The sequence below is a fragment of the Ranitomeya variabilis genome, chromosome 1 (assembly GCF_051348905.1).
Source record: "Ranitomeya variabilis isolate aRanVar5 chromosome 1, aRanVar5.hap1, whole genome shotgun sequence".
Classification (NCBI taxonomy): domain Eukaryota; kingdom Metazoa; phylum Chordata; class Amphibia; order Anura; family Dendrobatidae; genus Ranitomeya; species Ranitomeya variabilis.
Window position 1 is genome coordinate 600,399,288 of NC_135232.1, and position 144,179 is coordinate 600,543,466.

Sequence of the window (144,179 nt, forward strand, 5' to 3'; positions counted from 1 at the left end):
CCCTGCTGTGCTTACGGGATAGTCCTCACAACTATTGTGTCTGTTTCTGAAGTTCCCTCACAACTCGATTATGATGTTCTTCTTCGTCCCCCAGATGATATGGCTAGGACGCACCCGTATGACGGGTAGGCTCGGAGGTCTTCCGGGACCCTAGAGTCGCCCCTCTCCAAATGTTGCCCCCTGTGTCTGCTTAGGTGATTTTGGGTGAGGCAGCCCGCCTAGAACTGACTGTCCTGCCGTAGGTTTGAAGTAAGGCCTGGAGCTCAATACTTCCTCGGCGTTTCCGGCCACCGGCTGCGCGCCTCAGTAGGATGTTGCCTCGTCTTACAGCACGACTCCTACTGGTGTTTCTCCTTGTTGCGTTGATCTCGTTTCTCACTCAGCACAATAAACCTCGCTTCTTGTCCTTTCTTGGGGTACCGCCACAATGAAGTGCAGGCGCGGTCCCGTAACGTTCTTTCTGTTCGCTAGGCCTCTGTCAGGATCCCTCCCCTGACAGGGACCCCCCTGAATCTTCCCCTGCAACACCCTCTGCCACAGGATGTTGCCTGGTTCCAACCCAGTCAGCTTCTGTCTAACTTCCTGTCTAACCCCCAGTTTTACCAGATTGTGAGGAGTGGCCTAATACATAGTACCCTTAGCTCCCCCTGGAGGCCAGACTGTGAAGTGTATTGGTGTCTGTGATACCTGGTCAGGTGAACTCCTTCAGTGCCATCAGACGTACCATAGCCCCCCTTAGCGGCGGAGCATCAGTACTGCAACGACCAGGACTCTGGGGAGCTGCACTAGCAATGCATTTTTTTGTTATTTTGACCATTTCTCATTTTCAGAAAATAATTACAAAATTTATTGCTTGGAACTTTGGATACATGTTGTCAGTAGTTTATAGAATAAAAGAACAATTTACATTTTACTCAAAAATATACCTATAAAGAGAAAAATCAGACAAACCGTAAATTTTGCAGTGGTCTCTTAATTTTTGCCAGAGCTGTAGATATTAGACCTGGTCAATACTTGTGTCACAGTTGTCAGAGTTGTCCTTTATGACGATTGATATTTACATTCATTCCTTCCTCTGATCAGTATTACAAAACTTCCATTGTTCTTCTCCTTTGAGAAATAAAAATTAATTTGCCCTTCAAAATTCCCGTCACCAAAAGTGTCTCCTGGTGAAGGGACAGCTGTAGTAGCTCAGGCTGTAAAACACTGCTGGACAACTGGCTGTCCTCAGCTTTCCTTGTGCCTGCCAGCTGAAGAGAGCAAAGCAATAGTGAGGGGGAGGTCCGCCATTAGCGTAAGCCCCAGAAAGTGGTGCTTCACTGAACAAGCAGCCCTGTGTGCCGGCCCTGAAAGGCCCCCATTCACAGCCAGTGACATCCTGAATTATGCTGTGTGCTATGTATGGAGGTCGTGGCGGTCTGGCCTCGTAAGGAAGTTATTAAGGAAACGTCAATTTTTTTTTGAATGAGGCTTTTTTTCTTCCCTTTGCAGAATCACATTCTTTTTCTTTGCCTTTGGCCAGGGAATTACAACCCTAGAGAGTGAGTTTTTATATTGGAAGTATAGTTTGGTAAAAAGATTTGCAGGACTCTGGTCGGTAGTCTGTGCCCTGGGATTAGCCTCCTAGCTGACAGGCTTTCCAGTGTCACTTCTGAGCACTTTGCCCGCCACGACGACATGCATTCATCATGCCACCACCAACACTTAGCTGTACAAGGTGACAGGAATGCTGGCACTTAGAAGAGGTTCGCAGGGCTCTGGTACGGTGGGCCACATTGCAAGTGATTTGGCCCAAACATCTTATCACTTTTGTAGTGTACTCATATAAAAGGGTCCAATGGGTTTCCGTAATGGACTTTGCGATTGAGGCTCCGAATGCTACAATGTGCATGTGTCAGATCAGCCTGTTGAGCTCACAGAGGATTTTCTGTACTTTTTGTATGTAGAAGTGTTATAAGAAAACCACTTTTTAGCGCACATGTACTATCAGTATTTGTGAAGGGTTAAATAGAAGTACGGAAAGTGCATCTTTTCAACAACTTGTTCCACTATGCAAAATTAATTGTACGCTTGGAAAGAGCTGTCACCATCTTCCGGCATCCATGTGATAATTAGATGCAGATATATAATCTTCTCCCATCACTGAGAACTTGGAAATGGTAACTCGAGAAACAATACTTATCAGTCTGAGGTGCACCCTACTGTAAACTGGGGAGAGGTAAGTGTTGTGTTTAGGGGGTCCCTGCCAGGAAGGTCCTTCACTGACAGGTAAGTGGCGTCTGAGAAGCTCATCCCGCAGTGGAGCTGGCACTTTACTAACCTCTTCCCATACATTAGAGATAAGCTGTGTGAAAACGCAATCACAACAAGACCTGTTGCTTGTCTGATTTGTACGACTTCCTACAGACTCTCACCATAACAGGCGAGGCCCTGGAAAAGAAGGGTCAGACATGTTGAATTTTAATGCCTCACCCTATTGTTCTCAGGGGAAATAAGCTGCAATTTAAAACCAGATTTGTGCATGAATTCTTGGGCTTGTCACGACACGATTTGCGTATTAATTATTTGGGGTGAATTTTGAGGTTGGCAACATCCAGATTTTTGTGTAACTTCTAGAGTCAATAATGTCCAGATTTGCAAGTGGATTCCCGAGTCGTTCACATTTTGATTTATGTGTGGATTCTTGGTCCGGTCCCATCTGGATTTGCGGTTATAACCCCAGTTTGTTCGCGGTTTCATGCGCTCCAATAGTAGTCACCATTTTGGACAGTAATAGCCTGCTACTATACTCGCAGCCTTGACCTGACGACCCATGTAGAAAGTCTACACACCTCACAACACATACTGGCATTATAGACTTGGCAGCGATCACCTGTCACATCCCTTTCACATTCCCAACTTATTTTTTATTTAGGACAATAAATATCGGTGTTTCCATGGTAACCAGAAAAATGTGCTCAAATCATTAATTACACAAAACATTTAACATCTAACTTCCCTGGGTCAATGCTACCACCCACACAAGACACATTCACAGAGAATCACTCGGCTGACACATCTCTTCATATTACCTCCTGTGTATACATACATTTCATAAACCATTTGTGAACTGGTTTTGTAGTGTGGCGGGGCATTATCCTGCTAAAAGAGAGCACTTTCATTGGGAAGTACCACAGCCAATGAAGTAGGGCACTTGTACAAAGTTTAGATATATGGTACGTGATGCCAGGATCCAAGGTATCTAACGAACATCACCCCATCACTCTGCTCCGCCATCTTGTCTTTTTCCCATAGTGCATCCTGGTGCTCAGATAAGTGATGCACGCAACAGTCTATGTAAGGGTGTGACAGAGACTCTTGTGTAACTGAAGACAACAATTGTAGTGTGGATACCCGTTGTTGTATTGTTTTTATATGGTATGATGTAAAATGCATAAAGTGTTATAGGTACTGCTGTGAGGGTACTGTATTCGTAATGCCTAAGGTAACCTGGTACACTCATCTCAGGGGTAGGGACAGTATATAACCTAGTTTAGTACTTAGGTAATGATAGGAATATTAAGGCAAATCGTGGTGGGTCTATAAGTGATAGGTATAGTATAAGTATTTTTAGTATAGTGTTATTGTAGAAAAGTAATGCAAGCTGTGTACTGTAATGTAGGTGAAAGGTTAGATCTGCAGGAACACATAGGGTTAAATGTTTGGGACCAGCCCAGAATGGGAGGGGCGGGTCAAGCAAAAAGAGGAAGGATTTCCTGGTTTAGTCAGTTAGAGAGAGTCTGAGTTAGTGAACGGTTCGTGTGAAGTTCAGGTTAAGTGAGGAGAGGGCTGGAGTCACGTGGAGTACATATTGTTCTAACAGCATGAGGATGAGGTTGTACTAAACTTTCTGTAACATTTGGACCTACGACCCGAACTAGGCACTGAAGAATGTGCCTTAATCCCTTCCGTACAGAGGAAGCCTGACTGGAATCCACTTGATGAGAACATAGTGGCTCTTTAGAGTGTTGTGGGGCAAGATAGGAAATCCCTGGGGCTGACAGGAGGATCATGTGTAGGGATAATCTGAGCTGAAAGTAAGCAGAGACTTGAAATGTACTGTATTGATGAAACTGGAACTGGACGGTGCTGTGCCCGAAACTATGTGTTAAACACCAGGAACAACCCACAAGACCTGGTGTATTCCAGGAGTGTGCCAAAAGATCTGCTATATACCATAAATAACCCACAAGACCTACTGTATACCGAAAAGACCCCACTAGAGCTGCGGTATACCTGGAACACCCCAAAAGACCTGCTGTATACCTGAAAAACACACAAGACCTGCTGTATACCTAGAACACCCCACAAGACCTGCCATATACCGGGAACATCCCACAAGACCTGCTGTTTAAAGGGAACCTGTCACCCCCAAAATCGACGATGAGCTAAGCCCACCAGCATCAGGTGCTTATCTACAGCATTCTGTAATGATGTAGATAAGCCTCTGATGTATCCTGAAAGATGATAAAAAGAGGTTATATTATACTCACCCAGGGCGTTCCCGCTGTGGTCCGGTCAGATGGGCATCGCGGTCCGGGGCCCCCATCTTCTTAAGATGACATCCTCTAGTTGTTTTCAGGCTGCGGCTCCGGTGCATGCGTACTTTGTCTGCCCTGTTGAGGGCAGAGCAAAGTACTGTAGTGTGCAGATGCCGGATCTCTCTGACCTTTCCCGGCACCTGCGCACTGCAGTACTTTGTCCGGCCCTCAACAGCGCAGACAAAGTACGCCTGTGCCGGAGCCGCAGCATGAAGACAAGAAGAGGACATCATAGTAAGAAGATGGGAGGCCCTGGACCGCGACGCCCACTGCAGCGGGACCGCTCCTGGGTGAGTATAATCTTACCTCTTTTTCTTATCTTTCAGGATACATCAGGGGCTTATCTGCAGCATTACAGAATGCTGTAGATAAGCCCCTGATGCTGGTAGGCTTAGCTCATCGTCGATTTTGGGGGTGACAGGTTCCCTTTAACTGGAACACCCCACAAGACCTGCCGTATACCGGGAACACGCCACAAGACCCGCTGTATAAGAGATAACCCCACAAGGCCTACCGTATACCAGGAACACCCCAGAAGAACCGTCGTATACCGTGAACATCCCACAAGACCTGTCGTATACTGGGAACATTCCACAAAACCTGCTGTGTACCGGAAACATCGCACAAGACCCACCGTATACCGGGAACACCTCACAAGACCCGCTATATATACCAGGAACACCCCACAAGACCTGCCGTATACCGGGAACACCCCATATGACCTGCCGTCTAACGGAACACTGCAAAAGACGGGCTGTATACCGGGAAACACCCCACAAGACCTGTCGCATACAGGAACACCCCACAAGACCTGCGGTATATCAGGAACACCCCACAAGACCTGATGAATTTTTTGGGCAGAGGCACAGGGCCACAGTTTAGCTTTGTTAATATCCGAGGAGAATCATACTGTAACCTTCTAATCAGCCTTTCAGATGGATGAAAACTTCTCACTGTGGGTTAGATGCCCAAGTGCATTAAATCTCATTCAGACCAAAGGGTGGAGTGAAAAAAAGGGAGAAGTCACACTTATCTGTCTGATGGGAATAAAGCTCTTTTATTTACATGGGATGTGAAACTCCGGCAGATGGGTTCATACCATTGTAACGGCATTTAGTAACATAGTAACATAGCAAGGCCGAAAAAAGACATTTGTCCATCCTGTTCAGCCTGTGTTCCGTCAGAATAAGTCTCCAGATCTACGACCTTCTAAAGAACCTAATAACTGTAAGATACAATATTGTTACGCTCCAGGAAGACATCCAGGCCTCGTATGACTCTCTTTGCAGTCATAGGTTGTAGTGCTCCAATCATAGAAGGTTATTATCCTCCTGAAAAGAGATGTAATATCCAGGGAGGACACCACCTGTTATCAAGTGGACATGTTAGGCTGCTTTCACACTAGCGTCGGTACGGGGCCGTCGCGCTGCGTCGGCCCGACGTACCGACGCATACTGTGAAAAAAATGCCCGATGTAGGCAGCGGAAGCAGTCTTACGACGCTTCCGCTGCTCCATTTTAAGGTCCGGGGAGGAGGGGGCGGAGTTTCGGCCGCGCATGTGCAGTCGAAAATGGCGGACACGACGTGCAAAAAAAGTTACATGTAACTTTTTTTGTGCCGACGGTTCACCATAGCACGACGCAACCGTCGCACGACGTGTGGCACAGCGTCGCAATGCGTCGCTAATAAAAGTCTATGGAGAAAAAACGCATCCTGTGGGCAACTTTGCAGGATGCGTTTTTTCTCCACAACGACGCATTGCGACGTGCAGTGCCCGACGCTAGTGTGAAAGAAGCCTTAGGCTTCGTTTACATGGACCGACCGTGTTGTGAAATTGGATTCTGGGCTCCCCCGGTGGCCACTGGTGGAATTGAACTTGTGTGCATCATCCTCTCTGTTCACCTGTTCCCATCAGAATGTGGGAGTCTCTATATAACCTTGCTCCTCTGTCAGTTTCATGCCGGTCAACAATGTAATCAGAAGCCTTTCTTTGCATGTTCCTGCTACTAGACTACTCCCAGCTAAGTTGGACTTTCGTCCTTGTTTGTTTTTGCATTTTGTTCCAGTTCACAGCTGCTGTTTCGTTACTGTGTCTGGAAAGCTCTTGTGATCTGAAATTGCCACTCTGGTGTTATGAGTTAATACTAGAGTCTTAAAGTAATTTCTGGATGGTGTTTTGATAGGGTTTTCAGCTGACCATGAAAGTGCCCTTTCTGTCTTCCTGCTATCTAGTAAGCGGACCTCGATTTTGCTAAACCTATTTTCATACTACGTTTGTCATTTCATCTAAAATCACCGCCAATATATGTGGGGGCCTCTGTCTGCCTTTTGGGGAAATTTCTCTAGAGGTGAGCCAGGACTGTATTTTCCTCTGCTAGGATTAGTTAGTCCTCCGGCTGGCGCTGGGCGTCTAGGGATAAAACGTAGGCACGCTACCCGGCCACTGTTAATTGTGCGGCAGGTTTAGTTCATGGTCAGTTTAGATTCCATCTTCCAAGAGCTAGTTCTTATATATGCTGGGCTATGTTCTCTCGCCATTGAGAATCATGACAGTTTGACCGGCCACAAAGGGTTAAATTATTGGCTGAGAAAGGAGAGAAAAAAGAAGTCTGCTGAAAATTTTTATTTTTTTATTTTTTTTTCTCTAGTTCTGAGTGTGCTCATAATTGAATCACTTGCTAGTCTGCCTATACTGCAGCCTTCCTCTCTTTCTCTCCTTCTAATCCTTGAATGGCTCTGTGTTCACCTGTTTGAAATGGATCTTCAGAGTGTAGCTACAGGTTTGAATAATCTCGCCACGAAGGTACAAAATTTGCAAGATTTTGTTGTTCATGCACCTATGTCTGAACCTAGAATTCCTTTGCCTGAATTTTTTTCAGGGAATAGATCTTGCTTTCAAAATTTTAAAAATAATTGCAAATTGTTTTTGTCCCTGAAGTCTCGCTCTGCCGGAGATCCTGCACAGCAGGTCAGGATTGTAATTTCCTTGCTCCGGGGCGACCCTCAAGATTGGGCTTTTGCATTGACACCAGGGGATCCTGTGTTGCTCAATGTGGATGCGTTTTTTCTGGCCTTGGGGTTGCTTTATGAGGAACCTCATTTAGAGCTTCAGGCGGAAAAAGCTTTGATGTCCCTATCTCAGGGGCAAGATGAAGCTGAAATATACTGCCAAAAATTCCGTAAATGGTCTGTGCTTACTCAGTGGAATGAGTGCGCCCTGGCGGCGATTTTCAGAGAAGGTCTCTCTGATGCCATTAAGGATGTTATGGTGGGGTTCCCTGTGCCTGCGGGTCTGAATGAGTCCATGACAATGGCTATTCAGATCGATAGGCGTCTGCGGGAGCGCAAACCTGTGCACCATTTGGCGGTGTCTACTGAGAAGACGCCAGAGAATATGCAATGTGATAGAATTCTGTCCAGAAGCGAGCGGCAGAATTTTAGACGAAAAAATGGGTTGTGCTTCTATTGTGGTGATTCAACTCATGTTATATCAGCATGCTCTAAGCGTACTAAGAAGCTTGACAAGTCTGTTTCAATTAGCACTTTACAGTCTAAGTTTATTCTATCTGTGACCCTGATTTGTTCTTTATCATCTATTACCGCGGACGCCTATGTCGACTCTGGCGCCGCTTTGAGTCTTATGGATTGGTCCTTTGCCAAACGCTGTGGGTATGATTTGGAGCCTTTGGAAGCTCCTATACCTCTGAAGGGGATTGACTCCACCCCATTGGCTAGTAATAAACCACAATACTGGACACAAGTAACTATGCGTATTAATCCGGATCACCAGGAGATTATTCGCTTTCTGGTGCTGTATAATCTACATGATGTTTTGGTGCTAGGATTGCCATGGCTGCAATCTCATAACCCAGTCCTCGACTGGAAAGCTATGTCTGTGTTAAGCTGGGGATGTAAAGGGACTCATGGGGACGTACCTTTGGTTTCCATTTCATCATCTATTCCCTCTGAGATTCCTGAATTCTTGTCTGACTATCGTGACGTTTTTGAAGAACCCAAGCTTGGTTCACTACCTCCGCACCGGGAGTGCGATTGTGCCATAGATTTGATCCCGGGTAGTAAATACCCTAAGGGTCGTTTATTTAATCTGTCTGTGCCTGAACACGCTGCTATGCGAGAATATATAAAGGAGTCCTTGGAAAAGGGACATATTCGTCCTTCGTCATCTCCCTTAGGAGCCGTTTTTTTCTTTGTGTCTAAGAAAGATGGCTCTTTGAGGCCGTGTATTGATTATCGGCTTTTGAATAAAATCACGGTTAAATATCAATATCCGTTACCACTGCTGACTGATTTGTTTGCTCGTATAAAGGGGGCCAAGTGGTTCTCTAAGATTGATCTCCGTGGGGCGTATAATTTGGTGCGAATCAAGCAGGGGGATGAGTGGAAAACCGCATTTAATACGCCCAAGGGCCACTTTGAGTATTTGGTGATGCCTTTTGGTCTTTCAAATGCCCCTTCAGTCTTCCAGTCCTTTATGCATGACATTTTCCGCGATTATTTGGATAAATTTATGATTGTGTATCTGGATGATATTCTGATTTTTTCGGATGACTGGGACTCTCATGTCCAGCAGGTCAGGAGGGTTTTTCAGGTTTTGCGGTCTAATTCCTTGTGTGTGAAGGGTTCTAAGTGCGTTTTTGGGGTTCAAAAGATTTCCTTCTTGGGATACATTTTTTCCCCCTCTTCCATCGAGATGGATCCTGTCAAGGTTCAGGCTATTTGTGATTGGACGCAACCCTCTTCTCTTAAGAGTCTTCAGAAATTTTTGGGCTTTGCTAACTTTTATCGTCGATTTATTGCTGGTTTTTCTGATGTTGTTAAACCATTGAGTGATTTGACTAAGAAGGGTGCTGATGTTGCTGATTGGTCCCCTGATGCTGTGGAGGCCTTTCGGGAGCTTAAGCGCCGCTTTTCTTCCGCCCCTGTGTTGCGTCAGCCTGATGTTGCTCTTCCTTTTCAGGTTGAGGTCGACGCTTCTGAAATCGGAGCTGGGGCGGTGTTGTCGCAGAGAAGTTCCGACTGCCCCGTGATGAGACCTTGTGCTTTTTTTTCCTGTAAATTTTCGCCCGCCGAGCGGAATTATGATATTGGGAATCGGGAGCTTTTGGCCATGAAGTGGGCTTTTGAGGAGTGGCGTCACTGGCTTGAGGGGGCCAGACATCAGGTGGTGGTATTGACTGACCACAAAAATTTAATTTACCTTGAGTCTGCCAGGCGCCTGAATCCTAGACAGGCGCGCTGGTCGTTGTTTTTCTCTCGGTTTAATTTTGTGGTGTCATACCTACCGGGTTCTAAGAATGTTAAGGCGGATGCCCTTTCTAGGAGTTTTGAGCCTGACTCCCCTGGTAATTCTGAGCCCACAGGTATCCTTAAGGATGGAGTGATATTGTCTGCCGTTTCTCCAGACCTGCGGCGGGCCTTGCAGGAGTTTCAGGCGGATAGACCGGATCGTTGCCCACCTGGTAGACTGTTTGTTCCTGATGATTGGACCAGTAGAGTCATCTCTGAGGTTCATTCTTCTGCGTTGGCAGGTCATCCTGGAATCTTTGGTACCAGGGATTTGGTGGCAAGGTCCTTCTGGTGGCCTTCCCTGTCACGAGATGTGCGAGGCTTTGTGCAGTCTTGTGACGTTTGTACTCGGGCCAAGCCTTGTTGTTCTCGGGCTAGTGGATTGTTGTTGCCCTTGCCTACTCCGAAGAGGCCTTGGACGCACATCTTGATGGATTTTATTTCGGATCTGCCTGTTTCTCAGAAGATGTCTGTCATCTGGGTGGTGTGTGACCGTTTCTCTAAGATGGTCCATTTGGTTCCCTTGCCTAAGTTGCCTTCTTCTTCCGAGTTGGTTCCTCTGTTTTTTCAAAATGTTGTTCGTTTGCATGGTATTCCGGAGAATATCGTTTCTGACAGAGGGACCCAATTCGTGTCTAGATTTTCATACTACGTTTGTCATTTCATCTAAAATCACCGCCAATATATGTGGGGGCCTCTGTCTGCCTTTTGGGGAAATTTCTCTAGAGGTGAGCCAGGACTGTATTTTCCTCTGCTAGGATTAGTTAGTCCTCCGGCTGGCGCTGGGCGTCTAGGGATAAAACGTAGGCACGCTACCCGGCCACTGTTAATTGTGCGGCAGGTTTAGTTCATGGTCAGTTTAGATTCCATCTTCCAAGAGCTAGTTCTTATATATGCTGGGCTATGTTCTCTCGCCATTGAGAATCATGACACGACCGGTGGCGGAAGTCCGATTTCTGCCAGCCATGCTGATCACCGAAATGAAGGGTTAGCTGCACATTAAGAGGATAGCAGTGTGGCATGGGATGATATAGAGTTGCTCATCATCCAGACAGATGAAGCAAAGATGACTGTAATGGAAAAGTCTTGGGCATTGCAGCCTCTTGATGGATTCTGTGTGTGGTTATGAAGATGTCAGCTGTGATCCATACTGTAGAACATGTGGCATCCCGTGATAGCAAATATTATCCGGTGTCACTCTGTGGCCTGCGGCCGACTGAGTGCAGCAGAGCATGTGTAAGGAGGTAATAAATTGCTAGGTCAATAATTCATATGGAGATTGGGGTCTCCAGGAGTCTGGAGGTTACTAATTGTGCATGTACGTTAGAGTTATTACACCAGATGGGGACTCTGCTAGGGGTCAGTCAGGATGACAGTGGTGTAGACCGCACACACAGCGCCTGCTCATTCTCATGTGTCTCCCGCATGCTTAGAAAATGGCATTTACCTTTAATGTTTAACCCCTTTTGTTTCCACCTATTTAAGAAAAATAATAATAAAATGCCACTTTCAGAGATAGACATCATTTTAACTTTTCCAATGAAGTAACATTATGGGCACTCATTTTTGAAAGCATGTGTAGCACTTTTATTCCTGAAGCATTGGGCCCTATTGAGAGTGTTGCGGTTGGTTGACAGAATGCATCCTCTCCCTCTGTTAAACTCTTTAGATTCTAGGTTACTATTGATTATGACATCTGTCTCGCAGTCTGGGTTCGTGGACTTATTGTGACACAGGACAGGGCTTACTTTATTATTTTTTCAAAGCAGTTTTTGGCAGGTAGTTGCTAACAACCTCCTGTTCTGCTGTGCGATAATCTCTTGTGACTCATGTAGACAGAGCAGCTCCTTCTCTTCCAATCTGCTCTCTCGATGGTTCGTCACTGCTGATTTCATATTGATTGACAGCTAGCTCAGCCTAACGCATCTGACATTTCAACCGTTTACCCTAGACACCAGGAATAGGGTGATAGCTTACATTTTATTTTGCATCTGATGCATCCAAAGCTATGACCAATGTGGTGCCCAGTGGTTGCAAATCTGGTTCCTATGAGCCTAGCCTCACTTGTTCTGATGGAAGCTATTTTTCCTGACTGTTCCCTGAGATCTGTCTTTGGTTTGGGGTGCGATGAGGCTTCTACCCTACTCATAAGATCATCAATGAAGCTTTCTACGATGTGTCTGACCGGCTTGATTTATTCACATATGAGACTTACTGCAGATTTTCTGACAATCCTCAGCAGGTCTATGGAGCTTCTAAAACGGCATTTGCGCAAATCGGAACAAATCTGCACATATTTTAGGCCTTTTTGTGGATTTTCAAAGTCTATTCTGCTGCAGAATGTTGTAATCCTTTACCATTACAAAGAGAGATAGCCAAAGCCAAACCTACATCAAGATCAAAGATTTTAGAGTCAGTCAAAGATTATTGTTGAGTCCCTGCAAATTTTCAATGGATATTTCTGTAACCCATCCACCTCATGCGAACATAGCTTTGAGCTCCATGGATGAATCACAAGGGAAATAGGTTACAATGTATTTTCTCTAAAAACTCTAAATGACCGCTAATTCACCTTTCTAGTTCAGTTATTAACATACCTTATTCTCAAGTGTCATGTTCTGAAGGTGAGGAAGAATAATCCCTGTCTCATGCCGCCCAAGAGTTATCAGGATTTAAGGAACCATAGATTTTGACCCTTTAACCTTTTGATCTCCAAAATCGCTCCGAGTTTGAACGTATTTTTCAGTCATGTAATCAGAGACAGGGAAACTCCTGAACTGTATATACATTGCACCTGCTGTTAGGGAATACCCATACTACAAAATTACTGCAGAAAATTTAGGCAAGAATCTGTGTGTGAATGTCAACGTTCCCTAACGCTAGGTTCACAAGAAGGTTTTCAAGGAGGACATTGAAACGGATCTACTTCGAAATCCACTTCACATAATCTTTGAACTCTCGTCCTATTCATAACAATAGACAAATCACTTTTCAAGTTTTTTAAGTGTTTAAAGGCAGTAGAAAAAATTGTTTTTTTTTCTATGAAAAAAAGCTTCAGCTCCAGTTTGTAGAAGAATTTTTGAAGACTTGGTTTGGAGGGGATTCAATCAGCATTCACTTCAATGAAGTGAAATGCACTTACCTTTTTTCTTACCAGGCATTTTTCGAGACCTGAACTGGGAAAAACCCTTTAGAATAATTATGAACAGGAAAAAATCTTTCAAACCTTTTGTAAGCGATTTTAGATGTTTTCTAGAGTGGACTCGCTAGCAAAAAAAAATCTTCAAAATATTCTGAGTTCACATACCCTGCTGTCCTGAAAGCCAAGGATATTTTGTGAACATACATAAAGTAATTTATTTTTTTATTTTTTCGTTAACTCATACCCTGACCTGGTGTATAAATACATTGGAAGTAGTGATGAGCGAATATACTCGTTACTCGAGATTTCTCGAGCACGCTCAGGTGCCCTTCGAGTATTTTTTAGTGCTCGGAGATTTAGTTTTCATCACCGCAGCTGAATGATTTACATCTGTTAGCCAGCATAAGTACATGTGTGGGTTGCCTGGTTGCTAGGGAATCTCCACATGTAATCAAGCTGGCTAATAGCTGTAAATCATTCAGCTGAGGTGAGGAAAACTAAATCTCCGAGCACTAAAAAATACTCGGACACCCAAGTGTGCTCGGGAAATCTCGAGTAACAAGTATATTCGCTCATCATTACTTCCAATGTATTTATACACCAGGTCAGGGTATGAGTTAACGAAAAAAAAATTACTTTATGTATGCTCACAAAATATCCTTGGCTTTCAGGACAGCTCATCACTAATTGAAAGTAGAGAAAGGGTTAAAACTCAACATGACCCGCACTTTTGGGAACAGACATAATAACACCTGGCCTAATAAAAGTGTCTTCAGGCCTTGCCCTTTTGGGAGCTTCTCTTTAAAGCAAGGTAAGCCTAGTAATTCCCCTTGAAAACACACATGGGGCTTTTGTAGTGTCAGGAACAATGGGCCTATAACATCCAGGCTGGATCTCTACGCCCAGATCCTCTTTTGAGGTTCAGTCCTGGATCCCATAGCATGGCGGGGTGTAGGCGTGACACAGGATGAAGGATGAAGTGCTATAATTAAGGGCTTCCTGACTTTTTTTTTGCAGCGGCAGAGGAGTGAAAAACCTAAATAAAGCTTTGTGTAAGTCAGCAGCGAGTGCTCGGCTACGAATGTTACACTTAGCGGGGCACGACCCGCCTCAACGACACGGGCGGCTGGCAGGCCATTCACACTGGCACAAACAAGGGGAAATTCCTATTTCCTGAGGATTACAACTTGTCATGCAGGTCTCGACCATTAAAGCATTAAACTGAAATCGACGTTAAATATCCGTCCTGCTCGTGTTATGTGGTCACCGGATTTATACAATACAAATTGTATAAAAGATTAAACCTAATGAGGCTGGTGTACTTTATGATAAAATAACTAAAATGTATTTATAATCTAATATATGGTGAGCTAGTACATTAGGCTACGTGTCCTGGTTGTGAGAGGGTTAAGGGTTCCCTGTGATCCTGCAAGGTGTAGGTGACACTGAGCGGTGGCACAGGGAAGCCTGGTAATGAGGCCAGGTAATGCAATCCCTGACATCAGCTCACAATCTGGAGGCCAGGACTGCCTCGCTGCTTCCTGGCCTTATATGGAAAGAAGCAAGCGGCAGCCTGGGATTGGCGGAGCTGGGGTAGGAAGGCTACATGGGGAGGCAGAGCAGGGTGGCGGGATGAATGAGCACAGCCTGGGAAATCTGTCTACATGTATTAATGCTCCTACTTATGGCAGGAGACTTCTCTGGTTCATGTCATAACCATGGACTATCTGCAAAAAAAAAAAAGAGCAAAACAATTACTCCCCAGTCCATCACTGCGGGAGGGGGATTCAGAGACCTCAGACTGCCCCGAATATGCAACTACAGCTCCAGGCCGCAGTCTGATGAATACAATGGTCTGTAGAGTGCGGAAAAAAATATAAGGGCACTACGATATTGCAAAACTCACCCTAACCCCTAAAGGGAACCGTTCTGGTCTTAGCCATATACAGGTCCTTCTCAAAAAATTAGCATATAGTGTTAAATTTCATTATTTACCATAATGTAATGATTACAATTAAACTTTCATATATTATAGATTCATTATCCACCAACTGAAATTTGTCAGGTCTTTTATTGTTTTAATACTGATGATTTTGGCATACAACTCCTGATAACCCAAAAAACCTGTCTCAATAAATTAGCATATTTCACCCGACCAATCAAATAAAAGTGTTTTTTAATACCAAACAAAAAAACCATCAAATAATAATGTTCAGTTATGCACTCAATACTTGGTCGGGAATCCTTTGGCAGAAATGACTGCTTCAATGCGGCGTGGCATGGAGGCAATCAGCCTGTGACACTGCTGAGATGTTATGGAGGCCCAGGATGCTTCAATAGCGGCCTTAAGCTCATCCAGAGTGTTGGGTCTTGCGTATCTCAACTTTCTCTTCACAATATCCCACAGATTCTCTATGGGGTTCAGGTCAGGAGAGTTGGCAGGCCAATTGAGCACAGTAATACCATGGTCAGTAAACCATTTACCAGTGGTTTTGGCACTGTGAGCAGGTGCCAGGTCGTGCTGAAAAATGAAATCTTCATCTCCATAAAGCATTTCAGCCGAGGGAAGCATGAAGTGCTCCAAAATCTCCTGATAGCTAGCTGCATTGACCCTGCCCTTGATGAAACACAGTGGACCAACACCAGCAGCTGACATGGCACCCCACACAAACACTGACTGTGGGTACTTGACACTGGACTTCAGGCATTTCCTTCTCCCCAGTCTTCCTCCAGACTCTGGCACCTTGATTTCCGAATGACATGCAAAATTTGCTTTCATCAGAAAAAAGTACTTGGGACCACTTAGCAACAGTCCAGTGCTGCTTCTCTGTAGCCCAGGTCAGGCGCTTCTGCCGCTGTTTATGGTTCAAAAGTGGCTTTACCTGGGGAATGCGGCACCTGTAGCCCATTTCCTGCACACGCCTGTGCACGGTGGCTCTGGATGTTTCCACACCAGACTCAGTCCACTGCTTCCTCAGGTTCCCCAAGGTCTGGAATCGGTCCTTCTCCACAATCTTCCTCAGGGTCCGGTCACCTCTTCTCGTTGTACAGCGTTTTCTGCCACATTGTTTCCTTCCAACAGACTTACAATTGAGGTGCCTTGATACAGCACTCTGGGAACAGCCTATTTGTTGAGAAATTTCTTTCTGGGTCTTACCCTCTTGCTTGAGGGTGTCAATGATGGCCTTCTTGACATCTGTCAGGTCGCTAGTCTTACCCATGATGGGGGTTTTGAGTAATGAACCAGGCAGGGAGTTTTTAAAAGCCTCAGGTATCTTTTGCATGTGTTTAGAGTTAATTAGTTGATTCAGAAGATTAGGGTAATAGGTCATTTAGAGAACCTTTTCTTGATATGCTAATTTATTGAGACAGGTTTTTTGGGTTATCAGGAGTTGTATGCCAAAATCATCAGTATTTAAACAATAAAAGACCTGACAAATTTCAGTTGGTGGATAATGAATCTATAATATATGAAAGTTTAATTGTAATCATTACATTATGGTAAATAATGAAATTTAACACTATATGCTAATTTTTTGAGAAGGACCTGTATATTTGAGAATTGTCACTTATGCAGTGATCTCCAATCCCAAAGTGGAGTGTCACATTTTTCACAGTGGACGTGGTTTAGTTAGACAAGTGCATGATATTTCGGACGCTGTCTTGCACCACATTTGAGGCACACTGGCAACATTGTGGGAAAAGAGTGACAGAAGTGCATAGGTGGGTGTTAAAACTTTGCAACACCAACAAAAAATAGTTTTTAAGTGAGCAAGCCAATAAGTGATGTACAGTCAGACAAAAGTGTGTTGAGACTTGCTTTAGAAAAAATAAGCTAAACAAGCCTTCAAACCATGTCCTATGAGGAACGGTTACATGATTTGGGAATGTTTAGCTTGCAAAAAAGAAGACTGAGAGAAGACTTAATAGCTGTCTACAAATATCTCAAGGGCTGTCACATTGTAGAAGGATCATCTTTATTCTCATTTGCACAAGAAAAGACTAGAAGCAATGGGATGAAACTGAATGGGAGGAGACACAGATTAGATATTAGAAAAAACTTTTTGACAGGGTGATCAATGAGTGGAACAGGCTGCCACGAGAGGTGGTGAGTTCTCCTTCCATGGAAGTCTTCAAACAGAGGCTGGACAGCCATATGTCTGGGATGATTTAGTAAATCCTGCATTGGGCAGGGGGTTGGACCAGGTGACCCAGGAGGTCCCTTCCAACTCTACCATTCTATGATTCAACAGCCCTTTGTTTAACTGAAATGTAAGTACAGTAAATGCACTCAATACTTGGTCGGGGCTCCTTTTGCATCAGTTACTGCATGAATGCGGTGTGGCATGGAGGCGATCAGCCTGTGGCACTGATGAGGTGTTATGGAAGCCCAGGTTGCTTTGATAGCAGCATTCAGCTCGTCTGCATTGTTGGGTCTGGTGTCTCTCATCTTCCTCTTGACAATACCTCATAGATTCTCTAAGGTCAGGTGAGTTTGCTGGCCAATCAAGCACAGTGATACAGTTATTGGTACTTTTGGCAGTGTGGACAGATGCCAAGTCCTGCTGGAGAATGAAATTTCCATGTTCAAAAAGCTTGTCGGCAGAGGGAAGCATAATGTGCTCTAAAATTTCCTGGTAGACAGCTGCACTAATTTTGGTCTTGAGAAAACACAGTGGACCTACACCAGCAGACGACATGGCTCCCCAAACCATCACTGATTGTGGAAACTTCACATTAGACATTAAGAAGCTTGGACATTCTGTCTCTTCACTCTTCCTCCAGACTCTGGGACCTTGTTTTCCAAGGTCCAGTGTGAAGTATCCAAAATAATAATAGATAATAGATACAGTACCACATATCCAAGCCCTTTCCACTTCCTGACGACTTCAACTCAAAAATATTTCACAAATCCGTACATTCCTCAACCAAGAATCTGCAAAAACCCTAGTCCATGCCCTCATCATCTCTCGCCTTGACTACTGCAACCTCCTGCTCTGTGGCCTCCCCTCTAACACTCTCGCACCCCTCCAATCTATTCTAAACTCTGCTGCCCGACTAATCCACCTGTCCCCCCGCTATTCCCCGACCTCTCCCCTCTGTCAGTCCCTTCACTGGCTCCCCATTGCCCAGAGACTCCAGTACAAAACCCTAACCATGACATACAAAGCCATCCACAACCTGTCTCCTCCATACATCTGTGACCTCGTCTCCCGGTACTTACCTACACGCAACCTCCGATCCTCACAAGATCTCCTTCTCTACTCCCCTTATCTCCTTTTCCCACAATCGCATACAAGATTTCTCTCGCGCATCACCCTTACTCTGGAACCCTCTACCACAACACATCAGACTCTCGCCTACCATCGAAACCTTCAAAAAGAGCCTGAAGACCCACCTCTTCTGACAAGCCTACAACCTGCAGTAACCACCGATCAACCAAACCGCTGCATGACCAGCTCTATCCTCACCTACTGTATTCTCACCCATCCCTTGTAGATTGTGAGCCTTCGCAGGCAGGGTCCTCTCTCCTCCTGTACCAGTTATGACTTGTATTGTTTAAGAATATTGTACTTGTTTTTATTATGCATACCCCTCCTCACATGTAAAGTGCCATGGAATAAATGGCGCTATAACAATAAATAATAATAATAATACAGTAGATGATTTTTTGGATTCCTGCAATTGAGGTTTGGTCTATGCCTGGGGAGGGCTTTGCACCCAACTTTCCTTATTTCTGCTCTTTTTGTATTTTTTGTGCTGCTCTAATATTCTTTCTCTACAGTAGATGATAGATAGATAATATCTGTGTATGGGTGGCCATTGACCACCACAGGAGTAACATCACTTTATTGGGAAGGAATTCCTCTTTCTTTCTCTCAAATTGTTTCTCTCACCAGTAATTCCCCGCAGCTTATCTTCATACTTACATAGGGCTGAATGGGGACAATGTTTCTATTCTGGCTCCATCAGAAGAGCCATAGCCGTGATTTAATAGAGCAGATAACCTTGAGAGCGCTCCATCAGTGGACCGAAAACCTGCCTCTTCATTCCTTTTTACTGTGCCTATTAATAGTTCTTCACTCGTCTTCATTAGCTAAACGAGGAAGATTTCACAGGGCGGTGGATACTGTGCCTGAGGCCAGAGTAGATTTATCCCAGTCGGAAAACTAAAAAAAATTCCCTAATGGTTGTATCAAGTGACCTACCATAACATTATTTATCAACTATCCACAGAAAATGTGAGAAATGTATTTGTAAGGTAAGGCCCTGTAAAGGGGAGAAACTAACCAGGTTTGCCTCATCCGTAACGGGTCCGGAACAGTCGGGTCTGTCATCTAGGTTACAGAGGGGAGAGCTTGGGGTGTCAAGAGTGTTCCCTGAGCGCGACAGAAGGGGGCGTGGCTAAGCAGTTAATTCGCGTGCAGAAATTCAAATCGTTCAGGCGGGAACAGCATGCGAGAGTCCTGTCAGAGAAGATCAGCTGTGAGGCGACGGGGCAGAGAGGACGCGCGGACAAGAACCGACCAACGGGTTCCCGCTGAGACACCACAGATAACGCTGTCCTCGCTAACACTGCTGTCCCCGCTTACATCGCGGACCTTTAAGAGACTGCTGACTCAGCCGATGGTGCTGACAAGACCGCCCCGGCCGGGAGTACTGACTGTGAGAGGCAAGGTCGGTGTATGGGATACAGGTGCTCATCGGTACAGCACAGCGGACTGAGCTGGCCATTATAGAGTGTGTCGGGACAGTGTCACAGGGTCCGGCAGTGTAGGGACTCTCACCACTGAGGGAAGAGACTATTCCTCCTTCCTCTCTTCATCCGTTGGTGTCAGTGCCTGTGATAATACCACAGACTATCACCGCCATCGCCAGATTCACCAGAGGACATCACCACCACCAGGACCACCAGAGGACACTGCCATCATCAGGACCACAAGAGGACACCGTTAGCGCCAAGGAAGTTTCCCCCATTTTTCACAAAACTGTGACAGATCCCTTTTTGTCATGTAATCTAAATGTCCTCAGTCACAGGCAGGAGCACACCCGTGGCTGATGCCCAAAGTGTTAAGAGTATTATTTGTATTATTCTCCCCTGTTCGTTAAAAAAATCCTTCCCCCTATTAGTTCTCTCTGTATTAGGTATAACCTTGCTCCTTGTGTACTCCCTGCGAGGAGTAACTAACGTTTATTAAACCCCTTGTTAACCCTTGATCTGCCTCCTGTCCGTCACTGCATCCCGCAACCTGCTTATAGCTCAACTGCTGAATTCCAAGGAAATCTGATTGCAGGGTTAGACTACAAAGTGATTGCTTGTAGTCTGTTACCACGGAGACACATACTGTAGCTTTTGAAGAGGAAACAAAACAGTACAACTTTTTTAAGGGACACCCATTGTAAAGTTGCTTCATTTTCCATTTTAGGGTCAGTGAGATGTTGAAAAGAAAGGAAGGCCCCTGTTAAGTTCCAAAGGGGAAAGAAAAAAATAGAGTAATCACAGACAAGAAAGTTTTCTGTAAAATCTTCATATCGTTTATTTAGAATCACAGCTTAATGTGTAACATTTCTGCTATCGGCGGCTGGCCAGGGAAAGACCAAGAGCCCAAAAATATCAGTGCAGATATCTTCCCCAGCGGAAGAAGAGAAAGTTTGACACATAGTACAAACTTTTAAACAGAAGGAAAAAAAAACAACTTATATCATTTTGTCCAGTTGCAATAATACCATAAAAATCAACCCATCGCCTAGATCCAGTGAAAGCCACACAACCTAGCATCGCAATGGGAGGCGCGAGGCACTGATATAGGAAAGGTTGCTTTCTTCCGCTAGATAAAGGAGACGAGTCCATTGTAAGCACCATAAAACAGTCACAAGGGTCAAGTCTCAGAGCATCAGGACAGCGTCAGAGGCGGCAAAAGATGCAAAAAAGCACAAATCCGCTTATATCTTATTGAAAATAATCATATCCTTTACACACCATGTGGGGAATTGTACAAAAAATCACCATCTGATATAAAACAAGGCATAGTATATCACACACCTGTATGTCTGTGCAACGACACAAGGGCCTCATGTATCGCGTGTCGACATTGCTTGACATACTGACCAATCAGAAAGCTGATCCCATGCGGAATGGACCGACTGGTTGCCTATTCATTGGGGCCTATTCAAATTAGCTCTTTTCCAAAAGGAAGAAATTTGAGACACCCTCCACCACATGGAGTTACAGGGCAGCTACCTGTAGGTGGCACTAGAGTCAGTTTTCCTCTAGAGTAGAGCTAATTTGCATGTTTTTTTTCCCACAGAACATCTCTACACCAGCTGGATCTCCATAAGGAAAACCAGTACCTCCCGAGAGATTGAGGCCAATATCGATCCTTTTTGCCCAATTTCTCTAGTGTCCAGTTTTTAACTCTCATAGGCGTTTTGCAAAATTAAAACGGCAACCATGGAAGGTTTTTTTTTTACCTATTTTTGATGCTTTTTTGGCTAACCAGCCACACAAAAAAATAAACAAACAAGAAAAGGGGCAATACATTAGTCTGTCTTTTTGTCACTCCCGTAATTGGACCTACAAGGCTGCCAATAAAAGGTTTTGCATAGGGGAGTAGCAACATAGGAAAATCAATAGAAAAGATACCAATATATGTATGTACACAGCCAGTCATGACTGGAAACAGCCGAAAAGTCCAGTGCAGCGAGTTGTAAGATCAACCAAATGAGAGCTAAAATAAGCCCGGAGCTTACACATGTCTGTGGTTTTGCCTAACAAATTCAGTAAAAACAAGAACGATAAATGAGACAGTACTGTGGTTACAAGCCCGGCCAAGTCTCCGGAAATGCCAGTGATCGCCCACGGGGCTACTGCGAAGCCCTCAACTAAACAAAATATATCCTTTATCATGGCCAAGATTAAATGAAAACTTTTTGATAAACTTTAGTTGCCCTTTAGATGTTTGGAGTTGCAAAAGTGAGATCAAAATGTAAGAACCCTTTAAATGAAACTCATTAGGCCCAATTTTATGATTTTTTTTGTACTGTTTCCATGACAACAGAACTTTTTCTTTTTTTTTTTTTACGCTGAGGGCTTAAAAATAGTAATGATGTGACAGATCGGTAAATGGAGGCTTGTTATTTGTTGACGATGAATCAACATCTATAGTAAGGAGTTCGTGTCACTAACGCTAAAATATGAGATGGGAGCTTTCTCCTTCTTGCCGCCGTAATTCAGGTCATTTTTGAGATATAGAATAAAACAGTGCCGGACTTCTCGGACAATAGGGTTAGTCAATATCTGTCAGGTGTTAACTTGGGTACGGCGTCACCATATTGTACTATTGAAGGCCTGTGCTTTGGAGAGGTCATTGGTGAAGGTCCTAGTTATGGTCAAAAAGTGGAATTAAAGGGCAGCAGAACTTCAAATTTGGTATCCCCTACCCTAATACGGTTCTTCCAGGATAAAATATAATCCATATATAAAAAGATCTAAGAAAATGATGGCAGAAAGTGAAAAAAGTTTCAGTTCTTCACCACAGGAAGCCAGGAACACCTTTCTCCCTGTGAATCACATATGAGGTTGTGCAGCTGTCGGGACTCACAAAGCCAAAATGAGGAAACCTCTCGACATTACGCCCGCTGCAGCTGTTTTCCAGAGCTGTTTTTCCCCGTCCTGCAAATAGAGGGCTTACGGAAAGGCGAGACAATGTGCCAAGTGTATGATTTACCCAGAGCGTGTGAAGAAAGAGCTGAGGCCATAACATGACCCATTACCCTCTTGCAGGTCATGGATCGGTGGCCGAAACAATCTGTCTCCTACTGTACATGCCAATTAAGGAGCGATTTCAGCCACAGTCGATACAAAGACCAAAGATATCTTAATCGTTCTACACAAATAACTTTTTGTACATTAATCTTCCCTACCATTATGGATGAGAAGGCGCCATCAATTCATAATTATCTGGGGAGGAAAAACGAAAACCTGACAACTACTTTCAGCTTATTTCTGTATTAGAAACATGGTTGTCAATTTCAAAGCTGACCATCTAAATAAACAATTCTGCCAGCTACAGTTCGATACCCCATGGCTCGAAGTATCTCCCCTGCCATTTTTCCTTGAAAATCTGGGTTCCTTGGAAACTTACAGCATAAATCTCCACACAGTTAGAGACTGCTATCATGCCAGTGACAGGACCACCATTTCACTGTTAAAGTTATATGTTTTCCTTTGTGATCTTTTCAGGTTTAAAGCGGCGGACCACCCAGTACTTACAGGGGATGCTTACTTGATATTTGTTTCCCCCAGCTTGTTTATTAGCTTAGCTCAGTTAGCACAGAGCTGTGATTACAGTTCACCTCCGATGCCTAATAGAAGTCTGTACTAGTCTAAACTCCACCCCCTGTCGTTTTATTGGCTCAGACTGCTGATCCCTCCCCTGCAGAACTGCCTCCTCATGAGGAAGTCAGCGCATGGACAGATTTCTATTACAGCTCAGAAGAATAACGGATATCAGCCTGGAGGATTACTTTAAAGCAGGCTCGCTTTTGAAAATTACTTCATCCTTTATAAGCTACTTAAAAAGTTGAGTAACTATAAAAATGCCTTACATCATTTATCATACTGATCCTGAATTACATCCTGTTTAATACTGCAGAGCTCTATTCACGATTCTGCTGGTTGTTAGTGGAAACAGGACAAAACCTTGTTGACATATATTTGCTTGACTAAATGAGCTTATATTATGCTGAGGGATGGGGGGAGCAAGTAGAGTTTCCAACATCAGATTACTGTACTGTGCATCAAGAAAAACTACAATTATCAGAGAAATCAGAATAGTGAGTGCAGCTCTGGAGTATAATGCAGGATGTAACTCAGGATCAATACAGGATCAGTAATGTAATGTATGTACACAGTGACTGCACAAGCAGAATAGTGAGTGCAGCTCTGGGGTATAATACGGGATGTAACTCAGGATCAGTACAGGATCAGTAATGTAATGTATGTACACAGTGACTGCACAAGCAGAGTAGTGAGTGCAGCTCTGGAATATAATACAGTATGTAATTCAGGATCAGTAATGTAATGTATGTACACAGTGACTGCACCAGCAGAATAGTGAGTGCAGCTCTGGGGTATAATACAGGATGTAACTCAGGATCAGTACAGGATCAGTAATGTATGTACACAGTGAATGCACAAGCAGAATGGTGAGTGCAGCTCTGGAGTATAATACAGGATGTAACTCAGGATCAATACAGGATCAGTAATGTAATGTATGTATACTGTGACTGTACCAGCAGAATAGTGAGTGCAGCTCTGGAGTATAATATAGGAGGTAAGTCAGGATCAGTAATGTAATGTATGTACACAGTGACTGCACTAGCAGAATCATGAGTGCAGCTCTGGGGTATAACACAGTGTGTAACTCAGGATCAGTGCAGGATAAGTAATGTAATGTATGTACACAGTGACTGCACCAGCAGAATAGTGAGTGCAGCTATGGAGTATGATACAGGATGTAACTCAGGATCAGTAATGTAATGTATGTACACAGTGACTGCACCAGCAGAATAGTGAGTGCAACTCTTTAGTATAATGCAGGATGTAACTCAGGATCAGTAATGTAATGTATGTACACAGTGACTGCACCAGCAGAATTGTGAGTGCAGCTCTGGGGTAGAATACAGGATGTAACTCAGGATCAGTACAGGATCAGTAATGTAATATATGTACACAGTGTCTGCACCAGCAGAATAGTGAGTGCAGCTCTGGGGTATAATACAGGATGAAACTCAGGATCAGTACAGGATCAGTAATGTAATGTATGTACACAGTGACTGCACCAGCAGAATAGTGAGTGCAGCTCTGGGGTATAATACAGGATGTAACTCAGGATCAGTACAGGATCAGTAATGTATGTACACAGTGAATGCACAAGCAGAATGGTGAGTGCAGCTCTGGAGTATAATACAGGATGTAACTCAGGATCAATACAGGATCAGTAATGTAATGTATGTATACTGTGACTGTACCAGCAGAATAGTGAGTGCAGCTCTGGAGTATAATATAGGAGGTAAGTCAGGATCAGTAATGTAATGTATGTACACAGTGACTGCACTAGCAGAATCATGAGTGCAGCTCTGGGGTATAACACAGTGTGTAACTCAGGATCAGTGCAGGATAAGTAATGTAATGTATGTACACAGTGACTGCACCAGCAGAATAGTGAGTGCAGCTATGGAGTATGATACAGGATGTAACTCAGGATCAGTAATGTAATGTATGTACACAGTGACTGCACCAGCAGAATAGTGAGTGCAACTCTTTAGTATAATGCAGGATGTAACTCAGGATCAGTAATGTAATGTATGTACACAGTGACTGCACCAGCAGAATTGTGAGTGCAGCTCTGGGGTAGAATACAGGATGTAACTCAGGATCAGTACAGGATCAGTAATGTAATATATGTACACAGTGTCTGCACCAGCAGAATAGTGAGTGCAGCTCTGGGGTATAATACAGGATGAAACTCAGGATCAGTACAGGATCAGTAATGTAATGTATGTACACAGTGACTGCACCAGCAGAATAGTGAGTGCAGCTCTGGGGTATAATACAGGATGTAACTCAGGATCAGTACAGGATCAGTAATGTATGTACACAGTGAATGCACAAGCAGAATGGTGAGTGCAGCTCTGGAGTATAATACAGGATGTAACTCAGGATCAATACAGGATCAGTAATGTAATGTATGTATACTGTGACTGTACCAGCAGAATAGTGAGTGCAGCTCTGGAGTATAATATAGGAGGTAAGTCAGGATCAGTAATGTAATGTATGTACACAGTGACTGCACTAGCAGAATCATGAGTGCAGCTCTGGGGTATAACACAGTGTGTAACTCAGGATCAGTGCAGGATAAGTAATGTAATGTATGTACACAGTGACTGCACCAGCAGAATAGTGAGTGCAGCTATGGAGTATGATACAGGATGTAACTCAGGATCAGTAATGTAATGTATGTACACAGTGACTGCACCAGCAGAATAGTGAGTGCAACTCTTTAGTATAATGCAGGATGTAACTCAGGATCAGTAATGTAATGTATGTACACAGTGACTGCACCAGCAGAATTGTGAGTGCAGCTCTGGGGTAGAATACAGGATGTAACTCAGGATCAGTACAGGATCAGTAATGTAATATATGTACACAGTGTCTGCACCAGCAGAATAGTGAGTGCAGCTCTGGGGTATAATACAGGATGAAACTCAGGATCAGTACAGGATCAGTAATGTAATGTATGTACACAGTGACTGCACCAGCAGAATAGTGAGTGCAGCTCTGGGGTATAATACAGGATGTAACTCAGGATCAGTACAGGATGAGTAATGTATGTACACAGTGACTGCACCAGCAGAATAGTGAGTGCAGCTCTTTAGTATAATACAGGATGTAACTCAGGATCAGTAATGTAATGTATGTACACAGTGACTGCACCAGCAGAATAGTGAGTGCAGCTCTGGGGTATAATACAGGATGTAACTCAGGATCAGTACAGGATCAGTAAAGTAATGTATGTACACAGTGACTGCACCAGCAGAATAGTGAGTGCAGCTCTGGGGTATAATACAGGATGTAACTCAGGATCAGTACAGGATGAGTAATGTATGTACACAGTGACTGCACCAGCAGAACAGTGAGTGCAGCTCTGGGGTATAATACAGGATGCAACTCAGGACCAGTACAGGATCAGTAATGTAATGTATGTACACAGTGACTGCATCAGCAGAATAGTGAGTGCAGCTCTGGGATATAATACAGGATGTAACTCATGATCAGTACAGGATCAGTAATGTAATGTATGTACACAGTGACTGCATCAGCAGAATAGTGAGTGCAGCTCTGGGATATAATACAGGATGTAACTCAGGATCAGTACAGGATCAGTAATGTAATGTATGTACACAGTGACTGCACCAGCAGAATAGTGAGTGCAGCTCTGGAGTATAATACAGGATGTAACTCAGGATCAGTACAGGATCAGTAATGTAATGTATGTATACAGTGACTGCACCAGGAGAATAGTGAGTGCAGCTCTGGGGTATAATACAGGATGTAACTCAGGATCAGTACAGGATAATTAATTAAAAAGGACTAAACAATTACCCAATTTTTATATAATCTGAGTTTTCATATTTTACAACAATTCAAGCTCTATATAGCCACATGATCAATAAGCCTAGTTATAGTAAAGAGGGCCATGTGTAGACCTTCCCTAAGGGTATGTGTCCATGTTCAGGATTGCATCAGGATTTGGTCAGGATTTTCCATCAGTATTTGTAAGCCAAAACCAGGAGTGGGTGATAAATGCAGAAGTGGTGCATATGTTTCTATTATACTTTTCCTCTAATTCTTCCACTCCTGGTTTTGGATTACAAATACTGATGAAAAATCCTGACCAAATCCTGATGCAATCCTGAACGTGGACACATACCCTTATATTGTGGGTTCCTGATAACCGGACCCTGATTATTGGTCAATGGCAGCACTCTTGCCCTAATTGGCTGCGGATTTTACACGTAATCTCCCTATGCAAATCCATATATTACCGGGGGATGAAATCGTTTGAGGGCTCATCAGCAAAAGCTAAACCATATATCCCACATTCTTAGTAACACGCTGTCTGCCTCAGATTTATGGGGGTTGTAGTTTTAGTCTTTTTAGCCCAGATCCTGCAATGCAGATGCTGATTAATATTATTCTTGCAAGACTTGCTCACAGCACTGTGGGTAGATGTCCTTGAGCGAAACGTTATGCTACAATACATCAAGTACATCTCCACACAGCCCATGATACCGAATCACCTGTCACAGGAAATTTCCAGCAGAAATCTTAAAGCAGCAATGTTATCATTTCTGCCTACTAGGAGCCAGCTACCGTTTACATGCAAGACTGGCATTCTTCCCAAGCAAGGGACGGGAGGTCAAAAATAATGAAAATAATTGCCAGATGTCGCAAGTTTAACTTAACATGTTTCACTTTAGCCAATTTTAAGGTAGGAGACTGATGAACTCCATATTTTAATTCCTGACTTTGAGATGAAAACTGTTCGCAGTAGAAGCAAAGCGGTAAACAATCCTACCTTCACCTGACAGCCCCAATATGAAAATTTGGTGAATATGGTAAAAAAAATTCTCAAAAGAAAAGTAAATATGAAACGATTTTGTAAGTCAGATACTGTGATGACCTGTAGTGTGATAATTGAGAGTACCATCATCTATATTTGATTCTGATCCCTGTTACAATAATATAATTGAGAGTATTAATGTGGGGATCAACTCTAATAAACCTCATGGTCAACTTAACATCTATTGACATCACCAAACTGTTTCCTGCCTACATGATGTCAAAGCAACCCCCGCTGTCCAATTTTTGGGTAGTCGTGGTTTGTGATCAACTATATATGATGGTAAGTCAAACTGGAATGAAGATGTTAATGGGTTAATGGGGTAGGAGACAACTGCATCCTTATAGTCAGCTTAACATCTAGTGACATCATCAAAGTTATGTCTGCCTGCATGATGTCAAAGCAAACCTAACTGTCTGATATTTGGTTGGTGGAGGTCTATGATTAACTATTTGGGTCAGATCAACTTGAATGAGGTTGTTAATGTGCTAGAGGACAAGAGCTAATGGATCATCCTTATAGTCAACTTAACATCTAGAGACATCACCAAAGTGCTTCCTGCCCATGTGATGCTAAAGCAAACCAAGCTGACTGATCTTTGGGTGGGAGGAGGTCTATGATCAACCAAATTTGATTGTAAGGACTACTAGCATGATATTAATGGGATAAGAGACAAGGAGCAATGGATCATGCTAATAGTCATCTTAATATTTGGTGACATCACAACGGTTCTTCTTGCCTATGTGATGTTAAATCACCCCATATTATACCATTCTTGAGAGGGAAGGTAGAGGTATGATCACCCATGTTTAATTTTCAAGCTTTTTAGACCAACTGGAATGTAAGTTAAAAGGGGGGGTTGGGATAAAAAGTCATCTCTATAATCAACTTAACATCTAGATACATCAAGGTGCCTCCTGCTAATGAGATGTCAAAGTAGGCCTAGATGTCAACTGTTTGTGTGGTGAAGGTCTTTGATCAATGGAATGAATGGAATGAAAATGTTAATGGGGTAAGGACTTTAGGGCTAATAGATCATCGTTGTAGTCAATCCAACATTTAGTGACATCATCAAGATGCCTCCTGCCAAAGTAATGTCATATCACCCCCAAGTTATCCCATCCTTGTGTGGGAACAAAGGTATGATCATCCATATTTGATTTTTAAGTCTTTTAGTCCAACTGGAAAGAGGTTTAAAGGGAAATTAGGGATACAAATTTTTCTTTGTAGTCAATTTTACATTTAGTTTCATCAACAAAGTACTTCCTTGCAACATGATGTCAAAGCAATCCAGTCTGTCTGATCTTTGGGTCTGTCTGGCTAAATGGAATATAAGTATTACTGAGGGATAACAGATTCATCCCCATACTCAACATCTAGTGACATCATCAAGGTGCTTCCTGCCTATGTGATGTCCAAGCAACCCCAGAAGTCCGATCTTTGGGTAGAGGTGTCTATGATCGTCTATATTTAATTACTGGACAGACTGGAATGAGGCCGTTAAAAAAGGAGGATCAGGGCTAATGATTCATTAACTTCTAGTGACATCATCAAGGCGCCTCCTGCCAATATGATGTCAAGAGTATCACACCAACTGATGGATGACATAACAATCACTACTGGTTCAGCCAAAAGGAAAGCGCATATCAAATTGTCAAAGAGGGTAAACACACCTGGATACAAAAGTGCATAGTCATACTCAGTACCTATTTATGCTACAGATTAATGCAGCTGGTGGTTTGAAGTGGTTAGAGAGTGATTGCCCTTGACTGTTATGGTGCCGCCTACAGAAAAAAGAAGGTAAAATGCACTATAACTAAGCAGATGTAAACACATGGAACAATGGAGATGGGATCATTTGTATTGGATAGCACATTCTACAAGACTATACAGTTTGAAACGTGCCTGGTCCAGTTGCCCCACGACTCATTGCAACCTCCTAGACAGCGCTCACTGTTAACAATGCAGAGCCTAATGATTCAGGATGTACAGGTTGCAAGCAAATGTTATTGGATCCCAAGCCCCTCCATGGGGCTCCCTGCATATATATCAACAGCTTGCTGCGTTCTACAGCATGGACAGCCACCCCAAGTTGAGTGGGTTGGTGAAGAAATTGCAAAGCCAAGGGACCCTCGCCGGGAAACAGACCAACTTCTCCATTCTTCTGGACACATCGGCTCTCCATGGTCTATCGCTTTGCATCGTGAGGCCAGAAAGCAGGAAATATTCCTTTTTGGAGATGAGGACATTAGAAAGACGCTTAAACCCTTCACATGAGGCTTTTTCTGTAAAGACTGCTCAGTTTTTGTTTCGGGTCTGAGGACTGAAGGTCTGCTTGTTTATATAGGTCCCTCAGCTCCTTAATTTCCTGCAGAACCTTCCTAGCCTGCTTCCAATTAGAAGAGGCTTCTTCTAATAGCCTCTCCGCCTCTTGGAGAGCATTTTCAGAGTCCACCTTCCCAGAAGATTCCTTTCCCTTTTTTTTCCCTTCCCCACATTCTGTCACCTCGTTAAGAAGTTCCTGAGTTTTATCAATCTTCTGAGCAATCATTTCTTGTATTCGTGTCAGCTTATCTGACTCTGGTACCTTTTTTGGTATCGGTCGCTGTCCAGAAGAGTCCGAACGGGACAAGATCTCCTCCATAGAGGCACATTTGTTCTTCTCGGAATAGGACAATTTTTTGGGAACCTGAGGTGTGTAGGTTGTGCCCTTTCCAAATGAATCACGGTGTGAAGCCCATTTATCCCAGGGTATTTGGTCTCTCCCCTGCTGAAGGTTTTCCGACCTTCCTTTTTCTGGGCACTTGAGGTTTTCAGAGTCTGATCTGCGGCGGACTGAAGCCAGCTGTGCCACAGACTTATCTAGATCCACTCTGAAGCTCTGATCACAGCTTTGATCTTCTGGAGAGGCATCTTCTTCCTGGATGAGGTCTAAGGTCAGCATTCCATCTGATGTTGAGGTAGATGCCTGCAAAAAAAACGTACAGACATCATCAGCGCAATGGTGGTCCTTACTATTTATACCTAGACTTGCTGATTTCCTTAGAATAGGGTGGTTTGGCTTGTCCATGCATTACACAGATCAGACACCTGTCATGTAGAATGGAAATAATTACATGAAAAGCGGAGACTTCTGTGTTTACAGCTGAGTGGGCATCTGCATCAAAGGCCAATTGACAGGTTAGAGGTCACTGTAAGCCTTAATGACCCCAATCTGTACACATGTTGACCAAGCAGGCCACTTGTTTTAGATAAAGCATTAATACCACTTGACCCTTCAGACCTGGGATGTTTTATTATGCCATGTGGACAGCTCAAAGAGAAATGCAGAATGTGCAAAACTCACATACAGTCAGAATATCAAGCATAGAGAAAAACATGCAGGAAATAAGTCCTAGTAGTCGCCTCATTATTAATAATTAGTTCTGATTTCCTGGTGACAAGCTGGAAAGTTATTTGCAGTCAAAATGCCAGTAATAAGGTTTTTCTTCTTTCCTAGTAGACCGAGACTAATAACCATAATCTTTTATGGTTACACACCAAGATATACGAGGGGACCGTTCACAGAGACCATGTTGCCTATTATTAATAAGGTTATCTCTGTCCCCCAACCTGATATCATATAGCTTACATAATCTGGGACGTTCACCCATCACAAACATAGGGGTCTCATGTTCACCATTTGAATCCAACAACTGATGGAGATAACCAAGTACGTTGCTTGGCTTTCTTCATCAGTCTCATGCTTGACTACTCCTCCATTCAAAAGGGTGACTTAGGTCCCCCCATTCTAGCAATCGGTGGAGGTCTCTGTATCATAGAATTTCCGTTACCCTTAAATAGACACATCCTTAATCTTAATACATACCACAGCCATGAGGTGACCCCTGGTCGGCGGACGTCTGGTGTGTTGTATCTTCGCTCGGTCTCTGGTTGGATGGGCCAGATAACTATCTTCTTCTACTGTGACCTATTTTAACAATATGAAAAATTCCTTTAGGATACAATCCCCGATAATACCAAACCCCAAAATGGCAAAAGCTGGATATGAAGTGTACCTAAGGGTTAAAGAAAAAATGGAAAATCTTGCCTTTTTTAATCCTATTTTCCATGTGTGGGGTCCAGAGCAGATGCAGGGATTGTTAACACTGAGTACAAAGAGCAGCCATCTGCATGGACGCAGCCCAGGTGGATACTGCTTACCTCATCTAAGATGCGGTTCTTGGCTCGTGTGATCGCAGAGTTCAAGGCATTGATCCAAGATTCTTTTTCCTCGGGGCTGACAGCAAGGAAGATCAGGTTTGGTGCCTGACAAAAATAAGGGCTCCCGTTATTTTACTTGAAATATCGGTGGTTTAATGCAAGAGGGCAGACACGATACAACATCAGATGATGAATTAGGGAGAAGATATAGACATTGTCTTAAAAGGATTTCCACTATCCGCTTGCCCTTCCAGGCCACATGAACATCATAAAGCAAAGTGCCCGCTTGAGGTTCCCCTTATGAACAGACAATCCCCAATGTATTTAGTAGAAGCCATTCTATATAACGGTCCTGACTAAGGTCTTCTTTTTTTCTAGGGAACTTGAGATACAACCTCTTTAAAGTGACCTACCGACAGCATGAAATGCTGACCAGCTCCCTTATTACAAAAAAAGCCTAATTTTCTCTAAAATGCAGCAGAAAAACAAGGTAGGAACAGAGAAAGGCATTTAGTGGGCAGCTCCTTCCAAGATCCTCCTATCCAGCTTGGCTTAATTGACAGGTCGCTCCTTGTTTGTGAAAAGGGAGAGACCTGTTGATGGAGCTAGCTTGGCGAGACAAAGTCCCACTGGACTCTACTCCTCATTCCTGGTTCAGTTTTTAGGGGTTTTTTTAGCATAGCATTTCAGAGTAAACATGGCTTTCTGTAATGATGGAGCCAATTTGTACTTCATGGCGCCTGTAAATCGGGTAGGATTCAACAGCTTTTTAATGCCACCTAAGATATGTATCAAGGTTGACTACTGGGATAGGGAATGGTGTTTCCCAGTACCAGTCTCAAAAAGGGAACTCGCATGGGTTCACTCTCCATCATAATCTACAAGGTGGATATCCTATTTCGCAAACAACACACTTGGCGTCCCTGAAACCATCACATGTAAAATATCTACAGTACATTATCCTGCAACGAACCATGGAGAACCAGATGGACACCGTCAGTCAGCAGTAAAGGGGTTAAATAATGCCAACAAGATGAGAGCCAAAAGGGATAAGAGCTCCCGACTGAAGAAATGATCCAGCAATAACAACAGCTGCCCGTTCTGTCTCGTGTGCTGACTACGGCAGATATTATCCAGCAAATTAATTAGAAAAAAGGACAATACAGAGATGGGAGTGTTCCTCCCACAGCACAGAATAACCACCAGCAAAACAGAGAGAATGGTGCCGATTGTGGAATGCACGTCCTACAGTGCTGATAGCTGTCTGCAGTGATCGCCTTCACAAGAGCTGCAATCAAACTGCAGCCCTATTATGGGCTCATTCATGTGTTCGTTTTTTTGTGTACGAGAGATATCTGTGTTTTTCATTGTGCCGATGGTAATCTATAGTAATGTAGATAACTTGCCACTCAGATAGTAAATGCAGTAAACAATTTTTTATTTAGTGCAGACAATCCAAACCAATAAACATTTCGGTTGTTTTGGCCTTCATCAGTAACACAGATTGTAAAAGGTTAAATGTGTATGACAATGCTGTAGCAAAGCAGTGTACACTGCGGGGGAGCCGTACACTGAACTGTTATTGATTTTTACTGGATAGGATCCTACTTGAGCATCATCAATAGGAGAGCATGTGACACTATTTTTATGGTTGTCTATTGGGTTGTTCACACGTCCGTAATTTATTTAGGACACAGAGATCCATGCCAAGTCGCAGACACATTTCTGATACTGATCTGAGTGTCGGATCAAATTTGGAAATGAAAGTCTATGGGTGCATGAAAAAATTAGACTGCACTCGGATGCAGTTTTTCCCAGACTCATGTCGGTGAGCAATTGAATAACATATTGAAAACTTGCAATGAGTTATATAGCGACTTTACGTACCGTGTTTCCCGGTTGTTTCGATCGAACAAGAGAAAACCGACTGTGATTCTTCTTAGATCGGCTCCTTGATTTCCGTAGTTCCTCACACTTCTCGTAATCACTCAGATCAAAAATTTCTTGCCCGTTTTTTTCATCCTTTACCTAAGGAGACATCACAGTAGACATTACAAAAGGAAGCTTGATAAACAACAACAGTGTTCGAAACGTGTCGCTTGCTCCTGTTCCTGTCCACTAATATTTTAATTGTTTTTTTGATGGAATAAAGATAACTCTGGAAATTTTACCAGAAGCTGGAACATTTCTTCTTCTTCCTGTAATTGCTATACATGAGTGGTCAGCTCATGGTTCCGTGCACGCTGGTCTCCTATAAACTTCAACGTGAGCTGGCACTATCTTTTGCTGTTTACTACATGGAGATGCCTATGCATGTGCGGCTCTATTTCTACTGAAGTTGCAAACTTTCTAAAAAATATATATATATATACAGAGCTTAGCATATGCGCCTCATGAATGCGGATCTCTCTCCTGCATCTTACGAGAGGACTCACGTAGTGGAGAAAGCTGCCCAGCGCTCAGCCATTAGACATTTTTCTCCTGTCCTATGGATTTCTACGTTCCTCATCCTTTTGGCCTTACAGTAGGAAGTATTTGACAGAAAGTTCTGATAGCAACTTTCTCCCCCTCTTCTTATTGTGAACACATGCATGATTGACTGGGCTGAGTGTCCATGTGTATGGGGGGCCAGCAAGAAAAGATCACAATTATAGAATTGCTACAGAAATCTGCTCAATTCTTGATCTATACTTGTTTTCATTCAGGGTTCCCATCGTGTATTTACGTAGATCCCACTGACCACAATGAAGATTTCCCTGTAATTTGTGACTATATCGGCGTATTCCGGGTTCTATCTCCCTGAAGGTCTTGGTAGTCAGCCACAGGAATTCTCATTACAGGGTGGTGTGTGGCCCATCTGTACGACGCCCATGCTTCTATTCCTTGTGTGGCCTGGCAAGAATCACCAAACAGGAGTTTGGGTTAAATCTGTATTTTTTTTTGTAGAAGACTAAATTCTATACAATTCACTGGGGAGAAATTAAAAAGTACATTTTTACAATAGACCACCTGTTTTACTTACACTCTTTTTCTCCAACTGCAACTTAAATTATTATTTCCATCTTATAAAGTTGTGTCATGTAGGATATGATCGCTAGGGATCCAACAACTGAGACCCCGAGCAATCCTGCAAATGAAAGGACTGAAACCTAGTGTATCACTGAGCTCTTTTCATTGTTTTTACATGTCACAGATTGCCCTGACTACCCACTGTGCAGGAAGGCTGCAGTCAGACCCATTCAAGTTAACAAGACCAGATGCAAATCCCTTCACGAAGAGAGACTTTTTATTTCTTTGGAGCAGAAACTCCACATTTTTGAGGAGTTCTGAGAAGGTTACTGAGAGTTCCTGCTCAGTTTCTACTCCAAAAACTCTTCAAAAAACTTTGTGTGTACACAGCCACTGGCAGCTTTTTCCTCCCCCTACCCATTGATTTGGAAGGCCCCTACACACATTCGTTGGTCAGTGGACCGTCCTACTGAAATTGCATTTTTTGGCCAATATTTCCCAATACAAATGGACTCCTGGTCCAGCTGAGCATTCAAGTGTTTTCAATAGACAGAAAGGAGAAAGTGACTGCCAGACTTCTCTATTAGCGGCTTATCTCCTGTGAAACCAAAAGGATCAAAGTTGAAATATAAACTCCCAATCCTTTTGCTTTCAAGATTCTTCCCTTTCTCCTCTTTGCCAATTGAGTTGAGAGGCCCTCTAACACAGTAGATGGTCAGTGCTCCATCTTCCCGAAATCGGAAATTTCAACCGACTTTCATTTAATGTGTACAAGGTCCTTTAGCCTTTTCACTTCCAGCATATCTTGCAAAAGACGTGGACATAGTCTAATGACTAATGAGTCCATGGTCGGCCTGAGGAAACCTGAATTTAGCCCTCATTTTGCCCGCCCCAGATATTGGTGGTCTATTGAGATAACATGTCAACCTGAGCATGCCTTTGTATAGAGTCATAAGTCCAGGCATTTTAAAAGAATCTTTGAGATCTAGATTTGAGGAGGGCCAACCCCTGTTACCCCACAGATCAGCTAATACAATTCCTCTGTATTCCATGTGACGTTGACTGGTATGACAGTGACGTGTTCCCCTATAGGTCACACGTAGATAACTTATCCTAGACATCAATAATATATCTCAGAAAACCATTGTCAGTTGTAGTCATGAACGCTTGCACGCTATCTACCCACTAACGGGTGCCATGCATGCCCTTCAAGATAATTCTTATTCCTGCTACTAACGTAGAAAACAAAATGAAAAATGACAGGACCTGACAAGGTAATCATCAGTTTCCCTCCTTGATTGCGGGGACGCAGTCTCTTCTATAAACAAGCTTTGCTAGATAATTAGTGTTCTGGGATAGGAGGAAGCAGAGCATCCTGGGAAACTTCACCCTCCCCTTGTTGATCCCATGATAGATAGCACAGCTGTATGTCTGGGGTACCAGTCAATAGTCCATCAATAAAGCATTTGTTTCCAAATGGAGCTTCCAAGAAAGCACATGTCGTGTTAACCTCTTCTTTTCCCACTACAAATATTAGTCGGAGACGGTTTTACTTGGAGATGCTATGGCTTTAAATGGATCAAACTATTGTAGGGGAAGGTTAAAGCCTTAATACAATCCACATGATATTCATTAGAAGAACCTAATTACCAAAAAATATGTTTTTCAAGTTTTTTGTATAGCGCAGGTATATCCCGCAGCGATACACAGATTTTCTTCATGATTCCTATCACTCCCTATCTCTCATGGGGCTTACAATCTAATTTCCCAATTTCCCTATCACCCACATGCACTATGTATCTATCAGGGAAAAAGAAAACCATAGAATGCTGCATAAACACAGAGACATCATATACCCTCCATGTAGATGTTACCTTTGGTCAAAATCGGCCAATTTTGGGGTTAATTGGCTACCAAGTTAGTGGTATTAGTTCATCCCTACAGCCCACAGGTCAACCATGCCAAATAGATATCAAAACAACTGCAGGGGTTTACCCCTTCACTGCAGCCTGTCAACATAGATTACTTTCTGTATATTTATTCTATCAGGTGGCCAATCACTTTAGAGAGCTGTTGGCCTGGCCATATAATTAGTGGGGTTCAACTACTGGGATCCACACTGGGGTCCTGTATACCAGGATATCCACATTTCAACAAAGCAACTATTCCTAAAGACAGTGAATTGAGTGGTAGTCATGCATTCACACTTTTGCTCCATTGCAAGTGACCCCCGTCAATCATTCAATTACCACCTAGTCCATTGAAAGGTTATAAATGCTGCTCATTGAACAGCCTGTTTAAGAACAAAAATCCATGTTGAAATCCATGCCTTCTCATACTTTCCCCTGATATCTGATATTTGGAGAAAATGGGGACTCACATAAGCATGTCTTGACACATTTCGCCCCAACATTCACCTAATGTACTGTATATGGGCAAGTTTTCTGTTGTAGATAAGATCTCCAAAGAAGGCTAAACAGTTGTCCAAACATCACCTGAAAGTACTGATTTTGAAGAAAAGTAGCTTAAAGACAGCCATTGAACTTTATTGGTTGGCCCCAGACTAAATTTCTATGATAACTATAAGTGAAAACTGAAATGTGACAGGTTTCAACTTCATCTATGATATCATTTTGGTTCCTCCAAAATAAGTGGAGCCACCAAAGAAACAACATTCGTTCAGAATACCCAACCAGAGTATGGAAGAAAGGTGTGGGCAAACAATAATTAATTATCTCATGGCAAGATACAGGAAGAGGAGCTACCATTAAGAAGAACTGGTAGTAGATGAGAGTTGAGGATGAATTGGAGGGGTGAACAAGATTTAGAAGGAAGACCACAAAGAAGGATTTTGCCGTAGTTTTCGAGGGAGATGATCAGGGCATGTGCATTTAAAATGTTCAGTCACTCAAAGTTGAGGAAATAGGAAAATTAGAGAAATATTTTTGGATCAGAAGCAAAAGGGCTTGGATGTATGGATTCAAAGACAAAGGTTACTCCGAGACAGTGGATTACAGTAGACTACATGATCACAGAGTGCATACTCAGAGATGGTCTTCAATCAACACCAATTGGAAAGGCTCAGGATGTGTTGACCACTACACAGTCTTATCGTGAAGTGATAGATGATTTACTTTTTCCAGTCGAAAACCTACTGCTTCACTCCTGAGTAGTAAATGTGGTGATAAGCCCTTGTCAGCTGCTATACGGAGCGTTACATTCCTTCTCTAAAGACTGCAGGATTACCAGATGCTATTTATGAACACTGCAAGGAGATGAAGTAGATTAAGATGTGTGAAAAATAAGTAAAAACTGTTCCTGAGATGAAGATTGAGGGATGACAAATCATTCACTACACTACTTCCACCAGTATAGACCTCCTTCCTTCCATCAAAACAGCTCTGTCCCATCGAAGCTTTGACTCTACAAAACCTCTAAAGGCGATATCTGGCACCAAAACATTACCTGCCCATTCAGCTTTTCCAAACACTAATATAACCGAGTTGCATTTTCAAAAATTTGACAAACAACAAAGACAGAGGGACTTAATTTTATTGAATATTTTTTTTCTTATCATAGACGTCCTACACATCTAGACACCATACAGGTGCCAATGGTGACATCTTGTTTCACTGACTGACACACACATAGAAACGGGAAGTCTCTTTTGTCAGATTTCAGAAAGGCAATGGGTAAACAGTTTATTTTTGGACGATAGTATGATTTGTGGGCAACTTTGTGCAACAGTTCACTTCCTTCTTTGAACTGTGTGTAAAGTAAGAATTGAGGAAATATCTTATAAACCCTACAACAAGACATAAGAAGACTTACCGTAAGTCAATTAATGAGGTCAGCAAAAAAAATTGCTTTAAAAGGGGGTTTCCAGTGGATAAAAGGGTTTTTCCACTTTCAGAAAATACTGTTCCCCCGACTCTAGTTTCTCCAGGTCCAGCGCTGAGCTCCAATTATCTGTTATTGTGTATAGTGCTGATATCACAGGACATCAGCCAATCAATCAGTGCACTCATCCACTGAACCCAATTTTTGAGAGCAGCGGTGTAGACTCGGCACTGGAACCAGGGAGTGGGGAAAGAATGGTTTTCTGAAACTGGAAAACCTTTTGAAAGGGGCTCACATCGAAAAAAATAATAAAAAAACAATACCCTCCCTGATCCGAAGCACCGCTAATTTTTAGGCTTACTCGGTCCACGCTAATCTCCACACATTGAATCAGTGGCTGAAGTGGGTTGCGATCGGCTGAGTTTGCATTTCTGGGACAAAGAACTAGAGGGGACTTGGTAGATATCAAAACCGAAGATGTGGGGGACAGGTGAAGGTTTCTATCACTTTTATTTTTAGTGGGGGTCTTAGCTCTTTATAAAATAATTTTTGGACAGACACTGTAAGGAACAAATTGTGTTGATTTGTTCCTATTGACTTACTGGTTGACAAGCGCATGGGAAAGGCTAGTTGTTCAGCAGAATATTAAAAAGCAACCAAACTGTCAGACATAAAGAATGAAAAAAATTGTCCAATTCATACGGCTATTTGTATGGGTGTTCCACATTCCCTTCTTTATTTTTACCAAAAGTTGATCCTTTTCTTTCGAAAACTGTTATGCAAGCATCAACAGCGCTTCACTGGCGTCTGCCAATGAAATCCCTCATTCAGCCACCTATGGAAGTCCCTAAACCCACTACAAAAAAATGAGGAAAAGCAGCAATCTTTAGCAGAATACTAATACCAAAAAAATTCTTTGTAGCCATTCACGTGTGATACAGCCCATGGAGCTGGTATATCCATGTGTAATACGCCTCAGAGGACCACAGAGCTTTCTTAATCAGGCAAGTCTGGACCCTGGGATTGTCCTGAAGATTAGAGTCCTTGGCTTGGCTGGTAGCTTTGGTGCTTCGCATTTCAACACGCATCATGATTTCCATGACAATATGGGTAGGTAAATCTTCAGTGCCGCTTAGTAGAATGATGGTTTCTACACACCAGGGACCTATAGAAGCTGCACCATCCGCGTTTTTCTTTTTACTTCGTTTAATGTGGTTTGCTTATAGCAAGTGAAGTGAACTGTTCTTTGGAAAAGTAGGGCAGCGAAACGATAACCATCCCAATCCATCTGATTAAAATGCAGAACATTGTGATCTCTCTCCATGGTGTGAACCTCTGAACAAAGCTCTCCCGCCAGACATAATCAAAGTGGCCTGTGAAGCCCCGCGTCACTGGGGAGACTCTCGCAGCCGTACATCTCACGAGACGTATGCCTCAGCTAGAATTTTTAGCAAGATCGTAAAGCGTACTCTGGTTTTCAAGAAACACTTGGTTTTCAAGAAAAATTGCAAATCATTAAAGGAAAAAAATGTTTAGCATATGTTGTTCATTTATACTTAAGATCTTTAAAAAAAACTCCCTCTGCCCTAAGTGTTTATTGGGCAGTCTAGCTCTGTTTTTAAGGGCATTCTCTATCTAGGTGTGTTTCTGGGACACTTGACACTATTTAGAAGGGTACTCACTATCTGGTACGTTTTATGGGGTACTTGCACACTGTTTATAAGTGCACCCTCTATGTTATAGTGTTTATGGGGTACTCGGACACTGTTAATAAAGGCACTCAATGTCTGGTAGGCTAGTATGTATGTGGCACTCTGCCTCGTAGTGTTTATGGGGTACTCTGGAACTATTAATAAAGGCACTCAATGTCTGGTAGGCTAGTATGTATGTGGCACTCTCTGCCTTGTAGTGTTTATGGCGCACTCTCTCAGTTTACAAGGACAATTTCTGGTATTGTTTATGTAGCATTGACACTGTTTATAAGGGTACTCTATGTCTGGTGTTGTGAATTCTGCTCTTGGGCTTCCTCCGGTGGTTGTTGGTGGTAGTGCAGTTGTCTTGGGGTTGTAATCCGGGCAGGTGTTTCTGCTGATTGCAGCTCTATTAGGTATTTAGGTGTGCAGGATCCATGAGTCTGTGCCAGTTGTCCATTGTACTTGGAGGGATTGCATCTCTCTCTGGCTCCTCATGCCCTGCTGCCAATTCGGCTAAGATAAGTGTCTGTTTTTTTGTCTCTGTGCACACATGCAGTATGCTTTGCAATTCAGTGCAATTTATTGTGTTTTTGTCCAGCTTAGACTTTGGATTTTTCAGTCATGCTGGATTCTCAGGAGATGCAGATATACTTTCTATGTCTTTAGTTAGATGTGGAATATTTGTATTATCTGCTGTGGATATTTTTAGTATTTTAATACTGACCGCTTAGAATTCTGTCCTATCCTTTTCTATTTAGCTAGAAGTGCCTCTTTTGCTAAATCCTGTTTTTCTGCCTGCGTGTGTCTTTCCTCTTATACTCACAGTCAATATTTGTGGGGGGCTGCCTATCTTTTGGGGTTCTGCTCTGAGGCAAGATAGAATTCCCATTTCCATCTATAGGGGTATTTAGTCCTCCGGCTGTGTCGAGATGTCTAGGACGTGTTAGGTACATCCCACGGCTACTTCTAGTTCCGGTGTTAGTTTAGGGTTTGCGGTCAGTACAGGTACCACCTACTCCTGAGAAAGTCTCTCATGCGGCTCCAAGGTCACCAGATCATAACAGTCTGGTAGTGTTTATAGGGCTCTCTGACACTATTCAAAAGGGCACTCACTGTCTTGCAGCATTTATGGGAAATGCTGACACTTTTTATAAGGTCACTCTCCATCTAGTAACGTTTATGGGGAGCTCTGGCACTGTTTATAAGGGCATTCTCTATCTGTCACTGTTTATAGGTAGCCACTGATAATGGAGAACTCTGTCTGATATCCCTCCACTGGCTCCCAATTCCCCAATGAATCCAGTTAAAACTAATAACACTTATCTACAAAGCCATCCACAACCTGTCCCCTCCCTATATCTCTGAACTAATCTCCCAATATCTTCCCTCACGCAATCTTCGATCCTACCAAGACCTCCTACTCTCCTCCACACTTATTCATACCTCACACAACCGCCTCCAAGATTTCTCCGAATATCCCCCATCCTCTGAATTCCACGCCTCAACACGTCCGATTATCCACCACCCTCGGATCCTTCAGACGGAACTTGAAAACCCATCCCTTCAGGAAAGCCTACAGCCTGCAATAACCATTCTGCTGCCTCAACACCACCTGAGCTGCCACCTCACCACCACTCAGGCTGCCGCCTCACCACCACCAGAGCTGCCGCCTCACCACCACCAGAGCTGCCGACTCACCACCAGAGCTGCTGCTTCACCACCACCAGAGCTATTGCACCCCTGATCTTCTGTCTCTTCCCCATTATCCCGTAGAATGTAAGTTCCCAGTCTGTCATTGTAAATTTGTTTACTGTAAATGAAATCTATAACTTTGTATGTACGGTAACCCCTTCTCATGTACAGCACCATGGAATTAATGGTGCTATATAAATAAATAATAATAATTTATTGATACACTTGCCAGATACCAATGTTTACACTGCGTTCCAAATTATTATTCAAATTGGATTTAAGTGTCATAAAGATTTAATTGTTTTGTTTTTCAAATAAACTCGTGGATGGTATTGTGTCTCAGGGCTCAATGGATCACTGAAATCAATCTTAAACACATGTGATAATTAGTTTTCCAGGTGATTCTAATTAAAGGAAAACTACTTAAAAATGATGTTCCACATTATTAAGCAGGCCACAGGTTTCAAGCAATATGGGAAATAAAAAGGATCTCTCTGCTGCTGAAAAGCATTAAATAGTGCAATGCCTTGGACAAGGTATGAAAACATTAGATATTTCACGAAAACTTAAGAGTAATCATCATACTGTGAAGAGATTTGTGACTGAAACAGAGCACAGACAGAGTTCATGCAGATAAAGGCATAATGAGGAAGGTTTCTGTCAGACAAATTCATTGGATTAAGAGAGCAGCTGCTAAAAAGCCATTACAAAGCAGCAAATGGTTATTTGAAGCTGCTGGTGCCTCTGGAGTCCCTCGAACCTCAAGGTGTAGGATCCTTCAAAGGCTTGCTGTGGTGCATAAACCTACTATGCGGCCACCCCTAAACAGTGTTCACAAGCAGAAACGGTTGCAGTGGGCCAAGACATACATGAAGACTAATTTTCAAACAGTCTTGTTTACTGATGAGTGTGGAGCAACCCTGGATGGTCAAGATGGATGGTTGGTGGATGGCCATCATGTCCTAACAAGGCTGCGTCGTCAGCAAAGGAGGAGTCATGTTTTGGGCCGGAATCATGGGGATACAGCTGGTAGGGCCCTTTACGGTTCCTGAACGTGTGAAAATGACCTCTGCAAAGTATATAGAGTTTCTGACTGACAACTTTCTTCCATGGTATAAAAAGCAGAAAAGAGCCTTCAGGAGCAAAATCATCTTCATGCATGACAATGCACCATCTCATGCTGCAAAGAATACCTCTGAGTCATTGGCTGCTATCAGCATAAAAGGAGATAAACTCATGGTGTGGCCACCATCTTCCCCTGACCTCAACCCTATAGAGAACCTTTGGAGTATCATCAAGCATAAGATCTATGAGGGTGGGAGGCAGTTCACATCAAAACAGCAGCTCTGGGAGGCTATTCTGATTTCATGCCAAGAAATACAAGCAGAAACTCTCCAAAAACTCACAAGTTCAATGGATGCAAGAATTGTGAAGGTGATATCAAAGAAGGGGTCCTATGTTAACATGTAACTTGGCCTGTTTGGCTTAGTTCACACTGCGTTAGCAGCAGCCCGTTCAGCACATATGCTAACGGGCTGCTGCTAGCGCAGGTGCCGGCGTTTGCATTCCGCTAGCGCAGATAGAGCTCTCCTAGCTATATCTGCGCTAGCAGTGACGGACCCGGAAACGCTGCAGCCCGCGTCTCAGGGTCCGTCACTCAATGACCGCACATCGCTAGCGCACGCCCATTGTGGGTGTGCGCTAGCGATGCATCTGCCATTGCATTCAATGGCGGCGTTAACGGACTACGTTACATCGCGTTATGCCGCGGTGTAACGTAGTCCGTTAAACGGGTCACACTAACGCAGTGTGAACCCAGCCTTAGGATGTTTTGGAGTTAAATAGCTTTGTTGTTCAGTGAATGTGACCTCCTAATGCTGCAAATTCCACAAATGAGCATTTTCAGTTCTTTAAAACTTATCAAATGTTTAGAAATTTTACTGTGCCTAATAATTTGGAACAGTGCATTTTGAGTTTTTATTCATTTTGGAGATTATACTGTTATCATTGGGAGGATTCTTCAATAAAATTCGATGTATACTCTAACGGGTGATGACTTTTATTAGACTGACTGTCATTTGCACCGACCATTTAGGAAAATCCGAGAAAAATGTCATTTGCATAATAATTTGGAACATGATGTATAGTGGTATTGTGTGTCTCACACTGGTTTTAGGATTACTATCTAGCTAGAACTGTTTATAGGTGTACTCTGTGGCTGACACTATTAATAAGGGCAGTGTTTGGTGCGCTCTGTGATTGGCACTGTTTATAGGGTCACTAACTGACTGTTTATAGGGATAATAACCACTTTCTAGCGCCGTTTAAAGGGGCCCTCTTTTTTTTAACTGTTTATATGGGAATGTTTCTGTCTGACACTGTTTATAGGAGACAAAGTTTGTAAGGAACATACTGTACTTAGGCTCTTTTTAAAGGGGCGCTGACAGTGTTATTATGGGGTATGGTCCGCATGTCATTAAATGCTACTACCATGTCTACACAGGCTCCCTGCCCCCTAAATAACATAATACAGCCTGGAAGTATAGCCGTGTCGCCTATAGACTGCAAAATTTATTAATAGGACCCCTCTGAAACAAAACATATTCACTGGTATCCGGGTAGCATCCTTCCCCCTTCATTTCACATGAGCTGAAGGTAACCCCTCCCCCACATCTCCGTTCTGTTCATCTATTAAAGAAGGAAAAATCCAGTTACCCTGACCTTGCAAGCCCCCCGAATGAGGAACAAAAGATAAAAACTGTATGCTACAAATGGAGAATGCAAGAAGGACGCGGCGTATTATATAAAAGTGCTGCATTACAGGCAGGGATGGTAGAAAATGCTCCGAGTCATTTTAGGATTCAACAAATCCGCAAAGCATCTCAGAAAATCTGCAGTGAACGGCTGAAAAACATGGTTCAGTTCCAGCTCCATCTATGCTGCAGCCTCCAAATGTAACTTCTACCTCCAGGGTCCGAAGACCTAATGCTTCCACACAGCTGAGGGTTAGGGTACCTGTACACAGAGTTGTTTTTCTTTTTTTAAATGGGCCATCATAAAAAGGGGTCTGGACATTTTTTTTTTTCAAAAACCTTATTAATTTAAAACATACTATTGTAAAACCACTTTGATTTGCATATGTTCAGGCTGCATAGTCAAGGAGAAGGTGAAGAATAATCCTGTAAATTATTTGGATTATTTTCCACATGTAAATTCACGTTTTTGCTGTGATTTTCTATTGATGCAATTTTTAAGGAAGATTTTGCAGCACAATTACGGTAATCCAAAAGCCAGACATCTGCAAATATAATTAATATCCTTGTTGGGTATCTAGCTCTGGGTGAGAGCTAATTTTCCAACTATTTTCCGAGGGAGCATTGCCTAAAACACAAGGCTCCGTACACCAACTGGTGAAAAAGTCTAACATAGAATAATAGCACAATGACTAATCTTTGGGTATTTATTTTTTATTAAAAGGATCCATGTTGGTATACGCCTGACATCATCAGAGTGATAGCAATTATATGACATCATGAAGATGGGTACCGCGAGATAGCAATGTGGTGTCTCTGTCACCATACAATGCAGCCATTGTGACCACAGCTGTTGTAGGAAATGCTTTCAGACTTGACAAGCCTCTCTGACTGCTCGACCTTTGGGAAGGCAGTAGGAACCCTTTATTGGCCTCTGGGAGCTCAGACTTTTCAAAGTGTCTGCAACCCTGCCAGCCAGACGTAGACAGTCCTGGGGGAGCCATTTTGAACTGTATAGCCTTTAAACCACAAAATGCTGGACCTGTTTTCATCCTCTTTTTAACGTCTACTTTTCTACTAAGCCTCAAAACAGTGGTTGTTACCTTCTAAAATACCAACATTAAAGATAACCTTTCCAAAAACTGCACCAAATGTACTTGTCTTGAACTGGATATGTGGTTGGATAACCCCCCATTGTTTTTATCTTTGCACAGCAGCAAATCACAATGTGTTCAACTGATGATAAAAATAATGATACGTTTCATAGGAAGTCAAAAATAGCAAACAGATAATGCATAATGTATTATACAAGTAAAAAACACTCAAAAAAGTTATACCAGTGGATATATTTGGCTCCACCAAAAGGCCTTCTAAGGCTCGTGACCTTTGGTGAGCCCCTGTAGACTCCCAGAAGGGAAAAAGTTCTTTGAAATGGTCAATAATGTCCTATAAGCCCAAAGGACACTGATCTGTCCTAGTGCTGTCTAATGAAAATCTGGGTTCCTTTATTCACCAAGAGACTGTTTAGAGCCTAATTCAGGGATCCCAGTCAGGACCCTGCAGTGCTACGGGGATACCATTTGCCAGTATTTAAAAAAAAACAAAAAACACTCAACGTGTTGGAAAAAAAAAATGTCTTCTCCTAAAATAATCTGTCAGATTGGAGCTAAAGAATTGTAAATGACTGAAAAATAAGTGTAACCATCTGATATGGCACAGAGCAGCTTCTTTCGCCTTGGGGAGTAATTTTGAAAAAAAAAATAGTAACAGCGCTGGAGTTGGACACTTCCATCCGCTTGTTTTAACTCTTCAGAAAGTATCAGAAAATATTATCCAACAAGGGTACATTCTGGAGGAATGCACATCTGGTACTCAGTGCTAATGGGAACGAAAGTAAAAACTTCCTATGTATCTTTTACATACTCAGGAACTGAAGAATATAAAATCTCATTTACAAATATTATGTCTAACAAGGATGGCCAAAATCAAGTGCACCTTAAGCCTAAAGATTCTTTGAACTTTTTTTTTGTAGTTCATCAATTTTATAGACACCAACTGTAAACAACTTGGAGAGATAGCCAACAAACTTACCAAAAACTAACACATCATAGAGCAGATGAACCCACAGTGGACTTCTGCTAGAACCCATAGATCACAACAGAGGAGTCCTTGAGTTTTGACCGTATTAGATCATGGTGATGAAGTTTTTGCAAATGGCCAGTACAAGAAATTCATGACATTGGTGTCCTTGTGCTTAGATGTTATCAGAAGATCATGGAGATGGAGTCCTTATGCTTGACCTGTCAATGATTTCTAAAACAAAAGAACATCCAATGCTCTTGCTATCCACCATTTCTATTTCGGGAAAGTTGTCAGAAGTGACCTGTTAGGACTTCTTCACAAGTATTAATGGTTTGACCTACCATGTGGTTGAAGTACTTTTCAAATGGCCAATATCTCATACCCCAAGACATAATTGTTTGACTCCTGTAGCTTCTTTACATTTTTTTGTTGTTCTCAATTAAGAACTTTTATAGAAACTAATAGAAAACAACCCACAAGGCTAGACAATTACTAGGTGTTTTGGATATTTGTTTCTTTGGACATGTCCAACGTTAGTTTACAAACGCACCAAAAAGTAGCATATGTATATGAACAGTCCTACCCACAGCAGATCACTGCCATAATCAGAAGAACATGGAGGTACAGTCCCTGAGCTTGGGACTTAACAGAATAACAAGTGAGTCATTGTGCTTGTACCTTATCAGATGAAAAAGACAGTGAAATACTTGAGCTTGGAACTTATCAAAAGATTATACAAATGGAGTCAATATGATTGACTTGGATCTTATCACAAACTCATGGTGGTGCAGTGTTTGCACTTAAGGCCATGTGCACACGTTCAGGATTTTTCGCGTTTTTTTCGCGTTTTTTTCGCTATAAAAACGTGATAAAAACGCGAAAAAAACGCTAACATATGCCTCCCATTATTTACAGTGTATTCCGCATTTTTTGTGCAAATGTTGCGATTTTTTCCACGAAAAAATCGCATCGCGGAAAAAAAAGCAACATGTTCATTAAAAATGCGGAATTGCGGGGATTCCGCACACCTAGGAGTCCATTGATCTGCTTACTTCCCGCACGGGGCTGTGCCCACCATGCGGGAAGTAAGCAGATTATGTGCGGTTGGTACCCAGGGTGGAGGAGAGGAGACTCTCCTCCACGCACTGGGCACCATATAATTGGTCAAAAAAAAAAGAATTAAAATAAAAAATAGTCCTATACTCACCCTCGATGTCTTCCCGCCTCACCGCTGCATGCTGCCGCTTCGGTTCCTGTAGCTGGTGTGCGGCGAAGGACCTTGCCGATGACGTCACTGTCCTGTGATTGGTCGTGAGCGGTCATGTGACCGCTCACATGACCGCGACGTCATGGAAGGTCCTGCGTGCACAGCAGCTATACGAAGAGGAACGGACGCCGCTGAGGAGATGTCTGGGTGAGTATAAGCATTTTTTTTATTTTTTTTATTATTTTTAAACATTCTATCTTTTACTATAGATGCTGCATAAGCTGCATCTATAGTAAAAAGTTGGTTACACTTGTCAAACAGTATGTTTGACAAGTGTGACCAACCTGTCAGTCAGTTTTCCAAGCGATGCTACAGATCGCTTGGAAAACTTTAGCATTCTGCAAGCTAATTACGTTTGCAGAATGCTAAAAAAAACGCGGAAAAAACGGAAAAAAAACGCAAAAAAAAAATGCGGATTTCTTGCAGAAAATTTCCGGTTTTCTTCAGGAAATTTCTGCAAGAAATCCGGACGTGTGCACATACCCTTAACCTTCTGAAAAGATTATGAGGGTGGTGGAGATATTTACTTTATAAAGAAGACACCATGAGTTTGGACTTCATCGAAAGATTATAGCGGTGAAGTTTTTGTGCTTGTAGATTATGGTGGTGACATCCATAGGTCGGACCTTATCAGAAGATGATATCGGTGGAGTCCTTTAGATTGGAACTCATGAGAAGATCATGGCAGTGAAGTTCTTGTGCTTGGATCTTATCAACTGATCTGAGTGGTTAAATTCTTGAGGTTGGACCTCATTAAAAGATTGTGGCAGTGAAGTTCTTGTGTTTGAATCTTACCAAAGGATGTGGGTGGTGAAATCTTTTAAGGCCCCGTCTCACATAGCGATTTACCAACGATCACGACCAGCGATATGACCTGGCCGTGATCGTTGGTAAGTCGTTGTGTGGTCGCTGGGGAGCTGTCACACAGACAGCTCTCTCCAGCGACCAACGATCAGGGGAACGACTTCGGCATCGTTGAAACTGTCTTCAACGATGCCGAAGTCCCCCTGCAGCACCCGGGTAACCAGGGTAAACATCGGGTTACTAAGCGCAGGGCCGCGCTTAGTAACCCGATGTTTACCCTGGTTACCAAAAAAAACAAACAGTACATACTCGCCTTTCGGTGTCCAGGTCCCTTGCCGTCTGCTTCCTGCTCTGACTGAGCCGCCGTACACTGAGAGCAGAGCGCAGCGGTGACGTCACTGCTGTGCTCTCACTTCTCACTGTACGGCCGGGAGTCAGTGAGAGCAGGAAGCAGACGGCAAGGGACCTGGACACCGAAAGGCGAGTATGTACTGTTTGTTTTTTTTGGTAACCAGGGTAAACATCGGGTTACTAAGCGCGGCCCTGCGCTTAGTAACCCGATGTTTACCCTGGTTACCAGTGAAGACATCGCTGGATCGGTGTCACACACACCGATTCAGCAATGTCAGCGGGGCCTCAACGACCAAAAAAAGGTCCAGGCCATTCCGACACGACCAGCGATCTCGCAGCAGGGGCCTGATCGCTGGTACGTGTCACACATAGCGAGATCGCTATGGAGGTCGCTGTTGCGTCACAAAACTTGTGACTCAGCAGCGATCTCGCTAGCGATCTCGCTATGAGAGACGGGGCCTTTAGGCTGGAACTTAAGGTACCGTCACACTAAACGATATCGCTAGCGATCCGTGACGTTGCAGCATCCTCGCTAGCGATATCGTTTAGTTTGACACGCAGCAGCGATCAGGATCCTGCTGTGATGTCGCTGGTCGCTGAATAAAGTCCAGAACTTTATTTGGTCGTCCGATCGCTGTGTATCGTTGTGTTTGACACCAAATGCAACGATACCAGCGATGTTTTACACTGGTAACCAGGGTAAACATCGGGTTACTAAGCGCAGGGCCGCGCTTAGTAACCCGATGTTTACCCTGGTTACCCGCGTAAAAGTAAAAAAAACAAACAGTACATACTCACATGCGTCCCCCAGCGTCTGCTTCCTGACACTGAGCGCCGGCACCTAAAGTGAAAGTGAAAGCACCAGCGGTGACGTCACCGCTGTGCTTGTTAGGGCCGGAGCTCAGTCAGTGTCAGGAAGCAGACGCTGGGGGACGCATGTAAGTATGTACTGTTTGTTTTTTTTACTTTTACGCTGGTAACCAGGGTAAACATCGGGTTACTAAGCGCGGCCCTGCGCTTAGCAACCCGATGTTTACCCTGGTTACCCGGGGACCTCGGCATCGTTGGTCGCTGGAGAGCGGTCTGTATGACAGCTCTCCAGCGATCAAACAGCGACGCTGCAGCGATCGGCATCGTTGTCGCTATCGCTGCAGCGTCGCTTAATGTGACGGTACCTTTATTGAAACATCATGGTGGTTGAGTCTTTGAACTCAGATCTCTGCCAATTTCCAAGACCATAGAACTTTTTCTTTCTAAACACCATTTCACAAAAAATGCTATAAGTGACCTGTTGGAAATTCTTCACACCACTCCTTGAGCCACTATGCGGTGGAAATATTTTTAAACGAGTCAAGAAAACTTAGCCTAGGAAGTGTATGATCATGTCTTTAACCATTCACAGCAGCGAGTCTTGTTTCTAAGGAGATAAAAAGGAGTAGGCTTGAATACACTAATCTTGATCTTAAATTCTGGACCACATAATGGATTCTCGTGGTATCCAGGGTTGATGACTATATTATTTGGGGAGAAATAGTCATCATGTTTTGCAGCCTCTTAATTTCTTATTTTCTGATGAAGAATGAATGTAAACCATGCCCAGTTGAGAGCACAGAATCCCTCGTATTAGTCACCATCAGGGGGCTGGGAAGTTTATACAACAGTCAGTGTGAAGGGAGAATATATTTTCATTACGGAGCCCACTCAACTGATCTAGTCATCCTGCACAACAGGGAGCAAAGCTGCTGAACGGGAAGGAACAGGAAGGAAAAGGGACTTAAAAGCAAGGTTTCATTTCACATTACTCCTCTATAGAGAGTAAATCTCATACGGTATTGTACTCTGAGATTATAAGATTAACTATCAGCAGGAATCATAGGTGCAATGATACGTGGAAGGGTTTAGACAGGAACATACACCGAAAGGAAGACCTCTACAGTGATTTGAAAATTGTCCCTCTCTTCTTGACTGGACAGGACAACTCCTTTCGCCATGTCCCCTCATGATTAGCTCCAGGGTATATGTTACATAATCTCAATCCTCAATGATCTGCAATAACAGGGAGGACGGGATGACATTGAAATGCCCCTCGGTTAAGCTCCAATTGCAGAAATCTACTGTTCCAAATTTAAGCATCATTACACGGATGTCACAAACTATAGCAAAGCTCCTCAAAAGTGCGACAGACCGAAAGGCTTCATGCATACATCTTTATTACATCTATGGCCCCATACTATATCTCCAATTTTATACGAAAGCGTGCAGATGTTTTATTTCTTATCAATTCATATATTGCTCGGCTCCCTCTGGTAGTCCCATAAACAATGAATGGAGCAGAAGTTGAACATGTTCCATTTAAGAAAGGGATGCAGAGCTCTGATCTCAGGACCGCTGCAGTTCCAAGCGGACAACCCCCAGCTATCAGCAAGTTATCCACTCTCCAATTGATAGCAGATAACTTGTTTTTTGGGGGGAATAACCCTTTACGATGCCCATACTTATGAGATGGCTATCAGAAGAACATTCTCCTGATCCCCCCATACACCTGAACGGTCAGCCGAGCGTTCATATGTTTTCAAAGGGGAGAAAAAAGAATGTCGCTGCCAGATACCTCTGGTTGACAGGTTAATTTCCCTGAAAAGGATCAGATGTTTAATTTTAAGCTGCCCAAATCTTCTCTCCTCTTATCTGTTGTGGGAGATTCTGGAGACCTCTCATGCCAATCAGGTTGGATGGTCCAACCAAAAATGGAAAGTACATCTAAAATTGGGCAGCACGGTGGCTCAGTGGTTAGCACTGCAGCGCTGGGGTCCTGGGTTCAAATCCCACCAAGGACAACATCCGCAAGAAGTTTGTATGTTCTGCCCGTGTTTGCATGGGTTTCCTCCGATTCTACGGTTTCCTCCCACATTCCAAAAACATACTGATAGGGAATTTAGATTGTGAGCCCCATGGGGGACAATGATAATGTGTGCAAACTGTAAAGCGCTGCGGAACATGTTAGGCTATATAAATAGATTATTATTATATTATTATTAAATGTAATCTAATGTGTTCCTCAGGCTTACTAGGGAAAATTACTCAACTCAATAAAAAATACTTTGCTGTGGATTGTGTTATGGATTTACAATGCATTTCACCCCATAGACTAAAACTGTAAATGTATGTATCTTTTTAAAACTTTTGGAAATCATTTATTTATAAGATAAGAAAAGAGAAAACAATAAATACTATCATATACTGAAAAAAATCTAGATCATACAATAGAATTAAAGGCTCCAATATCATTGCTTTCAAGTAGATGATTTTTTTTCATTTTTTTATTTTAGTGCCATGTTTTGTATCTTTATCATATTGGGTTTTTTACTTTTGTATATTTTTAATTGTCCTGTAGATTTTTCTAGTACTCATATGTTATTAAACCTAGTACGTTGCATTTGTTGTCAGTCACGCATTAAGACAAAAAGCAGACATCCATTAGTAACTAGGTCACATGAGAAAGTCACAGCGTGCAGTAACTATCTATAGCTGAGTGACAGGTGATGTCATCGCAGTGCAAAGAAGCTTTCACATATGGATTAACTGAGGTACACGTGGGAACATTCAAGCCTGAAGCTCTGAACTCAGAAAACAGCGGCGGCTCGTAGATTTGTAAACGAGCAGGACGTCTCATTGCAAAGCAGGATATTACTAGCCTTGCCCTTCCATGATGGGAATAACATGACTATACAAATATAGAACTAGGGTGCTTAACAACAATTTTAAGGGGCTCTTCAGGATTAGATGGATACTGCTACAAAAGCTTTTGGTTAAGATTTACTTACGAAATGCTGTTTTTAGGGCTGTAGGGGAGAAGCTTTATGCCATATGTTCATTTGGCGCTCTTCATGTAATAGCTGGTGATGGCCTTTTGGGAACCATAATGGGGACCATATAGGATGTCACCTGGCTATAAACAGGTACAACAAGTGAACGCTATTGATCAAAGTGAGCGACTCTACCCAAGGACTGGTTGGCTAAATGTATTGATAGACATCTTGAATTTTCATATAGGACCCCTGACATGCCTTTTTTTTAATTATATATGGTGATATATCAAAATAATAGATTGCAATAATACTAATGTGAAGAAATAGGATTATGTAAGCAACTGATTTGCACAAATCCCTAGATTAAAAGGAAACTCACATAGACACTTGGGAATGTTCTTGCTTCAAGTGAGGTTTCAGATTTCCCATAATCCTCTTTCAATTACACAGTGAGTAATTCCCCACCTACATATTCCCTGATTTGCATTCTGGAGTGTTTTGAGAATTTATAGAAACGCAGTAGACAAGCACACCAGCCTTTGAAGGTTAAAATCAAAGACTTGGATTATATTATGGTGCACAAAGGAGGACTACACGGCAGCAGATCAATCTCACTAACACATCAACCGACCAGTCTAGATTGAGCATTTTATATTAAGAAAGGAAAAAAAACACAAAAACATAGTGACCAATTTTTCTTTTGCAGCAGTACAGACTAGTTAATTGGGAAGGAATTATCTACTCTCGGTATCAACATAAGAAAACAAACAAACTTATAAGAATAGTAAATAATACCACAAAGGTTTAACTAAAAACATTTATAACAAAAACGAAGACATCTGGAAAAAATGAAGATGTCCAAGACTACTGGAAAAGTTGACAAATCTTCTGGGCGCTGCTGAAATCATCAAGATCCAGGACTTTGAGAGGGTTTCTTATAACATCATACTCCGTCCTAAGATGGACCTCATTGTCCAATCACGCATATGTCAGGCAAGGAGGACATGGAGAATGAGTATGAATGAGCCAAAGCTTCTATGAAGTTATTGTGCCACAAGCCAATATCTCATGGGCACCACTCGCAAAATAAAAATCAGATCTCCAGAGACAAATTGGATATAAAGATGGAAACCTCAATGAAAGAGATGTAGTTGATAGGGAGTGTATCCTTAGCGGCTATACTGTGAAGAGAGGAGAAAAAGCCTCAGTCTCATCAAGACATTAACTATCTTTGGTTGCAGTATCTACAGTGGCATGTAAAAGTTTTGGCACCACTGCCCAAAATTACTGTTATTGTGAACAGTTAGGCAAGTTGAAGACGAAATTATCTCTAAAAAGCCTAAAGTTAAAGATGACACATTTCCTTTGTATTTTAGGCAACAAAAAATATATATTTTCATTTTATTTATTTAAAAAAAATACAAATAGGAAAATGGGCCGATGCAAAAGTTTGAGCACACTTTGTGTACTCAGACAACTTTGACCAAGCTTTCAGACCTTAATTAGCCTGTTAGAGTTATGGCTTGTTCACTATCATCATTAGGAAAGGCCAGGTGATGTAAGTTTCCCGACTTGATAAAAACTCAGCCTCCTCTAACCTTGTGTCAAAAAAACAGCAGCCAAGGGTTCTTCTAAGCAGCTGCCTAGCACTCTGAAAATGAAAATGGTGGAGGCCTACAGAGTAGAAGAAGGCTATAAAAAGATAGCAAAGTGTTTTCAAGTTGCCCTTTCGTCAGTTCGAAATGTAATTAAGAAATGGCAGTTAACAGGAACAGTGGAGGTCAAAATAAGGTCTGGAAGACCAAGCAAAACTTCAGTGAGAGCTGCTCGTATGATTGCTACAGAGGCAAATCACAACCCTTGCTTGTCTTCAAAAGACCTTCAGAAAGATTTATCAGAATCTGGAGTGGTGATTCACTGTTCTACTATTCAACATCTAGCCAACCATTAAGCATAGGGGTGGATCAATCATGCATTGGGGTTGTGTTGCAGCCAATGGCAAAGGGAACATTTCACGAGTGAACAAATTCTTGATGCAAACATAACACCATCTGTAAAAAAGCTGAAGTTGAAAAGAGGATGGCTTCTACAAATGGATAATGATCCTAAACACAGAAAAATCCACAACTGACTACCTCAAAAGGGGCAAGCTGAAGGTTTCCTAATAGCCCTCACAGTCCCCTGATCTGAACATCATTGAAAATCTGTGGCTAGACCTCAAAATCTCACAGAACTGGAGGAATTCTTCAAGCAGGAATGGATGAAAATCCCTCAAACAAAACTTAAAAGACTCTTCTTTGGCTACAAAAAGCGTTTACAAGCTGTGATACTTGCAAAAGTGGGTGTTACTAGGTACTATCCATGCAGGGTACCCAGACTTTTGAACTGGCAGTTTCCTTTTTGTAATTTTTAAAATGTAAAAGATGAAAAAATATATATATTTTTTTGCTTAAATTACAAAGTAAATGTGTCATCTTTAGCTTTCGGCATTTTAGAGATCATTTCACCTTCAACTTGCTTAACTATTCACAATAACAGTAATTTTCACCAGGGGTGCCTAAACTTTTACATGCCACTGTATGAATAGATTTATGTGCAATATCCCAGTACCACCAGAAATAAAGCCCCTCAAAATGTGCCGACTCGTACCACTTTCTCACATTCACATTGTACAAGGCCGGTACCCTGCACAGATTATTACACACACCTGCACATACTCTGGGCGGTTTCCAAGTACCTGAAATAAAAGACGGCTTACCGTGCCAAGGCACCATGCATTCACAAGCACAATACAGAGTGAAAACATTATATTCAACCTAAGCGAAAGGGAGCAGTACAGGAGCCAGCATTGTGGGCGTTCCTACACATACAAAAAGACGCTAACTATAGAAGAGAGGTTTCATCAAGAGGGCAATCCCCTGACCAAATAAAAAGTACGGGCACACTGTCGCCTGAAGTTATTAGTTGGAAGGGTAATGATACAGTATGCTGTAATTCAATTTTGGCAACCCCAAACAACACTGTGTCACCCCATCACTCCATGTTCCCTTTCCACCACTAAGATAACACCGCCAGTATTATGTTTTGGAAGTTTACTACTTTCACAGACTTAAGGGGATGTCCAGTCAACTACAGTATTACTGGCAGTGACTATTTTTGACAACTAGTTGGCATCCATCATTCTCAGTGATCTGCCCATGTAAAAGGGTCTTCAACCCAAAAGTCGATCAGCTTGTTATATAATCAGTCAGTGCAAGCTGCCTTTACGCCACACTGGATCACAAGTGAAATCTTCACAACTAGCAACATGTTGGACTATCATTGACTAGTGAGGGCTCTACCTAACAGTGCTGACCAATATGGACATCGATATCCACTCAAATTCTTCTCACATTGATGTCAGGACTCTGAACATTTTTATTTCCTTTTGTGCATTACTGCCCTTTTCCAAGATGGCGTCTTTGGTCTCATGTGCACTGTGTCTTCCTGCTATAAAACTCCACCCCAGCCTTCAGTCTGTGCTAGAGTATTCTGCCTTGCATCCAGCTCCTGACCTCTGATTACTCCCTGGCTATACACCTGCTCCTGTGAACCTGTGTGGTGATCCTGCTACTCTGCTCTGAGTTCCTGCTGCATACACAAGTTTCCAGTAATCCTCCTTCATCTGCTGCTCGTTTTTACTTCAAGTACATCATAATAAATGGTTCAAATTGAAACAGATAATCCAGAAGCATTGGTCAGTGCTATATACAGATCCCACCCTTAAACTGCTGTTACCATCTAATCCATCCATAGTGGCCAAAAGGTCTAGGAACCTTGGAGATATCTTGGTACACAGCCACTATGAGGTCAAAAAGAATTCAACTAGGGGTTGGGATACTAAAAATGCAGGCTTTTTTCCATGCGGTCGTTGTAAAGCCTGTGCCAACTGTGTCAGGGCCAAGACGTTTTCCAATTTTGATGGCTCTAAGAGCTATGACATCAGAAAATTCATCACTTGCTCAACGACAGGGGTAATTTACCAATCTGTATGCCCATGTGGTAAGGCCTATATAGGCCTTACTACTAGGGAATTGAGAATTCGTGTCCGAGAACATCACAGGGATATTGCCAAGGCGAAAACAATAGAAGACATCACAACTTTGAAAACTATCCCCCGACATTACAAAAAATTCCATGATTGTGATCCATACCTTATGAAAGTCAAGGGTATCGATACAGTAACTCTAGGTCCAAGAGGGGGTGACCTGGGCAAGGTTCTTGCTCAGGTTGAAAGCAGATGGATTTACAGATTAGGTACTTTGGCCCCGCAAGGTCTGAATGAAAATTTTGGCTTTAGTGCCTTCCTATAAATTAATTGTACATACCTGCCCGGGGATGTACACTATTTTGGTCAGAAGTATATATTTCTCAGGTGCTTGTTTCATCAGGTTTTAGTCTTTGACGGTGGGTTTTCCCATAGTTTGGTTTTAGTTACTTAGGTTTGATTTTAATTATGTTTTTGTTTATCTAGATTCCATCTTGGTCGAATATGTGGTCGGCATATACCTTGGACTATGTATGTCTAGTTATCATCCAGTGGGTACATGAAAAATCCATATCGGTGTGGCGGTGTGTGTTGATAACATCCACCACTGGGCATGTACCTAAAGCTACCATCCAGCTGAAATATGAGAAATGCCGAATCCATCTTGGACTTATGTGTGGACGGCATCTACTCTGGGCGGCGTATGTCCAGCTATCATCCAGCTGAAGCATGAAAAACCCTTATTAGTGTGATTATATATATGGACAGCATTTATCACGGATTATGGTTTTCAAATTACCATCTACTCGATATATGGGAAATGCCGGACAATTACAACTTTTTTATTAGACGGACTTCTCTGGGAGTGGAGATGGTATGTTATACCTTGACTCTGTACCTCATGAATTTGATATGTGGACCCATGTAGGAGCAGAGAAGATGTTCTTTTGGACATTTGAACTATAATAACGAAGATATTGCAAGCGAAAGATATCTGGATAAGAGTCTTCGTCTTTAGTTGGGATATGAGGTTGTATATTAAGGGTTTTTCCTGTAATGGGATGCAAGTGGTGGGGTTATGCCAACTACCAATTTTCACCGGGACATTATTTATAGCTCCTAAGACACCCAAATAAGTCAGTTAATAGGAACCCAATTATATTAGAGTAGCATTCGCAATTCTTTTTTTGTGAAGATGTTGTTGTTTTTCAGATTTTTTGTTTCATTCGAGTGGGTTCCTTTCATAAGCATAGGTGTTGCATGTGATATTATCATGCCTTTTATTGTGATTAGTCCCCACCATGATTCTATGCTCAGGACACATATTTATGTGAAAGCGAGACAATAGGAATTTTAATATATAGGATAAATATTATCAAAATATGGATTGAGTTATTTAAAATTTTAAAATTTTAAAGTATATTTGAAGTTTGAGATTACTGATAGTAATACGGATAGAGATACATTAGGCTGATCTATTGTGTCGGACCGAAACCGCTTTACAATTCTGGGCACAGATTAGCCATGCTATATGAAAACATGCTGTTACTATACTTATTAAATTATAGGTATTAAATATATATTTTTTTCATTATCACTTCACCGGTGTGTTTCACTCTTTATTATTAAAGTATTTATGCACTATATTCAAATAATAATATTTTTAAGGGACACGTCTGGTGGGATCTCGATGGTTGGTGTTTGAGGTGGACTTTGCCCCCTACTGCAGGGGGGGTAGATGTCACCCGTAACTCCACCTCAGTTCAAACCTGCCACTAATGAAGCCCACAATAACTTAATTCACTTATATGGTAGCCGAATGCATATGCAGGCACTCGGCCTTCACTTTATTAATCACTCTTTTCACTTTTTCTCTTTGTACACTATTAAGTGTTCAAATAATCACATTTATCTGTATCAGTTTTTTAATATTATTATTGATTTTCTTTATCACTTTTGGGTCTATCCGGTAATTTATGACCAATATCTTTATGGTCGCTTCACTTTTTTGTTCACGGGCATATATATGAATTACATAATAGAAGTATTCACCTCAGCTCCTTGTCCGGCACTCCGTACATTCTGAGAAGTGTGCTTGGATTTCCACCAATGCCATTATCTTTTGGCTTGGTGGGCGTTAGTTAAATGACGTATAAATGGCTCCGCCCCTGTTTCGGCCGTTTCAATGGATTTAGCTAGAGATCTTACTATCTTTCAATATACAAACTCGTAAACTCAGCGCTGATATATGTGATGTTTATCATATTATGGGGTAAAGGATGGTCACAACTTTATGGCAGCGTGCAGGAGTTAGAATAAATGGGCCGATATGGGGTGACGTTTACAAACAAGTCCCCGCCCCACTAACCTGGATTGGATATTGACCACATAAAACTTGTACGACTCATCGACTTAGACACACCCCCAGGAAGAAGCTTAACGCGAAACGCGCGTCGGGGTTTGCGGATACAGCACGCCATTTGGCTTGGCACGTGTAACGGGAAGCATTGAACAGGTAATATGTGTAGGGTCCGGGGCACACCGCTCACCATGTCCAGGTAGATGGAACGGGGAAGAGACATTTAGCATGCGATGTATATTCTAGCCTCACCCTCGGCTTGCCATTGAATATAATAGCCCGGTAATGATCCGATATTAACACAACCCAATTGGGTGTGTATGCATTTGACTAAGGCAGTGGTAAAATTTAAAAGGCAGTATATGATTTGATTCGTACGGCAATCTGTTACATTCCCAGTTTGCTCCCTATTGATATTTATGAATATTCTGCTCGTGCTGACCGCAATAGGTTGTTTCATGAGGCATCTTTGTATTTGTTTTTATATATATATATTTTAAACTGTTTACAAAAATAAAAGTATTTTAAATTATCTGTATGACACTTCTTGGACCACGATAACATTCATCTGTGGTCTTGATGTGATATCGTTTTTACTTCATCTGCATTTGCTGGACATGTAAGCTGTGCTGCTCTGCAATTACATGAGACTATTAACCAGGCCTCCCTGGTTGAGCTAAAGATATGATTTGAACTGCCTTATAAGCATATCTATCTGTGTTTGGACTAAGACAAGGACTTATTCGTGTCAAGGTTCCTCAAGAATAATTATGCTTCATAGACTTTCTGCTTGATTGCATTTTCCTCTGAAGTTTCCTATAGACTGCTAAGCTGCGTTTATTACTTGCACCAAGTGTTGTTGACTTGAGTTTCTCTCTGCACCTGTTTGAATCACCGTGTGATAATATAGACTTTACCACTTATAAAACTGTGTCCTGTAGTTGTCTTGTTCCACGCAAAGAGTCTCCTGAGTTATCCCCTATAATTATTACAATTGATTTCCCCAATTTGCCCTGATATAGGTTTGTCTGAAATGTCATCAGAAGGTCGAGATAAGTGGTTGCATTCACTGCTTCCTTTTTGTGCTAACTCAGACATGTAGGACAAATTTGAAAGCTCTCGAAATTTGTCACCAAGTTCTTAACTAGTCAAATTCTATCAAGTTTCTAAATAAAGGCATAGCAGCGATTTTCTAGGCAAAGGGTTCTTCTACACAGGTCAGAAAAGCAATGATCGACAATATAGGAAGTCAGTCAGAGCAAATTTCACAAGGGCCAATAATGGTAAAACTACGAGCATATGAACCTCCACTCGATTCATTCCCTACGGTGCTACTGGTGTTAGCAGAGCAATATACTCAGCTTTTTTTGGCAGTCACATAGAAAATGAATAGGGCAAAGGTACCTACCGTACTTGGACTCAACTATGAATATTCATACATTGTAACAAATGGCACACTCAAGGTGCACATCAATCTAAGATGGTTGTTCGATGAACATTCTTTCCATAGGCAGCTATCACTCCTGACCTAAACATGAACACTCAGTTCTGTTAATAGTCCTTGTATTTTGCATGGGAAGTGCAAAGCAAAAAAGATTGAGCATTAAAATTCAACATGCCCAATCATCTATTGAGGTAGAGTCGGGAGACCCCAATAGAAATTTGGCAGACAATCCCACCGGAATTGGTGAGTATCGACAACTTTTTTTCTAATGCAAATTGGGGATTTATATTTAATAAAAACAAGCCTGGTGGAGTTGTTAGGGATAAAAGTAGACTGTTACTTCCAGCTGAGAGGCCTAAAGGTAGCATAAGACCACTCACAGGACTGTGGCCCACTCATTCAGCATGATTATGCAGTACTGGGGTCTTGGTTTCGAATCCTACCATGGACAACATCTCCAAGGAGTTTGCATTTTGTCCTCGTTTTTCCATGTTTTCCACTGCACCCCAATAACAAGGTACTATTCACAATATTCTATTGTACTTATTGTGAACCTTGGTGGCAGTCACTGAACTAAAGACAGCCACCTAATATGGACATAAAGAATTAATCGTTTCTTTTTTTTACCATGTGTGGTCAACCTCCCCATCCCTGTCTCTCATCCTGTAATCTAATCTCATTTTAGTTTCCAGAAAAAGCAGCATAAGCACAATTAGCATTGATCCCCTCCAAATAAACATCAAATATATAAATCCGTAACCCTATTACATCACAGACGACGAGCTCACGGAGCCATATTTAGTTCCTATACTTTATCATAATGCAGTAGCAACGCCACATGGAACCATATCTAAATTATCACAAGGCACGATAATAACCAAAGTATCCAGGTCATAGAAACCATCAGTCATATTTCAACAGCTGCAATGCTAATATGATAAGGTTCTAGGAAAGTTGAGTGACCACCAACATAGTCAAAAATAATTTACTATCTATAGGATAGATAAAATGTCACCCAACACATAGAATAATCCAAATCCTGCATCAGCCCACCGATCAGTCATTACCATGGCACATAGACAGTCCATTAAGTTCTGAAGATCATATAAAGTTTTTACCTCCTTCTCAGACATGTAGAGCTGATCTCCCCTTATCACCACATATCTGTTCTTCCAGATTTCCCTGAAGATACCTTTCCCGCAATATTTCCGAATCCAGCCCACTTTCTCCGGCTGGCTGGGGGCCTGATTCCCATCCAGAGGGCCCTACACATAGAAGAGAGAAAATGATGACATAATGAGATTATTAATACAAAAATGAGAGACAAAATGAGATTATAACACAGGAGAAGCAGTGTATAGACAGATAGATAATGAAGACGTTAGGCCAGGATCCTAATAATTATACAAGGCTTCGTTACTGTCGAGACACAATACCCTCATGCTACAAGGATTTGCCCAGAACCCCATAATAACAGGACCTTCTCCTCCAGAGACTCAAGATTCCCATAATACAAGGGACTGCTCCTCCTGAGACACAGGACCCCCAAAAAACAAGTATCTACTCATCCAAAGACACAGGACCCCGATAGCACAAGAATCTGCGCCTCCAGAGACACGTAATCCCCATAGAACAAGGATTTTCTCATCCAGAGACACATGATCCCCATAATACAAGGATCTACTCCTCCAGAAACACAGGACCCAATAGTACAAGGCCTTCTCCTTCTGAGACACAGGATCAACATAATACAAAGACATGCTCTTCCAGAGATGCAGGACCCACATAATACAAAGATCTGCTCCTCCAGAGGAGACACAATACCACAATACAGGGATCTACTCTGCAAGAGGCACAAAACCCCCATTATACAATGATCTACTTCTCCAGAAACACAGAGACATCCATTATACAATGTTCTACTCCGCAAGAGAAACAGAGGCACCCGTAATAAAAGCATCTGCTCCTCCAGAGACACAGGGACTTCCATAATACAAATATCTACCTCCATAGAAACAGGACCCCCATACAAGGATCTGCTCCTCCAGAGACAAAAAAAGTCAATAACACAAGGATGTGCTCATTCAGAGATATAGACTCTCCCATAATGCAAGACCTGGCCTTCCAGAGACACTGACCCCTATAATACAAGGACCTGCTCTTACAGAGACCCAGTACCTTCATACCACATTGATCTACTTCTCCAGAGACACAAAGATCCCCATAATACAAAGATCTGCTCCTCCAGACACAGGACCACCATAATACAAGGATCTGCTCCACCAGAGACACTGGGACCCTTTAATACAGTGATCTACATAGTAACATAGTATTTAAGGTTGAAGGAAGACTTTAATCCATCTAGTTCAACCCCTAGCCTGACATGTTGATCCTGAGGAAGGCAAAAGAAAAAGCATGTGGCAAACACTAAGCTCCATATTGGGGGAAAAAATTCCTTCTCGACTCCACATACGGCAATCAGACTAGTTCCCTGGATCAACGCCCTATCAAAGAATCTAGTATATATAACCTGTAACATTATACTTCTCAAGAAAGGCATCCAGTTCCTTCTTAAATTTTAGTAATTAATCACTCATTACAACATCATACGGCAGACAGTTTCATAGTCTCACTGCTCTTACAGTAAAGAATCCGCTCCTCCAGAGACAAAAGACACCCATAGAACAAAGATCTGCCCCTCCAAAGACACAGACCCCAAGAGTAAAAAGATCTGCTCCTTCAGAGATGCATGACACTCATAATACAAGTATCTTGTCCTCCAGAGACATAGAACCTCCATAATACAGGGATCTACTCAGGCTGAGATAAAGACCTCCTTAATATAAGGATCTGCTCTTCCAGAGACACAGGACCACCATTATACAATAATCTGGTCCTCCAGAGACACAGGGCCCCATAATACAAGTGTCAGCTCTCTGGAGGACACAGGACCATCACTGTACAAGGATCTGCTCATTTAGACACAGGGACCCTTTAATAAAGTGATCTGCTCCCCCAGAAACACAAGACATCCCTAGTACAAGGATCTGCTCCTGCAAAGACACAGGACCCCCATAGTACAAGGATCTGCTCCTGCAGAGACACATGATCCCCATAATACAAGGATCTGCTCCTCTAGATACACAGGGACCCTCTTGATACAGCCATCTGCTCCTCCAAAGACGCAGAACCCCCAAAATACAAGAATCTACTCCTCCAAACACAAAAAGACCTCCATAGTACAAGGATCTGCTTCTCCAGAGACATAGGGACATCCAAAATACAAGGATCTGCTCATCTAGAATCAGAAAACCCCTATAATACAGTGATTTACTGCTCCGGAGACACAGGGACCTCCATAGTACAAGGATCTGCTTGTCCAGAGACACCTGACCCCCAGAATATAAGGATCTGCTCCTCCAGAGATACAGAACCAGCATAATAAAAAGCATTTGTTCCTCAGGAGGCACAGGACCACCATAATACAAGGATCTGCTCGTCCAGAGACACAGGACTCCCATAATACAAGGTTCTGCTCCTTCAGAGACATAGGGACCCTTTAATACAGAGATCTCTTCCAGAGACACAGGACCCCCATAATATAAGGATCTGCTCCTCCAGAGACACGGGACTCCCATAATACAAAGATCTGCTCCTCTAGGGGCAAAGTACCAACATAATACAATAATCTGCCCGCCCCCCCTCAAGATACACTGTGCCCCTATAATGAAAATACCTGCTTGTTCAGGGACGCAGAACCCAGAGATCTCTTCCAGAGACACAGGACCCCCATAATACAAGGATCTACTCCTCCAGAGACACAGGACTCCAATAATACAAGAATTTGCTCCTCTAGAAGCAAAGGACGCTTATAATACAAGGATTTGCTCCATCAGAGACATAGAACGCCCATAATACAGGGATCTACTCCTCCAGGTACAGAGACCACCATCATACATGGATCTGTTCTTACAGAGACACAGGACCCACATAATATAAGGACATGCAGAGACCACCATAATACACAGATCTGATCTACCAGAAGACACATGACCCACAATATACAAGGACATGCTCCTCCAAAGACAAAGGACCCCTATGGTACAAGGATCTGCTCCTCCAGAGACACAGGGCCCCCATAATATAAGGATCTGCTCCTCCAGAGATACATAAACAACACTGGACAAGGATCTGCTCCTTCATAGACACAGGGACCCTTTAATACAGTGATCTGCTCCTCTAGAGACACGGGGACTCGCTTGATACAGTAATCTGCTCCTCCACAGACACAGAACCCCTACAATACAATAATCTGCTCCTCTAAACACAAAGGGACCTCCATTGTAAAAGGATCTGTTTCTCCAGAGACACAGGACCCCATAAAACAACAATCTGCTCCTCCAGTGACACAGAGACCCTCTTGATGCAGTCATCTGCTCCTCCAAAAACACAGAACCCCCACAGGATCTGCTCCTCCAAATACACAGGAACCTCCATAGTACAAGGATTTGTTCGTCCAGAGAAACAGGACGCCCAGAATACAAGGATCTGCTCCTCCAGAGACACAGGGACCCTTTAATACAGTGATCTGCTCTTCCAGAGACACAAGACACCCATAGTACAAGGATCTGCTCCTCCAAAGACACAGAATATTTATAGTACAAGGTTCTGCTTCTCCAGAGCCACATGACCCTCATTATAAAAGGATCTGCTCCACACAGGACCCACAAAATACAAATCTCTCTTACTCCATAGACACAGGACCGACATAATGCAATCAGCTGCTCCTCCAGAGACACAGGAGCCTCTCCTAGTGTATCCTCACCCATCCCCTGTAGACTGTGAGCCCTCGCGGGCAGGGTCCTCTCTCCTTCTATACTTGTGTGTGCCTTGTGTTGCTCATGTTTATTGTGCATATCTATATTTGCCCCTTCTCACATGTAAAGCGCCATGGAATAAATGGCACTATATAAATGTATAATAATAATAAATAATAATAATACAAGGATCTGCTCCTTTAGAGACAAAGAACCCCCTTAATACAGGGATCTACTCCTCCACCGATAGAGACCGCCATAATACAAAGATTTGCTCCTCCAGAGACACGGGGACCTCCATAGTACAAGGATCTGCTTGACCAGAGACAGAGGACCCACATAATACAAGTATCTGCTCCTCAGGAGGCACAGGACCACCATAATACAAGGATCTGCTCCTCCAGGGACACAGGACACAGATAATACAAGTATCAGCTCCTCAGGAGGCACATGACCCCCATAATACAACGATCTGCGCCTCCAGAAACAAAGGACCCCCAGAATACAAGGTTCAGTTCCTTCAGAGACACAGGGACCCTTTAATACAGTGATCTGCTCCTCCAGAGACATCGAACCCCATAATACAGGTACAAGGATTTGCTCCTCTTGAGGCACAGGATCCACAAAGCACAACACTCTCCTCCTCAAGAGACACAGAACCCCCATAATACAGGCTCTGCTGCTCCAGAGACCCCCAAAATACAGAGAACTGCTCTTCCACAGGACCCACAAAATACAACTCTCTCTTTCTCCATAGACACAGGACCCCCATAATACAGATATCTGCCCCTCTAGAGACACAGTGACCCCATACTACAATGATCTTTTCCTTCAGAGACACAGGACACCAATAATACAAGGCTCTGCTGCTCCAGAGACCTCCATAATACATAGATCTGCTCCTCCACAGACAGAGGACCCACAAAATACAATGTTCTCCTCTTGCATAGACACAGGATCCCTATATTACAGGGGTCTGCTCCTCCAGAGACAAAGGACCCACAAAATATAAGGCTCTGCTTCTCCACAGACACAGGACCCCCATAATACAGGGATGTGCTCTCCCGAGACACAGGAACCCGTAATACAGGGATCTGCTCCTTCAGCGACCCTGGACCCACAAAATACATACAATGTTTTGCTACTCCAGAGACACAGTGACCCCATACTACAATGATCGCATCCTCCAGAGACACAGGAACCCCATAATACAAGGCTCTGCTGCTCTCGAGACTTGTATAATACAGAGATCTGCTCCTCCACAGACACAGGACCCACAAGATACAATGCTCTCCTCTTGCAGAGAAAAAGGATCCCTATATTAGAGGGGTCTACTCCTCCAAAGACAAAGAACCCCCATAATACAGGGATCTGCTCTCCCAAGACACAGAAACCCCATAGTACATGGATCTGCTCCTCCAGAGACACAGGACCCACAAAATAAATACAATGTTCTGCTACTCCAGAGACACAGGGACCCCCATAATACAGGAAGCTGCTTCTCCAGAGACACAGGTACCCCATAATACAAGGATCTGCTCCTCCAGAGACACAGGAACCTCCATAATCAAGAATATGTTCCTCGAGAGATCCAGGGACCCCTTTAATACAAAGATCTTCTCCAAAGACACAGGAGCCCCATAATGCAAGAATCTGTTCATCCAGACACAGTGGATCCCGAAAATATAAGGATCTTCTCCTCCAGACACTCAGGGCCCCCTAATACAAGGATCCGCTCCTTCAGATATACAAGACCCCCATAATGTAGTCATATGCTCCACCAGAGATGCAGGGGACCACATAATACCAGGATCTGTTCCTCCAGAGATTGCGGACCCCTATAATACAAGAATCTGCTCTCCATAGATCAGGACCCTCATATACGGGTTTGCTCTTCCAGAGCCCCCCCATGATGTAAGGATCTTGTCCTCCAGAAAAACAATAATCCCCATAATATAAGGATCTGATCCTCCGGAGACACAGGACCCCCATAATACAAAGATCTACTCCTCCGCATACACAGGACCCCTATAATACAAGGCTCTGCTTTTCCATTGACACAGGGCCCCATAGTATCAGGATCTGCTCCTCTAGATATATAGGGACCCCCATAATACAAGAATCTGTTCCTCCAGAGGTAAAGGGACCCCCTAGTTCAAGAATATATTCCTCCAGAGACAGCAGACTATATAATACAAGGATTGTCTCCTCCAGAGATACAAGACCCCCATAATGCAGTCATATGCTCCACCAGAGATGCAGGGGACCACATAATACCAGGATCTGTTCCTCCAGAGATTGCGGACCCCTATAATACAAGAATCTGCTCTCCATAGATCAGGACCCTCATATACGGGTTTGCTCTTCCAGAGACCCCAATGATATAAGGATCTTGTCCTCCAGAAAAACAATAATCCCCATAATATAAGGATCTGATCCTCCAGAGACACAGGACCCCCATAATACAGGGATCTACTTCTCCGCACACTCAGGACCCCTATAATACAAGGCTCTGCTTTTCCATTGACACAGGGCCCCATAGTACCAGGATCTGCTCCTCCAGAGATATAGGGACCCCCATAATACAAGGATCTGTTCCTCCAAAGGTACAGGGACCCCCTAATTCAAGAATATATTCTTCCAGAGACAGCAGACTGTATAATACAAGGATTGGTTCCTCCAGAGATACAAGACCCCCATAATGCAGTCATATGCTCCACCAGAGATGCAGGGGACCACATAATACCAGGATCTGTTCCTCCAGAGATGGCGGACCCCTATAATAAAAGTATTTGCTCTCCATAGATCAGGACCCTCATATACGGGTTTGCTCTTCCAAAGACCCCCCATGATATAAGGATCTTGTCCTCCAGAAAAACAATAATCCCCATAATATAAGGATCTGATCCTCCAGAGACACAGGACCCCCATAATACAAAGATCTACTCCTCCGCATACACAGGACCCCTATAATACAAGGCTCTGCTTTTCCATTGACACAGGGCCCCATAGTACCAGGATCTGCTCTTCCATAGATATAGGGACCCCCATAATACAAGGATCTGTTCCTCCAGAGGTACAGGGACCCCCTAATTCAAGAATATATTCCTCCAGAGACAGCGGACTGCATAATACAAGGATTGGCTCTTCCAGAGATAAAGGTACCCTTATAATACAAGGATCTGCTCCGCCAGAGACTCCCATAATGCAAGTGTCTGCTCCTCCAGAGACATGGGGATCCCATAATACAAGGATCTGCTCCTCCAGAGACACAAAGACCCCTATAATACAAGGATCTGCTCCTTCAGAGACCCCTGTAAATCTTCTACTCCAGAGACACAGGTACCCTTATAATAAAAAGATCTGCTCCTCCAGAGACACAGACACCCCCATAATACAAGAATCTGCTCCTCCAGAGACCCCTTTAATATCACGAACTGCTCCTCCAGAGACATGGGGACCCCACAATACAAGGATCTGCTGCTCCAGAGACACAGATACCCCTATAATACAAGGATGCACTTCTCCATAGACCCCTGTAATATAAAAACTGCTCCTCCAGAGACATAGGGACCCCATAATACAAGGATCTGCTCCTCCAGAGACACAGATACCCCTATAATACAAGCATCTGCTCCTCCAGAGACCCCTTTAATATCACGAACTGCTCCTCCAGAGACATGGGGACCTCATAATACAAGGATCTGCTTCTCCAGAGACACAGATACCCCTATAATACAAGGCTCTACTCCTCCAGAGACCCTTGTAATATCACGATCTGCTCCTCCAGAGACATGTGGACCCCATAATACAAACATCTGCTTCTCCAGAGACACAGACACCCCCATAATACAAGGATCTGCTCCTCCAGAGACACAGATACCCCTATAATACAAGCATCTGCTCCTCCAGAGACCCCTTTAATATAACGATCTACTCCTCCAGAGACACAGGGACCCCATAATACAAAGATCTGCTCCTCCAGAGACACAGATACCCCTATAATAAAAGGATCTACTCCTCCAGAGACTCCGGTAATATCACGATCTGCTCCTCCAGAGACACAGGGACCCCATAATACAAACATCTGCTTCTGCAGAGACACAGACACCCCCACAGTACAAGGATCTGCTCCTCCAGAGACCCCTGTAAATCTGCTCCTCCAGTCCTACACACAATCATTTGCAGACTTCCCCAGTGCAGCTGTTGGCAGTGATCACAGATACATAGCTTCCATTGCTGCTACATAATATACACAACTGGGGGCAGGTATTCAGTTCTTGGTGCCAGGCCAAAGAGCCCCCTACAATATTATGCATGCCCTCCCCATATCCAGGGTGCATGTATAGACCCTCATCCCCTAGAAGCAGTGCGCCCCTCTTACCCTCTTTGCAGAGATGTTCTTCTTCATGCTGCTGCTCTCAGTGCCAGGCTGCGGGCAGGGTGTGAGGAGCTCCTGCAGAGTGGGTGTAATGCAGCCTGGCTCCTGGTATTGTGCAGATCAGACAGAGGATCTGGTTTCAGTGAGTGCAGCCAAGCCTCTCCAGCATCCAGAGCTGTCCCCAGCACACAGCCCCCTCTCTGCTCCGCTGTGCAGTAGCTCCATCTATGGAAGGTAGCTCTGATGTCACATCACATTACATGACAACACGTGAGAGAGTGAGGAGGCTTCCTCCTTTGTTTCTCATTTTAACCTCCCCTTCTTATACACTGGAGGAGAGGAGGGGGATTGTGTAATCCTGAGGCCCCTCGTTCCTTCAGACTCTCAGTCATCCCCACCACAAGAAGAAACCCCCTCCCCAACCTGCCTCGTGAAACCCTTCAGCATCCACGAATGCCATCGATCACAAAGACACTGTGACCACGACAAACAAATAATTCCCTGCTTGACAGACACACGACCCTGACCCTAGACAAAGACCAGCTAATACACTAGGGAGAAAGAATACCCCCAATAACCTCAGGTTGAGGGTCAAAATATTCAGACTGCCCAAAATAACGTCAGCAATCGGCTCTTTATCCCTTACATGTCGGATTAGTATAATCGAAAATGCAATTGTTCTTCCTCGAGAAAGGACCCCTTCATGGGTACATGCGGAGCCTTGAGAATGGACCCCCTTCATATGTACGTGCAGGTCCTTGAGAATGGACCCCTTCATAGGTATGTGCAGATCCTCGAGAATGGACGCCTTAATAGGTACGAGCAGGTCCTCGAGAATGGACCACTTCATAGATACTTGCAGGTCCTCGAGAATGGACACCTTCATAGGTACGTGCAGCTCCTCCAGAATGGACCCATTCATTGATATGGGCGGGTCTTCGAGAATGGACCACTTCATAAGTACCTGCATCTCCTTGAGAATTGCCCCTTTCATAGGTATGTGTAGGTCCTTGAGAATGGACCCCTTCATTGATACATGTACGTCCTCAAGAATGGACCTCTTCATAGGTACATGCAGGTCCCTGAGAATGGACCCCTTCATAGGTAAGTGCAGGTCCTTGAGAATGGAAACCTTCATAGGTACAAGCAGGTCCTCAAGAATGGAACCCTTCATAGCTACGTGCAGGTCCTCAAGAATGGACCCCTTCATAGGTACGTGCAGCTCCTCGAGAATATTCCCTTGCATAAGTACATGCAGGTGCTCAAGAGCGGACCCCTTCATAGGTATGAGCAGGTCCTTGAAAACGGACCCCTTCTTAGATACATGCAGGTCTTCAAGAATGGACCCCTTCATAGTACGTGCAGTTCCTCGATAATGGACCCCTTTATAGGTACGTGCGGGTCCTCAAGAATGGACCCTTTCATTGGTACATGCAGGTCATCAAGAATGGGCCCCTTTATTGATACATGCAGGTCCTTGAGAATGGAACTCTTCATTGGTACATGCAGGTCCTTGAGAATGGACCCCTTCATAGGTATGAGCAGGTCCTTGAGAACGGACCCCTTCATAGGTACATGCAGGTCCTCAAGAGTGGACCCGTTTATAGCTACATTTAGGTCATCAAGAATTGACCCCTTCATAGTTACGTGCAGGTCTTTGAGAATGGACACCTTCATAGGTACATGCAGCTCCTTGAGAATGGACCCCTTCATTGATACATGTAGGTCCTCAAGAATAGACTTCTTCATAGGTACGTGCAGGTCCTTGAGAATGGACCTTTTCATAGGTACTTGAAAGTCTGCGAGAATGGACCCCTTCATAGGTAGGTGCAGGTCTTCGAGAATTGACCCATTCATAAGAACGTTCAGGTCCTTGAGAACGGACACCTACATAGCTACGTGCAGCTTCTCCAGAATGGACCTCTTCATTGGTACAGGCAGGTCTTAGAGAATGGACCCCTTCATAAGTACATGCAGCTCCTGGAGCATGGACCCCTTCATTGATACATGTAGGTCCTCAAGAATAGAACTCCTCATAGGTACATGCAGGTCCTTGAGAATGAACCCCTTCATAGGTACGTGCAGGTCCTCAAGAATGCACACCTTCATAGGTATGAGCAGGTCCTTGAGATCGGACCCCTTCATAGGTATACACAGGTCCTCGAGAATGGACTTTTTCATAGGTACGTGCAGGTCCTCAAGAATGGACCCCTTCACTGATACATGCAGGTGCTCAAGAATGTACCCCTTCATAGGTATGTTCAGGTCCTCGAGAATGGAACTCTTCATAGGTACATGCAGGTCCATGAGAATGGACCCCTTTATAGGTTCGTGCAGGTCCTCAAAAATGCACACCTTCATAGGTATGAGCAGGTCCTTGAGAACAGACCCTTTCATAGGTACATGCAGGTCTTCAAGGATGGACCTCTTCATAGCGACATGCAGGTCCTCGAGAATTGACCCCTTCCTAGGTATGTACAGATCCTCGAGAATGGACCTCTTCATAGGTGCGTGCAGGTCTTCGAGAATTGACCCCTTCATACGTACGTGCAGGTCCTCAAGAATGGACACCTTCATAAGTATGTGCAGGTCTTCGAGAATGGACCCCTTCATAGGTACGTGCATTTCCTCAAGAATGGACCCCTTCAAGGCTACACAGGCCGGCATTAGGGGCAGGCAGACTAGGCAGCTGCCTAGGGCCTCCGCTCCTCCAGGGGCCCCATAAGAGGGGCCCTGCACCACCCCACCATCGCTCATTCAACTTATCGGCATCATAGATGCTGATACAGTTGAAAGCACTGATGAAGGAGAGAGCGTCACATGACACTCCCTCCCCCATCACTCCCCCTCTGCTTGTGACTCAGTAGGCGCACAATTATGTCACATCTTCATGCGCCACACTGTGCCAGCAGTGGAGCTGCTGAGACTGGAGGAGAGCCTGCAGCAGCATGGGGAACAAGGAGGTGAGTATTGTGTGAGTGCGTCTGCATATGTGTGTACTGTGTGGGCTGCACTACACTGTGTGTGTTTGTGTCTGCATTATAGTCTGTGTGTCTCTGCATTATGCGTGTGGACTGCATTATAGTGTGTGGGCTGCATTATAGACTGTGTGCGTGTGTGTCTCTGCATTAAACTAGGTGTATGGGGGCTGAATTATACAGTGAGAGGTGGAGCTGCATTATACTGTGTGGGGGGCTGCACTATGCTGTGTGGATCGGCTGCATTATCCTGTGTGTGCGGGGGGGGGGGTTGCACTATACTGTGTGTGTCTGAGGGGGCTTCATTATAGTCTGTGTGTCTTTGAATTATATTATGTGTGTGGGCTGCATTATACTTTGAGGAGGACTGTATTATACTCTTAGTGGGGCCGCATTATACTCTGCGAGGGGCGCAGTATACTCTGAGGGGGCTGCAGTATACTCTGACGGGGCTGCATTATACTCTGAGGTGGCTGCATTATACTATGTGTGGGGGCTGCAGTATAATCTGAGGGGGGCTGCATTATACTCTGTGTGGGTCTGCATTATACTCTATGAGGGGGGCTGCATTATACTCTATCAAGTACCATGGCGTTTTCATTATACTATACACTCACCGGCCACTTTATTAGGTACACCTGTCCAACTTCTTGTTAACACTTAATTTCTAATCAGCCAATCACATGGCGGCAACTCAGTGCATTTAGGCATGTAGACATGGTCAAGACAATCTCCTGCAGTTCAAACCGAGCATCAGTATGGGGAAGAAAGGTGATTTGAGTGCCTTTGAACGTGGCATGGTTGTTGGTGCCAGAAGGGCTGGTCTGAGTATTTCAGAAACTGCTGATCTACTGGGATTTTCACGCACAACCATCTCTAGGGTTTACAGAGAATGGTCCGAAAAAGAAAAAAAATCCAGTGAGCGGCAGTTCTGTGGGCGGAAATGCCTTGTTGATGCCAGAGGTCAGAGGAGAATGGGCAGACTGGTTCGAGCTGATAGAAAGGCAACAGTGACTCAAATCGCCACCCGTTACAACCAAGGTAGGCCTAAGAGCATCTCTGAACGCACAGTGCGTCGAACTTTGAGGCAGATGGGCTACAGCAGCAGAAGACCACACCGGGTACCACTCCTTTCAGCTAAGAACAGGAAACTGAGGCTACAATTTGTACAAGCTCATCGAAATTGGACAGTAGAAGATTGGAAAAACGTTGCTTGGTCTGATGAGTCTCGATTTCTGCTGCGACATTCGGATGGTAGGGTCAGAATTTGGCGTAAACAACATGAAAGCATGGATCCATCCTGCCTTGTATGGAGCATCTTTGGGATGTGCAGCCGACAAATCTGCGGCAACTGTGTGATGCCATCATGTCAATATGGACCAAAATCTCTGAGAAATGCTTCCAGCACCTTGTTGAATCTATGCCACGAAGAATTGAGGCAGTTCTGAAGGCAAAATGGGGTCCAACCCGTTACTAGCATGGTGTACCTAATAAAGTGGCCGGTGAGTGTATGTACTATATGGGACCTGCATTATACTGTATCGAGGGCTCTCTGTCCCCATCATTCTTCCTCAGCCGGTGTAAAGAAACTCGGGAACAAGCGTCAAACGACTTCAATAATATCGATCACGCTCGTTTAACGGCCTGAGATCAGTGCATGTAAATACAACTGAAATGTTTCTGTGTGATGGTGCAATATGTGAGCATTTGGGTCCCCACTTTAAATTTTTGCCCAGGTCCCCACTTTGTCTGAAATGGCCCTTTTCTTAGGCACAAAATAGCTTATTCTATTTTGGCAGTGTGGGTAATCAATGAGTGGAGCAGGCTGCCACGAGAGGTGATGAGTTCTCCTTCAATGGAAGTCTTCAGAGGGTGGACAGACATCTGTCTGAGATGTTTTAGTGAATCCTGCATTGAGCAGGGGGTTGGACACGATGACCCTTGAGGTCCCTTCCAACTCTAACATTCAATGATTTTATGATGGATAAGCTGCAGGTCCTGCACTTAGGCAAATCATCAAGATCCCCTACTGGCAGCTGCCGCTACAATTGTCGGTCAATGGGAGACAAGTCTGGAGAGGCTGCAGGCCATGGTAGCAGGTTTAGGCCACACAGGCTGCTCATAGTAGAACCAGCAACATGCGACCTGAAGTTATCATGTGGAAAAACAGCTTCTGGGACACTTTCGAGAAATGGCCGCTCCACTGGTTCCACAATTGATGATTTATGCTGTAACAAGTCACGCAAGGCCAGCTAATAAAAAGAGGAGATGGGAATACCAACATTTAGTAGGCAGTACACATTACCGCCAAAATACTGACATTGGCGCTGGACAAGAGTCCTGTCAATCGATGCGCTCCTCTCTAATTACCCCCACAGACCATCATACATGCATTGCCATGATACTACTGTATATGTATGTGCATCACCAAACAGTAGAAAAATAATAAATGACACCTGCATAAAACAAAGCCTCATACACTCATGTCAATAGTAAGAAAAAAGAAAAGCAATGAGCTAAACATGCGAAGAAGAATCAGAATACCCCTTACATGACCTACACCTACAGTTAACGATAAGTCAACCCTAAAAGGCAATGTTCTTGATGGCGCTGTCCCTTTAACTCATTATTGGAATAGGAGGGAGTTTCGCACGTTGCCTCTCCCCACACCAGCCCTGCTGTTTTCCAAGATAATAGACCCTGGGAATCTGGCGGCAACACAATGCTAAGTTTTCTTAGGAGACAATGGCCGGGAGGGTTGTGTTTCTTTGCTGTCTGTGGATATGTCATTCAGATGATGCTCAGTCACAGGGGATAAAGTAGAAAGTGGCCGCAAATACGAGACAAATAACTTATGTACAAGTGCATGATAAATACCCACTGAGTGCAGTCATACAATTCAGGCTATAGGCAACAGATCCAACTACCATAAAAGTTGAACACATTGTTTTAATATATTTATTCAGTACAAGCCGTGAAGGTGAAAATTGCAGCACAAAGCTCTGTGACACAAAGTGCCAAGTGCATAATCACCAATAATGTGGTACTTTTCAGATAACCTCCAGGACGTGTGAACAAACCCCTGGATTCGGTTTGTGTGTACTGCATAATATGGCTGCATTATTCGGTTCCTTTATATCAGTAAATACAGTGTCAGAGAGGAGCAAAGTGTAACAGGCAGACATTTTTTGCTGCTCTTACCTATTGCTGTATTCACAGCTGCACTGCTCAGTACTGCTATGTTATAACCTCCATGTTGCTGATTTCCAGCAAATGTTTTATCTCACCATACAGAGGGATTAATAGATGCACTGGTCAGTATGGCTGTATAATATCATCAATGTAGGTGTTGTTTGGTAACTAGTAACTGTCTTTTCTCACCAGTGCTAGATTCACAGCAACATTAGTTGTACAGTTATGAATGATAACACCAAACCTTTTTCTTTACTCGTGGTTAGTGGTTGGGTGAAGCCATTTATTGTCAAACTACTGTGTTTTCTCTTTTTAAATCATAATGACAACCCAAAACGTCCAAATGACACTGATCAAAAGTTCACATACCCCATTTCTTAATACCGTGTATTGCCTCCTCTAACATCAATGACAGCTTGAAGTCTTTTGTGGTAGTTGTGGATGAGGTTCTTTATTTTCTCAGATGGTAAAGTTGCCCACTCTTCTTGGCAAAAAACCTCCAGTTCCTGTAAATTCCTGGGCTGTCTAGCATGAGCTGCGAGCTTGAGATCTCCCCAGAGTGGCTCAATTATATTGAGGTCAGGAGACTGAGATGGCCACTCCAGGACCTTCACTTTTTTCAGCTGTAGCCAATGACAGTTCGACCTTGTGTTTTGGATCATTGTCATGTTGGAACGTCCAAGTACGTCCCATTAGCTTCCGGGCTGATGATTGCAAATTTGCCTCCAATATTTGCTGATAATGTGCTGCATTCATCTTTCCTTCAACTTGGACCAAGTTTCCCGTGCTTTTGTAGCTCACACATCCACAAAATATCAGCGATCCACCTCTGTGCTTTACAGTAGGAATGGTGTTTCTTTCATCATAGACCTTGTTGACCTCTTTCCAAATGTAACGTTTATGGTTGTGGCCAAAAAGTTCAATTTTGGTCTCATCACTCCAAATTACCTTGTTCCAGAAGTTTTGAGGCTTGTCTCTGTGCTGTTTTGTGTATTATAGGTGAGATACCTTGTGGCATTTGTGCAGTAATGGCTTTCTTCTGGCGACTTGACCATGCAGCCCATTTTTCTTCAAGTGCCTCCTTATTGTGCATCTTGAAACAGCCACACCGCTAGTTTTCAGAGAGTCCAGTATTTCAGTTGATGATATTTGTGGGGTTATCTTTGCATCCCAAAATAGTTTCCTGGCAGTTGTGGACGACATTTTTGTTGGTCTACCTGACTGTGGTTTTCTTTTTACAGAGCCCCTGATTTTCCCTTTGCTAAGCACAGTTTGAATGCTGCTGACTGGCATTATCAATTCCTTGGATATCTTTTTGTATCCCTTTCCTGTTTTATATAGATCAACTACCTTTTCCTGTAGATTCGTTTACAATTATTTTGCTGTCACCAGGGCTCACAATCCAGAAACGTCAGTGGCTGGATGAAAGATGCAAGAGTCTGTCTGGATACCAGAAACTCACTTAGCTTTTATGCACACACGCTGATTACAAGCAAACAGGTCACAGGTGAAGATGTTACCTTTAGTAGCCATTCAAACCCATCTGGGTCAACTTCTGTGCATGTTATCAGACCAAAATCACCAGGATATGTGAACTTTTGATCAGGGACGTTTGCATGTTTTGGGTTGTCATTATGATTTCTAAAGAGAAAACACAGTAGTTTGCATATTAATGGCTTCACCCAATCACTAACCATGAGTGGAGAAAAAGATTGTGTTATCATTCATATTCTCAGAAAAAAGGCCAAGAAAGCAAAGACTCTGCCGGGGTATGTAAACTTTTGAGCACAACTGTATAAATAATAAATAATAATAAATAATAATTTTATTTACATAGCGCCAACATATTCCGCAGCGCTTTACAACTTATAGAGGGGACTTGTACAGACAATAGACATTACAGCATAACAGAAATCGCAGTTCAAAACAGATACCAGGAGGAATGAGGGCCCTGCTCGCAAGCTTACAAACTATGAGGAAAAGGGGAGACACGAGAGGTGGATGGTAACAATTGCTTTAGTTATTTGGACCAGCCATAGTGTAAGGCTCGGGTGTTCATATAAAGCTGCATGAACCAGTTAACAGCCTAAGTATGTAGCAGTACAGACACAGAGGCTATTGACTGCATAAAGTGTATGAGAACATGATGCGAGGAACCTGATTATGTTTTTTTTTTTTTTTTAATAGGCCACACAAGGATAGTTAGGTTAATGCGTTGAGGCGGTAGGCCAGTCTGAACAAATGCGTTTTTAGGGCACGTTTAAAACTGTGGGGATTGGAGATTAATCGTATTAACCTAGGTAGTGCATTCCAAAGAATCGGCGCAGCACGTGTAAAGTCTTGGAGACGGGAATGGGAGGTTCTGATTATTGAGGATGCTAACCTGAGGTCATTAGCGGAGCGAAGGGCACGGGTAGGGTGGTAGACTGAGACCGGAGAGGAGATGTAGGGTGGTGCTGAGCCATGGAGTGCTTTGTGGATGAGGGTAGTAGTTTTGTACTGGATTCTGGAGTGGATGGGTAGCCAGTGTAATGACTGGCACAAGGTAGAGGCATCGGTGTAACGGTTGGTGAGGAATATGATCCTGGCAGCAGCATTCAGGACGGATTGGAGCGGGGAGAGTTTTCATAAGAGGGAGGCCGATTAGTAGAGAGTTACAATAGTCCAGACGAGAATGAATAAGTGAGACAGTAAGAGTTTTTGCAGAGTCGAAAGTAAGAAAAGGGCGAATTCTAGAAATGTTTTTGAGATGCAGATAAGAAGAGCGAGCCAATGATCGGATGTGGGGGGTGAATGAAAGCTCGGAATCAAGGATGACCCCAAGACAGCGGGCATGTTGCTTGGGAGTAATGGTGGAACTGCACACGGAGATGGCAATGTCAGGCAAAGGTAGGTTAGTAGAGGGAGAGAACACGAGGAGTTCAGTTTTTGACAGGTTCAGTTTCAGATAGAGGGAGGACATGATGTTAGAGACAGCGGTAAGACAATCACTGGTGTTTTCTAAGAAGGTCGGAGTGAAAGCAGGAGAAGAGGTGTATAATTGGGTGTCGTCAGCATAGAGATGGTACTGGAAACCAAATCTACTGATTGTTTGTCCAATAGGGGCAGTATACAAAGAGAAGAGGAGGGGGCCTAGGACTGATCCTTGAGGAACCCCAACAGTAAGGGGAAGGGGAGAGGAGGAGGAACCAGCAAAACATACAGTGAAGGATCGGTCAGAGAGATAGGAGGAGAACCAAGAGAAAACGGTGTCCTTGATGCCGATGGAGCGGAGCATAGTGAGGAGGAGCTGATGATCCACAGTGTCGAATGCTGCGGAAAGATCCAAGAGAATTAGCATGGAGTAGTGACCATTAGATTTAGCTGTTAGTAGGTCATTAGAGTATACAATATTCTTCCTACTTTTGATTTCTAGTAAGTATTTTATCTCACCCTGTGTTGATTTCTAGTGTGTTGTCAGTTGCCTAATACTGTATTCACAGCTCCACTGCTCAGTATTGCTATGTTATGTCCTCTATGATGCTATTACTTTGTAAAATATTATGCGACAGTGAGAAAGGAGAGCAGGAATTCTCCATATCTGTGTGTGCAGTGTATGGGAGACTTTATAGCAGGCTTATGCGTGACCTATCAAGTATTATGTACAACCTTACAAGCATACCGACAGGCAAGACTGTATCTATAACAGGGGGGCATCCTCAACATCTAAGGGTAAGGAGGTTTCTTTATCATATAGATGGGATTCTTTACTGTAAGAGCAGTAAACCTATGGAACTCTGTATATGAATGTGTTGTGAAAATTTTGAAAAGTGAAATAAATGCCCTGTTGCCAGGTAATATGGTAGGAATATATTTTATCCATTACTATGTACAAATGTACATAATGTACATAATGTACATAATGTACAAATGTGATAAAAGGGTAAATTGGCAAGGCCTCCAAGAAGCCCATGGACATCTGTCATTGGATTAAACCTGGTGGCCCCTGTATGCATTCACAAATTGTCAAAATTAGCACAATATGCCATTTAGTCTAATGGCTTTGCCCTGTCTTCTACCTCTTCACAGTCACCACTAATTTCATCATCAATACTATGAGGTGAATTCCTGATAATTGGGAAGTGAAAACAGATATTGGGGAAGTTGACCAAGATATTACATCTAAGTATAGAAATGTCATCTGACCAAAAAAGGGGGCTTAGTAGGAAATAGAGTCAACCACATGGTGTATAGTACGTGTGATCGACTCATATACATGTGATTGGGGATACATAAAAATAATTTTCTGTGGTAGAACTACGTCACATTGACCTACTCTGCAGGTTGGAGAGCCACATTGGCTTTCATGTTAAAATATACATTGAAACCTTCTGCCATACATTGTACACACTCCAGAACATTAACATTGCTGGGTGACGTGAATTATCTGGTGACAATGATACCTGTCAAGGATGGAAAATATCTGAAATTGTGATGTCCAGATTACAAGGTCCGAGCAACTCCAATATGGCGGGTCTTCTGAGGAGTTTCTGTATCTGACGGATCTTGTTGGAGATTCTCAGTATATGGTATATCTCGGATCTTGTGGGAGATTCTCAGTATATGTTATATCTCAGATCTTGTGGGAGAATCTCAGTATATGGTACATCTTGGATCTTGTAGATTCAGAAGGTTCTCAATATATGGTATATCTCGGTTCTTGTGGGAGATTCTCAGTATATGGTATATCTCGGATCTTGTGGGAGATTCTCAGGATATGTTATACCTCAGATCTTGTGGGAGATTCTCAGTATATGGTACATCTTGGATCTTGTAGAAGGTTCTCAATATATGGTATATCTAGGATCTTGAGGGAGATTCTCAATAAATGGTATATCTCGGATCTTGTGGGAGATTCTCAGTATATGGTATATCTCGGATCTTGTGGGAGATTCTCAGTATATGGTACATCTTGGATCTTGTAGAAGGTTCTCAATATATGGTATATCTAGGATCTTGAGGGAGATTCTCAATAAATGGTATATCTCGGATCTTGTGGGAGATTCTCAGTATATGTTATATCTCAGATCTTGTGGGAGAATCTCAGTATATGGTACATCTTGGATCTTGTAGATTCAGAAGGTTCTCAATATATGGTATATCTCGGTTCTTGTGGGAGATTCTCAGTATATGGTATATCTCGGATCTTGTGGGAGATTCTCAGGATATGTTATACCTCAGATCTTGTGGGAGATTCTCAGTATATGGTACATCTTGGATCTTGTAGAAGGTTCTCAATATATGGTATATCTAGGATCTTGAGGGAGATTCTCAATAAATGGTATATCTCGGATCTTGTGGGAGATTCTCAGTATATGGTATATCTCGGATCTTGTGGGAGATTCTCAGTATATGGTACATCTTGGATCTTGTAGAAGGTTCTCAATATATGGTATATCTAGGATCTTGAGGGAGATTCTCAATAAATGGTATATCTCGGATCTTGTGGGAGATTCTCAGTATATGGTATATCTCGGATCTTGTGGGAGATTCTCAGTATATGGTATATCTCGGATCTTGTGAGAGATTCTCAGTATATGGTATATCTAGGATCTTGTGGGAGATTCTCAGTATATGGTACATCTCGGATCTTGTGGGAGGTTCTCAGTATATGGTATATCTTGGATCTTGTGGGAGATTCTCACCATATGGTATATCTTGGATCTTGTGGGAGATTCTCAGTATATGGTATATCTCGGATCTCGTAGTTGATTCTTATGGCGGGGTGTTCTCAATATACTGCGTGTCTTGTGGAATATTCATGTGTTCGGTGGGTCCTGTGGGGTGTTCCCAGTTTACAGCTGGTTTTGTTGCATGTTCCTGATATACAGCAAGTCTTGTGGGGTGTTCCAAATCTATGGTGGGTCCTGTGGGGTGTTCCCGGTTTACATTTACAATGGGTTATGTTGCATGTTTTTAATATACAACAGGTGTTGTGGTGTGTTGCTTGCTATATATTGCTTGCTATATACAGGTCGCCTGGGGTGTTCCAAGTATACAACCAGACTATTTGGGTGTTCTCTGTATACTGCAGGTCTTGTGGGCTGTTCCTGTTATATGGCAGGTTTTCTGGGGTGTTCCTAGTACACGGTGGTTTGTCTGGGGTGTTGTTGATATACGGCAGATCTTCTGGGGTATTCCTGGTATATGGCAGGTCTTTTGGGGTGTTCCTGATACACGGTAGGCCATGTGGGGAGTTCCTGGTTTGTGGGTTGTTGTTGACATATGGCATGTCTTGTGGAGTTTTCCCAATATACGTTGGGCCTTGTATGTTTCGGATTTATGTGGGATCTTGTAATGGTTTTCCCTTACCAAAAATGATCCATGGAAGGAAAAATGGTAAAACCGCAACAAGGTCGTGGGTGCCTAAGGCTCAATTATGTACATGGGGAGTGAAGACCAGTGTCTCTGAAGTGATCCAACAAATTTACCCTAAACGATTGATAAATGTAGTACTGGCTATAATAGAAAGGATTCAGAATATGCACAACATCATAGATTGTTGTGAGTCACAGACTGCTCTGAAAGCACTAGAATTTTCAACTCCAAATGTGCCTACAATGAGCAAGAGGCTCAAAACTGGACCATGAAAGGTGGCCTGGTCCTTTGAGCCACTTTTCAATCGTGTGCACATCCGGATATATCAATTATCTGAGCAAGAGACTGCACCAGGGTGCACAGAAGAGTAGCTAGGGTTTTGGTTCATTGGGGACAAAACTTCCGAGTTGGCCCCTACCCAGGTAACCCTGATTACAAATATGGTGGTGAACCCTAATAGTGGATGTAGGAGAACCTCAGCCGATGACCTGTTGCTGATAATCTCTACACAAAGACCAACACTGATATTACCACCATATGGTGACCATATAGTGGTAGATACCAGTCCTACAGAACATGTAAAAGATCACAGCACAGTTACAGGTAATAACTTACAGCTGACGTTGTTTCTGCTGGAGTTGTTTTCTTTTCCCGTCTCTTCCATCTGGCCCAGACCGACATGACAACTTCTCCAGCCAGGACTCGGCTGCAGAGGTTACAAGAAAGACACATCTGACTTCTCACATTTCCAGCCCCGTCCCCATCTATTCCCAACCTACACAAACTCCTTAACCTACTGATACCCCAATACTGGGCCGAGGCTGCATGTGTCCTTATTACTGCACTTACTGTGTGCCCTCTAATTTTCCTCCTACTGTAACCCTAGATCCCCCTTTCATTGCACTCCAAGTATGATGTCAATAAAAGTGCCCACAAACACTATAAGATACCCCCACAGTGAATTCCTCCACACGCACAGTATGATGAACCTACTGTACGCCAAAGAAGGATTGGGATGAAGAGTCACCTGACACTTTTCTTCATTATTGCTTTCAGCTGTAGCGGCATATAGGATGCCAACACATTTGAAGTTATGGTAACGACCAGTGCTGGCATCAGGCCACTTTGGCTTATGGGCCCCATAGCAGCAGTTGAGATCGTGTCTCCGTGCACCAATACAGTTAAAAGTAGAGTAGCGTCAGGTGGGCCCCTCAGACTGCAGAGCCCAGGGCAGCCGCACCCTCTGCTCCCCTTGTAGCTACGCTACTGGTTACAGTATTATTATTATTTAATATTATAGCGCCATTTATTCCATGGCGCTTTACATGTGAGGAGGGGTATACATAATAAAAACAAGTACAATAATCTTGAAGAATACAAGTCACAACTGGTACAGGAGGAGAGAGAACCCTGCCTGCGAGGGCTCACAATCTACAAGGGATGGGTGAGGATACAGTAGGTGAGGATAGAGCTGGTCGTGCAGTGGTTTGGTCGATCGGCGGTTACTGCAGGTTGTAGGCTTGTCGGAAGAGGTAGGTCTTCAGTCTCTTTTTGAAGCTTTTGATGGTAGGTGAGAGTCTGATATGTTGTGGTAGAGAGTTCCAGGGTAGGGGTGATGCGCGAGAGAAATCTTGTATGCGATTGTGGGAAGAGGAGATAAGAGGGGAGTAGAAAAGGAGATCTTGTGAGGATCGGAGGTTGCGTGCAGAAAAGTACCGGGAGACGAGGTCACAGATGTATGGAGGAGACAGGTTGTGGATGGCTTTGTATGTCATGGTTAGGCTTTTGTACTGGAGTCTCTGGGTAATGGGGAGCCAGTGAAGGGATTGACAGAGGGGAGAGGCCGGGGAATAGCAGGGAGACAGGTAGAATAGTCGGACTGCTGAGTTTAGAATAGATTGGAGGGGTGCGAGAGTGTTAGAGGGGATGCCACAGAGCAGGAGGTTACAGTAGTCGAGGCGGGAGATGATGAGGGCATGAACTAGGGTTTTTGCAGATTCTTGGTTTAGGAATGTTCGGATCGGTGAAATGTTTTTGAGTTGAAGGCGGCAGGAAGTGGAAAGGGCTTGGATATGTGGTTTGAAGGAGAGATCAGTGTCAAGGATTACCCCGAGACAGCGAGCTTGTGCGACTGGGGACAGTGGGTAGCCGTTTACTGTAATGGATAGGTTCGTTGGTGGGGTCGCGTGAGATGGGGGAAAAACAATGAATTCTGTTTTGTCCATGTTACGTTTTAGAAATCTAGAGGAGAAGAAGGATGAAATAGTGGATAGACATTGAGGGATTCTGGTTAGTAGGGTGGTGATATCTGGTCCAGAGATGTAGATCTGTGTGTCGTCAGCATAGAGATGATACTGAAAACCGTGAGATTCTATGAGCTGTCCCAGGCCAAAAGCGTAAATGGAGAAGAGCAGGGGCCCTAGAACTGAACCTTGTGGGACTCCGACAGATAGGGGGCGAGGTGAGGTGGTGTGTGAGAGGGAGACGCTGAATGTCCGGTCAGTTAGGCATGACGAGATCCAGGATAATAATAATCTTTATTTATATAGCGCCAACATATTCCGCAGCGCTTTACAGTTTAACAGTTTCAAACACAACAGTCATAGGTAACAATGTTAACAATACAGTAATAAAGCAAAATAAGACAGGATAGGGCCAAGTCTGTGATGTCAAGGCATGAGAGGGTCTGTAATAATATGGAATGGTCCACTGTGTCAAAGGCAGAGGACAGGTCCAGGAGGAGGAGGATAGAGTAGTGTCGCTTGTTCTTGGCGGTTAATAGGTCATTGGTGACCAAAGTGGAGTGCTGTGACCGGAAGCCTGATTGTAGGCGGTCGAAGAGGGAGCAGGAAGATAGATGGGAGGACAGTTCAAGATGGACGTGTTGTTCCAGTAGTTTTGAGGCATAGGGGAGAAGTGATATAGGGTGATAGCTAGAGACAGAGGATGGGTCAAGAGAGGGCTTTTTGAGGATAGGTGTGATTGAGGCATGTTTAAAGCTTGAGGGAAAAACACCAGTTGTTAGTGATAGGTTGAAGAGATGGGTTAGGGTTTGAATGAAGACTGTGGCGAGGTTTGGGATGAAGTGGGAAGGGATCATGTCAAGTGCACAGGTGGTGAGATGTTATCTTGAGAGTAGAGTGGAGAGTCGATCTTCTGTAATGGTGGAGAAGTTGGTTTTGGAGGTGGAGGGCTGGGTAGTTGGGAGGAAGGGCTCTGGGGGTTGTCGACTAAAGGTACCTTCACACGAAACGACTTTGTAACGATATCGCTAGCGATCCGTGACGTTGCAGCGTCCTCGCTAGCGATATCGTTTCGTTTGACACGCAGCAGCGATCAGGATCCTGCTGTGATGTCGCTGGTCGCTGAATAAAGTCCAGAACTTTATTTGGTCGCTAGGTCGCCGTGTATCGTTGTGTTTGAAAGCAAAAGCAACGATACCAGCGATATTTTACACTGGTAACCAGGGTAAACATCGGGTTACCAAGCGCAGGGCCGCGCTTAGTAACCCGATGTTTACCCTGGTTACCAGCGTAAAAGTAAAAAAAACAAACAGTACATACTCACCTGCGCGTCCCCCAGCGTCTGCTTCCTGACACTGACTGAGCCCGGCCCTAAAGTGAAAGTGAAAGCACAGCGGTGACGTCACCGCTGTGCTGTTAGGGCCGGAGCTCAGTCAGTGTCAGGAAGCAGACGCTGGGGGACGCGCAGGTGAGCATGTACTGTTTGTTTTTTTTACTTTTACGCTGGTAACCAAGGTAAACATCGGGTTACTAAGCGCGGCCCTGCGCTTAGCAACCCGATGTTTACCCTGGTTACCCGGGGACCTCGGCATAGTTGGTCGCTGGAGAGCGGTCTGTGTGACAGCTCCCCAGCGATCAAACAGCGATGCTGCAGCGATCGGCATCGTTGTCGCTATCGCTGCAGCGTCGCTTCGTGTGAAGGTACCTTAAAACTGTCTCTGATGTTCTCAATCTTATTTGGATAATCCATTTATAGCAGAGCTTGTTTCAGCAGGACAATGGCCAGTTGGGAAAAATCTGAGGACCTTTCCTGACCGATCCTTATCAGTCAAGGTGATGACTTGTCTTCATAATCTCGAAATTTCTATACGATGGAGTCATTTGTGGGTCTCACAGAACATAATAGATCGTGTGGTGTCCAGAACTTAAAGTGTTTTAATGGCACAAGGGAGTATGACACAATTTTGGGCTTTCTTGCCTATCCCATTGCAGTACTCAACATTGTCACAATGTGATCCTAAGAATAACAGCAACCATTATTTTCTCCCTTAATGACAATTTCCATCATTATTTGCCCCAGCACCTCACATTAGCGAAAGATCCTGTCACGTAATTATGATTGGAGCATTGGTGGAACGACAAGTAGACAGCTATTGTGAAATATGTCTCGTTTCCAAAGGTGACCAACATCTGGCCTTTATCACAACATCCTGCAACCTTCTGACGGCAGCCACAGCGTCTCTCAAGATTAGTAGACCAAGAACAAGAGCAAAACCATGTGACAGCACCAACTGGAAATAGTAGTAGTAATAAGTACAAACATAGATTAGGCCTGATCAAGTCAGAAGTTTTGGCAATTTAGAACATCGAGAACTGGAGGTGACTGGACAAATGTTTGGTTAGCTTGCAGTATTTTATGAAAACTGAAGCAGCCTTACTGGATCACAGAGGTTATAGGGGATGTGTCATCAGAGAATGACCTATAGTTCGTATCAGGTTTTATTAAAAATAAAAAAAATGAATTAAAATGCATAGTTTTCAGCAGTTTCATTATCAGCAGAGGCAGGATTACAATGACACATTACAGCACTTTACACAGCTAATACAAGATCTACAAATCACAATAGGCAATGTCACAGCTCCCTCTTCCTTCACAATCACTTCTGCACACTCTCATTAGATGCGTCAATACAAAGCGGTTGGGGTCTGTTCATTCCTGCTAATGTACATGCACATTTCATAACACAACAAGAAAAAAAAGCCCCAGTGGGCAGTGTGAAAATTTCAATATTTTAACTTTTAATAAAAAATGAGAAGAAAAAAATATCATTGCCAAAAATATAAAAAAAATAATTTAAATACGAAATCCTGAATTGAACAATTGTTCATTTTCTGAGGTCATATTTCCTTTTAATCTTCTGATCAGTTCCATCTTTGGCTGGTGACTACTGAGATCTCATCCCTTAAGTCAAGTGGGTGGTGCTTAGTGATCTTTAGGGCAGAGGCTCCTGCTGAAGTTAGTTGTCTTGGATCCACACCGGACCATGAGGAGTAGGTGGACCTAAAGCACATTGAGATGATTTTTCTAATTATTTTTCAATATTAAAATGGAAAAATATCGGAGGAGTTCACTAGAGGAAGGTCAGATAAAAAAGCAAAGCGCAGTAGTGCCTTATCCAAGTAAATTGGTGAGAATAAAAAGGGATACATTTCCATGTGAGATAGGCTGGGTTTAACATCCATTAAAACATATGTGTGATGACTCTCTTGCCGGGTGTCCTGGGACCAGGGGCTGCTTCCCTGTCCCTAATGCTAGGGGCGCCCTAGCTTGCCCTGTTTCCCGGATTATTTCTGATGGTGAAGATGCCGGGGCCATGTACCTTGCCTGAACTCCTAAATCCGCCCTCAGTCTGTACCCTTCCTCCACCCAGGTAAGAGGGGAGTAGTAGTGTACTATAATACACCAGACTCACAAGGTAATACCAAAAGGGGTTACAGAAAACACCAAACATACAAATAAACTCACACAGATAACAGAGGAATGCAGTGGAGGATGGGGTTAAACCAAGGTAGGCGAAGAAAGGGAATTATCACACACTCAAAACCTAGAAACAGTCACAGATAAACCCATCACCCGCCTCCTCCTATAAACAACCAACAACCTCCACCCATTCAGCATAAGCTAACTCTGACAATGAGTGCTAGCCAGGGTCCAGATTATGTAGATGGAAGTGGCTAACAAGTGAACAGTTGAGAGCCTTGATGAAGGAAAGCTACCAAGAGCTCTCAACTGAGCAGATTAACCCCTGCTCTGCCAAAATAAACTTGCACCGTTTAATATAAAGGTGAAGTGCTTTTAAGGCTACTTTCACGTTTCCGTCTTTTGTGTCACGTCGCAATCCGTCGATTTTTGAAAATGCAGGATCCTGCAAAAACATTTGCAGGATCCTGCATTTTCCCATAGACTTCTATTGCCGACGTATGGCCACCCATTGCGTCGGTCGTGCACTGGATTGCGTCGGGTTTTGGCGGACCATCGTCACAGAAAAACTTTCAAGGGAAAGTTTTCCTGTACGTCACATCCAGTTTTTCCGTCTGTGCATGCCCAGCAGGAGAAGTCTCTCTCTGACTCTTTCCTGCCCGGCAAAACAGACGGAAATGTGAAAGCAAACACTTCCGTCTGTACGTCGCGCCGACACTTCGTGACGGGTGACTACCGACGGAAGTGTGAAAGAAGCCTAACGAGTGCAAGAGTAGGATAAATCAGACGCTGTGGTCTTCTGGCTCCTCTCTGTCGCAGTAAACCCATGAAATACAGCTTCATAAAGTTGGATAAAAACAGGTCCGCTGTCTTGTTTTATTTTAAAACCTTATTTTATTAAAAGAAAAAACAAGAATTGCAAAAATGAGTGATCATATAGGACTTTAATAAAACAGCAATGATGGTTTTGAACTCGTTTGACAGGTAGTTTACCATCTGTATTATCGAACACTCATTTTTATATTTTGGGATCTCCTTTTAAATACAATATTATTTTCAACTCTATACTTCATTGAACTCATTTTTATTCTATTTCACAGCATCATGCTCTGTGATGTAATAAAACCTTTTCAAACACAAAATTTATACAAATAGTACATTTTATCTTTGTACACCCCCCGTTTTTCTTTTCCCTACAGTTATCACATATTAATCTATATACATGGTCTTTTTAATTTTAATCTTTATCCCTTCCTGCTAAGGTTATTAGATCCCTGTCTGAACTGTATATATAGCTCCAGATTTAAGATGAAACCACCCAAACTGAGTAGCATCAAGTGAGTTCAAACCCATCATCGTGCTTTTATTAAAGTCCTACACAATCACTCCATTTGTAATTCTTGTTTTCTTTTTATTTTAACGACACAAGGTTTTAAAATAAAAACAAGACACTAGACCTATTTTTATCCAACTTCAATTGTTAAATTGTATGTTTTAAACCAGCGTATGTCACATGTAAATGTATCCCACGTCCCTTTTTGGTGCTTTTATCTTAATTTTCTGCGTATTTAGCCGCATACCTGTCAGTTGCCATTTTCATTTGTGGTGTCCTGAGGAAGGAGTCAGATGGACTCAAACGCGTTGACATCAAACCACTTTCTCCTGAGATCTTTTGAGTTGTGTTTAGATCAACAGCGCTTGTCATAAATCCACTCTACCCCGATATCTCATTGGAAGAAAATCTGGATTTTTTCATATGTTTTTAGGTTATAAAGCTCATTAAAATGGCTTATATGGTAAATTCTTCAAATTGGTGGCACTATTGACCACTTTCCACCTCCTTAAGAAAAGTCAATCTGCATCCTTTTTCCTCAGGCAGCACTGCCTCGCTTAGAGGTCTTCCTAAGCCAGATGGCTGTCTCAACAACAGGTATACATTAAATTCAGTACATGCCCAGGGTTCGGAACCTTTTTCCCACCTCGTTCCCCTCCTTTGGAAGAGGAACCAGTTTAGACTGACCCCTCCGCTTTCACTTGGGTGGCCACGGGTGGAGGACGGGTTTGGGCTTTCCCTGAGCTTTGGCAAAGAGGAGCCATTTGTCCCAGTCCCTTGTGGCCTTCTGGCTCGGAGGGATAGGGAATGGTTTATGGAGTGGGATGCGATAGACCACATCTTTGTTCACTGGTTTTTATTTTATGTGGCACCGTCACATTTTTCAGAGCATTTGGATGAAGAGAGCACGATCTGAGGCTCTGTAAAAGGAAACCGTTTCTTCAGTCAGGCCCAAATCCATAATGCTCTGCATGAAATCTTCACACAGCAGAGTGGTGGAGACACCAAGGTAATACATTTATCTATAATTGGACATTTATTTAGTACATGAAGAACACACAATACAGTCTCTGCAGGAGACACTGGACGATATGTGCATGGGGCCATATCTTGGAGAACAGACCCAAAATCTAGAAGATGACAACATCATTACATAGAAGCTGCCTACTACTCCTGAAGAGTGGAAGACCTTTTACATTATCACATATATAGCACATGCACAGCCACTTACCCCCCTTAAAACACAGCTAGCCTCTGGCATATCTTAAATGGCTGATAACAGGGAACAATTCCACTCAAAGGGAAAAAGAACATAAACCTTTCAGTAAAGTTAAAAGTTTAAGTTTCAACCCAAAATGTGCCTACTGAAATGAAACGAGTTGTGTGAAGTTTTGTCAAGGTCGTCCACGTATTCGCACACCGGATACCATAAGTAAGTTTGTACAGCAAATATATAGATGTAATATTCTCCTAGGGGTTTGGGCACACAGGAAAGGTTTGGAGCAGAAATGTCTGCAAGTATCCAATTTATTGAAAAGAGGCTTGGAGAAATATGAGCCCATGCTGCAACAGCCAGTATAATCTGCAGACATAGATAACAAATAATTGCGGCAGGTCTTTTGCCCCTCTACAAGGAGGTGGAGCCTTCACCTCCTCTACAGAGAGGCGGAGCCTTTGTCTCATGTCTGGCAAACTGTATCCAGGCATAAACGAGAGACATGCTTTCAATTTAGGACAGACATGTCATTGGATAATTGCAGGGAAAAAGCTCCAGCACCTATAGTACTGGCAGAATACTGAAAGAGTGGATGGCGTATTAGAAAATTAGACCATGAGCCAGTTCCTGGACATACAACTTTTGGTGCCTTTGTAGTTTTTGTGATCGTGAGACGAAGGTTGCAAGACCGTTCTTTACCACATGTTTTGTGAGATAATAGAAGTCCGCTTTAAAGGGGGTATGTTTTGTGGCAACCCCATTTCATATGTAAGTAATATCAGGGAGTGGATATCCTTCTCCTCCACCACTGGGGCCTGGCTTTCCCATGCATTAAAACATTGTTATTTGCCCCAGTGACATCAGCTGATGTGAGGTGGTCCCGACAGTGCCCTGTCAAAAAAAAAAAAAAATTTGCCTATCTACCAGACGCCTTGCAAAAAACAAGCCACACTTCCCCGTTAAGTCATAGCAGCTGGCACGAAGCTTTAGAGCAGATTGGCCACATCTGTGACACCCGTCCAATGCAAGAGCCCCCTTAACATCACACCTACGTCCTACAAACACAATATTTTAGATGAAACCAAAAGATAAAACTTGCTGCTTCCATGCCAGGACGTCAGCGGGATGAGAGGGCAGTGCCCATTTTTGTGCCATTGAATATCAAGATAGCAGGATTCTGTACAAAGATTATCCCCATATTAAATAAGTTGCCCCTTCACCGCATTGTCCCTCCCAATCTGGGTACAACGTATATTCTTTTATCTCTGCGAGGGCAAGTAATCAAGTCCATCTACTGCCAGAAAACCCCAAACCTGGCAGAGCTCTGTACAGCAGGACGGACGGACTATTCAGCAGCTGATTACAGACAGGGATCTTGGTATAAACTATTGAAATATTCTCCACAAGCCATCGTCCATAGATTCTCAAGAAGGGCCGAAGTCTTATAGTTGTGGTGGACCATGAGAACGGATGTAAGACGCCCTAATCCCAGCGGAGATGACACAGACGTTGTACAATAGGAGAGAGAACTAGTGCACACCATGACAATGGACCCCCAGAGCAGGCAGGAATGCCACGTTTCTGTCCTTATCGCCTCACTGACGACCGCGCTGCCCCCTGGTAGGTTTCTGAAGGGCGGACGTGGAAGCCAGCTGCTTGGACTTCTTCCAGGAAACTGAAAGTAGAGACATATGATCAGCAAATACATATAATACAGAGGCAGACTACCGTAACCTGAGCATTACGTAATAGGATTAACATGGGATTCGCATTATGTAACGTAATAACTAAATTCTATTATGATCCAAAATTATATAAAGAACAAAAAAGAAGTGTGCAAAAATAGATCATGCATAAAAAAAGGGGGAGAGGAAAAAACAAAACAATAGAAGAGCGCTGCTCCTGAGGGAGTGACCAATCCATACGAATATTAGATCACAAGTTTGGTATTGCCCTAACAGTATTGCCTTGGGGAATCACGTTATCGCAGACCTGTAAACATCTGCCATTTGGTTATTCTTGTCCAGCCTACTATCAGGACTGCCAATGGGCTGGAAACAGCGATGTACCGCCTGTGTCTTGGAGGAGCGTGTTGCTGAAGAGCACCTCAATCCTCTCACCCAGCATCTCACTCTGAACAAAGGTGGAATAGGGAGCTGTTGGCTTCATGCTCCACCATTCAACTAGTGCGTCTTGAGACTATAATGAGACATGTGAAGCCTCAGTCCACACGCTTCTCCGACAGGAGCAGCACAATAGTGGAATGGGGTAAGAGGAGTATTATTTGTGGGGGGAAGGGGGTTTCATTGTCAATAAGAACTTGTGGAGGAATACAGTGGGGACATCATATTCTGTCTGGCTAGGGGGACTTCATACTGTCTGTAGGGTCATCATACTGTGCGTGGGAGGGTTGTGGGGTCATCGTACTGTGTGTGGGAGGGCTGTGGGGTCATCAGTCAGTGCATGGGAGGGCTGTGGGGTCATCATACTGTGTGTAGCAGGGCTGTGGGGTCATCATACTGTGTGTAGCAGGGCTGTGGGGTCATCATACTGTGCGTGGGAGGGCTGTGAGGTTATCATACTGTGGTCGGGAGCATCATATCTTGTTGGGAGCCCTTGATTAAGATTCAAGGGCTGAAATAACAGGAGCAGTACAATTTATAAACAATATAAAATAAAATAAGATAAAATATAACATTAATATTGAGAATTAGTTTCAGCCTGTTGGTTTGACCCATCACAACAGTTACTGTCTCTCACAGGACCCCTCGGGAAAAGTAATTGCCCACTTCTGTGTTACCGAGCCAATTTCACTGCACGGTGAACGCCATAAAAACTAAACGCAAAAAAAGTCAGCATTTCATGGATTCTTATTCACCAAATTTGGGATTTTTTTTTTCCACATTTTTTCAGTACACTAGATATGATAAAATGAATGGTGTCATTCAATACTACAACTCATCCCACTGAACACAAATCACATACGAGAAAGAACGACAAAAATAAGAAAATAAAAAGTTATGGGCTCTGAAGAAAAGGAAGGGGGAAAAAAAAAAAAAAAGCCAAAACAAAGTTTCCTGGTAACGTAGAGGTCAAATGATCACTCATGAAAGTGAAAGCATTAGGGGGATCTCAGCAGCAGTGTGTTTTATCAGATTAATGGCTCTCATGTTGTGCTCCGATATGGGGTGGAGCATCACCTTGGTAAAACCCAGATCTAAATCCTGGTACACTGGTCTCCATAAAAGAACGCCCACAGGTCAGTGCCGTCCTCTATGTGATGCCATCCCAAGTACCCAGGGCGGACAGCTAACGTCCTCTGCTGAACGGTCAGCGACAGGGAGTCTCGTGTGCGTCAGAGACGGATGCTGTAAGCAGGTCTGGAAATAACAATTAGGTCAGCGGATTAGATGACTCTTACAAGGGAAGCTTTAGGCATTAAGAGCTGAAATCCCCTTGTTTTTTTATGGGATCCGTCATTAATCCTAAAGCAGGAGAAACCCACTAAAGATATATGACAGTTGGCAGGGACATAAAGGGGTTAACAGAGCAATGGATTCCTTATCTGACACACAACATTGGGTATGGTCAGTACCTGCAGATCAGATCATTCCCTTTCACTTGTTACATATTACAATTAGAGCTGAGAAATCTACAAAAGTCTTCTGTGCTTGTTTTGTGAGGACAGCGTGTTCTCATTTCACTCTCCCACTGTCTGCAGCAGCAGCCTCCCCCCCCTCCAGTGCCCCGTCTGCAGCAGCAGCCTCCCCCTCCAGTGCCCCGTCTGCAACAGCAGCCTCCCCCCCTCCAGTGCCCCGTCTGCAGCAGCTGCCTCCCCCTCCAGTGCCCCGTCTGCAGCAGCTGCCTCCCCCCCCTCCAGTGCCCCGTCTGCAGCAGCTGCCTCCCCCTCCAGTGCCCCGTCTGCAACAGCTGCCTCCCCCTCCAGTGCCCCGTCTGCAGCAGCAGCCTCCCCCTCCAGTGTCCCGTCTGCAGCAGCAGGATCCTCTCCCCTCCATTGCCCTGTGTCTGCAGCAGCAGGATCCTCTCCCCTCCATTGCCCTGTATCTTCAGCAGCAGGAGCCTCTCCCCTCCATTGCCCTGTGTCTGCAGCAGCAGGATCCTCTCCCCTCCATTGCCCTGTATCTTCAGCAGCAGGAGCCTCTCCCCTCCATTGCCCTGTGTCTGCAGCAGCAGGATCCTCTCCCCTCCATTGCCCTGTATCTTCAGCAGCAGGAGCCTCTCCCCTCCATTGCCCTGTGTCTGCAGCAGGAACCTCCCTCACCTCTACCGTTCCAACCCAAAATGGAACAGATCAAGGGGACTTTCATCCATCTGTACATTGCATGATCTTTGTGATTTTTTTTATTTTGCTTTTTAATGTGCGTTTGCTGTTAAGCAATAGAAATATAAAATCCGGTCTCGGCCGAATGCTGCACTGGTCACAGTACATCAGCAGAGCTTCATGAAGAAAATGTGACTGCGCCTAGTTGACCCAGCTGGAGGCTGCAACCACCTGTGCTGACAACCCTCAGGTGCCCCCTGGGCAGGAGGAGGTGTGATGGGGCACACACTGGCTAATGGGGTCTGTGTGTGAGCATTTAGCGTTTATACTCTCTATGCAAATCCTGTCACCTGATCCTGTGCATGTAAATAATAGAAGTGCGGAGGGGCAGGAGGGAGCGCGGGGAGCAGGGACACCTTCAACTGTCAAACACACTGGACATTTTTTCCACTCCTGGTGTGGAAACTACTGCAAGTATCCATATCCCTTCTTAAGGAGACCCCGCAGGTAATCCGGGCCTCATGAACCGACGCTGGAGAAGATGTTCTGCTTTACCAGCAAGGTGAAGAAAATACGAGCATCTTAAAACTCTGATGTAAAGTGTGGACCTCCCACTGAACACGCTCGCGTAAAGCATAGATAGGGAAGCGGCTAAAACGGTCATCAAAACGGCTGGGGGAGACCGAAACCTTCACAGTCAGTGACTGACTGAGCATCAGCGTGTCCAAAATTTACTGACGCCCATTGATTTGCTATTAGGGTCCACTAATCCATAAATACAATCCCATTCATGTTACAGACTTAAGATGCCGTGAGGCAGAGATAAAAGCTGCTGCAAACAGAGTTCCTGCAATAGAACAAATAGAGAAAAAAGTTTATGCAGAAAGGGCTGTTGGAAGAAAAAAAAAAAAAAAAAAAAAGCTCCTGAAAAACAGCTGCTGAAAAAGAGCTCCTGAAGCAAACAAAGCTGCTGCTGCTGCCCACGGGCATCCACTCAACCGATTGGCAACAAGTTGTGCATCATGCAATCTCCTCAGCAAAATCAAATGTGATCAGGGTGACCAAACATTGCACACCCCACATTCCTGCCCCAATGCGTCAGTGCAGGTGCGGCCTGGAGTTCGGGCTGCTTTTGTTACAGAGGACTCGACTAGATACAACTGTATCCACCTTTCCACTGTCAGACATAGTAATGGTATTTAGCCCGGACATAGGTACATTTTCCATTCAGATACAGCAAGCAGAAGTCTTGAAAATGATGCAGAATACAAAGTATATTTGAAATGATCAGAACTTTCATGATCCGACGATCCAGCCCTTTTCTTGAGTTGCAATATATGGGGCATCTTCTTTAGCTCATCTGCTTATTTGCACTGCAAAATATATACTGGGACCTGCCATACAGAAGGGTCCCAAGCAGACAGTCACCTGCTCTAATAGGGGAGTCCGATCAGCGTAGTTCTTCCAGAATGACACCCTGGAGGGCAGGTTACTGATCACATAAGGTCGTGGTGGCAGTATTTCCGCCCAGCCTTAACCTCCTCTATGGACTGACCCCACCACACGGATCCTGTAACCCAATTCCTCTCGCTCGACTCTGGCACCTGATGACAGGACTGGAAAATACACGGTTAAGCCTGGCTCCGATGACAGCTGAGTGGCGGCGTTCATTACACATGTGGCTCTGTCCAGCTAGACTAAGGCTGGAGGAAAAATCCTGGCTCAGGTTTCAGATGTCGTGTACCAGTAATGGGATGCCCGGGAGCCCAGAGCTGGTCTGTAGTAAGATGGGTTGTTGTAGGGTGGAGATGACAGAGGAGGAGATTGTGTGAAAGAGAAGGACAAGACACGTCGGGGGGTGAACGAGAGAAAGGACGGGGCTCGCCGGAGATCAGGAGCATGCCCGGGCATAGTGAGATTGGAGAGAAGGTCCTTCAGGAGCACCAAGTAGTCCTAACACCTTACCTCTTAGTATTATGAATGGTGGTCCCACCAAGGACAATGCGGACCCCCGGTGTTGTCCGGTTCAGGTTATACACAGTCTGAGCTTCTTCATAAGTTGCTCCTCCAACTATGAAGACAATGATATCCTGAGGCCTGCAGACAGAATAGTTTATGAAGGGTGAGGAGAGGCCTGACAGATAGTTCATGGTGGAGAAAATGACTGGGCACTTTACTCCCACTAAATGCACGTCTGACCTGAGCGTGCATGTATATAGGGTGGTTGGTACAGATAGCTGTCAGCCGGACAGCTCGTATGCATGACCAGCCATAGAGATATGGATGGAATAAGTCTTACCGGTCCCGCAGGGTGCTAGGTCCCACATAGGGGTACATGTTGTCCCTCAGCTTCCCCTTTATCAGCTGGTCCAGGGTATCAAGAAGGAACGGTTGGTGCTGTGTGTACACGTTCTCCACGCCCTGCACGAAAACAACAGGAATAATACGAATACATTTTATTCAGTGTAAAATCAAAAGCAAACTGGATTCGTGTGGTAATGTGTGGGGACAGAGCCTTGTGTGGTAACGTGTGGGGACAGAGCCTCGTGTGGTAATGTGTGGGGACAGAGCCTCGTGTGGTAACGTGTGAGGACAGAGCCTCGTGCGGTAACGTGCGAGGACGGAGCCTCGTGTGGTAATGTGTGGGGACAGAGCCTCGTGGTAATGTGTGAGGATGGAGCCTCGTGTGGTAATGTGTGAGGACGGAGACTCGTGTGGTAATGTGTGGGGACGGAGCCTCGTGTGGTAATGTGGAGGGACGGAGCCTCGTGTGGTAATGTGTGGGGACGGAGCCTCGTGTGGTAATGTGTGAGGACGGAGCCTCGTATGGTAATGTGTGGGGACGGAGCCTCGTGTGGTAATGTGGGGGGGTGGCATTATGTGTGGTAATGTGGTGGGGGGGCGACATTATGTGTGGTAATGTGGTGGGAGGCGGCATTATGTGTGGTAATGTGGTGGGAGGCGGCATTATGTGTGGTAATGTGGTGGGGGGGCAGCATTATGTGTGGTAATGTGTTGGGGGGAGTCATGTGTGGTAATGTGGTGGGGGGCGGGATTATATGTGGTAATGTGGTGGGGGGTGGGATTATGTGTGGTAATGTGGTGGGGGGCGGCATTATGTGTGGTAACGTGGTGGGGGGCGGGATTATGTGTGGTGATGTGGTGGGGGGCGGGATTAAGCGTGGTAATGTGGTGGGGGGCGGGATTGTGTGTGGTAATGTGGTGGGAGGCGGGATTGTGTGTGGTAATGGGGTGGGGGCAGGATTATGTGGTGATGTGGTGGGGGCGGGATTGTGTGTGGTAATGTGATGGGGCGGGATTATGTGTGGTGGGCCGGCGGGATTGTGTGTGGTAATGTGGTGAGGGGCAGGATTGTGTGCGGTAAGGTGGTGGGGGTGGGATTTTGTGTGGTAATGTTGTGGGGGGGCGGGATTACGTGTGGTAATGTGGTGGGGGCGGGATTGTGTGTGGTAATGTGGTGGGGGGCAGGATTGTGTGGTAATGTGGTGGGGGCGGGATTGTGTGTGGTAATGTGGTGGGGCGGTGGGATTATCTGTGGTAATGTGGTGGGGGGCGGGATTATGTGTGGTGATGTGGTGGGCGGGCAGGATTGTGTGGTAATGTGGTGGGGGGGCGGGATTGTGTGTGGTAATGTGGTGGGGGCGGGATTATGTTTGGTGATGTGGTGGGGGGCGGGATTGTGTGTGGTAATGTGGTGGGCGGGCAGGATTGTGTGTGGTAATGTGGTGGGGGGGCGGTATTGTGTGTGGTAATGTGGTGGGGGCGGGATTATGTGTGGTGATGTGGTGGGGAGGCGGGATTGTGTGTGATGATGTGGTGGGGGCGGGATTGTGTGTGATGATGTGGTGGGGCGGGATTGTGTGTGGTAATGTGGTGGGGGGGCGGGATTGTGTGTAATAATGGGGGGGCGGGATTGTGTGTGGTAATGTGGTGGGGTCGGGATTGTGTGTGGTGATGTGGTGGGCATGTGGTGGGGCGGGATTATGTGTGGTAATGTGGTTGGGGGGGCAGGATTATGTGTGGTAATGTGGGGGTGGGATTGTGTGTGGTAATGTGGTGGGGGGGCAGGGTTGTGTGTGGTGATGTGGTGGGGGGGCGGGGTTGTGTGTGGTATTGTGGTGAGGGGGCGGGGTTGTGTGTGGTATTGTGGTGGGGGCGGGATTGTGTGTGGTGATGTGGTGGGGGCGGGATTGTGTGTGGTGATGTGGTGGGGGGGCCGGATTATGTGTGATGATGTGCTGGGGGCGGGATTGTGTGTGGTAATGTGGTGGGGGGGGCGGGATTGTGTGTAATAATGGGGTGGGGGGGTGGGATTATGTGTGGTAATGTGGGGGGCGGAGCTACTGTGCAGGGGGCGGGATTAGCGAGTAATCACGATGCCTCATATATATAGATTTGGGGCACAGTTGCTCTTTTGTGGGATTGGACCAGACAGACTAGCCTTCATCCGTCAAACATAATGATGAGCTTAAGGTATCCATGATGCAGTCATCAGTGACAAGAGCCGCCGCCCTCCGGAAACACCCCGTAAGAACCGCCGCACACTGGGAACACCCCGCAAGAGCCGCCGCAAGCCAAGAACACCCCGCAAGAGCCGCCGAACCACAAGAACACCCCGCAAGAGCCGCCGCACGCCGGGAACACCCCGCAAGAGCCGCCGCACCCCAAGAACACCCCGCAAGAGCCGCCGCACCCCAAGAACACCCCGCAAGAGCCGCCGCACCCCAAAGAACACCCTGCAAGAGCCGCCGCACGCAAAGAACACCCCGCAAGAGCCGCCGCACGCCGGGAACACCCCGCAAGAGCCGCCGCACCCCAAGAACACCCCGCAAGAGCCACCGCACCCCAAGAACACCCTGCAAGAGCCGCCGCACGCAAGGAACACCCCGCAAGAGCCGCCGCACGCCGGGAAAACCCCGCAAGAGCCGCCGCACCCCAAGAACACCCCGCAAGAGTCGCCGCACCCCAAGAACACCCTGCAAGAGCTGCCACACGCCGGGAGCACCCCGCAAGAGCCGCCGCACGCCGGGAGCACCCCGCAAGAGCCGCCGCATGCTGAGAACACCCCGCAAGTCATCTAGACATAACAGTTTGCTCCTTGATCCTTACGCTTGCCCATTTTTCCTGCTTCTGATACATCAACTTCAAGAACGGACTGATCCCTTGCTGATGATACATCCCACTCGTAATACCCAAGCTCTCTGTTCTGTCTGGAGCCTGGTAAAAGCACATATGGAGAGTTTGTCTAAATCCTCCAACCATAATTCACTGACCTTGAGTCCTTTGAAGAACTGTTTGGTGATGGCCACGGCGTCCTTAGGACTGAATAGGTCGCTGCCTCGGACTCTCTTCCCACCAAACTCCACTACGGAAGACACCAGCTGCTCAAAAAACAAAAGGGTCAGACACCTTCCTCTCATACACCCATAGGGGGGGATTAACGGAGAACACTTACCCTGCGATACTTCTCAGATACCCCCCTGTTACGGAGGTCAGCGAGAAGGCTCTGCAGAGCGTTGCTGCTGTGCCGCTCATAGTGCAGAGCATAGAGCATGACCAAACGTGTGGCATCCAATTCAGACAAGCGCTGGTTCTGCAGAACACGTTTCACATTCTGAAGGCAAAAAACAAAAAACTTCTGCTCTGACGCTCATAGGATCTAGTGTAATACAGGATAAGATCTGTAATAACTCCAACAGCAGCATAATGAGTGCAGCTCTGGAGTATAATACAGGCTCTCAAACGCCCAAATATCCCAGGTCTCATAGCAATAAGCAAAGTCTAGCCCTTTAGGAGTGTAGGAAAGCTGGGTGACTATATAGTGGCAGCCGTCCTAGAGGTCCCCCACCTCTCCCAGGCTTAGAACAGACTGTGGTCCACTTGTCCTCACATCCCCATCACCCTGCTGGTATGTAACCTTTAGAGGGCGATGCAGCGGGCGCATCACACGGGCTGGATGGAAAGGACACAGTGTGCCAGTGACGTGTGTGTGAGCACTGCACAGCCGGACCATTGTCTGTGTGACTCTTACGGAGCCTCCAGCTCATTATTCTTATGATGGGACCCCGGTACAAAGACTACGTCTCATGCAGCAGACCAGACCTACACACAAGGCTGTGTCACTGGTTCCACGGCGTGCAGGACGGCTTGGCATGACCTTACCACAACCGGAAACATGGTCTCTTAATTGTAGCTTTGTGTGGAGAACAAGGCGACAGAGTCTCCAGTTCAATGCCCATAATTAATTATCCTTTGAAGCGGCCTCCTCCATGGGGGGTAGGAGATGGCTATACTGAAGTACTGTATGGGAGATCTGTATTCTCACAGTCATGTATGATCCCTAAATTCCATATAGTGTAGGTGATGATGGGAGGCGTCCGACCTCCGGGATGGCCGTGGTGCTGGGAACAACCTTCAGCCCCCTTCCTTCCCAGAAAGGGGACGACTCACCTGTAGGGCATTGGAATGGTCGTTCTGACAAGCCAACTCCTGCTCCACTTCGGACACCTCCATTAGGTGGCGCTCACTCACAAGCCGCGACAGCTCGCCCACCACGGTCACGTGTTTGGACACCGTGCCGGACATTTTTTTAAACTGAGGGTAGTTTTCGACAAAAGCCTGAAAGAGAAACAACCAACGAAGTAGTCCCCCATTATTGCAGTATGTGGTAAATACAAAAGGTAGCAACGAGGGGCTTCAGTGGGTCCCCAGCTGCCATGTCCATCCATCAGCACCCCGCGATCACATTGTGGGAAAGCAATGAGGTGACAGAGGAGGGCTACATCCCTTTGTCTTATCCCTTAAATGCTACCGCCGCTATCTAAGGGGCTGAGCGGCTGGGATGAAGCTTTTACATAGTGCTGTGGACGGCATGGGCTACATGCCAGAGAGCGCCGTCCGTAGGACTGTATGGCGGATCACAATGATATCCCCTCCGGACCTGCACGAGGCAGAGATGAAGAAGGGACCTGACTGCCATCTAGTGGTGGAATAGCAGAATGCGGTGCAAACTAAAAAATGCCAATTAGTAACGTTTATCATTATTATTATACATTTTTATAGCGCCATTTATTCCATGGTGCTTTACATGTGAAAAGGGGCAAATATAAACAAATACAATAAACATAAGCAAAAAACAAGGCACTAACAGGTTAATATTTCCAAAAATGTAGAAGCACAAAAGAAGCCTCCATGACACAATCACAGGCCATCCTAAGCAGATCCTTGACTATGTAGGAATCCGGAATAAACTTGTCAGTAAGCCAGGGTATCCGCGAACATTCACCTGCCACGTTTTGTCGTTACCGGCCCAATTACATAGAAGGAAAATATCAGTTTGGGTCATGTAAAGTCTCCTACCTTCATGTCAGAGATGGACTCCAGCTTCTGCTGCTCCTTAGGCTTCTTCCGTTGGAAATCTTCCATCAGGTTCTTAATGTTGGTCCCGATCTCTCCGAAATTCATGTACATGTTCTGTGAAAAAAAAGGAAGAATCACAAGTTCTCGTTAGTGGTCAATCAAGACGCGATGGCGTGCCCCGATTATCTCCATCGCTTACGTTGGCGTAGAACTCGTCATTCTCTGCGGACAGCACCACTTCCTTCAGATCCTTGCTGATTCCCGGCACACGCGACAGGTCGATACGGTTGTTGTTGATGCCCAGTAGCTCGTGGACCATAGCCTGGTACGTCCACTGTCCGAGCACAGAGAAAATACGTCTGTAAATAACGCATCGGTGGGGTTTTCTGGCACCATTCATTTTCTCTACATTAGCGGAGGGCGAAAAGGAAAAGCCAAGCAGCTCAGCCCTTGTCGCTATCTAGCATTCAAGCTCGCCATGTGCCCACCTGGTTGAGTAGAGGTGTGATGGCATCATCAGAGCGGTCCAGGATGAGAAGAAGAGGTGGCACCTCCGTGCGTCGAAAATCAAACAGCTCATACTCCTTAGTAATGACTTGCTGGAGAGAGAAGGAACAAAGAGTGAGTCTGAGGAATCAGCTGCGCCATGGACATCAGTCACCGGTGACCGGTACCCACCTTCACGCCCTCCGCCAGCCTCTTGGCCATATCTGAGGACAGCTGATATCGGATCATTGGACATTTCTTCAGGGAGAGGAGCAGAGCGGTCAGTCCTTGTGTGGTTCTAGACAGCTGGAAGGGATCCCAGTTCCGGCCCTAGAACGAAGATGACGACGGAGGGGTTACATCCATGGAGACCCTCACTGGGTTTTACAAGACACATCGGGTTCTATTACCTGGTAGCAGCCGACTGTGTTTAGTGAGAAGACGTGAGGGTTCACCGCAATGTAATCTCCATAAAACTCCTGCAAGAACAGACAAACTAATGTACCTAACACCGGCATATAAAGTACATCCATCAATGTAATGCCATATACTACATGACCTGATATAGGTGTGCACTGACCTGCACTTCTGCCACCACCTCCTGCTCATCCGCCTCAGCCAGAGACTTCACATCACTCTTACTGATCACATTGCTAAAATCTGGAAAATAAAATACATCGGTACAACCTATATTATAGAAATGTCACTGTGCAAGAGTCAAAGTACTCTCTGATCCTGTATTATACTGCAGAGCTGCACTCACTATTCTGCCGATGCAGTCACTGTGTACATGCATTACATTACTGATCCTGCCCTGATCCTGAGTTACATCCTGTATTATACCCCAGAGCTGCACTCACTATTCTGCTGGTGCAGTCACTGTGTACATACATTACATTACTGATCCTGAGTTACATCCTGTATTATACCCCAGAGCTGCACTCACTATTCTGCTGGTGCAGTCACTGTGTACATACATTACATTACTGATCCTGAGTTACATCCTGTATTATACCCCAGAGCTGCACTCACTATTCTGCTGGTGCAGTCACTGTGTACATGTATTACATTACTGATCCTGCCCTGATCCTGAGTTACATCCTGTATTATACCCCAGAGCTGCACTCACTATTCTGCTGATGCAGTCACTGTGTACATACATTACATTACTGATCCTGAGTTACATCCTGTATTATACCCCAGAGCTGCACTCACTATTCTGCTGGTGCAGTCACTGTGTACATACATTACATTACTGATCCTGTACTGATCCTGAGTTACATCCTGTATTATACCCCAGAGCTGCACTCACTATTCTGCTGGTGCAGTCACTGTGTACATACATTACATTACTGATCCTGTACTGATCCGGAGTTACATCCTGTAGATCTTTTATTATAAAAATGAAAAACATAACAACAATAATAGCAGAAAACATAACAAAAATATTAGCCAGAAAATAATCAGTATACTGAACACTGGTCCAGCCTCTCACACATATTATACAGTATATACAGAACAATAACTTCAGGTCCGGCCACCAAACAAAATAATAATAACAAATAAAATAAACAATGGAAAACAAAGACTATATACAGGAACTTTTTTTTTTTTTTTTTAGTTTTAAATAAAATAACTACAAATTAAACAAATATATACAATACTACAAGCTATCCTCCATTCCCAACCCCCCGCACTGACCTGAGAGCTGGTCCTGCGTCTCATGCCTCAGTCCATGTCCAACGTCCATAGGCCAGATCAGGCAGTGCCAGTTTTTCCCCCAAACAACCCGGTGTCCCATAGTCCCACAAGATAATCCCACCTCCCCCCTTTTCCCACCACCCAACCTAACACCTACACCCAAATCTATATCCCCATATACAATATATACATTATATACAGCAGCACACACCACAATAATTACAAAACACGAAGCCCAAGTTCGGCGCCTGCAGCCCTACATCACTGTATAATGATCAAACAAAACAAAAATCTACAGTGTCAGCAGCAGCCCACCACCAGGAAAGGAGATGACCAGACTAGGGCACACTAAAAGAAAAGCCCCTCCAGAGGAGCGCGGCCCTCCGTGCGCCCAGTCGCCCATACTCCAGAGAGCGCACCTTCACCAGGTCACCGAGTATGGTCCTAAACACATCGTCCACTGGGAGGATTTTTCGTTGCGTCGATACTAAGCACCGTGCGTTCCACGTGTGATACCTAACCACTGCGCTAACTAGAAATAAGGTGCAGCGGTCCCGACCACCCAGGTCTCCGAATGCTCCATAGGCCCATTCCGCATAGGAGAGACCGGCCAGCCGAGACCAGCCAATGAAGGCGCCCACCCTGTTGTACACCTCTGTGTTGAAGGGACAATGAAGCAGGAAGTGGTCCATGCTTTCCAGCAAGGTACCACAATGCTCCCGAGGACAATTCCTGTCCTCAGAGCTCCTACACTTCAGATTGTCCCTCACACACAGTTTCCCATGGAAGCAGCGCCAAGCCAAGTCCCAAAACTTCGAGGGGATCCTGATAGAATTCAAAAGATGCAAACCCACCCCCAAGATCCCGACTTGGGCAGTCCCTGAGCGCCAGAGGCCTCTGGAAATGGGTCAACAGGACCCTACTGTCAAGTAGTTTCCTTGGCAGAGTCCTGATCTCCCACATTCCCAGACCCCACCGACGAATTACCTTCAGAACCAAGGTAGCGTAAGCCGGAAGATGTCCATGCGGTGTGCGAAGATCCTTCACTTGCCCTCCTGTCTCCCATTCCTGGAAGAAAGGCTGAAACCATCCCCTACAGGAGAATACCCACGGAGGAGCCCTCTCTTTCCAGAGGTTTGCGATATTGATCTTAATGAAGGTATCCACAAGGAATACCACAGGGTTGACCATACCCAACCCTCCTAGTCTCCTCGTACGGTAAGTAACCTCCCTCTTGACCAGGTTCAGTCTATTCCCCCATAACAGTTGGAAGAACAAACTGTAGACCCGAGTCCAGAGAGATTCCGGCAAGATGCACACACTGCCCAGATAAATCAGTAAAGGGAGCAGGTAAGTTTTGCTCAGGTTTACCCTTTCCCTTAGGGTCAAAGACCAACCCTTCCATTGGTTCACCTTCTGAGTGGCGATCTCTAGCCTGCTGTCCCAATTTTGTTTGGGGTAATCCCCCTGGCCAAATTCGATGCCAAGGACTTTTGCAGAGACTTTGGGTCCTGGAAGGGTGTCCGGGAGATCAAAACCAGGATCTCCTCCTCCCAGCCAGAGACTCTCACACTTATCCCGGTTGATCTTGGACCCGGATGCCTCCGAGTAGCGATCTACCTCTGACATCAGCCACCCTGCCTCCTCGTGAGAGGAAGCAAACACAGTGACATCATCGGCATACGCCACCACCCTCAGAATTGCTTCCGGTGCTGCCTGATCCATCCCGATCCCGGCCAACGGTCCACGCTCCACCCTCCTAAGAAGAGGGTCAATCGCAAACACGTACAGCAGCGGGCTCAAGGGACAACCCTGGCGAACACCGGACCCAACCTCAAAAGAGCTACCAATCCAACCATTCACAAGCGGGAAACTCTCTGCCCCACTGTACAAGGTCTTAAGCCAATCAACAAACCCCCCCGGCAGGCCATATCTCAGAAGGACGGACCAGAGGTACTCGTGATTAACCCGATCAAACGCTTTTGCCTGGTCCAGTGACAGCATGTACCCCTTCCAGTGACCAGCCCTACCCTGCTCCACTGCCTCTCGGACACAGAGCACAGCACTAAATGTGCTACGGCCTGGAACAGAGCAATGCTGGGCCCCCGAAAGGAGTCGGGGTGCAAATTTCACCAGCCGATTAAACAGCACCTTTGCTAGAACCTTCCTGTCTGCATTGAGAAGCGCTATGGGACGCCAATTCTCAATGCAAGACGGGTCCTTACCCTTTGACAAGATGATCAGAGCAGACCTCCTCATTGACTTCGGCAGAGTGCCCGAGGAAAGACACTCATTGAATACCTCAGTCAAGAGGGGAACCAAAACGTCCTTAAAGGTCTTATAGAATTCAGATGTTAAGCCATCTGGACCAGGCGATTTTTTGGGAGCAAGCCCTTCAATCGCCAACTGAACTTCCTCTTCCCTGATCATTTCTGTCAAAACGTCAAGAGAGGGGTCTACCCCTGGTTCGGGGACAGCTTCTGCCAGGAAAGCCGACATCTCATCCCAATCAAGATCCCTCTTCCCCAAGAGGTGCGAGTAGAAGGATCTGACAACCTCCAGGATCCCTGATCTGGATCGCCTCAGGGACCCCGTAGTGTCGACCAGTCCTGTAACCACTTTACTATTCACTGACATCTTGCAGTTTCTGTAAGGGTCGGGCGAGCGGTACTTCCCGTAATCCCTCTCAAAAACCAAAGATGCATGTCTATCGTACTGACACCTCATAAGCAAAGATTTCACTCTGGAGATCTCCTCGCGGCTACCTCCAGTTGAGACAAGATGCTCGAGTTTCCTCCTCAGACCCTGATACAGGCGGTACCTGCTCAGACTCCTGAGGCTCGAGAGCTGGCGGAAGAATCTCGCCACCCTTTCCTTGAACATCTCCCACCACTCTGACCTACTACTACAAAGATCCAGTAAGGGTACCTGGCTCTGAAGAAAATCCTCAAAGGACTGTCTTATCTCCGCTTCTTCCAAGAGAGACGAATTGAGCCTCCAAAAGCCTCTTCCCATCCGGAGGGTCTCTGTAACATTCAGAGAAAACAAAATTAAACAGTGGTCGGAGAACTCCACCTCAACAACAGACACTGCTGAAGAGACAGCTTCCTCCTTTAAATAAAACCTATCTATTCTGGACCTACAGTTACCTCTATGATAGGTGAACCCCTCGTGGCCTGGGGTGTGCCGAATGTGGACATCCACCAGGGGAGCCTCACTAGCTATACTATTAAGGGCGACGCTATCATAAGTCAGCTTGTCTCTGGAACCTCCTCTATCTCGGGGCCTCGTGACAGCATTGAAGTCCCCTCCAAAGACAACCTGCCGACTTGTAAAAAGGTAGGGCTTGATCCTCATAAAGAGACACTTCCGGTCCCACTTAGATTGGGGACCATAGATGTTAATGAGCCGGAGCTCTTGTCCCTTCATGAGGACATCTAAGATCAGGCACCTCCCCATTTCTAACTCAATAACCCGTCGGCATTCCACCGGTGCGGTAAAAAGGACCGCCACTCCGCTATACGGCTCGGCCGCAAGAGACCAATAGGAGGGCCCGAGTCTCCACTCCCTCTTAGCTTTAAACACATCTGCCATGTTTGGCAGCCTGGTCTCTTGCAAAAAGAAAATGTCAGCTTCAACCCGGCTGAGAAAATCAAAGGCCGCAAATCTAGCTGTATTTGACTTTATGCTGGCGACATTAATGGACGCCAGCGTCAACGGAGTGGGTTCCGCCATCATTGGTGATTGAGTTAGATGGCTTTCTTTTTCCCACTCCCCTTATCCTCTGCCTCAGAGGAGGAATCCTTCCCCCTCTTTAATGACATGGAGGTATCCATTTCCACGCGTTTTTTATTTTTTTCGTCCTCGTCTCCGGACTCTGGGCCAGTCCCTCCCTCCAAGGATCTTACGTTCCCAGAAGGAGGAGACTCGGCGCCCCCTGTGAGCCCCGCCGAAGCCAGAACCTCACCCTCAGCTTCCTCCTCAGAGGAAGAGATGTTTTCAAGGGCTTGGAACCGGTTAGAAAGACCAACCAGAGGGGAGTCGGTTTTTCCTTCCTTAGGTACCTTGGTCAGAGTGAGAGAAGATTTTTTATCTCCCTTCTTTCTCTTCTTTTTGGTGCCGAGCTTACGCTTGTCCTCTAGCCACTGCCTATTATCCTCATCCATACTTTCATAATGGGAGGACTCTGAGGCAGTGGCACTCTCCTCCCTGTGGATCCTCCTGACCTCCTCATCCAACTCATCATCCCTTGGGGCCTCAGCAGCAAGACTGGCATCCAGGACAGGGGCCGCCCCAGTAGCCCGAGGCTCGCCCAGCTCCCTATCCTGTCTGCGCTTGTCTAGACGCCTTAGCTGGGCAGGCGTCTTTTTATTGCTTTTCTTCCTTGGCCCCTCAGCTCCCTCACCCTTGCTAGTCCCTTCCCCAGCAGAATCAGCCTCACGGCTTTCTCCCACCGGGGTCACGACTGCGTTAGCGAAGGAGCGAGGACAACGGCTGAATGGGTGACCTAACTCACCACACAGGTGGCACCTAATCTCCACACAAGATGCAGCAAGATGGCCGACATCCCCACACAATGCACACTTCTGCACAGTGCAGTTTGCGCTGAAGTGTGTGGGGTCGCCGCACTTGTGACAGAGCTTCGGTTGCCCCTGGTAGAAGACCAGGATACGATCCCTACCCAGGAAGGCAGATGATGGTATGTGGGCAACCGTACCACCTGAACGCTTAAGTTTTCCCATAAACGTCCAGGCCCCTGACCAGATACCAAACTCGTCACGGTTTTTCTTTGGCATCTCCACTACCTCTCCATACCGGCCAAGCCACGTCATGATGTCATAACAAGAAAGCGACTCGTTACATGTCATCACGGTCACTTTCTTGACTTGATTTTGGCGAGACACCGCCTGAATGGCAAAGTCTCGCCAGCCGGGCTCATTTTTTGCCAACTCATAGTTCGACCAGAAAAGTTCAAGCCCCTCCGGCCGAACAAAGCTGACATCAAACTCAGGTGTGGAATAGGGATGTATCAAGGCGTAGATGTCAATCGCCTTGAAGCCCATCCTCAGCAGGAGCTCCACAACCTTCGACCTTGGAGGACACGCATCACTGCCCCTCCACCGAAGACGGACCACATTCCTACGCACACTACCCGGCCCGGCTGTTGGGAGGGACCACACTGTATCCCCCCCTCTTTGCTCTCGGAAGGCCCCGAGGCCATGCCTCTCTATCCAGAAGGATAGATCAACCTCTCGACCCTCTACCATTAGTGATCTCTCTCCCTTCTTTAGAGCCTCCAGGAGACGCCGTTGCAACATGCCGTCCCCAGAGCCCAGAGACGAGGAGGACGCCCTATTTCCCCCGGAGGTGACAGCGGCATAACTCCTGACAGGTGCTGCCACCACCGGGGGGGCAACCGGACCAGTGACCACATCCACACCAACAGTATCACCATTACCCACCTCCATAACCTCCTCACCCTCCACCAAACCAGCAACCACACCACTAGACAAAGAGTTTTCCTCATCCATACCCACCACCACATTCACTCCTGCTGGACCAGTGACAACAGGGGGTGACATTTTGGCCTCCGCATCATCAGGCACAAGGGGCTGAGTCTCCTCCACAGAACTGGAGGTGACCTCACCCATGGTTTTATGTGTGCCCTCCGCATCATCAGTTGATATTTTCCGCTGCTTCATGGTTGCTACCAGGCGCCGCTGATCTTTCGCTGTTGTGAGGCACCGCTGATCCTTAGCATCAGGATCTTGTTGACCAGCGGCGCCAACACAGAACAGGACTTTGGTGGGAGGACCGGAACGCCCAGCCGCGGTAACCCCCTCACACTGCCGCCGCTTCTCAACTAAGTGATCAGCGGCAACAGCATTCAGGGGCACCGAGGCTACCGGAGCTGCCCCTGACACCGGGCTGCTCCCCCCTCCCACTGGGGAGCGCACCACAGTATCGTGGCCTGATTTTTCGCCCGCCGCCGGGCCGCCCTCACTGTCCAGCCTCTCGGCTGATGCACCTGCTGCTACGTCCCCGCTACTACAAGCAGAAACGGAGCTCTGCGCCTCACTACATTGCTTTGTAGTCTCCCCGCGCCTTTGCACCGGATCCACAGCAGAACCCGGGCTGGGCTGGGCAACGGGGCTTATACAGCGAGCTGACCCTGCAGCCGACTCAGGGGGTACAGGGAGGGGGGCATATACATAGCTTACCGCTTCCTGCAGCTTAGGTTTGATCTTCTTCACCTTTTTTTTCCGGCCCCCAGGTGCCTCCTCTGGCAAATCATCACCAAGATGGAAGTTCTGAAGGCACACTGGGGACTCCAGGAGCTTGATCTCTGCCATTAGTGCCCCTCCCTGGCCGATGTCACTGTCCTCCCCAGAGCCAGCAGAACTGCGATGAGATGTCATTGTCGCCTGTCCAGCAGGGAGCTCGCTGCACGTGGCCTGTGAGTGACTAAGCAGGCTGCCAGGTGGGGCTTTCTGCTGGTCATCATCCTCCTCATCATCATCATCCACCTGGCACTCAGGCTGCAGCCCCATCTGCCTTTGCTCTCTGTTATCAGCCATTTCTCTGAATCGATCTTCATTAATAAGTTTTTCCTTAAATGGTCCACTTTTTTCTCTGATGAAAGCTTTTCTGACTTCAAGCTCATTGATGTCATCCTTCAGTCTCCTTACCTCTGCCTGGAGCTGATTCTTCCTCGGTTTGGAGGAACCTGCAGCTTTGTTGCTTGTGCAGCGCAGCTCCTCTCGGAGCCTCGTGATGGTCTTGCTTGCGTCTTCATACTCACGGAGGTGGCTCATGACCCGGGAGGCATAGGTGGACACAGACTCCCGGGGGCTCTGCAGCGCCCAACCCTCTTCAGTGAGGTCGGCCTCACCTCCGTGAGCACTCAGCTTTCCTCCAGAAGGACCGCCATCTTGCACACTAGCAGGCTTCTCCTCCATGGAAGCCTTGCGGCTTCTCTGGGTCTCTGCAGACCTGGGGGGAGTAGGAGCCACATTGCTGCGACTCCTGGTGGAGCGTCTCACCCCCGAATCCTCTGATGTGCAGGCTGGTTGCTGGTTCCTTCTGCCCCCCGCCAGCCTGGTCCGGGAAGCAGAAGCCTGGGACTTGGCTCCTTCACTCATCCCAGGAAACCCACTCCCTCCCTGGGTAAGAGAGAGAGCAGGTCCCCGGGTGGAGAGGTGGTGGTTCTCAGGAGCACACTGCAGGTTCAGCAGCGACCGCACCCACAATCAGCACAGTGAGTAGCAGCTGAGCAGAGCTGCACCCACTATCCTGCTGGTGCAGTCACTGTGTGCATACATTACATTACTGATCCTGTACTGATCCTGGGTTACATCCTGTATTATACCCCAGAGCTGTACTCACTATTCTGCTGGTGCAGTCACTGTGTACATAGATTACATTACTGATCCTGTACTGATCCTGAGTTACATCCTGTATTATACCCCAGAGCTGCACTCACTATTTTGCTGGTGCAGTCACTGTGTACATACATTACATTACTGATCCTGTACTGATCCTGAGTTACCTCCTGTATTATACCCCAGAGCTGCACTCACTATTCTGCTGGTGCAGTCACTGTGTACATACATTACATTACTGATCCTGTACTGATCCTGAGTTACCTCCTGTATTATACCCCAGAGCTGCACTCACTATTCTGCTGGTGCAGTCATGGTGAACATACATTACATTACTGATCCTGAGTTACATCCTGTATTATACTCCAGAGCTGCACTCACTATTCTGCTGGTGGAATCCTGAGAGATACTCACATAGGAAGTAGACGCTGTACTTCGGTCTTCGTAACTCCTTGATCAGGTAGTCAATGTTTTCCTTTTAAATAAAAAGGAATGGAATGAAATTATGGTTTAGAACCATTCCCAACCAATCAGAACACAGCTTTCATTTCTATAGCATTACAGTGACGCCCCCTTGTCGCATTACTTTATGGCGTTAGTGACGGGATGACCACCAGTTTGCACTACAATGAAGTTAGGACTTTACCTTTTGTAGGAATCAGAACATGCTCTTAGTTGAGGAGGGTTAGGGACCTTCTGAGAGTACTCCTTGAGTAGCCAACCTAAAGAGCTCTCCCTGATCAGTTTTCTACCCCCCATTTTGGCTGCAGTTACCCCATTACCTTGGTGGGCCTCAGGAAACATATGGCCTTCAGGTGCTTCATGCTCTCCCGGTTGGCCGAGTCGATGCGCTCGAATAGGTAGACCTCCTTCTGTAGGATCTCAGACTGGGTGTAGACCATGCTCACCACGCTGGTCTGTGGACATCAGTCACATGATAAAATTCTATACACAAGTCACAGCTAAAGCTGCATATAAAACTGGCTACACCCCTTGTAACTGGCAAGTTTAGGCTGCCACGTTGCTTGTGGGATCACAGTACAATCAATCGATCACAATCGGCATTAGTCGGTTTCTCATAAAGAATTACCCATGAATTGTATTAGTAAGCTCTGCAGGGGCGGATACAAGAACACTGGCCCCACCCCCGAGTAGCATAGATGACATATAAGCCAATCAGAAGGGTTTCCCCCGCAAAATCTTTTTACATGCCAGTAATAATTAGTGATTGAAGAACTTAGCAGTCCATATGTGGAACCCAGCCCCCCAAAATGCCCCATGGGAATAAAGGGGTTAAGGAGCAGCATAATATGCAAATCATATGTAAATTCAAACATTGGCACATAGTGTGCCCTGCTCATACCGTCTCCTTGTCCATGAGCAGCACCTTCATGCCCGGCCCGCTGTCCTCGATCATCTTGGACACATACTGCTTGACTGCCAGCACCACGTTCATGATCGGCAGCACTCAGCGCCCTGATGTCAGCTGTGATCTGCCAGATACACCGTCTCTTCCGGGTGTGGCCGCAAAGGAAGCTGGGAGTTGTAGGAATCCGGGTTCAGAAGGAAAGCAGGAAGCCGACGACACTGACGTCACGGCGTTCCCTGAAGCATGCCGGGAATTGTAGTCATAAGTGCTGATCAGGTGACAAACGGAAGAGAGTAGGAGACGGGAGTTCAAAGAATTGAATCAGTGGAGTCTCATCATAGAGGCGAAAGGGTAGGGCAAGGGGCATCGTGCGGGGTATAGGGAGACTCATGGGGATGGGAAGGGGCAGGCACAGTCAGCACAACACCAGCCTGAAGTTGGTTTCTTATTCGGCATATTTTTTCTTTTCTGTTTTTTATAGATTTAACAACAAAAGCTAAGCATCACAATAATAACACACAATGCAGTGAGGTGCCCTGATGCGAATACACTTAAAAACAGCAAAACTGGCACAAAAATGGGCATGAAAGTGGGCACCAAAGAGTGTTGAAGAAAGGGTTAAATGCCTTTGGGCCACTGATCTCACACTGCAGACATATAGAACAGGGAGCCCCACATCAAAACCAGTTATCTCCAGCCTGGCCCGAATGGGTTCTGGGCATCAAAACTGGCATCAAAGGGGCAAACAGCCCATTTTCACAGATTTGAATAAGTAACTGATGTTTTTAAGGGTTAGGCTACTTTCACACTGGCGTCGGTACGGGCCCGTCGCAGTGCGTTGGCCCGACGTACCGACGGACGCTGTGAAATAAATGCACAGTTTTACAACACATCCGCTGCCCCATTGTGATGTCCGGGGAGGAGGGGGCGGAGTTTCAGCCGCGCATGCGCGGTCAAAAAATGGCGGACACGACGCACAAAAAAACGTTACATGTAACTTTTTTGTGCCGACGGTCTGCCAAAACACGACACAACCGTCACACGACGGCCATACGTCGCAATGCGTCGCTAATGCAAGTCTATGGGGAAAAAACGCATCCTGCGGGCAACTTTGCAGGTTGCGTTTTTTCTCCAAAACGACGCATTGCGACGTACGTCACACAACGCTAGTGTGAAAGTAGCCTTAAATAACTTTGGGCCACTGATTTGACACAGATCAGTGGCCCAAAGTTATTTAACCCCTTAAAAACATCAGTTACTTATTCAAATCTATGAAAATGGGCCGTTTGCCCCCTTTGATGCCAGTTCTGGTGCCCAGAACCCATTTGGGCCAGGCTGAAGGGACCTGGGTTTGATGCAGGGCATCACTATCTGTGTATTTTAAGTTTCAGATCAGTGGCCCAAAGTCATTTATCCCCTTGAAGACATCAGTTACTTGTTCAAATCTGTGAAAATGAGCTGTTTGCCCCTTTTGATACCAATTCTGGTGGACAACCCATTTGGGTCAGGCTGGAGGGACCTGGGTTTGATGTGGGGCGCCCTGTTCTATATGTCTGCAGTGTGAGATCAGTGGCCCAAAGGCATTTAATCCTTTCTTCAACGCTCTTTGTTGCCCACTTTGATGCCCATTTTTTTGCCAGTTTTATTGTTTTTGAAGCGGTTTTTAAATGTATTGACATCAGAGCACCTCATTGCATTGTATGTTATTATTGTGATGCTTAGTTTTTGTTGTTAAACCTATAAAAAACAGAAAATAAGAAACTGAACGAATAAGAAACCAACTTCAACCTTGTCAGCACAACAGTGTCCCCATAATAACAGTGATATCCACAGTGTCCCATAATAACAGTGATATCCACAGTGCCCCATAATAACAGTGATATCCACAGTGTCCCATAATAACAGTGATATCCACAGTGTCCCATAATAACAGTGATATCCACAGTGTCCCATAATAACAGTGATATCCACAGTGCCCCATAATAACAGTGATATCCACAGTGCCCCATAATAACAGTGATATCCACAGTGCTCCCATAATAACAGTGATATCCACAGTGCCCCATAATAACAGCGATATCCACAGTGCCCCCATAATAACAGTGATATCCACAGTGCCCCATAATAACAGTGATATCCACAGTGTCCCATAATAACAGTGATATCCACAGTGCCCCATAATAACAGTGATATCCACAGTGCTCCCATAATAACAGTGATATCCACAGTGTCCCATAATAACAGTGATATCCACAGTGTCCCATAATAACAGTGATATCCACAGTGCCCCATAATAACAGTGATATCCACAGTGTCCCATAATAACAGTGATATCTACAGTGCCCCATAATAGTGATATCCACAATGCCCCATAATAACAGTGGTATCCACAGTGTCCTGTGGTGATACGCTACCTGAGTGTGTTGGGGGACACTCGCTTGGCATAGGATTCAAGCACTCAGGCACGGTACCTCACACAAATCTGGTCAAATCTGGTTTATTAAACTTCATAAACCACATAACATACAGTCTATTTCATTATGTTCATGAACTTATCACGACCACCAGTCTGCTCATGCAGCAGATAAACTTCTCTGCCATATATTACAATCCCCTTGTCCGGGGTTACCTTTCAGGAGTTCCACTCCTCACTCTGACTTCACGTCAATCCTAGGTCCTCAACACAGACCGTCCAGGTCTACGGTCTCTAGGTGCTTCCAGGACCACTCCACTCCCATGAGCCTCCATCACTTACCGTCCAGGTCTACGGTCTCTAGGTGCTTCCAGGACGACTCCACTCCCAGGAGCCTCCAACACTGACCATCCAGGACCTACAGCACAGAGGCCACTCCGTGCCAAAGCCCAACCATGTGCTAATCAGGAATTCCCAAGATTTCCAACACAGGCCTCCAGGGCCTTGCCCTTGGACCATTCAGATCCAAACACAGGAACCATGTAACCCACACCCTGGTCACATTATATACCCTTAACCACTCCCTTGAATGGGAGTGTTGATGTGTGGCTAGTTTGTCCCGCCCATCTCACACAACTAGCCTAGTAAGTCTCCCTTGACTATTATACAACACTACCCAAACTCTTGAGGGACTACAGGTCCCAGAACAATCATGTTACATCAGACTTACCACGCAGACTCCCTCTGCGACACATATCGGCCATTCACAATTCTGCCAGTCACTGTTTCACCACCATTACAACAACAGATACGCTTCCATGCATATCCCAAGGAGCACACACAGCGCCCCCTAGCTGTAACATTGGTCACTGCACCACAGTCCCCATAATAACAGTGATATCCACAGTGCCCCATAATAACAGTGATATCCACAGTGCCCCATAATAACAGTGATATCCACAGTGCCCCCATAATAACAGTGATCTCCACAGTGTCCCCATAATAACAGTGATATCCACAGTGCCCCATAACAGTGATGTACACAGTGCTCCCATAATAACAGTGATATCCACAGTGTCCCCATAATAACAGTGATATCCACAGTGCCCCATAATAACAGTGATATCCACAGTGCCCCATAATAACAGTGATATCCACAGTGCCCCCATAATAACAGTGATATCCACAGGGCAACCATAATAACAGTGATATCCACAGTGCCCCATAATAACAATGATATCCGCAGTGCCCCATAATAACAGTGATATCCACAGTGCTCCCATAATAACAGTGATATCCACAGTGCCCCATAATAACAGTGATATCCACAGTGCCCCATAATAACAGTGATATCCACAGTGCCCCATAATAACAATGATATCCGCAGTGCCCCATAATAACAGTGATATCCACAGTGCCCCCGTAATAACAGTGATATCCACAGTGCCCCCGTAATAACAATGATATCCAGAGTGCCCCATAATAACAGTGATATCCACAGTGCCCCCATAATAACAGTGATATCCACAGTGTCCCCCTAATAACAGAGATATCCACAGTGCCCCATAATAACAGTGATATCCACAGTGCCCCATAATAACAGTGATATACACAGTGCCCCATAATAACAGTGATAAACACAGTGCTCCCATAATAACTGTGATGTCCACAGTGTCCCCATAATAACAGTAATATCCACAGTGCCCCATAATAACAGTGATATACACATGTTGAGGAGAGCCATAAGATCAAATACTTAATTAACCTCAACACATAAGACATAAGGTAATTGAGAGAAGCAAAGCATAACATGTACTGTTTAACCTTACATAAGTTTCCTCAGATCAAAGTGAGACCCTAAAGATGGCTGCCATTTCCTGTAACAGTACACCATGTGCTGATATCCAAGATGATCAATGAGACTAAAGATGGCTGCCATTTCCTGTATCAGCAGACCATGTGCTAGTATCCAAGATGACGCCCACCCTGATGACCTCATGGATCCACCCACAGTGACGCCCACCCTGATGACCTCATGGACCAACCCACCCTGATGACCTCATGGATCCGCCCATGGACTTGTTCATTGCCCAACCCACTAACCAATGGAATACATCCGATCACTCCCATTTTAGAGCTAACCGAGCCCCCTTACAGAAAATATATAAGCTTGTGTTTTAAGCCAAATAAAGTCCTTCTTGGAGCTGAGCCACAGAATGATCAAGGAGTATACATCTGACTGTGTCTGTCTGGTGTATTTCTTTAGTGCGCACATGATCAATATCCATTAGGCCAGGAGTAGGCAACTAGAGAATTGAACATTTTATTAATTGTTCAACCCAACACACAGTGCCCCATAATAACAGTGATATCCGCAGTGCCCCCTAATAGTGATATCCGCAGTGCCCCATAATAATAGTGATATCCGCAGTGCCCCCATAATAACAGTGATATCCACAGTGCCCCCATAATAACAGTGATATCCACAGTGTCCCATAATAACAGTGATATCCACAGTGCCCCATAATAACAGTGATATCCACAGTGCCCCATAATAACAGTGATATCCGCAGTGCCCCATAATAATAGTGATATCCGCAGTGCCCCATAATAACAGTGATATCCGCAGTGCCCCATAATAACAGTGATATCCACAGTGCCCCATAATAACAGTGATATCCACAGTGCCCCATAATAACAGTGATATCCACAGTGCCCCATAATAATAGTGATATCCGCAGTGCCCCATAATAACCGTGATATCCACAGTGCCCCATAATAACAGTGATATCCACAGTGTCCCCATAATAACAGTGACATCTACAGTGCCCCCATAATAACAGTGATATCCACAGTGCCCCATAACAGTGATATCCACAGTGCCCCATAATAACAGTGATATCCACAGTGCCCCATAATAACAGTGATATCCACAGTGCCCCATAACAGTGATATCCACAGTGCCCCATAATAACAGTGATATCCACAGTTCCCCATAATAACAGTGATATCCACAGTGTCCCATAATAACAGTGATATACACAGTGCCCCATAATAACAGTGATATCCACAGTGCCCCATAATAACAGCGATATCCACAGTGCCCCATAATAACAGTGATATCCACAGTGTCCCCATAATAACAGTGACATCAACTATGCCCCCATAATAACAGTGATATCCACAGTGCCCCCATAATAACAGTGATATCCACAGTGCCCCCATAATAACAGTGATATCCACAGTGCCCCATAATAACAGTGATATCCACAGTGCCCCCATAATAACAGTGATATCCACAGTGCCCCATAATAACAGTGATATCCACAGTGCCCCATAATAACAGTGATATCCACAGTGCCCCATAATAACAGTGATATCCACAGTGCCCCATAATAACAGTGATATCCACAGTGCCCCATAATAATAGTGATATCCGCAGTGCCCCATAATAACAGTGATATCCACAGTGCCCCATAATAACAGTGATATCCACAGTGCTCCCATAATAACAGTGATATCCACAGTGTCCCCATAATAACAGTGACATCTACAGTGCCCCCATAATAACAGTGATATCCACAGTGCCCCATAATAACAGTGATATCCACAGTGCCCCATAATAACAGTGATATCCACAGTGCCTCCATAATAACAGTGATACCACAGTGCCCCCATAATAACAGTGATACCACAGTGCCCCATAATAACAGTGATATCCACAGTGCCCCCATAATAACAGTGATACCACAGTGCCCCATAATAACAGTGATATCCACAGTGTCCCATAATAACAGTGATATCAACAGTGCCCCATAATAACAGTGATATCAACAGTGCCCCATAATAACAGTGATATCCACAGTGCCCCATAATAACAGTGATATCCACAGTGCCCCATAACAGTGATATCCACAGTGCCCCCATAATAACAGTGATATCCACAGTGCCTCCATAATAACAGTGATATACACAGTGCCCCCATAATAACAGTGATATACACAGTGCCCCATAATAACAATGATATCCACAGTGCCCCATAATAACAGTGATATCCACAGTGCCCCCATAATAACAGTGATATCCACAGTGCCCCCATAATAACAGTGATATCCACAGTGCCTCCATAATAACAGTGATATACACAGTGCCCCCATAATAACAGTGATATACACAGTGCCCCATAATAACAGTGATATCCACAGTTCCCCATAATAACAGTGATATCCACAGTGTCCCATAATAACAGTGATATACACAGTGCCCCATAATAACAGTGATATCCACAGTGCCCCATAATAACAGCGATATCCACAGTGCCCCATAATAACAGTGATATCCACAGTGTCCCCATAATAACAGTGACATCAACTATGCCCCCATAATAACAGTGATATCCACAGTGCACCCATAATAACAGTGATATCCACAGTGCCCCCATAATAACAGTGATATCCACAGTGCCCCATAATAACAGTGATATCCACAGTGCCCCCATAATAACAGTGATATCCACAGTGCCCCATAGTAACAGTGATATCCACAGTGCCCCATAATAACAGTGATATCCACAGTGCCCCATAATAACAGTGATATCCACAGTGCCCCATAATAACAGTGATATCCACAGTGCCCCATAATAATAGTGATATCCGCAGTGCCCCATAATAACAGTGATATCCACAGTGCCCCATAATAACAGTGATATCCACAGTGCTCCCATAATAACAGTGATATCCACAGTGTCCCCATAATAACAGTGACATCTACAGTGCCCCCATAATAACAGTGATATCCACAGTGCCCCATAATAACAGTGATATCCACAGTGCCCCATAATAACAGTGATATCCACAGTGCCCCATAATAACAGTGATATCCACAGTGCCCCATAATAACAGTGATATCCACAGTGCCCCCATAATAACAGTGATACCACAGTGCCCCATAATAACAGTGATATCCACAGTGTCCCATAATAACAGTGATATCAACAGTGCCCCATAATAACAGTGATATCCACAGTGCCCCCATAATAACAGTGATATCAACAGTGCCCCATAATAACAGTGATATCCACAGTGCCCCATAATAACAGTGATATCCACAGTGCCCCATAATAGTGATATCCACAGTGCCCCATAACAGTGATATCCACAGTGCCTCCATAATAACAGTGATATACACAGTGCCCCCATAATAACAGTGATATACACAGTGCCCCATAATAACAATGATATCCACAGTGCCCCATAATAACAGTGATATCCACAGTGCCCCCATAATAACAGTGATATCCACAGTGCCCCCATAATAACAGTGATATACACAGTGCCCCCATAATAACAGTGATATCCACAGTGCCCCATAATAACAGTGATATCCACAGTGCCCCATAATAACAGTGATATCCACAGTGCCCCATAATAACAGTGATATCCACAGTGCCCCATAATAACAGTGATATCCACAGTGCCCCATAATAATAGTGATATCCACAGTGCTCCCATAATAACAGTGATATCCACAGTGCCCCATAATAATAGTGATATCCGCAGTGCCCCATAATAACAGTGATATCCACAGTGCCCCATAATAACAGTGATATCCACAGTGCTCCCATAATAACAGTGATATCCACAGTGTCCCCATAATAACAGTGACATCTACAGTGCCCCCATAATAACAGTGATATCCACAGTGCCCCATAATAACAGTGATATCCACAGTGCCCCATAATAACAGTGATATCCACAGTGCCTCCATAATAACAGTGATACCACAGTGCCCCCATAATAACAGTGATACCACAGTGCCCCATAATAACAGTGATATCCACAGTGCCCCCATAATAACAGTGATACCACAGTGCCCCATAATAACAGTGATATCCACAGTGTCCCATAATAACAGTGATATCAACAGTGCCCCATAATAACAGTGATATCCACAGTGTCCCATAATAACAGTGATATCCACAGTGTCCCATAATAATAGTGATATCCACAGTGTCCCATAATAACAGTGATATCCACAGTGCCCCATAATAACAGTGATACCACAGTGCCCCATAATAACAGTGATATCCACAGTGTCCCCATAATAACAGTGACATCTACAGTGCCCCCATAATAACAGTGATATCCACAGTGCCCCATAATAACAGTGATATCCACAGTGCTCCCATAATAACAGTGATATCCACAGTGCCCCATAATAACAGTGATATCCACAGTGCCCCATAATAACAGTCATATCCACAGTGCCCCATAATAACAGTGATACCACAGTGCCCCCATAATAACAGTGATACCACAGTGCCCCATAATAACAGTGATATCCACAGTGCCCCATAATAACAGTGATATCCACAGTGCCCCCATAATAACAGTGATATCAACAGTGCCCCATAATAACAGTGATATCCACAGTGCCCCATAATAACAGTGATATCCACAGTGCCCCATAACAGTGATATCCACAGTGCCCCCATAATAACAGTGATATCCACAGTGCCTCCATAATAACAGTGATATACACAGTGCCCCCATAATAACAGTGATATACACAGTGCCCCATAATAACAATGATATCCACAGTGCCCCATAATAACAGTGATATCCACAGTGCCCCCATAATAACAGTGATATCCACAGTGCCCCCATAATAACAGTGATATACACAGTGCCCCCATAATAACAATGATATTCACAGTGTCCCATAATAACAGTGATATCCACAGTGTCCCCATAATAACAGTGATATCTGCAATGTCCCCATAATAACAGTGATATACACAGTGCCCCATAATAACAGTGATATCCACAGTGCCCCCATAATAACAGTGATATCAACAGTGCCCCATAATAACAGTGATATCCACAGTGCCCCATAATAACAGTGATATCCACAGTGCCCCATAACAGTGATATCCACAGTGCCCCCATAATAACAGTGATATCCACAGTGCCTCCATAATAACAGTGATATACACAGTGCCCCCATAATAACAGTGATATACACAGTGCCCCATAATAACAATGATATACACAGTGCCAGCATAATAACAGTGATATCCACAGTGTCCCATAATAACAGTGATATCCACAGTGCCCCCATAATAACAGTGATATCCACAGTGCCCCATAATAACAGTGATATCCACAGTGCCTCCATAATAACAGTGATATACACAGTGCCCCCATAATAACAATGATATCCACAGTGCCCCCATAATAACAGTGATATCCACAGTGCCCCCATAATAACAGTGATATCCACAGTGCCTCCATAATAACAGTGATATACACAGTGCCCCCATAATAACAATGATATCCACAGTGTCCCCATAATAACAGTGATATCCACAGTGCCCCATAATAACAGTGATATCCACAGTGCCCCATAATAACAGTGATATCCTCAGTGCCCCATAATAACAGTGATATCCGCAATGTCCCCATAATAACAGTGATATCCACAGTGCCCCCATAATAACATTGATATCCACAGTGCCCCCATAATAACAGTGATATCCACAGTGCCCCATAATAACAGTGATATCCACAGTGCCCCATAATAACAGTGATATCCACAGTGCCCCATAATAACAGTGATATCCACAGTGTCCCATAATAACAGTGATATCCACAGTGCTCCCATAATAACAGTGATATCCACAGTGCCCCCATAATAACAGTGATATCCACAGTGCCCCATAATAACAGTGATATCCACAGTGTCCCATAATAACAGTGATATCCACAGTGCCCCCATAATAACAGTGATATACACAGTGCCCCCATAATAACAGTGATATCCACAGTGCCTCCATAATAACAGTGATATACACAGTGCCCCCATAATAACAATGATATCCACAGTGTCCCCATAATAACAGTGATATCCACAGTGCCCCATAATAACAGTGATATCCACAGTGCCCCATAATAACAGTGATATCCTCAGTGCCCCATAATAACAGTGATATCTGCAATGTCCCCATAATAACAGTGATATCCACAGTGCCCCCATAATAACATTGATATCCACAGTGCCCCCATAATAACAGTGATATCCACAGTGCCCCATAATAACAGTGATATCCACAGTGCCCCATAATAACAGTGATATCCACAGTGCCCCATAATAACAGTGATATCCACAGTGTCCCATAATAACAGTGATATCCACAGTGTCCCATAATAACAGTGATATCCACAGTGCCCCATAATAACAGTGATATCCACAGTGCCCCCATAATAACAGTGATATCCACAGCGCCCCCATAATAACAGTGATATCCACAGTGCCCCATAATAACAGTGATATCCACAGTGCCCCATAATAACAGTGATATCCACAGTGTCCCATAATAACAGTGATATCCACAGTGCTCCCATAATAACAGTGATATCCACAGTGCCTCATAATAACAGTGATATCCACAGTGCCCCCATAATAACAGTGATATCCACAGTGCCCCCATAATAACAGTGATATCCACAGTGCCCCATAATAACAGTGATATTCACAGTGCCCCATAATAACAGTGATATCCACAGTGCCCCATAATAACAGTGATATCCACAGTGTCCCATAATAACAGTGATATTCACAGTGCCCCCATAATAACAGTGATATTCACAGTGCCCCCTAATAACAGTGATATCCACAGTGCCCCATAATAACAGTGATATCCACAGTGTCCCATAATAACAGTGATATCCACAGTGCCCCCATAATAACAGTGATATACACAGTGCCCCCATAATAACAGTGATATCCACAGTGCCTCCATAATAACAGTGATATACACAGTGCCCCCATAATAACAATGATATCCACAGTGTCCCCATAATAACAGTGATATCCACAGTGTCCCATAATAACAGTGATATCCACAGTGTCCCATAATAACAGTGATATCCACAGTGCCCCATAATAACAGTGATATCCACAGTGCCCCCATAATAACAGTGATATCCACAGCGCCCCCATAATAACAGTGATATCCACAGTGCCCCATAATAACAGTGATATCCACAGTGTCCCATAATAACAGTGATATCCACAGTGCTCCCATAATAACAGTGATATCCACAGTGCCCCCATAATAACAGTGATATCCACAGTGCCCCACAATAACAGTGATATCCACAGTGTCCCATAATAACAGTGATATCCACAGTGCCCCCATAATAACAGTGATATACACAGTGCCCCCATAATAACAGTGATATCCACAGTGCCTCCATAATAACAGTGATATACACAGTGCCCCCATAATAACAATGATATCCACAGTGTCCCCATAATAACAGTGATATCCACAGTGCCCCATAATAACAGTGATATCCACAGTGCCCCATAATAACAGTGATATCCACAGTGTCCCATAATAACAGTGATATCCACAGTGTCCCATAATAACAGTGATATCCACAGTGTCCCATAATAACAGTGATATCCACAGTGCCCCATAATAACAGTGATATCCACAGTGCCCCCATAATAACAGTGATATCCACAGTGCCCCCATAATAACAGTGATATCCACAGTGCCCCCGTAATAACAGTGATATCCACAGTGCCCCATAATAACAGTGATATCCACAGTGCCCCCATAATAACAGTGATATCCACAGTGCCCCCATAATAACAGTGATATCCACAGTGTCCTATAATAACAGTGATATCCACAGTGCCCCATAATAACAGTGATATCCGCAGTGCCCCCATAATAACAGTGATATCCACAGTGCCCCATAACAGTGATATCCACAGTGCCCCCATAATAACAGTGATATCCATAGTACCCCATAATAACAGTGATATCCACAGTGTCCCCATAATAACAGTGATATCCACAGTGTCCTATAATAACAGTGATATCCACAGTGCCCCATAATAACAGTGATATCCGCAGTGCCCCCATAATAACAGTGATATCCACAGTGCCCCATAATAACAGTGATATCCACAGTGTCCCCATAATAACAGTGATATCCACAGTGTCCTATAATAACAGTGATATCCACAGTGCCCCATAATAACAGTGATATCCACAGTGCCCCATAATAACAGTGATATCCACAGTGCCCCATAATAACAGTGATATCCACAGTGTCCCCATAATAACAGTGATATCCACAGTGTCCTATAATAACAGTGATATCCACAGTGTCCCATAATAACAGTGATATCCACAGTGCCCCCATAATAACAGTGATATCCACAGTGTCCCATAATAACAGTGATATCCACAGTGTCCCATAATAACAGTGATATCCACAGTGCCCCATAATAACAGTGATATCCACAGTGCCCCCATAATAACAGTGATATCCACAGTGCCCCATAATAACAGTGATATCCACAGTGCCCCATAATAACAGTGATATCCACAGTGCCCCCATAATAACAGTGATATCCACAGTGCCCCATAATAACAGTGATATCCACAGTGTCCCCATAATAACAGTGATATCCACAGTGCCCCATAATAACAGTGATACCACAGTGTCCCATAATAACAGTGATATCCACAGTGCCCCATAATAACAGTGATATCCACAGTGCCCCATAATAACAGTCATATCCACAGTGCCCCATAATAACAGTGATATCCACAGTGCCCCATAATAACAGTGATATCCACAGTGCCCCCATAATAACAGTGATATCCACAGTGCCCCCATAATAACAGTGATATCCACAGTGCCCCCATAATAACAGTGATATCCACAGTGCCCCATAATAACAGTGATATCCGCAGTGCCCCCATAATAACAGTGATATCCACAGTGCCCCATAATAACAGTGATATCCGCAGTGCCCCATAATAACAGTGATATCCACAGTGCCCCGATAATAGCATTTCCCCTGCACAGTGGGTGGCGTTCGTTGTGGTCACATTATAGGTGGTCTCGCTGTGTAAAATCTGTCTTATTTTATGAGCTGCTGCAGTATTCCTGATGACCAGTAGATGGAGGCACAGAGCTGTATATTTCTTTCTTCTGCTTTTTAAAACTGACTTTTTGGAAGTTTTCTCTGATGGGTGGATATTGATGTGGACCCCCACTAATTAGGAAAACAATGGGTTCCTGGAGATCTTCTGAGCCCCTCAGCCCTTATCGTTGCACTAAATATTGACTCTGTTCCCTATGATTGAAGTGCACTTAGTGGGGTGCGTTTGTATAGACATATTGGGGGGGACAATATTTACATTGGGACCCAGCACTAATGTGTAGGAGACAGACTGATGCTGCTGATGGCTCTCCAGAGATAATCAGTGTATGACAGCCACTTATCTCACCAGTGATTCTTCTGTGGCGTGATAAATGTATGATCGCTGGGGGTCCAACCATTGGGATCCCCACTGACCATAAGGCCTCTTTCACACATCAGGTTGCCGCCAGATCCGTTTTTTTCTCATAGACTTGTATTAGCGCCGGATGGTCTCACATTTCATCCATTTTTTGCCGGATCCGTCAAAAAATCTGTTTTCCGGCGGCTGGAGAAATCGGACATAGGAACGTTTTTTTCTGTCCGTCGAAAAAACGGACAGTGACCATCCGGCGAAAAATGGGTGAAGCGTGAGGCCAAATGATGGTATCCAGCAACGGATTCCGTTTTTTAAAACAAATCATGCATTTTCCATTCTCTCTTGCCCTCTCCTCCCCAGAATCCAAAATAGCCGGCAGATCCACAAACTCGGATCTGGCGAAAAAACGGATCCGTCACATCAGTTTTTCACAATTTCCGACGGATCCGTTTTTTTCAAAAGTAGCCTGATTATGCCTGACGACAAAAACCTGATGTGTGAAAGTAGCCTAAGGACAGGGGTCCCAAACTCCCCATTGTGATGAAGTGTTAGTGCCGCTCCATCCACTTGTATGGGACTGAATCCTACAGTCCCATCCATCAGTGTGAACGGAGGTCACATATATGTTCCTTCGCTGCATCGCTCAGGGGATTTGGGATCACCGTTCTCAAGATCCCAACTGACAACTCTCCAAATTTGGCCAGCAATTCAGCAGATGTCCAGGACCGTCCTTAGGACAGGGCCTAGGAGGGAATTTCTAAAGATCGCCCGCTCCGAGCCAAGTTCTGGGCAATTAGTGCTGATTAGGAGACGAGCATCTTGTGTTCTGCACAATGCGCCCTCTGTGCTTGCTGATGGTGTCACATTCCTGCCACCGTGCATGCTGGGATTGCACTCACAACTTGGCCCACGTGTTGTCATACACATGGCGTGTACCTGAGTCACTGCCTTACTCACCCACATCTGGTCATATTCTGCACTGAACACACTGTTCTCTGCAAGCAAGTTACCCAACCGCAGCCTCCAGACTGCTGCGGTCAGCACCACCGCAAGGCACAGCCTAGGAATGTCATTCTCTTCACCCAAGTGCAAGAAAAAGTGCAGTGCGGTGCATAAAATAAGCGCACAAGAAAGCAGTTATCACAAGCTTGTCTCTGAAAAAGTGCAAGATGCAGTCTGTCATGAGCCCACAGCAAAAATAAAGCATGAGAACATGGCAAGTGCAAAACCGAGGGCACAAGATGTGGTGCACACAAGCTCGCGTCAGAAGATTCTCCAAAGCCCACTTATGTCATGAGCAAAGAGTTCACTAGGATGGCGTCTTTTGCAGAACCCAAGAACATAAGTCTGCAGCCGAGTGCAGGCGGTGAGCCCTCTCTCTGAAATGGGATTCTAGCAAAGCCCAAAAACTTGACTTTTCATCCAAGAGCAAAAAAGTTCACAAGGTTACCATGTGTCAGAGTGTACCCCTATAACCAGTGTCAGAGTGTAACCCTATACACAGTGTCAGAGTGTACCCCTATACACAGTGTCAGAGTGTACCCCTATACACAGTGTCAGAGTGTACCCCTATACACAGTGTCAGAGTGTACCCCTATACACAGTGTCAGAGTGTACCCCTATACACAGTGTCAGAGTGTACCCCTATAACCAGTGTCAGAGTGTACCCCTATACACAGTGTCAGAGTGTACCCCTATAACCAGTGTCAGAGTGTACCCCTATACACAGTGTCAGAGTGTACCCCTATACACAGTGTCAGAGTGTACCCCTATAACCAGTGTCAGAGTGTTCCCCTATACACAGTGTCAGAGTGTACCCCTATACACAGTGTCAGAGTGTTCCTCTATAACCAGTGTCAGAGTGTTCCCCTATACACAGTGTCAGTGTTCCCCTGTACTCAGTGTCAGAGTGTACCCCTATACACAGTGTCAGAGTGTACCCCTATACACAGTGTCAGAGTGTACCCCTATAACCAGTGTCAGAGTGTTCCCCTACACACAGTGTCAGTGTTCCCCTGTACACAGTGTCAGAGTGTGCCCCTGTACACAGTGTCAGACTGTTCCCCTGTACTCAGTGTCAGAGTGTACCCCTATACACAGTGTCAGAGTGTTCCTGTTGTGAACTCTGTTTTCGGGCTCCCTCTTGTGGTCACTGGTGGTATGGTGTGCCTTTTGCTTTGGGCTCCCCCTGGTGGCCTTGTTTGTTATCCTGCTGGTCTCTGGCTATCAGCTGGTTCGTTATCCTCTGGGAGGTTCCTATATAGCTCTGTTTTACTTTCACTTGTTGCCGGCTGTCGATGTAATCAGTGCTACTCAGATTCCTTCTGACTACCTTGCTCCCAGTCCATCCAGGATAAGCTAAGTTTTGTTTGCTCATTTTTAGATCAGCAGTGTTTATCATGTTTTCTGTTCCAGCTTGCTAAAATGTAATTCCCTCGCTTGCTGGTTGCTCTAGTGGGCTGAGTTTCTCCCCACACACCGTTAGTTGGTGTGTGGGTTCTTGAAATCTCAGGATGGATATTTTGTAAGGGTTTTTTATTGATCGCATAGACCCCTGCTCTATTTTCTGCTTTCTAGTACTAGTGGGCCTCTTTTGCTGAATCTGATTTCATCCCTATGTATGTGCCTTCTTCTTACTTCACCGTTAATATTTGTTGGGGGCTTCTATATCTTTGGGAATTATTTCTCTGGAGGCAAGCGAGGTCTTTCTTTCTCTTTAGGGGTAGCTAGTTCCTCAGGCTGGCTCGAGACGTCTAAGAATTTTTTAGGCACGTTCACCGGCTACCTCTAGTTGTTTTGGATAGGTTCAGATTTGCGATCAGTCCAGTTACCATCTCCCTAGAGCTCATCCTTAGTTTAATCACTTGCTTATCTATTTGTGATCCTCCGCCACTTGGGATCATAACAGTACAGCCGGACCCTAAAGTGTTAATTGCATGGCAGAAGCAGGAGAAAAGAAGCCTTGAGAATTTTTTTTTTGTTGTTGTTGCCGTGTGTCTAGCTGCTGTGGCTAGCTTCTCTCCTCCGATTAATCTTGGTGTGGCTCTGAGTTCAGCTGCTGACATGGATGTCCAGAGCTTGGCTTCCAGTCTGGATCATCTTGCTGCTAGGGTTCAAAGTATTCAGGATTTTGTTGTTCACAGTCCTATATCAGAGCCTAGAATACCTATTCCGGAGTTGTTTTCTGGAGATAGATCTAGGTTCCTGAATTTTAGGAACAATTGTAAGTTGTTTCTTTCTTTGAAACCTCGTTCCTCTGGTGATGCCGTTCAGCAAGTTAAGATTATCATTTCCTTTTTGCGTGGTGACCCCCAAGATTGGGCCTTCGCATTGGCGCCAGGGGATCCTGCATTGCTTAGTGTAGATGTGTTTTTTCTAGCCCTTGGATTGCTCTATGAGGAACCTAATCTTGAGAACCAGGCTGAAAAAACGTTATTGGCCCTCTCGCAGGGGCAAGATGAAGCAGAGGTGTACTGCCAGAAATTTCGGAAATGGTCGGTGCTTACTCAGTGGAATGAGTGTGCCCTGGCTGCAAATTTCAGAGAAGGTCTTTCTGAAGCCATTAAGAATGTCATGGTGGGGTTCCCTACGCCTGCAGGTCTGAATGAGTCAATGACTCTGGCCATTCAGATTGATCGGCGTTTGCGGGAGCGCAAACCTGTGCACCATTTGGCGGTGTCTTCTGAACAGACACCTGAATCTATGCAATGTGACAGAATTCTGACCAGAAGTGAACGGCAAAATTATAGACGGCAAAATGGGTTGTGCTTTTACTGTGGTGACTCAGCTCATGTTATCTCAGCATGCTCTAAGCGCAAAAAAAAGGTTGATAAATCTGTCACCATTGGTACTTTACAGCCTAAGTTCATTTTGTCTGTTACCCTGATTTGCTCCCTGTCATCTTACCCGGTTAATGCTTTTGTAGATTCAGGTGCCGCCCTGAGTCTTATGGATTGGTCATTTGCCAGGCGCTGTAGTTTTGATTTGGAGCCTTTAAAATTCCCTATTCCACTAAGGGGAATTGATTCTACACCATTGGCTACTAATAGACCTCAGTACTGGACACAAGTGACCATGTGCATGACTCCTGTTCATCGGGAGGTGATTCGCTTTCTTGTACTGCATAATTTGCATGATGTTGTCGTGTTGGGTCTACCATGGTTGCAGACTCATAATCCAGTCCTGGATTGGAAAGCTATGTCGGTGTCAAGTTGGGGTTGTCAGGGAATTCATGGTGACGCTCCTGTGGTGTCAATTGCTTTGTCCACTCCTTCTGAAGTCCCTACGTTTTTGTCAGACTACCAGGATGTATTTGAGGAGCCCAAACTCAATTCTCTACCTCCTCATAGGGACTGTGATTGTGCTATAAATTTGATTCCTGGTAGTAAGTTTCCTAAGGGACGACTTTTCAATTTATCTGTGCCGGAGCATGCTGCCATGCGGAGTTATATAAAGGAGTCTTTAGAGAAGGGACATATTCGCCCGTCCTCATCCCCTCTTGGTGCAGGATTCTTTTTTGTGGCTAAAAAGGATGGTTCCCTGAGACCCTGTATTGATTATCGCCTTTTGAATAAAATCACGGTCAAATTTCAGTATCCCTTGCCATTGTTAACTGATTTGTTTGCTCGCATTAGGGGGTCTAGTTGGTTCACCAAGATAGATCTTCGTGGTGCGTATAACCTTGTGCGTACAGATAAGCGAGGGGGTGGGGTGTGTCTGTATGTAAAATCGACCTTAAAACCCATCCTGCGTGATAATATAGGTGAATCTAATGAAAATGTAGAGTCTCTGTGGGTGGAGATAAGGGGAGGGGGAAAAATAATAAATTACTGATAGGGGTTTGTTATAAATCTCCAAAACTAATGGAAGCAATGGAGAATATCCTCGTAAAGCAAATAGATGAAGCTGCGACTCAAGGAGAAGTCATTATTATGGGGGACTTCAACTATCCTGAAATAGATTGGGGAACAGAAACCTGCAGTTCCAGTAAAGGTAATCGGTTTTTGACAACTATGAGAGACAATTACCTTTCACAACTGGTTCAGGACCCAACAAGGAGGGGGGCACTGCTAGACCTAATATTAACCAACAGGCCAGACCGCATATCAAATATAAGGGTTGGGGGTCACTTGGGGAATAGTGATCACAAAATAATAAGTTTTCATGTAACCTTTAATAAGATGGGTAGAAGGGGGGTGACAAGGACACTAAACTTCAGGAGGGCAAATTTCCAACGGATGAGAGAGGATCTTGGTGCAATTAACTGGGACGATATCCTGAGACACAAAAATACACAAAGAAAATGGGAGACATTTATTAGCATCCTGGATAGGACCTGTGCACAGTATATACCGTATGGGAATAAACATACTAGAAATAGGAGGAAACCAATATGGCTAAATAGAGCTGTAAGGGGCGCAATAAGGGACAAAAAGAAAGCATTTAGAGAATTAAAGGAAGTAGGTAGTGAGGAGGCATTAAATAAATACAGAAAATTAAATACATTCTGTAAAAAGCAAATCAAGGCAGCAAAGATTGAGACAGAGAGACTCATTGCCAGAGAGAGTAAAAATAATCCCAAAATATTCTTTAACTATATAAATAGTAAGAAACTAAAAAATGACAGTGTTGGCCCCCTTAAAAATAGAAAAATAGTCTGGGTGAAATGGTGGATGAGGATGAGGAAAAAGCCAATATGCTAAATGACTTTTTTTCATCAGTATTTACAAAAGAAAATACCATGGCAGCCAATATGACTAGAGATAAAAATTCCCAATTAAATGTCACCTGCTTAACCCAGCAGGAAGTACGGCGGCGTCTAAAAATAACTAAAATTGACAAATCTCCGGGCCCGGATGGGATACACCCCCGAGTACTGCAGGAACTAAGTACAGTCATTGATAGACCATTATTTTTAATCTTTAAAGACTCCATAATAACAGGGTCTGTACCACAGGACTGGCGTATAGCAAATGTGGTGCCAATATTCAAAAAAGGGGCAAAAACTGAACTCGGTAATTATAGGCCAGTAAGCTTAACCTCTACTGTGGGTAAAATCCTGGAGGGCATTCTAAGGGATGCTATACTGGAGTATCTGAAGAGGAATAACCTCATGACCCAGTATCAGCACGGGTTTACTAGGGACCGTTCATGTCAGACTAATTTGATCAGCTTCTATGAAGAGGTAAGTTCCGGACTGGACCAAGGGAACCCAGTGGACGTAGTATATATGGACTTTTCCAAAGCTTTTGATACGGTGCCACACAAAAGGTTGTTACATAAAATGAGAGTAATGGGGATAGGGGAAAATATGTGTAAGTGGGTTGAGAGCTGGCTCAGGGATAGGAAACAAAGGGTGGTTATTAATGGAGCACACTCGGACTGGGTCACGGTTAGCAGTGGGGTACCACAGGGGTCAGTATAGGGCCCTCTTCTTTTTAACATATTTATTAATGACCTTGTAGGGGGCATTCAGAGTAGAATTTCAATATTTGCAGATGACACTAAACTCTGCAGGGTAATCAATACAGGGGAGGACAATTTTATATTACAGGATGATTTATGTAAACTAGAAGCTTGGGCTGATAAATGGCAAATGAGCTTTAATGGGGATAAATGTAAGATCATGCACTTGGGTAGAAGTAATAAGATGTATAACTATGTGCTTAATTCTAAAACTCTGGGCAAAACCGTCAATGAAAAAGACCTGGGTGTATGGGTGGATGACAAACTCATATTCAGTGGCCAGTGTCAGGCAGCTGCTACAAAGGCAAATAAAATAATGGGATGTATTAAAAGAGGCATAGATGCTCATGAGGAGAACATAATTTTACCTCTATACAAGTCACTAGTTCGACCACACTTAGAATACTGTGCACAGTTCTGGTCTCCGGTGTATAAGAAAGACATAGCTGAACTGGAGCGGATGCAGAGAAGAGCGACCAAGGTTATTAGAGGACTGAGGGGTCTGCAATACCAAGATAGGTTATTACACTTGGGGCTATTTAGTTTGGAAAAACGAAGACTAAGGGGTGATCTTATGTTAATGTATAAATATATGAGGGGACAGTACAAAGACCTTTCTGATGATCTTTTTAATCATAGACCTGAGACAGGGACAAGGGGGCATCCTCTACGTCTGGAGGAAAGAAGGTTTAAGCATAATAACAGACGCGGATTCTTTACTGTAAGAGCAGTGAGACTATGGAACTCTCTGCCGTATGATGTTGTAATGAGTGATTCATTAATTAAATTTAAGAGGGGACTGGATACCTTTCTGGAAAAGTATAATGTTACAGGGTATATACACTAGATTCCTTGATAAGGCGTTGATCCAGGGAACTAGTCTGATTGCCGTATGTGGAGTCCGGAAGGAATTTTTTTCCCCATGGTGGAGTTACTCTTTGCCACATGGGTTTTTTTTGCCTTCCCCTGGATCAACATGTTAGGGCATGTTAGGTTAGGCTATGGGTTGAACTAGATGGGCTTACAGTCTTCCTTCAACCTTAATAACTATGTAACTATGTAACTATGTTTAAAACAGGGTGATGAATGGAAAACTGCATTTAATACGCCTGAAGGCCATTTTGAGTACTTGGTGATGCCTTTTGGACTTTCTAATGCTCCTTCAATCTTTCAGTCCTTTATGCATGATATCTTCCGTGAATATCTGGATAAGTTTATGATTGTGTATCTGGATGATATTCTGGTTTTTTTCGGATGATTGGGAGTCTCATGTTAAGCAGGTCAGGATGGTCTTTCAGGTCCTACGTGACAATGCTTTATTTGTGAAGGGCTCAAAATGTCTTTTTGGAGTCCAGAAGATTTCTTTTTTGGGTTTCATTTTTTCTCCTTCTACTATTGAGATGGACCCAGTCAAGGTTCAGGCTATTCATGACTGGACGCAGCCTACATCTGTTAAGAGTCTTCAGAAGTTCTTGGGTTTTGCTAATTTTTACCGTCGCTTCATAGCTAATTTTTCTGGCGTTGTTAAGCCTTTGACGGATTTGACCAAGAAGGGTTCTGATGTGACTAATTGGTCTTCTGCGGCTGTGGAGGCCTTTCGGGAGCTGAAGCGTCGGTTTTCTTCGGCTCCGGTCTTATGTCAGCCAGATGTCTCACTTCCCTTCCAGGTGGAGGTTGATGCTTCCGAGATTGGAGCGGGGGCTGTTTTGTCGCAGAGAAGCCCCGATGGCTCTGTGATGAAGCCATGTGCTTTCTTTTCAAGAAAGTTTTCGCCTGCCGAGCGGAATTATGATGTCAGTAATCGGGAGCTGTTGGCTATGAAGTGGGCATTTGAGGAGTGGCGACATTGGCTCGAGGGAGCTAAACATCATGTGATGGTCTTGACTGACCACAAGAATTTGATTTATCTCGAGTCGGCCAAGCGGCTGAATTCCAGACAGGCTCGTTGGTCATTGTTTTTCTCTCGTTTTGATTTCATGGTCTCGTACCTGCCGGGTTCGAAGAATGTGAAAGCTGATGCTCTTTCTAGGAGTTTTGTGCCTGACTCTCCTGGAGATTCAGAGCCGGCTGGTATCCTTAGAGAAGGGGTGATTTTGTCTGCCATCTCCCCAGATTTGCGACGTGTGCTGCAAGAGTTTCAGGCGGATAGACCTGACCGCTGTCCACCGGAGAGACTGTTTGTCCCGGATAGATGGACCAACAGAGTCATCTCCGAGGTTCATTCTTCGGTGTTGGCGGGCCATCCTGGAATATTTGGTACCAGAGACTTGGTGGCCAGGTCTTTTTGGTGGCCTTCCTTGTCGTGGGATGTGCGTTCCTTTGTGCAGTCTTGTGGAATTTGTGCTCGGGCGAAGCCTTGCTGTTCTCGTGCCAGTGGTTTACTGTTACCTTTGCCTGTCCCGAAGAGGCCTTGGACGCACATTTCCATGGATTTTATTTCAGATCTCCCTGTCTCTCAGAGAATGTCTGTCATCTGGGTGGTGTGTGATCGTTTTTCTAAGATGGTCCATTTGGTGCCCTTGCCTAAGTTGCCTTCTTCCTCCGAGTTGGTTCCACTGTTTTTTCAAAATGTGGTTCGTTTGCACGGGATTCCTGAGAACATTGTTTCTGACAGAGGATCCCAGTTTGTGTCTAGATTTTGGCGGACCTTTTGTGCTAAGTTGGGCATTGAATTGTCTTTTTCGTCGGCCTTCCATCCTCAGACGAATGGCCAAACCGAGCGAAATCAGACCTTGGAGACTTATTTAAGATGTTTTGTTTCTGCTGACCAGGACGACTGGGTTACTTTTTTACCGTTGGCCGAGTTTGCCCTTAATAATCGGGCTAGTTCTGCTACTTTGGTTTCTCCTTTTTTTTGTAATTCGGGGTTTCATCCTCGTTTTTCCTCGGGTCAGGTGGAGCCTTCTGACTGTCCTGGAGTGTATGTTGTGGTGGATAGGTTGCATCAGATTTGGAATCATGTGGTGGACAATTTGAAGTTGTCACAAGAGAAGGCTCAGCTCTTTGCCAACCGCCGTCGCTGTGTGGGTCCCCGACTTCGCGTTGGGGACTTGGTGTGGTTGTCTTCTCGCTTCGTTCCTATGAAGGTCTCCTCTCCTAAGTTCAAGCCTCGGTTTATCGGTCCTTATAAGATTCTGGAAGTCCTTGGCCCTGTGTCATTCCGTCTGGACCTCCCAGCATCATTTGCTATTCATAATGTGTTCCATCGCTCGTTGTTGCGGAGGTATGTGGTACCTGTGGTTCCTCCGGTTGAGCCTCCTGCCCCGGTGCTGGTTGAGGGAGAATTGGAATACGTGGTGGAGAAGATCTTGGATTCTCGTGTTTCTAGACAGAGGCTCCAGTATTTGGTCAAGTGGAAGGGCTATGGTCAGGAGGATAATTCTTGGGTTGTCGCCTCTGATGTTCATGTGGCCGATTTGGTTTGTGCCTTCCATGTGGCTCATCGTGATCGCCCTGGGGGTTTTCATGAGGGTTCGGTGACCCCTCCTTAAGAGGGGGGTACTGTTGTGAACTCTGTTTTCGGGCTCCCTCTTGTGGTCACTGGTGGTATGGTGTGCCTTTTGCTTTGGGCTCCCCCTGGTGGCCTTGTTTGTTATCCTGCTGGTCTCTGGCTATCAGCTGGTTCGTTATCCTCTGGGAGGTTCCTATATAGCTCTGTTTTACTTTCACTTGTTGCCGGCTGTCGATGTAATCAGTGCTACTCAGATTCCTTCTGACTACCTTGCTCCCAGTCCATCCAGGATAAGCTAAGTTTTGTTTGCTCATTTTTAGATCAGCAGTGTTTATCATGTTTTCTGTTCCAGCTTGCTAAAATGTAATTCCCTCGCTTGCTGGTTGCTCTAGTGGGCTGAGTTTCTCCCCACACACCGTTAGTTGGTGTGTGGGTTCTTGAAATCTCAGGATGGATATTTTGTAAGGGTTTTTTATTGATCGCATAGACCCCTGCTCTATTTTCTGCTTTCTAGTACTAGTGGGCCTCTTTTGCTGAATCTGATTTCATCCCTATGTATGTGCCTTCTTCTTACTTCACCGTTAATATTTGTTGGGGGCTTCTATATCTTTGGGAATTATTTCTCTGGAGGCAAGCAAGGTCTTTCTTTCTCTTTAGGGGTAGCTAGTTCCTCAGGCTGGCTCGAGACGTCTAAGAATTTTTTAGGCACGTTCACCGGCTACCTCTAGTTGTTTTGGATAGGTTCAGATTTGCGATCAGTCCAGTTACCATCTCCCTAGAGCTCGTCCTTAGTTTAATCACTTGCTTATCTATTTGTGATCCTCCGCCACTTGGGATCATAACAGTTCCCCTGTACTCAGTGTCAGAGTGTACCCCTATACACAGTGTCAGATTGTTCCCCTATACACAGTGTCAGACTGCTCCCCTGTACACAGTGTCAGGGTGTTCCCCTATACAGTGTCAGAGTGTGCCCCTATACACAGTGTCAGAGTGTTCCCCTGTACTCAGTGTCAGACTGTTCCCCTGTACACAGTGTCAGAATGTGCCCCTATAGTGTGTCAGAGTGTACCCCTATACACACTATCAGAGTGTGCCCCTGTACACAGTGTCAGAGTGTACCCCTGTACAAAGTGTCAGTGTTCCCCTGTACTCAGTGTCAGAGTGTTTCCCTGTACACAGTGACAGAGTGTGCCCCTATACACAGTGTCAGAGTGTACCCCTATACAGTTTCAGTGTGTGCCCCTGTACATAGTGTTAGACTGGTCCCCTGTACACAGTGTCAGAGTGTACCCCTATAGGGTGTCAGAGTGTTTCCCTGTACAAAGTGTCAGAATGTGCCCCTGTACACAGTGTCAGTGTGTGCCCCTGTACACAGTGTCAGTGTGTGCCCCTGTACACAGTGTCAGTGTGTGCCCCTGTACACAGTGTCAGTGTGTGCCCCTGTACACAGTGTCAGTGTGTGCCCCTGTACACAGTGTCAGAGTGTGCCCCTGTACACAGTACTATATACAATCCACCGCACTCCCTCAGTGGAATATCTTAGGCAGAAATGTACAATGATTTTGAAAATGCTAATTTATTTGAATAGACCAAAGAATCAAATATATTGGATCAAACAGAAGGCAATTATATACACAATGTGCAAGCGACTCAGAATGTGACGTTTCGACCCTCCCGGGTCTTAATCTAAGGTCGCACTGTAAGCACAAGAATAGACAATATAAACATCATAGGAAAAACATAACAAAACAATAAATACACAATAGACAATAAACAATTTGGCTAAATCATAAAATACACTATGTACAGTTTGTTGTAGCCTATGGCTAAAAAATTCCCCAGGTGAGTATCATTTAGTATATGACATGAGGCCAGACCGTAGGTATGAACTTGGGGGAACGTGTCTAGTGACATGGTGTCTACAGAGTCCTCCTTTAATTGAGCTAAGATAATTACCTTAATGAATAATTCCTTATAATGGGAAAAGAGCGTCATCCCTGAGGTATCCAGGGGCTGAAGGAAACAATCGTAATGTCAGTATTCAATCTAGTAGTGAGCCAAACTAACTGAACAATACGGATTTGTAGTAATTTACCAGATATAAATCTCTAGTGGTAAAAATGGCCCGGTGAATGATCCGTATATAACCTGAAATATTATGAATATATCGGTAAGAGAGGGGAAGTGTGGTTATTGGTGATGTCTGATGGTGAGAATCATTACCTTCTTTAATGGCAATACTGGTGCATCAGCGTTTTGCTGATTAAAGTCTCTGTTTCTTTGGCATAAGTTAATGGGTGGTGCTTCTCTGGGTTCAGCCTGAAAGTTATAGGTACATGATTGAGAATGGTGCTGGCGTGATTAATAGTACCCTGATGTGACCGGGGTAAATCAATTACCTTGTTAGGGGATAGTAGCGGCGCATCAGCGTCTTGCTTGTATGGGTATATGGCCCTGTTGAAGTTATCAAGGCAAGAGATATAAGTAAGGCAAGAGGTATGAGAAAGGCTCTCATGGAGATGGGCATCCTGACTAACAGTGTGCTGGGAGGCTAGCGCTGTTACCTGTGAGGATAGAAGCACGGCGTTCCTGCGTCCTGTACTGCGGCATGTTGTGTGAGATGTGGGGTCTTTAAATAGTATTGCCGCTCTCAGGAGTACCGCTAACCGGAAGTGACGTTTGCGCATATGAGGCTGAGGATGTGCGCATGTCCGAGTGTCGGCGTGGGCTCACACCGCTCGGTTGCCATGGCGCTAAAGTAAACTACGCTACCCGGAAGTGGTGTGCACAGGGCTGGGGATATGAACATGTCTGACCGTCGGCATGGATTGGTTGTCATGGCGCCACTCTGTGGGAGGGTAGGGCTGATATCACTACCGGAAATGACGTAGCGCTGTTCTAGATAGGGATGCCCAAATATTATAAGAAACTCAAAAAGGGCTAATGCTGTCATAAAATGTTATGTAAGGGCTGAACCATGGTGTCAGTGTCCGTCTGACCCCCCATATGGAGTGCCATATAGTGCACAGAGAGAGGGGTGGAGAGAGGCTTTATAGTGCACAGAGAGAGGTGGAGAGAGGCTCCCTAGTTGTTGCGAGTAAGAGAGTTGGGAAATGAGAGCTATTATTATGTGGGAAGAGAATAAAACTGATGATTATACCTGGATGGAAATCGTAGAGTAAAAATAATGAAATGATAAAAAAATTAAATGTGAAATAATGGGAAAATAAATGAGAAAAATGAAAATAAATAAAATAAATAGAAATAAAAATAAATAAAAATAAAAATAAATGAAAAAATGAAATGATGAAATAATGAAAATGAAAAATTGAAAATTGATAAAGGATGGTGATTGATGAAAAAGATAAATTAGATGACAATCAAATGAAATGAATGATAAAATAAAATATGAAATAAAGATATGAAAAAATAAAAATAAAAATAAAATAAAAATAATAATAAGAATAAAATGAAAATAAAAATAAAAATAAAATAAAAATAAAAATAAGAATAAGAATAAAATGAAAATAAAAATAAAAATAAAAGATATAATATCCAGGGGAGGTAGACACTCACCTAGAGGCGGATGGCGTCAGCGTGTCTAAAAAGCAAAAGGAAAAGCAGTTAGTGGTATTATATGAGCCAATTAATTTCTCTATTTAAACCCCTAGGTTCCAATGTGTCCAAGGTGTGGATCCAATAAGACTCCCTTTGTTTTAGGATCCTAACCCGATCGCCCCCCCGTCTAGGGCGGTCTATTTGTTCCACTACTTGGAATTTCAATTGTGCCACTGAATGGCGATGTTTTTGAAAATGGTCAGGGAGGGGGAGCCAGGTCTTGCCACATCTGATAGTGGACTTGTGACTGGATATCCTATCCTTCACATGTTGTGTAGTCTCCCCCACGTAGAGAAGGCCACATGGGCATTTCACCACATAAATGACAAAATTGGAGTTACAGGTGTAATACCCTCTTATGGGGTAGGTTTTGCCAGTCCTGGGATGTACGATATTCTCAGATTTAATTATGTTTGAGCAAGAGGCACAGTTGAGGCAAGGAAATGTGCCATGGCGTCTAGTGCCCAATAATCTTTGTTTAGTAGTTGGTTGTGAACTGCCTATATCTGCTCGTACTAATCTGTCCCTTAGGTTGGCTGCCTTTTTGTTGCACATTAATGAATACCACTGAATAGTGTCAGAGTATACCCCTATACACAGTGTCAGAGTGTGCCCATATACAGTGTCAGAGTGTTAATAATAATAATAATAATATTTTTTATTTATATAGCGCCAACATATTCCGCAGCGCTTTACAAATTATAGAGGGGACTTGTACAGACAATAGACATTACATCATAACAGAAATCACAGTTCAAAACAGATACCAGGAGGAATGAGGGCCCTGCTCGCAAGCTTACAAACTATGAGGAAAAGGGGAGACACGAGAGGTGGATGGTAACAATTGCGTTAGTTATTTGGACCAGCCATAATGTAAGGCTCGGGTGTTCATGTAAAGCTGCATGAACCAGTTAACTGCCTAAGTATGTAGCAGTACAGACACAGAGGGCTATTAACTGCATAAAGTGTATGAGAACACGATGCGAGGAACCTGATTATGTTTTTTTTTTTGTTTTTTTTTAATAGGCCACACAGGGATAGTTAGGTTAATGCATTGAGGCGGTAGGCCAGTCTGAACAAATGCGTTTTTAGGGCACGCTTAAAACTGTGGGGATTAATTGTATTAACCTGGGTAGTGCATTCCAAAGAATCCGCGCAGCACGTGTAAAGTCTTGGAGACGGGAGTGGGAGGTTCTGATTATTGAGGATGCTAACCTGAGGTCATTAGCGGAGCGGAGGGCACGGGTAGGGTGATAGACTGAGACCAGGGAGGAGATGTAGGGTAGTGCTGAGCCATGGAGTGCTTTGTGGATGAGGGTAGTAGTTTTGTACTGGATTTTGGAGTGGATGGGTAGCCAATGTAATGACTGGCACAAGGTAGAGGCATCGGTGTAACGGTTGGTGAGGAATATGATCCTGGCTGCAGCATTCAGGACAGATTGGAGCGGGGAGAGTTTAGTAAGAGGGAGGCCGATTAGTAGAGAGTTACAATAGTCCAGACGAGAATGGATAAGTGAAACAGTAAGAGTTTTTGCAGAGTCGAAAGTAAGAAAAGGGCGAATTTTAGAAATGTTTTTGAGATGCAGATAAGAAGAGCAAGCCAGTGATCGCATGTGGGGGGTGAATGAAAGCTCGGAATCAAGGATGACCCCAAGGCAGCGGGCATGTTGCTTTGGAGTAATGATGGAACCGCACACGGAGATGGCAATGTCAGGCAAAGGTAGGTTAGTAGAGGGAGAGAACACGAGGAGTTCAGTTTTTGACAGGTTCAGTTTCAGATAGAGGGAGGTGTTGTGAATTTGGATTCTGGGCTCCCCCGGTGGCTACTGGTGGAATTGAACTGGTGTCTTCATCTTCTCTGTTCACCTGTTCCCATCAAGATGTGGGAGTCGCTATATAACCTTGCTGCTCTGTTAGTTGCTTGCCGGTCAACAATGTTATCAGAAGCCTCTCTGTGCTTGTTCCTGCTCCTAGACAACTACTAGATAAGTTGGACTCTTGTCCATGTTTGTTTTTGCATTTTTGTTCCAGTTCACAGCTGTAGTTTCGTTACTGTGTCTGGAAAGCTCTTGTGAACAGGAATTGCCACTCTGGTGTTATGAGTTAATGCCAGAGTTTTAAAGTAATTTCTGGATGGTGTTTTGATAGGGTTTTCAGCTGACCATGAAAGTGTCCTTTCTGTCTTCTGCTATGTAGTAAGTGGACCTCAAATTTGCTAAACCTATTTTCATACTACGTTTGTTATTTCATCTTAATTCACCGCCAATACATGTGGGGGGCCTCTGTCTCCTTTCGGGGTATTTCTCTAGAGGTGAGCTAGGACTAATATTTTCCTCTGCTAGCATTATTTAGTCCTCCGGCTGGTGCTGGGCATCTAGAATCAACGTAGGCATGCTACCCGGCCACTGCTAGTTGTGCGTTAGGTTTAGTTCATGGTCAGCTCAGTTCCCATCTTCCAAGAGCTAGTTCCTTTATATGCTGATGCTATGATCTCTTGCCATTGAGATTATGACAGTTGTGCGTTAGGTCTAGTTCATGGTCAGCTCAGTTCCCATCTTCCAAGAGCTAGTTCCTTTATATGCTGATGCTATGATCTCTTGCCATTGAGATCATGACAGTTTGACCGGCCACTAAAGGGTTAAAATCCTTGGCTGAGAAAGGAGAGAAATAAGTAGTCTGCTGAAATTTTTTTTTTTTTTTTTTTTTTCTCTCCTTCTAATCTTTGAATGGTTCTGTGTCCACCTGTTTGTAATGGATCTT

The 144,179-nt window shown here is 44.6% G+C and overlaps 2 protein-coding genes and 2 long non-coding RNA genes across 4 annotated transcripts; 1 reads left to right on the forward strand and 3 right to left on the reverse strand.

Moving 5' to 3' along the window:
- The first annotated feature begins 22,067 nt into the window (after positions 1–22,067).
- LOC143769978 (uncharacterized) lies at positions 22,068–26,079 on the forward strand. Its single transcript, XR_013214514.1, has 3 exons — positions 22,068–23,979; positions 24,622–25,031; positions 25,388–26,079. It is a non-coding gene; the product is annotated as an uncharacterized LOC143769978 (long non-coding RNA).
- A 3,982-nt stretch (positions 26,080–30,061) lies between these two features.
- Positions 30,062–70,953, reverse strand: PLEKHO1 (pleckstrin homology domain containing O1). Its single transcript, XM_077259096.1, has 6 exons — positions 70,750–70,953; positions 62,667–62,813; positions 34,308–34,448; positions 32,421–32,525; positions 32,086–32,187; positions 30,062–31,185 (listed from the first exon to the last, which is right to left on the reverse strand). The coding sequence occupies exons 1-6, from the start codon at positions 70,774–70,776 to the stop codon at positions 30,487–30,489; spliced, it is 1,221 nt and encodes a 406-aa protein (XP_077115211.1). The 5' UTR covers positions 70,777–70,953; the 3' UTR covers positions 30,062–30,486.
- Positions 70,954–87,997: 17,044 nt separating this feature from the next.
- VPS45 (vacuolar protein sorting 45 homolog) lies at positions 87,998–114,280 on the reverse strand. Its single transcript, XM_077258963.1, has 15 exons — positions 114,141–114,280; positions 113,560–113,694; positions 113,192–113,252; positions 104,275–104,354; positions 104,105–104,173; positions 103,887–104,024; positions 103,697–103,807; positions 103,408–103,542; positions 103,209–103,322; positions 102,300–102,467; positions 101,305–101,463; positions 101,123–101,230; positions 98,128–98,249; positions 97,794–97,925; positions 87,998–93,221 (listed from the first exon to the last, which is right to left on the reverse strand). Exons 1-15 carry the CDS (start codon positions 114,231–114,233, stop codon positions 93,134–93,136), a joined length of 1,713 nt encoding a protein of 570 aa, XP_077115078.1. The 5' UTR covers positions 114,234–114,280; the 3' UTR covers positions 87,998–93,133.
- Positions 114,281–139,371: 25,091 nt separating this feature from the next.
- Positions 139,372–140,897, reverse strand: LOC143769918 (uncharacterized). Its single transcript, XR_013214509.1, has 6 exons — positions 140,366–140,897; positions 140,201–140,255; positions 140,025–140,120; positions 139,897–139,949; positions 139,758–139,814; positions 139,372–139,498 (listed from the first exon to the last, which is right to left on the reverse strand). It is a non-coding gene; the product is annotated as an uncharacterized LOC143769918 (long non-coding RNA).
- Positions 140,898–144,179: the final 3,282 nt, after the last annotated feature.

Bases quoted from the DNA above. Each gene is read 5' to 3' on its own strand.
- PLEKHO1 (XM_077259096.1), bottom strand. From the start codon at position 70,776: ATGAAGAAGAACATCTCTGCAAAGAGG. The intron at 32,526-34,307 runs GTACGTAAAGTC...TATTTTTGTCAG, and splicing joins CGAAACAACCGGGAAACACG to GCACCAAACCTGATCTTCCT. The intron at 31,186-32,085 runs GTATGTATTAAG...TTTTTTTTGCAG, and splicing joins GGGGTCACCTCATGGCTGTG to GCATCTACCTCAACATCAGA.
- VPS45 (XM_077258963.1), bottom strand. From the start codon at position 114,233: ATGAACGTGGTGCTGGCAGTCAAGCAGTATGTGTCCAAGATGATCGAG. The intron at 104,174-104,274 runs GTCAGTGCACAC...CTGTTCTTGCAG, and splicing joins AGGTGGTGGCAGAAGTGCAG to GAGTTTTATGGAGATTACAT. The intron at 101,231-101,304 runs GTAAGTGTTCTC...TTTTTTGAGCAG, and splicing joins TATCTGAGAAGTATCGCAGG to CTGGTGTCTTCCGTAGTGGA.